Below are 144,179 nucleotides of genomic sequence, written 5' to 3' on the forward strand. Positions count from 1 at the left end.
TAGTCTATTTGGGGTTTTTTGTGCTTCCATAGAAATTTTAGAATTATTTTTTCGAAATCCATGGGGAAAAAAATGTCCTTGATATTTTGATAGGAGGAATTGCCTTGAATCTCTATATTGCCTTGGGTAGTATGGTCATTTTAACAATAGTAATTATTCCAATTTATAAACATTATATCTTTTTATTTTGGGTGTCTTCTTCAGTTTCTTTCATCAATGTGTGATAGTTTTCTGAGTACACGCCTTTTACCTACTTGGTTAAGTTGATTCCTAGATATTTTATTCTTTTTGATGCAGTTGTAGATCAGATCGTTTTCTTGATTTCTCTTTCTGATTGTTAATATATAGCAATGAAACAGATTTCTGTACATTAATTTTGTAACCCTGAAACCTTACTGAATTCATTTATTAGTTCTAATAGTTCTTTGGTAGAGTCTATAGAATTTTCTATATATAATATCATGTCATCTGCAAATAATGACAGTTTCAATCCTCTCTTCCAATTTGGGTCCTTTTATTTTTTCTTGCTTATTGCTGTGGCGGGGACTTTCAATACTATGTTGAACAAAAGTTGAGTGAGTGGGCATCCTTATCTTTTTCCTGATCTTAGAGGAAATGCATTCAGCTTTTCACCATTGAGTAACGTGTTGTCACATATGGCTTTTATGTTAAGTATGAGTAACATATTAAGATATGTTTCTATACCCACTTTTTTGAGAGTTTTAAAAATCATAAATGTATGTTGAATTTTGTCATAAGGTTTCTCTGCATCTATTGAGGTAACCATAAGATTTTTATTCTTCAATTTGTTAAGGTAGTGTATCACATCAATTGATTTGCAGATATGGAACCATCCTTGCATCCTGGGATAGATGCCACTTGATCGTGGTGTATGACCCTTTTAATGTATTGTTGAATTCAGTTTGCTAATATTTTGTTGAGGCTTTTTGCTTCTATGCTCATTAGTGATATTGGCCTATACTTTTCTTTTTCTGTAGTATCTTTGTCTAGTTTTGGTACCAGGGTGATGCTGGCTCTGTAGAATGAGTTTGTAAGCATTATTTACCCATCAATTTTTTGAAATGGTTTGAGAAGGATAGGTGCTAATTCTTTAAATGTTTTATAGAATTCACCTGTGAAGCTGTCTGGTCCTGGACTTTTGTTTGTTGAGCATTTTTTGATTACTAATTCAACCTCAATTACTGGTAATTGATCTGTTCACATTTTCTATTTCTTTTTGACTCAGTAGTGGGAGATTGTATATTTATAAATTTATCCACTTCTTCTAGGTTGTCCATTTTATTGGCATATAATTATTCATAATAAATCTCTTATGATCTTTGAATTTCTGTGGTTTTGGTTGTAACCTCTCTTTCATTTCTGTTTTTATTTATTTGAGCCTTCTCTCTTTCTTCATGTCTGGCTAGAGGTCTGTCAATTTTGTTTATCTTTTCAAAGAACCAGCTCTTAGTTTCATTTTCATTTTTAATCTTTATTTTATTTATTTCTGCTCTGATATTTATTATTTCTTTTCTTCTACTTTTGGGTTTTATTTGTTCTTTTTCTAGCTCTTTTAGGTGTAATGTTAGATTGTTTATTTTGAATTTTTGTTTTTCCTGAGGTAGGCTTGTATCCCTATAAACTTTCTTAGAACTGCTTTTTCTATATTCCACATGTTTTTGGATCATTGTCTTTCCATTTTCATTTGTCCCCAGGTATTTTTTAAATTTCCCTTTGATTTCTTCAGTGACCCATTCGTTGTTTAGCATGTTGTTTAGCCTCCATGAGTTTGTGTTTTTTGTAGTATTTTTCTTGTGGTTGATTTCTAGTCTTATACCATTGTGGTTGAAAAATGTGCTTGATAGAATTTCAATCTTCTTAAATTTGAGACTTGTTTTGGGGTTTAACTTGTGATATATCCTGGAGAATACACCATGTGCCCTTGAAAAGAATGTGTATTCTGCTACTTTTGGATGGAATGTTATATATATATAAAGTTTTATATATATATATATATATATATATATATATATATATATATATATATATATATAAAGTAAGTCCACCTGGTGTAAAATGTCATTTAAGGCCAGAGTATACTTATTAATTTTCTATCTGGATGATCTGTCCATTGATGTAAGTGGGGTGTTATGTAATGTCCTTCTTTGTCTCTTGTTACAGTCTTTGTTTTAAAGTCTACTTTGTCCGATATAAGTATAGCTACCCCACCTTTCTTTCCATTTTCATTTGCAGGGAGTATCGTTTCCCATTCCCTCGCTTTCAGTCTGTGTGTGTCTTTAGCTCTGAAGTTTTATTTTTGTTTGTTTTGGTTTTTTTTGCAGGCAGAATATATACAGGTCTTATTCTTGTATCCATTCAGCCACTCTATGTCTTTTGGTTGGAGAATTTAGTTCATTTACATTTAAAGTAATTATTGGTAGGTATGCATTTATTGCTATTTTGTTACTTGTTTTCTAGTTGTTTTTGTTGTTCTTTTTTGTTCCTTTCTTTTTATTTTGCTCTCTTCCCTTGTGATTTGATGACAATCTTTAGTGTTATGTTTGTATTCCTTTTTCTTTGTGTGTGTGTATGTATCTAATATGTATATATATATGATTATTTTAAGTCGATCTCTTAATTTTGAATGCATTTGAGCAACCCAGCATTTTTACTGTTACACCCCACATTTAAAGTTTTTGACATCATATTTTACATCTTTTTTGTGTGTGCACACCTTAACTACTTATTGTGCCTATAGATGGATTACTGTTTTTTTCTCTTAACCTTCCTATTAGCTTTATAAGTGGTTGATCTACTTCCTTTGCTTATATTTTCCTTTACCAGTGAGATTTTTCCTTTCATAATTTTCATATTCTAGTTGAGGTCTTTTCTTTTTCACTTAGAGGAGTCCTTTTAACATTTCTTTGAAAGCTGATTTAGTAGGCAGAATTCTTTTAGCTTTTGCTTGTTTGTAAAACTCTTTATCTCTCCTTCAATTCTGAATGATAACTTTTCAAGGTAGAGTATTCTTGGTTAAATTTTTTTTTCTCCTTTTATCACTTTGAACATATTATGCCACTTTTTCTGGTGAAAAAATTTCTGCTTAATAGTCAGCTGATAGTCTTATGTGAGTTTCCATTATTAACTAATTGTTTACTGCTTTTTGATGTTGTCATATTTTTCACTTTCTCCAGAGGTCAGGTCAGATCCATGACAGACACCCTGGGAGTAAGAAGACCATGTCAGTGATCTTTCTGTTCAGCTCATAGAGGTCCTTCCCACAGCCTTGACAGTACCAGTGGATGTTCTGAGAAGAACCCCAGCCATCATGCCAGTTTTCCAGAGGAGATATGTAAAGCTTTTGATATGGCAATAATAGCATGGATATAGTTACCAATCTCCCTAAAATGCCAATGTTGTCATGGTGACCTAGGCCAGGGAGGCCAAGACTTCTGCTGGAGGCATTACTGATCATCTTGAGGGAGTGGTCATACATCATGTTTCACTGCCATCACATTGAAACATCAGCTAGGCAGCATCAGCAGAAGGGGCAGAGGTGATGATCCTTTGGTATCTATACTTTAAGTGAACCCCAGGCTTCTATAAGGTAAGGAAGACACCAGTGGATTCCACATCATATTAAGCACTAGCATCACCCCCATTTGATATTTTAAGATGGAGATTTACTGCCATTGATCACAAGCTTTCCTGTCTCAGCTTAGACACTGCCATTGAACTTTCCATGGACACTAAAACCACAGATCTGTGGTTGAGGTCAAAGAGAGGACCAATGATGGTGACAATATTGCCTTTCCAGTGTTGAAAGAAGTACTCCCTGGTAATCATGCACCCTGTATGGCCAAATCTGTTTATTTTGACTTTCATCATCATGTCTTAGTGGAAAAGAACTTTCTCTTAAGGAGGCAAGATAGCAACATGATTCTATGTACCTAGTCTCTCCTTTCTCACATTTTCAATGAAGTAACCAAAGAGGAATTCATCTATATTAGCACTAGAACCTGGGGGTGGGTGTCAACACATGCACATGAAGAAATCTCTTAGATATATTGTGCAGACGGAACCATTGAGTATTGACATGAGATCCTCAGAGTAAACATAGTGGAGAGAATGAAAACGTGATGAAAAAAGTTCTCAAGGGCTTCCCTGGTGGTGCAGTGGTTGAGAGTCCACCTGCCGATGCAGGGGACACGGGTTCATGCCCCAGTCTGGGAAGATCCCACATGCCGTGGAGAGGCTAGGCCCGTGAGCCATGGCCGCTGAGCCTGCGCGTCCGTAGCCTGTGCTCCACAATGGGAGAGGCCACAACAGTGAGAGGCCTGCGTACCGCAAGAAAAAAAAAAAGTTCCCAAGGCCAAAGCATTCAACCCCTAGTGGTTCATAGGAAATGTGTTTTACTTGTCTATTGAGTATCAGCTGAAAATTTTTAACCAGGGGTGTAATGGATATTTTTAACAGATTGAGAGACCAGTTATAAAACTTGGACTAGTAGAAATTTCTACTAATACTTGGTAGTAGAAATGGAATAAAATGGATGAATTTCCCAAATATATTGACAGTACAATGATAGGATTTAGTATTGGATTGAATGTTGAAAGTAGCTGTCTCTGGGTGATGGATTAAAGGATGATTTTTAGCCACCTCTTTTTTCTTTTATACATTTTACAATTTTTCTAACTGAACATTATTTCCATAATTTTTAAAAACTTTAAAAAAATTTTTCTTGAATACACCAAAAATGGATAACTAAATTATGTACAAGGCAGTTCCTAGAGAAACAACTTCCAAAGAATAAAAGTCCATAAGAGAAAAGCAAAACAGAAGAAACAAAGCAAGACTAGCAGATGGTAGGAATCTCTGTATCTCTGTATTTGGCTAGGCTGTTGTCAGAGTTTTTCTTCAGCAATGGAATGCTTTTCTTCTAATAAAATCTACACAGAGGCCCTGTATGTAACAGAAATCACAAGAGTACTATTCTGATTGAAGTGTTAGTAGACCCTGAGCCCCAACTACTTTACTTATGCTTGAGGTCACCCTCCCCTATTTCTCCCCTTCCCCAGGAACAAAAGACAAGGCAGTGTCTTTTGAGAGTGATATCAACAATGGTTGGCTTTTTCTTTTTTGTTTCCTTGGCTTTAGGGATTTAAGCAGAGGCAGGTCTCTTTAATGTAAGTGATGTACGGGTGACAGACAAAGCTGAGTGGAAGCCTGATTTCAAACTTTCATTGATCACAGCAATTATTGTGCACTGGATAGAAAAATGTATTTAGAAGGCAGTGCAGCACTGACTAGAAAATGCCTTAGATAGGACAACATTTTAGATGGAAAAACAAGAAAAAGAAATCTTTTATTTTTCAAGGAAAGAAAAGGCAAATGAGAGATGAGACCATGACTTACAAACAAAATGTTTGCACCAGGTTGGGCTTCCACCATATGTTTCTTTGATCTTCTGTGTGTACCTGGACACTTAAACAAGTCACAATGCTAAGGGAGCAGGGCCAATCCAGCGAAGGTAAGTGAGCTGGGCCATATGATCCACAAGCAGTCACTGCCCCTTGTCTGTTACCACTCAGACAATGAAGGAATGTAATTGTTCCTACCAAATTGAGTTTGCAACACAGCTCTAACAGTTTATGAATCAAGGTTGGCAAACCATACCTTTTAGACCAATTTATCTGGGAAGAAGTTTAATGAAAAACAAGTTTATGAGGTAATTGGTTAAGAATGCATTTTTTTTCACCCCTCACTCCTCTTCCTCTTCATCCTTATGGTTTCTGTGGCAGCTGCCTTGTTCTCTTAATAGTGTGCCCTGGTGGTCGAAGATGAAACAATAGGACTGAGCATAGACCCAAGTTAGACCAGTTCAACACCTTATCCTGAATTCTAACTGATTTCTCCAGGGATGGTGATCTAATTCATGATAGGCCTGTTAGTAACTCACAAGGGTTTCTGGATTTGAAACCAAGAACATCAATTAGTTATTTTCTTGCAACTAAAGAGATAAGCATTAAAACTTCATCTCATTCTACAGTAGCTGGATGGATTAAACAAAATTTGGTACATTCACACAATGGAATAATATACCTCTGTAACAAGGAAGAAACTAGTGATACATACATCAACTTGAGTTAATCACAAAGACACTATGGCGATTGAAGGAAGCCAGTTCTCCAAATTTACATACTGTATGATTCTGCTTATATTACATTCTCAAAAAGACAAAACTATAGTGATGGAGAACATATCAGTGGTTGCCAGGGGTTATGGATGGGGGCAAAGTGTGACTGAAAAGGGATAGCATGTGATAGTTTGGGAGGTTATGAAACCGTTCTGTATCCTGATGTGATAGTGGTTACACAAATTTATATGTGCATTAAAATTCACAAAATTCATAAGTATTTTTCAAAAGAAAAAAGTTCATTTTGCTATGATACTTTTAAAAATTAAAAAAAAATTAAATTATTACAAAGAAACTCTCTCACCTGCAAGGAGAAAGCAGAGATGGCTGATCTACAGAAGATAGAAAGTAGAGGCTACAACTGGTGAGGGGAGAGAAGATACGAGAGATGAACCAGGGCACTTTGAGGCCCTGCTTTTCCAGCAGGTGTGTTCTCATTCTTGGGTTCCATGAGACAATCTTATATTCCCCTTTTGTGTTTAAGCTAGTTCATCTAGGCTATTTCACTTGCAATCCAGAATCCTAATTTCTTAGGGACTGTCTGGTTAAATTTTGCATTAGCTGTTCTGGAGCTGGAGAGTAGCTTTACTCTCTATAAGTGTAGTAGTGAATGGAGAGCTACTTTACAGATAATGTCACCTCAGTATTTAAAGGTGACATTACTACTTGGATAATAAAACCCACATTCCCAATTGCTGACCCACTAAGTCCTAACCCTTTCCAAAAAGTCTCTCTCCCTAAGGTTGGCACACAACACCGGAAGTGCTCATTAAATCTAAGAAAATTAAGTGATATTTATTGTTTTACACAGTTTAGTTGACTATATGGTGGTAATTTTCACAAAACATGCCAAGAAAATTCCATGTTACTACATTGTTGGTGGAGTTTCCTTCCAAGGTGAAGGTTGAGGTGAGTGAAATCCAGAATACTTAGAGACCAGACATTCTTTTTGTCTAATCCCTAGAGTGACAAATACCTGGCATCTCCAACAAGATTATTTTTTTTTCTCATGGAGATCTGTTCTATCTAATTCCACTAGGCAAATGCAGTGAGCATCTCCTTTATTCAGGACTGCAGTTTTCCTTGCTAGCAAAAGGGATAAAAGAGGGAACTATGCTAGGGACATTCATTCATATGATTACATCAACCATTAATAATGTTTTATTTCTCTCAGTGTGGCCAGCACTTTGCTTTAGTTTAGGAAACTAAAACTAGGATCAAGGAGATCACAACCATACAGGGAAATAGACTCTCCAATAAATATTTACATACTCGCAGCAGATCAATATTCCAAAATGACACCCAGGAAGAAGTGAAGAATTGAGGGTGGTACAGGGCAACTTCTGGGAGAAAGTGACACATGGGTTTTAAAGGATGAGAAGGAGTTTGCCATGCTTCCAAGTGGGGAAGCTGTATATACTGAGAGAACACATGCAATGCAAGGGGGCATGAAAATAGGCAGTGGATTTGGAGGCTCAAAGGAGTCTGATACATGGAGAGAGGGGAGCTGAAGAGACCAGAGGGTTCAAGGTAAAAAGCTTGGACTTTTTATCCTGAAGGAGATGAGCAACTGGGTGGAGTTTTAGACAGGCAAATGACATACACAGATTTGCAATTTAGAAATGTCATTTTGGTGGCAGTGTGGATGGCTGATGAAAATAGGGCTGAATCTAATGGGAGGAAGATAAATTGGAAGTCCTAGACTATAATCCAGGTGAAAGAATCCAGTGGTAGTATGGGCAAAATTGGGAGGATAAATTTGGAAGACAGAATTGATAATGTGTGGTGACCAATACTGTGTAGAGTTGGAAAAGAAAGAGACTAGGATGCTGCTCACATTTATGATTTGGCATTACAGGTGGACAGGGAATGATGGTGTTAAGGAACAAGAGGGAAGACAGAAGGAGGAACAAGGTGGGTAAGTTTAGGTGGGTATGAGAAACATTGAATTCAAGAGGGAAGCTCTCTCTTTCAAGACAAATAAATCAGTAGGGAGGTCTGCCATTGGAATCAGAATTTTATTTTGTCAACAGAGCAGTGCCCTGCACCATGTTTTATCTCTTGAAATTCATGTAGAAGAAACAAAGAGAGGCAGGATGAGGAGCCCAGGGAATTTTTAACAGACTGAAAATTAAAGCTTTATCATCTTAAACACTCCTGGACAGCTAGTGAAAGGTGAAGCCACTCTGATTATGAGCAGCACACAAAGGTGAACACAAACTACTAAAAGAGGCTGATTATGCCCAGCTCAATGCAGCGATTTTCAAACTCAGCAATCTAACCACCCCCTGTGCATAAGATTAGATTTGGGAAAAGTTCAAAACATTTCAGAAACAGCAGAAAAGGCAAAGGTTCTCTTGACTATGAAATTTGCTCTTGGTCACCAAAATTTCGTGTAACATTAAGATCACTGTTTTAATATGAAATTTCACTTTTTACTAGAAAAAATGGGAAAGATAGGCTTTGTTAATGCCTTATTGCTCCTATTATAAACCAAAAGACAGGGGCAGCAATTCTGATAGATGGAGAAATAAATGTTTTATTTTAAATGTTGATGTTGCAAAACAGAATTCATGATTTAAAGGCAAGCATCACTAATTTATATTCTTAGGATTTATGTTATACCTCTCTTAAACAGTCTCAACTAATTAGCAAATAAAGCAATATACCTCACTTTCTTTGTAAAACACTCTGACCCACACTCAGTCTGCTCAGTTACTCTGTAAAATGTCCCCTCCCATTGAGTTGTGTACTTACAACAATGAGTATTTCTTCCTCATCTAATTCCACTTGTTATGTTATATGCGCTATAATTAAATATTCCATAATTTGACAAGTGTGACTTCATAAAGAAAATGTTTAATGCTTTAGAAAGATTCAGGACAAAGCTGCTTAATAAAAAAGAAGAAGAAGAAGAATTAGGTTGACAGAAACAACTATAAATAACCAAAAGGAAAAGTGAATCTCTAGAGAGAATATATATATAGATTCTTCGCAAGCATTTTTTGGCCTTCATTCCACTTTATAGAAGCTGAAAACTGGGAATTGCAGGTGCTTCATTCCAAGTATGAACTCAGCAAGAAATACCATGTAAAACTCTAATCACTAGACCTAAGTTTTTGAAAAGCCATAATTTTATATCAAAGATTGTCATGTGAATATATTTATTTTTTGAGTTAACACAAAATGTTTGGTAATTTTACATAAAATATGCCCTTTTGTTCTTCACCTTAATCAACATTTTGATTCTTGTCTACCTGCTGGTCCCATGACAACTATTGAGAGAGCACCTGCTAAATACTTTGCCCATTGGCTCATATAGCTTCAGTTATCATCAGAATACTGTCTCCAATCTCCTAACTTAAGATCCATTTATCAAATAGCTTATTGGCTACTTCCCTTTGTATATTTAGGGTATTAAAATAATAAACATAATATACCAAACATATACCAAAACATATTCACCCCCCACCCTCCACCTCAAAACTTCTCCCCATCCTGTGTCTCTTATCTCAGTAGACCCAACACTGTCCACATGAAGACTTCATCTCTGAATTCTTCCTAGCCCACTGTCACTAATCAATTCCTGAAGGTTGTGTGTGTATGAGAGAGAGAGGACTCCAAAATAATTTACATCTACCACACTACCACTTTTTTATTCAGGGCCAATTTAAACTCTCCTGGATTATGGCAACAAGTTCCTAATTGATCCTTCTGCTTCAATCCTGTTCCAATTCAATCATTCTCTTTTCCACAAAGTGACCTTTCAAAAATGTAAGTGTGATCATGTTAATCCTTTGATGAATATCTTGATAAAAATTATATGGTTTCCCTTTGTTCTTATAATAAAGTCTAAACTCCTCAACGTGGTTATAAGACCCCACAAGATCTATACTCTAATTGTGGCTCCAGCCTCAGATATTACTACTCCCCTTTCACATTCTAAACACCAGCTAGAATAAACTTCTTCCCTTCTAGGAACATATGAGGCTCCCTCTTGTCTCCTGGGCTTTGAATAGATCCTTCCTTCTTGGTGCACCTTCCTGCCCTCTCCACCCCATCTCCCCCCAAAACATCTTCTCCTGGATTACTTCCACTCATCCTATAACTCTCATCCTATAACAGGCATCACATCCACAAAACACCTTTAGCACGAACCCACGTCCCCTGCACCGGCAGGCACACTCTCAACCACTGCGCTACCAGGGAAGCCCCAGACTTCCTTTTCAATTCAGTACTCCATCTGTTCCTACAGGGAAGTTTTGTTCTTTTTATTTTGAATAAAAAAGAAAGCTGGCATTTAATCCTGCTTCTTGCTTGCTTCTATTTGACAGCAAGTTTATGAAAATTGTCCCTTTTTTTCCCCTGGCTACTAGAAAAGTCCAAGCTAAAGTCAATGCTCAGTCAAAATAACCAGATTTTCTTGGGCATTTAGTAAATTTGTTTCCTGTTCCCTCTCCTTATTTCAAACTATTTTTATTTCTACTTTAACAACTGTACTGCAATTGTTTCTATTCTTGAAAGCTGCCTTAAACTTTCTGGAAGTTTTATGTCGATATAAATTATGAATAAATAGAACTCCTGTGTCCATTTTCTCCCTCACAGCAATCTCTTAACCTTTGCCCTTACTATAGTCACATTGCCTCCTCCTTTGGCCTTTCCACAGTCTCCATAATTATCCTTTGTTACTGTTCGCTGCAGGCACCAACATACTCCTGGAACCTCTCATTCCCTTCATTTTCTCCTTGATTTCCACTTGCTGGCCTTGAAACTGGTTCCCATGCCTGCCCTGACCCCTAAGTTTAGTGTTCATTGTTCTTCCCTGGCTCTGATGCCTCAACTCTGTGTCCCAGATCTTGGCCACCATGACACCCATTCCACTTGAGTGGAATCAGAGTCACCTTTCTTTCCACAAAGGATTCCCCAAGAGAAATTGAGAACTTAGTTGAGGGGACCTAAGAAGGACTTAGTTCAAAGATCTTACACCTTGGTCCCAAACTCCAGGCAATAAAATAATTAAGGTTTCCCTTTGGATGCTGAAGAAAAAGAGGTGAAAAGTTGTGCTGAGTTTTTGTCTCTTCCAAAGATCAGGATTGAAGAATATGAGAAAGACATGGAGAAGATGAAGAACATAATTCCATTTGATAAGATGACCATTGAGGACTTGAATGAAATCTTCCCAGAAACCAAATTAGGCAAGAAGAAGTACCCCTACCAGCCTCACAAGCCAAGTGAAAATTTATAAACTCAACCCTGAGAGAAAGCTCTGGCCCTCGAATTATAAACTCTGCACATTAAAAAATAATTATATACTGCAAATAGTCATTTAAAATAATTTCAAAGAGACAGAAAGCCTGGATCAGATGGGCATTTTCTGTTAATCTTGGATGATAGATTTCTGTCTTATAAGATTCTCTCATATAAGAGAACACCTTAGTTACCCACAAAAGGCTCTGGTAAACAATAAATAATCCAGTGTGTTGGTGCAGGGAGCATCAATAAAACATTAAAGTGAGCATTACTGGTAACTAGAATGTACTTTGGTAAGGCCTCCCTTTGTATGAAGAATATTATGGGCACATGCTGTTCCACAAACAGCAATGAGGTGTTCTACTTTAAGAAAAGATTATTAATAAATGTGTGTTATTTTGAATGTGTATTTATCTGGCTTTCCGGCGCCATTGAGTCTTCATTCTCCCTAAGACTGAACACTTGAGGGATATGGACGTAGCTCCATGGCTGTTTTTCCCCAGCTGCCAGTGATCTCTTCATCCTTGGAAGTTCTAGCACATTGTACCTTTCAGTTTTACTCTTTTCATATTATACTTTGCAAAGCAGCCATTATGTACTTTCTTATCTCCTCTGGCAGACTCAGGTAGAGGACACAATTCTCTTGCTGTCTTGAACATACTAAATACTCAGTAAATATTTGTTGAAATGATGCCAGTGGAATCTCCAAAATCTATCCCAGTGAATCTCAGGGGTAAAAAAAAAAAATGGATGCTTTATAAACATTCTACTCTTTCATATATTTTTCTCATGTTAACAGAATCTTCAGATACAACCAGATGTTATTTTACTTATTTGTTCATTTTCACCAAAATAAGACATTTTCCCTCTATTGGCAACTAAAACAGCCTGGCAGAAAATAACTCACAATAATACAATTAGTATTACATCCTTGTATAGCAATAGCAACAACACCAAAATTGCCTCTGAATTTCAGAAGAGCTTTTGGATGCTAAAAGTTAACATTTAGTCACAATGCATGTGTACTGAGCACATACTAAGGAAAGGCATTGTGTTAGGAATATTGAAAAGAAATTTTTTTTTTTACCTCATAGAACTTGGAATCTAGTGGAGGACACAGACAATAAGATATTACCTGTCAAATATCCTTTAAGTACTCAATGCATAAGAGAGGTTAAACTCAATTAACAAATTGCCTGCCTCTCCATTTGCCATATGTCAAGGTTGATCCTAGGGGTTCTGTTTCATATCCAACCAGGAAACACCAGCATTCTTGCATTCTTCACACATTCAATGTTAGGCAAAAGGGAAGAGTTGGGCATCCTGCATGTCAAGATCTTTAGCAACACCTGCTGCCTTCCTGGTCTCCAGAGAAGTATTGCATATGGTCCCCATCACCTAGAAGGAACCAATTATTGAGAGCTGCAGGCATCTTGGGAAAAGGGACATTGTGGGTCATTGCACCCACATGCAAGTTGGTTCAGGAAGTTCAAAAACTGCTCACATATCTGGAGAGAACCTCCAAAAGTAGCCTTGGATTTTCATGTTTTTATATTCATACTGTTCATAGATAATTTTGAACTGTAGGGTCTATTCTAGTATGGACCCAAATTTCTGAGAAAGCCTCAGGTATTGCATGTACTGGTATTTCTTCCAAGCCCTGGAACACTACTAAGAACTCACTCCAAATTGCAGGGATTTTAAAATTAATTTTTATTGGAGTATGGTTGCCTTACAATGTTGTGTTATTTTCTATTGTACAGCAAAATGAATCAGCTACACGTATACATATATACCCTTTTGTATTTCCTTCCCATTTAGGTCACCACAGTACATTAAGTAGAGTTCCCTGTGCTATACAGTATGTTCTCATTAGTTGTCTATTTTATACATAGTATCAAAAGCATATATGTGTCAATCTCAATCTCCCAATTCCCAAATTTCAGTTTTAATCTGTGTTTTACATTCTGTTTTAATGACTTAAAGAGATGTTTTCCAAACTGTGTTTTATGGACCTCTAGTTCCAAGGTGTAGTAATTGGTGATCTCAAATTGGACATAATTTGAGAAATGTTGTATTAAGAGATATTGGTCTATTTAGTGAATAGTTTCTAGAGTGAGGACATCATTTTGAACTCTAAGAGCTGTATCTGCAACAAATGACTGGTCACCAAGGTTACCACTGTGTGCAAATTACGGAAAACATAATAGGGAGATGGATTGTTAGTCGGAGGAAGGAAATTTCATTTGAATTAAGAGGCAGGTGGAGATAAATATTCCGTTTGGTAAGGAAGTCACAGGGCTTATATGGCTGACATAAAACACAACCTTAATAATTTTAAGAACTTTCTTCCCTTTTGTTTTTCTACCAATGGTGGCATCATTAGATTTCAGAGAGACACCTGGATAGCGGCCATTCAAAACCTGAGGTTAGCTAATGCAACTATGTCTCAACTCCCAGTTCCTTCAATCATTTACCTTCCCTTGACTTTCAGTCACATTCCACTCTACAGTTCTTCCTTCCCTGATTACAACTGAGTTCTTCCTTGGGTGCCTTTTCCAAATACTCTCTAAAACCAAAAATGTGCAATCAGCTACACTGAATTTCTCTCACAACTTTACCTCTACCTCTTGCCCAGCTTGCCTATAGGCACTCAATATATTTTGGGAGACTCTATGGTGAAGCCTAAAATTCTACCACCCAAGGAGCACAGGGCTGATAGATGTATTGGCTTCCTATTACAGCTGTGACACATTAATATTAAAAACTTGGTGGCTTAAAACAACACAAATTTATTATCTTATAGTTCTGGAGTTGAGAAGTCCAAAATGAGTCTTATGGAGCTAAAATCAAAATGTTGGCAGGGCTGGCTGTATCTGAAGACTCCAGGGGAGCATCTGTTTCCTTGCCAAGAGGAAGGCTCATTGAAACCTCTACTTCTGTCATCACATATCCTGTCTGACTTTGACCCTTCTGCCTCCCTATTAGATTGACCCTTGTGATTATATTGTCCATCCCCAGATAACTTAGAATAATATCCTATCTCAATATCCTTAATTTAATCACATCTGTAAAATCCTTCTTGCCATGTAAAGTAACATATTCACATATTCCAAGGATTTGGATGTTGATATCTTAGGATTAGGGTTAGGGTCAACCTACCACAGTTGGGGAGGAGAAAGAGTCCTGCATTACTCATATTCTCTACTGATATTTCAAGACCATTACTCTATAACAGGTGAAAGCAAACTTTTTCCATAATGGGCCAGATAGTAAATATTTTAGGATTTGTGGTCCAAGAGGCAAAATTGAGGATATTACATAGGTGCTTACATTTAAAATGTAACTATTTTAAGTTGTAAAATCAACCATTCTTAGCTTGAAAGTGGTAGGTATATAAACAGGTGATGGGCTGTATTTGGCCCATGGGTTGTAGTTTGCCAAATCCTGCTCTACAATCTCTTATAAAATACTTTCTTAGATGCTAATGCCATTCAGCTAATCGCCTCTACTTTACTTGATTTTTTACTTACAGATATCCTGGTCACTATTCAATACACATTGATGAACCACCCACTTGGAGAAGTATCCAAATAGGTAGAAACAGTCTCTTGAGTCCTGGATATGCAAAAGGCTAATTCCACAATGGAACAGCAACATCATAAAGAGAAAATATATTCCTGTTTATGCATCTCCCCTATCAAAAGTTCCTGATTCAGAAATGCATTCTTGGAACTTCCCTTGTGGTCCAGTGGTTAAGACTCCATGCTCCCAATGCAGAGGACCTGGGTTCGATCCCTGGTCAGAGAACTAGATCCCGCATGCTGCAACTAAGACCCAGTGCAGCCAAACAAACAAATAAATAAATATTTTCTAAAAATACATTCTTCACATTCAAGGAACTCACTTGGAAATACCTGATATTGCACTGAGTGGCAACAGTTTTTCCATTCCAAAGACATATATAAGACTTGGTGTAGTAACATGGTATAAAAGTCACTGTCCCTGAAAAGACCAGCGACTATGGATAAAAACACAAACTTTCAGGAATTCAAACGAAAAGTTTTAGCTCATCACTTGGTCTTTTAAAAATGTTTTTACTGAAGTATAGTTGATGTACAATATTATATGTTACAGGTGTATAATATAATGACTCACAATTTTTTAAAGTTATATTCCATTTATAGTTATTATAAAATATTAGCAAAATTACCTGTGTTGTACAATATATCCTGGTAGCTTATCTTATACATTATACTTTCTACCTCTGAGTCCCTTATCCCTTATTACCCCTCTCTCCTTCCCTCTCCCCACTGGTAACCACTAGTTTGTTCTCTATAAATATGTCTGCTTCCTTTTTGCTACATTCACTAGTTTATTGTATTTTTTAGATTCCACATATAAACACCGCCTTTTCTTTTTGACTATGTGAGCTAGTTGCACCTTTCTGAGTCTGAATGGACTCCCAAATATGGGGCCTGAACTGTGGTCCAGAGAAATCTTTCTTCTTAGAAACTCAGAGGTTTCTTGTACTCTTCAAATGGGAGCTGGAAGTGTGAATCATTTTTAATTTCATTATCTTCACTGTTAGGCTCAGATATCTGCCTACTGCCAAGAAAAAAAACAAAAAGGAACACATGGCAAAGAAAAGAGACTTTCATATGACAGTTTCCTCTCTCAGTGACTAAATGATGGTTATTCCTATAGAACAGAGATATTATTTTATTTTTTTAAATTTGTTTTATTGAAGTACAGTGGATTTACAATGCTGTTAATTTCTACTATACAGCAAAGTGATTCAGTTGTATATATATTTATATATACATTTTTTTCATATTCTTTTCCAGTATGGTTTATCACAGGATACTGAATATAGTTCCTTGTGGTATACAATAGGAACTTGTTGTTTGTCCATTCTATATATAATAGTTTGCATCTGCTAATCCCAGACTCCCAATCCATCCCTCCCTCACCTCATGCCCCCTTGGCAACCACAGGTCTGTTCTCTATGTCTGTGAGTTTGTTTCTGTTTGGAGATAAGCTCTTTTGCGTCATATTTTATTTATTTATTTATTTTTATTTTACATCTTTATTGGAGTATAATTGCTTTACAATGGTGTGTTAGTTTCTGCTTTACAACAAAGTGAATCAGTTATACATATACATATGTTCCCATATCTCTTCCCTCTTGCGTCTCCCTCCCTCCCACCCTCCCTATACCACCCCTCCAGGCGGTCACAAAGCACAGAGCTGATCTCCCTGTGCTATGCGGCTGCTTCTCACTAGCTATCTACCTTACGTTTGGTAGTGTATATATGTCCATGCCTCTCTCTCGCTTTGTCACAGCTTACCCTTCCCCCTCCCCATATCCGCAAGTCCATTCTCTAGTAGGTCTGTGTCTTTATTCCTGTCTTACCTCTAGGTTCTTCATGACATTTTTTTTTCTTAAATTCCATATATATGTGTTAGTGTACGGTATTTGTCTTTCTCTTTCTGACTTACTTCACTCTGTATGACAGACTCTAGGTCTATCCACCTCATTACAAATAGCTCAATTTCATTTCTTTTTATGCCTGAGTAATATTCCATTGTACACATGTGCCACAACTTCTTTATCCATTCATCCGATGATGGACACTTAGGTTGTTTCCATCTCTGGGCTATTGTAAATAGAGCTGCAATGAACATTTTGGTACATGACTCTTTGAATTATGGTTTTCTCAGGGTATATGCCCAGTAGTGGGATTGCTGGGTCATATGGTAATTCTATTTGTAGTTTTTTAAGGAAACTCCATACTGTTCTCCATAGTGGCTGTACCAATTCACATTCCCACCAGCAGTGCAAGGGTGTTCCCTTTTCTCCACACCCTCTCCAGCATTTATTGTTTCTAGATTTTTTGATGATGGCCATTCTGACCGGTGTGAGATAATATCTCATTGTAGTTTAGATTTGCATTTCTCTAATGATTAATGATGTTGAGCATTCTTTCATGTGTTTGTTGGCAGTCTGTATATCTTCTTTGGAGAAATGTCTATTTAGGTCTTCTGCCCATTTTTGGATTGGGTTGTTTGTTTTTTTGTTATTGAGCTGCATGAGCTGCTTATAAATTTTGGAGATTAATCCTTTGTCAGTTGCTTAATTTGCAAATATTTTCTCCCATTCTGAGGGCTGTCTTTTGGTCTTGTTTATGGTTTCCTTTGCTGTTCAGAAGCTTTGAAGTTTCATTAGGTCCCATTTGTTTATTTTTGTTTTTATTTCCATTTCTCTAGGAGGTGGGTCAAAAAGGATCTTGCTGTGATTTATGTCATAGAGTGTCCTGCCTGTGTTTTCCTCTAAGAGTTTGATAGTTTCTGGCCTTACGTTTAGGTCTTTAATCCATTTTGAGCTTATTTTTGTGTCTGGTGTTAGGGAGTGATCTAATCTCATACTTTTACATGTACCTGTCCAGTTTTCCCAGCACCACTTATTGAAGAGGCTGTCCTTTCTCCACTGTACATTCCTGCCTCCTTTATCAAAGATAAGGTGACCATATGTGCATGAGTTTATCTCTGGGTGTGTCATATTTTAGATTCCACATATAAATGATATCATATGGTATTTCTCTTTCTCTTTCTGACTTATTTAACTTAGTGTGATAATCTGTAAGTCCATCCATGTTGTTGCAAATGGCATGATTTCATTCTTTTTTATGGCTGAGTAGTATTCCATTGCATATGTATACCACATCTTTTTTATCCATTCTTCTGTCACTAGACATTTAGGTCATTTCAATGTCTTGGTTGTTGTAAATAGTGCCACAATGAACACTGGGGTGCCTGTGTTTTTTAGAATTATAGTTTTCTAAAATGGAGATTTTAAAATGCATCTAAGGATCAAATGCCTTAGATCAAGTGAGACCAAGATGATCTTGAGAGCAGGAATAATAAAAGATATCTGATGTGACTATTTTAGAGGCACACTCCCAAGGTAAAGTTTCCCTTTACTTTTTCAATTCTGAGGGGCTAGAAAATTGGTAATCAGCTTAAGAACAATCATTGTAATTTCAAGAAGGAACACTCATTCTTTATTAATTTGTAAGAATTTCGTAAGATTCTCAGTGCTGAATTGAACTTAGAAAGTGCGCTGAAAGCCTGACCACTTCTGAGATAATATAGAAGATGGGAGAGATTCAAGTTAAAAGAGAAAAGGAAATGGTTAACTGTAAAGGAAAAAATAAATGAAGGCAGATAAAGCAGACCTTCATAAACTTAAGAAAATCATCTTTGTCACAAACAAGGTTTTGAGGCTCTATAGATCAGCACACTGCAATAAGCCCTATTTCCCATTCTCTGAGACTTTGTGTTGCTTTATTAATACAAAACTATTAAGGAAGAAGCTACTATTAGACAGATCTTGCATGCAACACTGAGTATACCAAGGTGGTTAAGGTATGATACACGTGTCAGTGGCTCAAAGATTAGGCACAGACAATAACAAGTGCAGAAAAATCACATACAGTGTGAGTGCATAGGGAACAGTGGGGACACCAAGGGATATTTGACTCTCATTTGAAAAGTGGAGGCATATATTCTTATCCTAGGGTGAAAGAGCAATTTATATCTTTAAAACTTAAAAAAAATTCATGAATTTTCAAATCTACAATTGTTTAGTGATAAAATGAGGTCATGATGCAGATTTTCAAGATGACATTGCAGGCTGATACTTCTGTACTGTATTTTTCTGTTAAATCCAATATTTAAGGCAAAGAAATAATGTGTCCTAATCTATAAAGACGAATTTGGCTGTCAAACAATTAGAATATTGATACCCTTTTTCTGACCACAATTTTCAAGACGAGTCCATTTTGTGTCAATTTGTGCAATCTCAATATAGGTGAGAAGATGAGGAAATATTGAAGCAAGGTGTTTCTTTCATTTTGTGTCCTTATATTTGAGTGATGTAAATCAAGAAGTGCCAAAGAGAGATCAAGATGGCAGAGGAGTAGGAAGCAGAGTTCATCTCCTTCCATAGAAACATTGAAAATACATCTACAAGTGGAACGATTCACACAGAACAGCTACTGAGTGCCAACAAAAGACCTCAGACATCTGAAAAGACAAGAAAACACAGGACCAAAGGAAAAAGAAAAAGGAATCAAGAGGACAATCATGTGCTCCCCAACCTGAGACATTCCTCTGTTGGTGGAGATGGGGGTCAGGTGCTGAAGCTCAAACTCCGGAGCTTGGTCCCAGGGAGAGGACCAGGGTTAGGTGTGGAAAGAGCCTGAAGAGGTCAGGCTGTGGCAATTGAGGGTGTACTAGGAAGAAACCTGGGCCCACCAGAGAGGCAAGGCACAACACAAGGAGAGGAGTAGGACCACCATAAGAGCTTCTTTCCCTGTGAGTGCTCCCAGGCAACAGGACACAAATTACAGGACCTCCAGGGTGGGCACGTGTCACTGCTGCCATCTTGGGCTCCAGAGGGAGGCACTGGCCGCATCTTCCAGACCGATGGGCAGACACCAGCCCCATCCCCCACTGGCTCTGTGGAAGGTCATGGACAGCTCCTGTGATTAGGAATTCCACCAGTGGGCCACAGGACCTGCCTCTGCTGACCCAGAAAGGTGAAGACAGCTCCAGCCACTAGAAATTCTCCCAGTGAGCCCCTGAGAGTCACCAGGGCCAATTGCTGGTATACCCATAGTTAAGGCAGGACTAAGGGCAGTGGCAAAAACAGTGTACCTTGTGAACCTGCAAAATGGACGAAAGGAGACACAACAGAGCTCATTCACAGTTGAATAGCTCCAGAGGAGGAATACTCAGTGGCTTCTCTCCCAGAAGGAGTGCTCCAATCCCACCTACAGATGAGAATCACAGCTGTGAAACAGATCTGGGGGCCTCTGCTCCAACAACTAGGGATCAGACCCTGCCCCTAACAGGGCAGTGACAACAACAGAGCAAAGGGAGGCCCCACTCAATATCTAGGGTTGGCTCTGGTCACCACAAAACCAATCAAACCCCCTATCAAGGAAATAATGGCAGAAGCCTCTGGACCAACCTCATCCACCAAGGAGCAGACATCTGAAACAAAAGGAATTACGATCCTGCAGCCTGTGGAAAGGAGACCACAAACACAATAAGTTTCACAAAATGAGATGACAAAGAAATATGTTGAAGACAAAGGAGCAAGATAATAACCTACAAGAACAACTAAAGGAAGAGGAGATAGGCAATCTACCTGAAAAAGAATTCAGAGTAATGATAATAAAGATGATCCAAGATCTCAGAAATAGAATGGAGGTAAGGATCGAGAAGATACAAGTCCAACAAAGACTTAGAAGAATTAAAGAACAAACAAACCGAGATGAACAAGACAATAACTGAAATGGAAAATAAACTAGAAGGAATAAATAGCAGAATAACTGAGGCAGAAGTAGATAAGTGACCTGGAAGACAGAATTGTGGAAATCTCTGTGCAAGACAGAAAAATAATTTAAAAAAAAAGAATGAAGAGAAATGAGGACAGTCTCAGAGTCACTAGGACACCATTATAGGCACCAACATTCGAATTATATGAGTCCCAGAAGAGAAAGGGTCTGAGAAAAGAGATGCAAAGAGATAACAGTCAAAAACTTCCCTAACATGGGAAAGGAAGTAGTCACCCATGTCTAGGAAATGCAGAGAGCCCCATACAGGATAAACCCAAGGAGGAACACATGGAGACACATGTTAATCAAACTAACAAACATTAAATGCAAAGAAAAAAAATAAAAGCAACAAGGGAAAAGCAACAAATAACATATAAGTGAATCCCCATAAGGTTATCAGCTGATTTTTTCAGCAGAAACTCTGCAGGCCAAGAGGGAGTGGCATAATATATTTAAAGTGATGAAAGGGAAAAAACTACACCAAAGAATACTCTAACAAGCAAGGTTCTTATTCATATTTGATGGAGAAATCAAAAGCTTTACAGAGAAGCAAAAGCTATGAGAATTCAGCACCACCAAACCAGATTTACAACGACTGCTACAAAAACTTCTCTAGGCAGGAAACACAAGAGAAGAGAACAAAAGAGGAAGGGAAGAAGAAAGACATACAAAAAGAAACCCAAAACAATTAAGAAAATGGAAATAGGAACATACATATCAATAATTACCTTAAATGTAAATGGATTAAATGCTCCAACTAAAAGACACAAACTGGCTAAATGGATAAAAAAAAAAAAAATGACCCATATATATGCTGTCTGCAAGAGACCCACTTCAGACCTAGGGACACATACAGACTGAAAGTGAGAGGATGGAAAAAGATATTCCACACAAATGGAAATCAAAAGGAATCTGGAGGAGATATACTCATATCAGACAAAATAGGCTTTAAAATAAAGACTGTTACAAAAGACAAGGAAAAACACAACATAATGATAAAGTGTTCAATGCAAGAAGAAGATACAGCAATTGTAAATATATATGCATGCAACATAGGAGCACCTCAATATATAAGGCAAATGCTAACAGCCATGAAAGGGGAAATTGACAGTAACACAATAATAGTGGGGGACTTTAACACCCCACATACACCAAAGGACAGATCATCCAGACAGAAAATGAATAAGGAAAACACAACCCTTAAATGACACATAGACCAGGTAGTCTTAATTGATATTTATAGGACATTCCATCTGAAAGCAGCAGAATACACTTTCTTCTCAAGTGCACAGTCTCCAGGATAGATCACATCATGGGTCACAAATCAAGTCTCAGTAAATTAAAGAAAATTGAAATCATATCAAGCATCTTTTCTGACCACAATGCTATGAGATTAGAAATCAATTACAGGGGAAAAAAACCTGTAAAAAACACAAACACATGGAGGTTAAACAATATGATACTAAATAACCAATGGATCACTGAAGAAATCAACGAGGAAAAAAAAATACCTAGAGAAAAATGACAAAGAAAAAAATGATGAGCCAAAACCTATGGGATGCAGCAAAAGCAGTTATGAGAGAGAAGTTTATGGCAATACAATCTTACCTAAGAAACAAGAAAAATCTCAAATAAACAACCTAACCTTACACCTAAACAGAGAAAGAAGAACAAACAAAACCCAAAGTTAGTTGAAGGAAAGAAGTCATAAAGATCAGAGCAGATATAAATGAAATAGAGATGAAGAAAACAATAGCAGAGATCAATGAAAGTAAAAGCTGTTCTTTGAGAAGATAAAGAAAATTGATAAACCGTTAGCCAGGCTCGTGAAGAAAAATAGGGAAAGGACTCAAATCAATAAAATTAGAAATGAAAAAGGAAAAGTTACAACTGACACCACAGAAATACAAAGGATCATAAGATACTATTACAAGCAATTATATGCCAATAAAATGGACAAGCTTGAAGAAATGGACAAATTCTTAGAAAAGTACAATCTTCCAACACTGAACCAGGAAGAAACAGAAGATATGAGCAGAAAAATCACAAGTACTGAAATTGAAACTGTTATTTAAAAAATTTCCAAAAAACAGAAATCCAGGACCAGATGGCTTCACAGGTGAATTCTATCAAAAATTTAGAGAAGAGCTAACACCTGTCCTTCTCAAACTCTTCCAAAAAATTGCACAGGAAGACTCCCAAGCTCATTCTACGAGGTCACCATCACCCTGATACCAAAACCAGACAAAGATATCACAAAAAAGAAAATTACAGGCCAATATCACTGATGAACATAGATGTAAAAATCCTCAACAAAATATTAGCACACTGAATCCAACAACACACTAAAAGGATCATACACCATGATCAAGTGGGATTTATCCCAGGGAGGCAAGGATTCTTTAATATACATAAATCAATCAACATGATATGGCACATCAACAAATTGAAGAATAAAAGTCATAGGATAAGCTCAATAGATGCAGAAAAATCTTTTGACAAAATTCAACACCCATTAATAATAAAAACTCTCCAGAAAATGGGCATAGAGGGAGCCTATCTCAACATAAAAAGGCCACATATGACAAACCCACAGCAAAATCATTATCGATGGTGAAAAACTGAAGGCATTTCCCCTAAGATCAGGAATAAGACAAGGATGTCCACTCTCACCACTTTTATTCAACATAATTTTGGAAGTCCTAACCATGGTAAATAGAGAATAAAAAGAAATAAAAGGAATCCAAATTGGAAAACAAGAAGTAAAACTATCACCATTTCCAGATGACATGATACTATACATAGAAAATCCTAAAGATTTTCTTAGGATTTTCTGAACTCCAGAAAACTACTGGAGTTCAGCAAAGAATCTGGTAAAGTTTCAGGATACAAAATTAATACACAGAAAGCTCTTGCATTCCTATATGCTAACAACAAAAGTTCAGAAAGAGAAATCAAGGAAACAAACTCATTTACCATTGCAACAAAAAGAATAAAACAGCTAGGAATAAACCTACCTAAGGAGGCAAAAACCTGTACTCAGAAAACTATAAGATACTGATGAACAATATAAAAGATGACACAAACAGATGGAGAGACATACCATGTACTTGGATTGCAAGAATCAATATTGTTAAAATGACTATACTACCCAAAGTAATCTACAGATTTAATGCAATCTCTATCAAATTACCAAAGGCATTTTTCACAGAATTAGAACAAAAAATTTTACGGTTTGTTTGGAAACACAACAGACACCGAATAGCCAAAGTGATCTTGAGAGAGAAAAACAGAGCTGGAGGTATCAGGCTCGATGACTTCAGACTATACTACAAAGCTACAGTCATCAAAACAGTATGGTACTGGCACAAAAACAGAAATATAGATCAATGGAACAACATAGAAAGCCCAGAAATGAACCCATGCACCTATGATCAACTAATATATGATAACGGAGGCAAGACTATAAAATAGAGGAAAGACAGTCTCTTCAATAAATGGTGCTTGGAAAACTGGACAGCCACTTGTAAAACAAATGAAATTGTTGGGGGGGGCTTGCCTGGTGGCACAGTGATTGAGAGTCCACCTGTCGATGCAGGGGACACGGGCTCGTGATCCGGTCTGGGAAGATCCCACATGCCACGGAGCGGCTAGGCCCGTGAGCCATGGCCGCTGAGCCTGTGCATCCAGAGCCTGTGCTCCGCAAAGGGAGAAGACACAACAGTGAGAGGCCTGCGTACGGCAAAAAAAAAAAAAAAAAAAAATTGGAACACTTTTATCACTACACACAAAAATGAACTCAAAATCGATTAAAGACCTAAATGTAAGACTGAATACTATAAAACTCATAGGGAAAAACATAGGCAGAGCACTCTCTGACATAAATCGCAGCAATATATTTTTTGACCCATCTCCCAGAGTAATAGAAGTAAAAGCAAAAAGCGAGGAGTGGGACCTAATTAAACTCAAAAGCTTTTGCACAGCAAAAGAAGCCATAATCAAAATGAAAAGGCAACCAACTAAATGGGAGAAAATATTTGCAAGTGATGCGACCAAGAAAGGATTAGTCTCCAAATTTTACAAGCAGCTCCTGTGACTCAATACCATAAAAACAAACAACCCAAGCAAAAAAATAGGCAGAAGACCTAAAAAGATATTTCTCCAAAGAAGACATGCAGATGGCCAAGAGGCACATGAAAATATGTTCAACATCACTCATTATTAGAGAAATGCAAATCAGAACTACAATATCACCTCACATCAGTCAGAATGGCCATCATAAAAAAGTCTACAAAACAATAAATGCTGGAAAGGGTATGAAGAAAAGGGAACCCTCCTACACTGTTGGTGGGAATGTAAATTGGTACAGCCACTGTGGAGAACAGTATGGAGGTTCCCTGAAAAACTAAAAATAGAGCTACCATATGAACCAGCTCCCACTCCTGGGCAAATATCTGGAGAAAACCAAGGTTCAAAAGGATTCATGCACCCTGATGTTCACTGCAGTGCTGTTTACAGTAGCCAAGATTTGGAAACAACCTAAATGTCTATTGACAGATGAATGGATATACATATATACAATGGAATATTACTCAACCACTAATAAGAATGAAGTAATGTTGAATCTTTTTTTCTTAGGATCATGTTGGCTATTTGGGGCCTTTTGCCGTTTGATACATATTTTAGGTTATTTTTGCTCTGGTTCTGTGACAAGTGCCATTGATATTTTAATACAGTTTGCATTGAATCAGTAGATTGCTTTGGGTAGTATGAACATTTTAACGGTAGTATTCTTCCACTCCATGAGCACAATATATCTTTCTATTTATGTCATCTTCAAATTCTTTCATAAATGTCTTATAGTTTTCAGCGTACAGGTGATTCAAGTACTTGGTTTAATTTATTACTAGGTATAGAATTCTTTTTGATGCAATTCATAAATGGGATTTTCTTAATTTCTCTTTTTGATAGTTCATTATTAGTGTATATCAACACAACAGATTATATATATATATATATATATAGTTTATTATCCTGCAAATTTATACTGAATTCATTATTAGTTCTAATAGTTTTGTGTGTGTGTGTGTGTGTGTGTGTGGAGTCCTTAGGGTTTTCTATATAAAGTATCTTGTCATCTGCAAGTAGTGACTGTTTTAATTTTCCTTTCCAATTCATCTCTTCCTTCTCTAATTGCTGTGGCTAGGACTTTGACTAATATGTTGAATAAAAGTGGCATGAGTGGGCATCCTTTTCTTATTCATGGTCTTAGAAGAAATACTTTCAGCTTTCCACCATTGAGTATCATGTTAGTTGTGGGTTTCTCATATATGACCTTTATTATGTTGAGGTATGTTCCCTCTTACACCCACTTTCTTGATAGTTTTATCATAAATGAATGTTGTATTTTGTCAAATGCTTTTTCTGCATCTATTGAAATGATCGTGTTTTTATCTTTTGTTTTGTTAATGTGGAGTCATGTTGACTGATTTGCAGATTCTGAGCCAGCCTGCATCCTTGGGATAGATCCCACTTGATCATGGTGTATGATCCTTTTAATGTATTGTTGAACTCCGTTTGGTAATGTTTTATTGAGGATTTTTGCATCTGTGTTCTTTAGGGATATTGGCCTTTAATTTTTTTTTTTGTAGTGTCTTTATCTGATTTTGGTTATCATGGTAATGTTGGCCTCATAGAATAAGTTTGTAAGTTTTCCTTCCTGTTCAATATTTAGTAATAGTTTGGAAAGATAAGTATTAAATGATTTAAAATTTTATAAAATTTACCTGTGAAGTCATCTCTGGTCCTGGACTTTGGTTTGTTGAGAGTTTTTTGATTAATGATTCAATTTTATTAGTAGTGATAAGTCTGTACAGATTTTTTTCTATTTCTTAGTGATTCAATCTTGGAAGATTGTACATTTCTAGGAATTTATCTATTTCTTCTAAGTTGTCCAATATTGGTGTAGATTTGTTTGTAGTAATCTCTTGTGATCCTTTGTATTTCAGTGGTGTCAGTAGTAACTTATCCTATATCTGATTTTATTTATTTGGACCCTCTCTCTTTTTTCTTGATGAGTCTGGATAAAAGTTTATCAATTTTGATTACATTTTCTAAGAACCAGTTCTTAGTTTCATTTATTGTTTATTTTAGTCTCTATTTCATTTATTTCTACTCTGATTTTTTTTTTTTTTTTTTGCGGTATGCAGGCCTCTCACTGTTGTGGCCTCTCCCATTGCAGAGCACAGGCTCTGGACGCACAGGCTCAGCAGCCATGGCTCATGGGCCCAGCCACTCGGCGGCATGTGGGATCCTCCCGGATTGGGGCATGAACCCGTGTCCCCTGCATTGGCAGGCGGGCTCTCAACCACTGCACCACCAGGGAAGCCCTCTACTCTGATGTTTATTACTTCCTTCCTTCTATTAACTTTGGGATTTGTCTGTTATTTTCTTCTAGTTCCTTTAGGTGTAAGGTTAAATTATTTATTTGACATTTTTCTTGTTTCCTGAGGTAGGCCTATATTGTTATAGGCCTATATAAAATTCCCTCATAGAACTGCTTTTGCTGTGTCCCATAGAGTTTGGAACATGGTATTTCCATTTTTTTATTTGTCTCCAGGGATTTTTTAATTTCCTTTTTTATCTCTTCAGTGGCCCATTTGTTGTTTAGTAGCATGTAGTTTAGCCTCCATGCGTTTGTTTTTTGCAGTATTTTTTTTCTTGTAATTGATTTCTAGTCTCATAGTGTTGAGGTTGGAAAAGATGTTCAATAAGATTTCAGTCTTCTTAAATTAACTGAGACTTGTTTTGTGGTCTAACATGTGATCTATTCTAGAGAATATACCATGTGCACTTGAAGGAAAATTCGTATTCTGCCATTTTGGGGTAGAACGTTCTGTAGATATCTATTTAGTTCATCTGGCCAAATGTGTCATTTAAGGCTAGTGTTTCCTTACTGATTTTCTCTCTAGATGATATATCCTTTGATGTAAGTGGGATGTTAAAACCCCCTACCATCATTGTATTACTGTAAATATGTCCCTTTATGTCTGTTAATATTTGCTTTATTTTGATGTGCCCCTATGTGGGTGCAAGGAAGAGCCTCTTAAGGGAAGTTGTTGGGAGCTTCCAAAGGTACCTACACTTCCTAATGTCTTCTCAGATGTTTAACTGTTAGCTACTGCTTGTCTGTGGAACCATGGAAGACCAGGGAAACTGCACCAAAAATATCCTTTCCTTGCTGTCTTCTGAGCTCCGTAAGCTATGAAACTGTGACACACACACACACACACACACACACACAGCCTGTGAGCTGTATGGGACTTTGATCAGTGGTGAGCAATTCAGTGCACTATAATGGTACATGTGTGCTACAGTTTCATCTGGTAGAAGAAAATTAGAACAGCAACACAGTGAAGCAGAGATGAGAGCTGAGAGAGACAAACCTTCTGATAGCATTTGAGCCTCTGGAGCCAGTTATCTCTGAAGCAAGATCCAAGTCTGCCCTTCTCAGTTATATGAATCAACAAATGTTCTTAAGTTAGATATATTTCTGTTGCAAATGAAGGTGTCTTAACACAGAAGCTGGAACCAAACTGTGAGTGACAGACCTAATGTGTAGAACTGCTTAAGTCAAGATAGGAAAGTTTTCCCTATGTTTGACTAAAAATAGGAACTTCACGAACTTGGTAGAAAGGTGTCAGAATATTGGAGTGTGAACTGGGAAAGCCTGATGCCGCAAAGCCTTTCCACACACTTACACCACTGCAACCCCTGTAGCCTCTGCCTAACATGTCAGTTCCTATCCCTCCTCATTACCAGCTTTGGACACATCTTGGGGGTAAAGGAAGCTCCACATTGTTATACTTTTTCTAAGAGATGTAGTTGGAGGAAGGATCAAGATGGTGGAGTAAGAGGACATGGAGCTCACCTCCCCCCACAAATACATCAAAAATACATCTACATGTGGAATAATTCTCACTGAAAACTAACTGGAAGCTCACAAAAGTACTCCTGTACAACCTAGGCTGTAAGAAAGATACACACATAATCAGTAAGAAAGGAAGAAAAACACTTGAGTTGGAACCCCTGCCCCTAGGAGGGGACTCAGAGGAAAAGGGAGATTACACAGGTGGACATCTGCCCTGGGGAGTGAGCGTTTCAAGCCACATATTAGGCATCCCAATCCTGGAGGCCTAGGCAAAAGAGATAAGCCCCCTTCCCTGCTTGAAGGACCGCTGGGACAAATAAAAGGGCTGGGGGAAGGCTGGATTTTGCTAGTGAGGAGCATGCATGCACCGGCTAGCCCCTGAGGCATGGAAGAGAGAGATCTGCTCTAGTGGTTGCCAGTTTCCTATGACTATCTTGCCATGCACCTCAGCCCAAGCCAAAGGAACACTTCAGCCTTGCTCACTCCATGCCACAGTGCAACACTGGATCTGGGGCACCCACTATGAGGGAAAAGACTCAACTACAGGACACAGAGGTGAGTTGGTCCCAGGATAGAACCTGGATGGGACAGTGGCAGCCGTTTTTGGTGTTTACTCAAGCAGCACCTCAAAAGAAGGCCAGATCTCTGATGGTGGCCACTCCAACACAGCTCACCTCCTGATACATGCCATGAGTCCACGTGGGCCCCTGCCAGCCCTGTGGAGTGGTTTCACAATAGGCCAGGGACATTGGAAATAGAGGGAAGTGATTGGTTGTGAGGGACAGAGGGGACTGGCACCTGAGGCTGCATCTGAGCAGAGCCACAGGTGCCTACATAAACAACACATCTGACCTCTGTCTGTACATGGGACCCACTTGCTTCAGCACTTCCCTATTCTGGGACAGAGTTTTCAGTATGGGGAGGGGAAAAACAGACACTTAAAGGGAACAGGACTACCTCAGGCCCGACCCTCAGGGTTTCTGATCCAGCAACTTGGGATCAGACTCCATCCATGACAGGGCAGTGATGGTCACTTAGCAGAAAAAGTCCCACCTCATACCCAGCACTGGCTTTAGATCCTCTATTTCCAGCCCTACCCCCTACCAAGGTGATAGCTGCCAGCACATCCTGAGAAAAAGGTGACTTATTTCACATCAAATCCAGCTCTTCCACCAATAGCATTAGAAGCACACAGTCTGTATAGGGACACTCCCACATAAGACACCCCTTCAAGACTGCATAGGTAACTGTTTTACCTAAACTCTTAGAGGCAAGAAAATTAAGAAAAATGAAAAGGCAGAGGAACTACTCTCAATAGAAAGAGCAAGAGAAAAGCCCTGAAAAAATAAACAATGAAACAGAAATAAACAATTTACCAAATAAAGAATTCAAAACATTGGGCTTCCCTGGTGGCGCAGTGTTTGAGAGTCCGCCTGCCAATGAAGTGGACACAGGTTCGTGCCCCGGTCCAGGAAGATCCCACATGCCTTGGAGCAGCTAGGCCCGTGAGCCATGGCCACTGAGTCTGCATGTCTGGAGCCTATGTTCCGCAATGGGAGAGGGCACAACAGTGAGAGGCTCACATACCGCAAAGAAACAAAAACCAAAACCCAAAAAAACATTGGTAATAAAAATGTTAACTGAATTAAGGAAAAGAATTGATGTAAACAGTGAACATTTTAACAAGGAACTAGAAAATATGATAAAGATCCAATCAGAAATGAACACCTCAGTAGCTGAAATAAAAAGCACTCTAGAAGAAATGAATGGCAGACTAAGTGATACAGAAAAACAAAGAAGTGATCTGGAAGATAGAATAATGGAAATCACTCAATCAGAACAGCAGAAAGAAAAACAAAATTTTTAAAAATAGAAAGCAATTTAAGAGATCTCTCGGATAATATTAAGCATACTAATATTCGCATTATAGGAGTCTCAGAAGAAGAGAGAGTAAGGGGATCAAAAAAGTATTTAAGGAAATTAAGGCTGAAAACATCCCAAACCTAAAGAAGAAAAGATTTCAGGCACAGGAAGCACAGAGGGTCCCAAACAAGATGAACACAAACAGATCCATACCAAGCCACATCATAATTAACTGGCAAGAGTTAAAGATAAAGATTCTAAAGGCAGCAAGAGAAAAACAAAGAATCATATACAAGAGAATCTTCATAAGGCTATCAGCTGGTTTCTGTACAAGTCAGAAGGAAGTGAAATGATATATTCAAAGTCTGAAAGGGAAAACCTTGCAACTTAGGATACTCTACCCAGCAAGACTGTCATTTAGAATAGAAGGAGAGATAAAGAACTTTCCACACAAGCAGAAACTAAAAGAGCTCATCAATACTAAACGTACCCTAAAAGAAGTGTTGAAGAGTCTTCTCTAAGTGGAAAAGAAGTAAGACTCTATAGGAAAGGGAAAATCTCACTAGAAAAGGGAAATATATAGTAAGGACTGAGGATCAACCACTGAAATAAGCCATTTTGTAGATTAAAAGACAAAAAAATTGTATAAGCAATTATAACTATAATAAACAGTTAAAGATTAAGCATGAAGATATAAAACATGGCACAAAAACACAAAATGTGGGGAAAGGGGTTAAAATGTACCTTTTTTAGAGTTTGTTTGAACTTAAGTGACTACCAGTTTAAAACAAGCAGATATAATTATAGGTAAACATATATGAACCACATGGTAACCACAAATCAAAAACCTATAATAGATAAACAGAAACTAAAAAGAAAGGAGCACAAGCATACTACCAAAGAAAATTATCAAACCTCAAAGAAGAAAAGAAAAAGAACTACAAAATAACCAGAGAGCAAGTAATAAAATGACAATATGTACCTACCTATCAATAATTACTTTAAAGGTCAATGAACTAAATGCTCTGATCAAAAGACATATGCTGGATGACTGGATTAAAAAAAAAAGACCCTTCCATATGTGGCCTATAACAGACATCTTAGGACAAAAGACAGAGACAGACTGAAAGTGAGGGGACGGAAAAAGATATTTCATGCAAACAGAAACAACAAGAAAGCAAGAGAAGCAGTACTCACATCAGATAAAATAGACTTTAAAACAAAATCTATAATAAAAGGCAAAGAAGGGCATTATATAATGATAAAAGGATAAATACAAGAAGAGGATATAACAGTCTTTAACATATATGCACCTAATATAGGAGCACCTAATTACATAAAGCAAATGCTAACAGACATAAAGGGAGAAATTGGCAATAATACAATAATAGTAGGGGACTTTAACACCTCACTGACATCAGTGGACAGACTATCCAGAAATCTGGACAGAAAATTAATAAGGAAAGAGTGATCTTAAATGACACAGTAGACCAACTGGATTTAATAGATATGTACAGGATATTCAATCCAAAAACAGCATAATACATATTCTTTTCAAGTGCACACCTTCTCCAGGGTAGATCACATGCTAGGCCACAAAAAAATTTCAACAAATTTCAAAGGATAGAAATTATATCAAACATTTTTTCAAACAAAAATGTTATAAAACTGGAAATCAATTACAGAAAGAAAAAACAAACATGTGGAGACTAAGCATGCTACTAAAAAACCAATGGGTAAATGAAGAAATCAAAGAGGAAATCAGAAAATACCTTGAGACAAATGAAAATGGAAACAGAACACTTCAAAATCTATGGGATGCCACAAAATCAGTTCTAAGAGGGACGTGTATAGCAATTCAGGCTTTCCTCTAGAAACAAGAAACATCTCAAGTAAACAACCTAACCTATCACTTAAAGGAATCAGAAAAAGGAAAAAAAAAAAGCCAAAGGCCAAAGTCAGCAGAAGGAAGGAAATAATAAAGATCAGAAAGGAAATAGAGATCAAAAAAGAAAAGACCAATGAAACCAAGAACTGGTTTTTTGAAAAGATAAAGTTGATAAACCTCTAGCCAGGTTCACCAAAAAGAAAAGAGAGGACTCAAACAAAATAAGAAATGAAAGAAAAATAATGACTAATACCACAGAGATATAAAAATATTATAAGAGAATACTAAGAACAGTTATAGGCCAACAAATTGGACAACCTAGAAGAACTGGACAAATTTCTAGAAATATACAACCAGCCAAGACTGAATCAAGAAGAAACAGACAACTGGAACAGACCGATTGCTACTAGTGAAATTGAATTTGTAGTAATTAAAAAAAAAACCTCCCAGCAAACAAAAGTTCAGAACCATATGGTTTCATAGAGGAATTCTACCAAACATATAAGGAAGAACTAGTACCTAACCTTCTCAAGCTAGTCTGAAAAATTGAAGAGGCCACCATTACCCTGACACCAAACCAAAGACACTACAAACAAACAAACAAAAAAAATTACAAGCCAATATCTTTGATGAATATAGATGCAAAAACCCTCAATAAAATATTAGCAAAGCAAATTCAATAATATATAAAAAGGATCATATATGATGATCAAGTGGGATTTATTCCAGAGATGGAATATTCACAAATCAATCAATGTAATACACCACGGTAACAAAAGGAAGGATAAAATCACATGATCATCTCAATAGATGCAGAGAAAGCATTTGACAAAATTCAACACCAATTCATGATAAAAACTCTCATCAAAGTTGGTATAGCAGGAACACACCTCAACATAATAAAGTCCATTTATGACAAATTCACAGCTAATATCATACTCTGGTAAAATGCTGAAAGTCTTTCTTCTAAATTCATGATCAAGATGCCCAGTCTTGCCACTCCTGTTTAACATAGTATTGGAAGTCCTAGCCACAATAATCAGACAAGAAAAAGAAATAAAAGGCATCCAAATTGGAAGGGAAGAAGTAAAACTGTCACTATTTGCAGATGACATAACACTTTATATAGAGAACCCTAAAGTCTCCACCCCAAAACTATTAGAACTAATAAATAAATTCAGCAATGTCACAGGATACAAGATTAATATACAAAAATCTGTTGTTTTTCTATGCACTAATAATGAACTATCAGAAAGAGAAAGTAAAAAAAAAATCCTGTTTAAAATTGCATCAAAGAGAATAAAATACCTAGGAATAAACTTAAACAAGGAGTTAAAAGGCCTATACTCTGAAAACTATAAAACACTGATGAAGGAAATTGAATATGTTACAAAGAAATGAAAGATATCCCATGCTCTTAGATTGGAAGAATTAATAATGTCAAAAGTGCCATACTGCCCAAAGCAATCTACAGCTACAATGTGATTCCTATCAAAATACCCATGACATTTTTCACAGTATTAGAACAAATAATCCTAAAGTTCTTGTGGAACCATAAAGGCCCCAAATTACCAAAGCAATCTTGAGAAAAAGAACCGAGTTGGAGGTATCATGCTCACAGACTTCAGACTATACTGCGTGGTACTGGCACAAAAACAGACATATAGATAAATGGAACAGAATAGAAGGCCCAAGAATAAACCAACACACCTACGGTCAATTAATCTATGACAAAGGAAGCAAGAATATACAATGGAAAAAAGACAGTGGTCTTCAATAAATTGTGCAGGGAAAACTGGACAGCTACATATAAAAGAATAAAATTAGAACACTTCCACACACCACATACAAAAATATACTCAAAATAGATTAAATACCTAAATGAAAGACCATACACCATAAAACTCCCAGAAGAGAACATAGGCAGAACACTCTTTGACATAAATGATAGTAATATTTTTTGGACCTGTCTGTCTCCTAAGGCAAAATAAATAAAAGCAAAAATAAACAAATAGGACCTAATTAAATTTAAAAGCTTTGGCACAGCAAAGGAAACCATCAAAAAAAAATGAAAAGACAACCTATGCAATGGGAGAAAATATTTGCAAATGATATGACTGACAAGCAGTTAACATCCAAAATATACAAACAGTTCATACAACTCAATAAAAAAAAACCCCAAACAACCCATTCAAAAAATGGGCAGAAAATCTGAATAGATATTTTTCTAAAGAAGACACACAGATAGCAAAAAGGCACGTGAAAAGATGCTTGACATCAATAATTATTTGAGAAATGCAAAACAAAAATGAGATATCACCTAACACCTGTCAGAATGGCTATCACCAAAAAGTCTACAAATAAATGTTGGAGAGAATTGGGAGAAAAGGGAACACTTGTACACTGTTGGTGGACTGTAAATTGGTGCTGCCACTATAGGAAACAGGATGGTGGTTCCTAAATAAACTAAAAATAGGACTACCATATGATCCAGCAATTCCATTCCTGGGTATATATCCAGAAAAAAATGAAAACACTAATTCGAAAAGATACATGCAGCCCAATGTTCACAGCAACACTATTAAAATAGCCAAGATATGTAAGCAACCCCAGTGCCCCTCAACAGATGAATGGATTAAGAAAAGAATAATACTCCATTTTTTATACATATATATATATATATATATATATATATATATAAAACGGAGTATTATTCAGTCATAAAGGACAATAAAATTCTGCCACTTGCAGCAATGCAGATGAACCTAGAGAATATTATGTTTAGTGAAACAAGTCAGACAGAAAAGACAAATACATATAAGATAGAACTTATATGTGGAATCTAAAAATAATACATAAATGTGTATATATATACATATGTATATGTTGGAATTACATATGCGAAACAAAAACAGACTCACAGATACAGAAAACAAACCAGTGGTTACTAGAGGGGAGAGAAAAGGGGGGAGTGGCAAATTAGAGGTATGGAATTAAGAGATACAAACTACTATTTGTAAAATAGGTAAGCAACAATGATATATTGTATAGTAAAGGGAACTGCAGACATTATCTTGCAATAACTTTTAATGGAGTATAATCAGTAAAAATACTGAATCACTATGCTGTACACCTGAAACTAATGTAAACCAAGTATACTTCAATTTTAAAAAAGAGGCAGAATTGCAACCCTCTTCCCCACCTGTTGGCCCCTGCCTCTGCAGAAACTGAGAGGGGTGCACATCTGAGCAAGCTCGCCCCCCACCCCATAAGCCAAGGCCTCCTTTTGCTGTGCAGACCCCAGCATGCCTGCATGCCACCCCTGCCAGGGCCTCCTGGGAAGTCAGCCCTAGGCACCCCAGCTTGATATGGGTGTCCACCAGTGCTGGCGGGGGCTGGGTGCTAAAGGGTGGAGTTAAGAGAGTGGACCTCGGAAGAGGACAGCTGTTGGCTGCATGGAGACAGCCTGAAGGGATGGGAGTGATGAGATTGGCTGCATGGGGACAGCCTGAGGAGACAGAAGTGAGGACCTCCAGGGCTGGGAATGCTCCTGGAGGAAGCGTGGTCTGCCTTGGAAGTGAGGCACCATTGTTGAGTGGCATGCAAGGGGCAGGGCTGCCATCACAGACTCTCTCCCCACACGCCAGCCCCTGCCTCCGTGGGCACATGGAAGGACTCCCATCAGAGCGAGCACACCCCAGTCTGCTGGTCTCTGCTGCCATGGGCACTAGAGGGGGATCCCAGCAGAGTGAGTGCATGCGCCCCAGTCGTGGCTGCCTTGACCCTCCCCTGCCTGAGTGAGCACGTGCCCCCCAGTCTGTTACTGCTTCTTGCCCCTCCCACCTAAGTGAGCAAGCATGCCCCAGTCAGTCCTGCTTTCACCCCCTATCACCTGGAAGGGGAACAGATGCATGAGGGTGACTCATATGCAGAGGTGGGGTCAAAAGTAAAGCTGAGCCCCAGGGGCTGTGCAACTAAGGAAGAGGAACTGAAAATTCTCCGTGCAGCTGCACAAGCTACAGACTAAACCCTCACAATTGACTTGAGAAACCCAGCATCTGTGGAGCATCTGAATGGACAAAGAGTGCTCCCACAACTGCGACCTGTTTAGCTTTAGCAGCTGTGGACTTTGGGGGCAAGTACATGTGGGAGTTGGGCCAGGACAGAGTCTGAGATGCCCCCAAAGTGGGTACAGAGAACTACCTAAAGGTCTTGTAAGGTCTCCTGGGGAGGCAAGGGTTGGCTGTGGCTCACTGTAGGGGCAAGGACACTTATAGCAGAGGCCCCAGAAACATTTTATTTATTTTTTATTTTATTAAAAATTTTTTTCTTAATTTTTATTTTTCTATGTTTTATTTTATTTTACTTTTTGTTGTCTTGTTTGGGTTTTTTTGCTTGCTTCTTTTTGCTATTTTTTAATTTTTCTTCTGGTTTTGTTTGTTTCTTTTTGGTTTTTATCATTTTTTGTCATTTTTGTGTTTTTTGTTTTCTTTGCTTTTCTTCTTAGTTTGCTTTCTGTTTTGTTTTTTTTTTTTACTGTTTTGGTTTTTGAGTTCTTTTGTTTGGTTGTTTTCTTGTTTTTTGTTTCTTTGATTTTTTCATTTGATTTTGTTGTTTTTCTGTTTGTATTTTTGTTTTTGTTTGGTTTTGTTTTTATTATTTGTCTTGGGTTTTGTTTGGTTTCTTTGTTTTGTTTTTTCTTGTTTGTTTTTGTTATTTGTCTTGGGTTTAGTTTGTCTCTTTGTTTTATTTTCCTTTTTTTTTTTTTTTTTGTCCATGCCACTTGACTTACAGCATCCTGGTTCCCAGGCCAGGGGCTGTGCCTGAGTCCCCAGGGTGGGAGCGCCAAATCCCAGCCCCAGGGAATATTAGTCAGTGTGGTCTCTCCCAGAGGTCCCCATCTCAGCACCAAGATCTGGATCCACTGAACTGCCTGCAGGCTCCAGTGATGGACACCTCAGGCCAAACAACCAGTAAGACAGGATACAGCCCCACCCATCAGCAGACAGGCTGCCTAAATTCATACTAAGCTCACAGACACCCCAAAACACACCCCCTGTCGTGGCCCTGCCCATCAGAGGGACACAACTCAGCTCCACCCATCAGAGCACAGGAACCAGTCCCCCCCACCAGGGGGGATTATACAAGTCCCTGGACCAACCTCAACCACCAGGGAGCAGACACCAGAAGCAAGAGGAACTATGACCCTGCAGCCTGTGGAAAGGAGACCACAAACACAGTAAGTTAGACAAAATGAGATGACAGTGAAATATATTGCAAATGAAGGAGCAAGTTGAAAACCCAAAAAAACAAATAAATGAAGAGGAAGTAGACAATCTACCTGAAAAAGAATTCAGAATAATGATAATAAAGATGATCCAAGATCTCAGAAATACAGTGGAGGCATGGACTGAGATGATACAAGAAATGTTTAATATGGACATAGAAGAACTAAAAAACAAACAAACAGTGATGAACAATACAATAACTAAATGAAAAATGAACTAGAAGGAATCAATAGCAGAATAACTGAGGCAGGAGAATGGATAAGTGACCTGGAAGACAGGATGGTGGAAATAATTGCTGAGGAGCAGAATAAAGAAAAAACAATGAAAAGAAATGAAGACGGGGATTTCCCCATCCAGTGGTTAAGAATCCACCTTCCAATGCAGGGGATGCAGGTTTGACCCCTGGTTGGGGACTATATCCCATATGCCACAGGGCAACTAAGCCCATGTGCCACAACTACTGGGCCTGCACACGACTCAAGAGCCAGTGTGCCGCAACTACTGAGCCCATGTGCTCTGGAGCCCATGCACCACAACTAGAGAGCCCGTGTGCCACAACTACTCAGTGTACGCATGCTGGAGCCCATGGGCCACAACTAGAGAAGCGCGCACACCACAATGAAGAGCCCGTGTGCCACAATGAAATATCCCATGTGTCACAACTAAGACCTAATGCAGCCAAGTAAATAAATGAATAAATAAATATTTTTTTAAAAAGAAATTAGGACAGTCTCAGAGACCTCTGGGATAACATTAAATGCACCAACATTTGAATTACAGGGATCCCAGAAGAACAGAAAGAGAAAGGGTCTGAGAAAATATTTGAAGTGATTATAGTTGAAAACTCTCCTAACATGGGAAAGGAAACAACCACCCACATCCAAGAAGTGCAGAGAATCCAATACATGATTAACCCAAGAAGAAACATGCAGAGACACATATTAATCAAACTAAAGAAAGTTAAATACAAAGAAAGAATATTAAAAGCAGCAAGGGAAAACAAACAACATAGAAGGGAATCTCCATAAGGTTATCAGCTGATTTTTCAGCAGAAACTTTGCAGGCCAGAAGGGAATGGCAAGATATATTTAAAGTGATGAAAGGAAAAAACTTACAACCAAGACTATTCTACCCAGCAAAGACCTCATTCAAAGGAGAAATCAAAAGCTTTACAGACAAGGAAAAGTTAAGAGAATACAGCACCACTAAACCAGCTTTACAACAAATGCTAAAGGAACTTCTCTAGGTGGAAAAGACAAAAGAAGAAGAAGACCTATAAAAACAAACCCCAAACAATTAAGAAAATGTCAATAGGAGCATTCATATCAATAATTACCTTAAATGTAAATGGATTAAACGCTCCAACCAAAAGACACAGACTGGCTGAATGGATACAAGAACAAGATCTGTATATATGCTGTCTACAAGAAACCCACTTCAGACCTAGGGACACATGCAGACTGAAAGTTAGGGGATGGGAAAACGTTACTCCATGCAAACTGAAATCAAAAGAAAGCCAGAATAGCAATATCAGACAAAATAGACTTTAAAATAAAGACTGTTAGAAGAGACAAGGAGGACACTACATAATGATCAAGGGATCAGTCCAAGAAGAAGACATAACAATTCTAAACATGTTACTAAATAGTCAATGGATCACTGAAGAAATCAAAGAGAAAATCCAAAAAATACCTAAAGACAAATGACTATGAAAACACAACAATTGAAAACCTATGGCATGCAGCAAAAGCAGTTCTAAGAGGGAAGTTATAGCAATACAATCCTACCTCAAGAAACAAGGAAAAGGACTTTCACGGTGGCACACTAGTTAAGAATCTGCCTGACAATACAGGGGACATGGGTTTGACACCTGGTCCAGGAAGATCCCACAGGCTGTGGAGCAACTAATCCTGGGCACCACAACTACTGAGCCTGCACTCTAGAGCCCGCAAGCCACAACTACTGAGCCTGTGCACCACAATTACTGAAGCCTGTGTGCCCTAGAGCCCATGCACTACAACTACTGAGCCCACGTGCTGAAACTACTGAAATCCACGTACACTAGGGCCTGCATGCTGCAACTACTGAGCCCAGGTGCTGCAACTACTGAAGCCTGTGCACCTAGAGCCTCTGCTTTGCAACAAGAGAAGCAACTGCAATGAGAAGCCCACACACCACAACGAAGAGTAACTCCCACTTGCCACAACTAGAGAAAGCCCGCATGCAGCAATGAAGACCCAATGCAGCCAAAAGAAACCCAAACAAACAAGAAAATTTTCAAATAAACAACTATCCTTACACCTAAAGCAACTAGAGAAAGAAGAACAAAAAAAATCCAAAGTTAGTAGAAGGAAAGAAGTCATAAAGATCAGACCAGAAATAAATGAAATGGACACAAAGAAAACAATAGCAAAGATCAATGAAACTAAAAGCTGATTCTTTCAGAAGATAAACAAAATTGATAAACCTTTAGCCAGACTCATCAAGAATAAAAGGGAGAGGATGCAAATCAATGAAATTGGAAATGAAAAAGAAGTTACAATGGACACCACAGAAATACAAAGGATCATAAGATATTACTACAAGCAATAATATGCCAATAAAATGGACAACCTAGAAGAAATGGACAAATTCTTAGAAAGATACAACCTTCCAAGGCTGAACCAGGAAGAAATAGAAAATATGAACAGACTAATCACAAGTACTGAAATTGAAACTGTGATTAAAAATCTTCCAAAAGGGACTACCTTGGTGGTCCAGTGGTTAAGCATCTTCCTTCCAATGCAGGAGACGTGGGTTCAATCCCTAGTCGGGGAACTAAGATCCCACATGCCATGGGGCAAATAAGCGCACACGCCACAACTACTGAGCCCGCATGCTTTTCTGCCACAACTAGAAAAGCCCACACACCGCAGCTACTGACCTCATGCACTCTAGAGCCTCCGTACTGCAACTAGAGAAGCCCATGTGCCAGAACTAGAGAGAAGCCCGTGTGCCACAACAAAGACCCAGCACAGACAAAATTTAAAAAAAAACCTTACAACAAACAAAAGCCCAGGGCCAGATGGCTTCACAGGAGAGTTCTATCAAACACTTATAGAAGAGCTAATACCCGTCCTTCTCAAACTCTTCCAAAAAATTACAGAGGGAGGAAGACTCCCAAGCTCATTCTACGAGGCCACCATCACCGTGATACCAAAACCAGAAAAAGCTATCACAAAAAAGAAAATTATAGGCCAATATCACTGATTAACATAGACACAAAAATCCTCAACAAAATACTAATAAACCCAATCCAACAACACATTAAAAGGATCATACACCATGATCAAGTGGAATGTATCCCAGGGATGCAAGGATTCTTCAATATATGCAAATCAATCAATATGATACAGCACATCAACAAACTGAAGAATAAAATCCATATGATCATCTCAATAGATGCAGAAAAAGCTTCTGACAAAATTCAACACCATTTTTGATTAAAAAAACTCTCCAGAAAGTGGGCATAGGAGAACCTATCTCAACATGAAAAGGCCACATATGACAAACCCACAGCAAACATCATTCTCAATGGTGAAAAACTGAAAGCCTTTCCTCTAAGATCAGGAACAAGACAAGGATGTCCACTCTCACTGCTTTTATTCAACGTAGTTTTGGAAGTCCTAGCCACGGCAATCAGAAAAGAAAAGGAAATAAAAGGAATCTAAGTTGGAAAAGAAGAAATAAAACTGTCACTGTTTGCAAATAACATGATACTATACATAGAATATCCTAAAGATGCTACCAGAAATCTACTGGAGTTCAGCAATGAATTTGGTAAAGTTGCAGGATACAAAATTAGTACACAGAAGTCTCTTGAATTCCTATACACTAACAGTGAAAGATCAGAAAGAGAGATTAAGGAAACAATCCCATTTACCATTGCATCAAAAAGAATAAAATACCTAGGAATAAACCTACCTAAGGAGGCAAAAGACCTGTACTCAGAAAACACTGATGAAAGTAATCAAAGATGTCACGAACAGATGGAGAGATGTACCATGTTCTTGGATTGGAAGAATCAATATTGTGAAAATGACTATACTACTCAAAGCATTCTACAGATTCAGTGCAATCCCTATCAAATTACCAATGGCATTTTTCACAGAATTAGAACAAAAAAATTTTACACTTTGTATGGAAAGACAAAGACTCCAAATAGCAAAAGCTATCTTGAGAAAGAAGAATGCAGCTGGAGAAATCAGGCTCCCTGACTTCAGATTATACTACAAAACTACAGCCATCAAAACAGTATGGTACTGGAACAAACACAGAATTATAGATCAATGGAACAGGATAGAAACTCCAGAGATAAACCCATACACCTATGGTCACCTAATCTATGACAAAGGAGGCAAGAATATACAAAGGAGAAAAGGCAGGCTCTTCAGTAAGTTGTGCTGGGAAAATAGGACAACTACATGTAAAAAAACGAAATTAGAACACTCCCTAGCACCACACACAAAAATAAACTCAAAATGGATTAAAGACCTAAATGTATGGCCACATACTATAAAACTCGTAGAGGAAATGTAGGCAGAACACTCTCTGACATAAATCACAGCAAGTTCTTTTTCAATACACCACCTAGAGTAATGGAAATAAAAACAAAAATAAATAAATGGGACTTAATTAAACGTAAAGGCTTTTGCACAGCAAAGGAACCATAAACAAAACAAAAAGACAACCTTCAGAATGGGAGAATATATTTGCAAATGAAGCAACTGACAAGGGATTAATCTCCAAAATATATAAATAGCACATGCATCTCAATATCAAGAAAACAAACAACCCAATCACAAAATGGGAGGAAGACCTAAATAGATATTTCTCCAAAGAAGACATACAGTGGCCAACAGACACATGAAAAGATGCTCAACATCACTAATTATTAGAGAAATGCAAATCAAAACTGCAATGAGGTATCACCTCACACTGGTCAGAACGGCCATCATCAAAAAATCTAGAAAAAATAAATGCTGGAGAGGGTGTGGAGAAAAGGGAACCCTCCTCACTGTTGGTGGGAATGTAAACTGATACAGCCACTATGAAGAACAGTATGGAGATTCCTTAAAAAACTAAAAATAGAGCTACTATATGATCCAGCAATCCCTCTCCCAGGCATATATCTGCAGAAAGCCATAATTCTAAAGGATACATGCATCCTGTTGTTCATTGCAGCACTATTTACTATAGCCAGGACATGGAAGCAACCTAAATGTTCATCGAGAGAGGAATGGATAAAGATGTAGTACATATATACAATGGAATATTACTCAGCCATAGAAAGGAACAAAATAGTGCCATTTGCAGAGAACTGGATGGACCAGATGATAGACTCTCATACAGAGTGAAGTAAGTCAGAAAGAGAAAAACAAATATTGTATAATATCACTTATATGTGGAACCTAGAAAAATGGTAGAGATGAACTTATTTGCAAAGCAGAAATAGAGTCACAGATGTAGAGAACAAACTTATGGTTACCAAGCAGGGGAGGGGGGTGGATGAATTGGGAGATTAGGGCTGACATATATACACTACTATGTATAAATTAGATAACAAATGAGAACCTAGTATATAGCACAGGGAACTCTACTCAGGGCTCTGTGGTGACCTAAATGGGAAGGAAATCGAAAAAAGAGCGGATATATTTATATGTATAACTGATTCTCTTTGCTGTACAGCAAGAAACTAACACAACAGTGTAAAGAAACTATACTCCAATAAAAATTAATTTTAAAAAATAAAAACTTGAAAAAGTAGCACAAGCCAATATAGATGGTGTTAATCTAAAGCCCAGGGGAATGGGATGATCCCTGCACTTGTTACCAAGGGACTGAAACCACAAGGGTAAGAACCCAGATTCAGACAGGCAGATTTAACAAGATTTTTGGCAGTTGTTACTAGCCAATGAGATCACTCAAAAAGGTATAATCAAGCCAGCCATTGAGGGTTTCAAGCAAACTACTGCCTCCTTGGGAAACAGATATCTGTAACCGTTCAGTTCTTAAGACAGACTTCCAAGCCCCTATCACAGATAGTGAGTTCCCAAAGTAATAGAGTGTCCAGCTGAGGAAGTCTCCCAACCGTCTTCTCAGGTATGATGACAAAGCCAATGAACGGGGGAAATCCACTAGGAAGGCTCTGGAGCATCCAGACAGGCTGACTAAGCAACCCACTGCATGGCCAGAGAAGCGATCTGACAGACTGATAGAATGCATTATTGCCGTCTATCAGGCTGTAGGATGCTGCTTCCTCCTCTGTAACCCATTTCTAAATGTGGTTCAGCCTTGCCCCTCTTCCTTCCTTACCAACTTCCCCTCTCAGTATGAGGCCACCATATTATTTCTAGCCTTAGGTAAGTCTTCTATTCCTCTATCAGCTTAACAATCACTCAACTATACTGTAATCATAACAGAAACATACAGAAAATGAAAAGCCCCCAGGGGCCATTTCTCCATTCTCCAGTTTCTCACAATTCTCCAGCTATTTGAAGGGCCTGGCAAAAGACCATACCCAACTATATAAAAGGGCTGCTGTTTAGGGTAAGTGTAACCACAGAGATAAACATAAAACAAAAAAAGATCTTATGTAACATTTATTTTTTATCCCAACTTCATTTTGGCTTTATTCCTCACCTCCCATTCCCATTCTTTTATTAGAAATCCAAACGGGATTTTTTTAAAACAAATTGTTTAAAATCATGATTACTTAGAGTCATAACAAAATTTTCTTCTCTCCAAAAGGGGGAAAAACACAGCTTTTATTCTTGTGCTGCATTTTCAAATGCATGTAGCATTAATTGCATGTTAATATATTCTTTATAAGCTATTTAAAATAAAACCTTCATCCTTTGAGGTTATTGACATTTTTCTAGTTCACTGACACATCTCCTATAATACATTATTCATTTTCATGAGTGAAGTGGGAACTTTAATAAAAAATAGGATTTTAATCCCTGAGGTTGCCATTGCAACACAAGATTGAAAGAATAGACCTTAAACAATATAAGCATTGATCATGCTATCTGGATCAAAATCACCTCCATAGCATGGAGTCATTTAGAAAGTTGCATTTACTGGGTTAAGTTAACCCTGCTCTTCCTAGCCCTCATGCTGTAATAATATTTCCTTTTGTAAAGAAATAACACATAGCAATGAAGTCTGCAGAAACTTCTGAGATCCTCAGAAATCAAGAGAAACCACAAGTTCCATTTCTCTAATCTCCATCCACATTGCTGGAGAAGGGTTTTCAGCACCATTCCAAGACCTGGAAAAGTTGATGAACCAACTTGTTTTTTCTACTTCTCCATAAATTTAGTAAAAAGGGAGAAATCAGTCCTCCTGGCTAGAAAATGGGAATGTCCTGCTTATTTCTGCCACCATAACATTAGCAGAGCTGCGTTCAACTCTTTGTGCCTGCCCTCCTTGTGGAACCCTTTCTCTACCAGGCGGCTAACAGCGGGGTGTGGATTCCTGCTCCTGTCCCTAGTAGTAGCGGTTCAGGCTCCTGGTGCCAGGAACCTCGGGCTGGCCATTCATCCAAATCTCCCTGATGATGCGTTCCCGCTCCTCTAGCCGCTGGGCACGCTCCAGCTCCTCCGCTGAGGTGAAGACGTTCTTGTTCAAAGTCCTCTCGAAGCGACGATGTCTCCTGACTGAGATGTCGGATGCCGCGTAGGAGCTGCCATCCTCGCTGTCGCTGCTGTTGCTGCTGCTTTCTTGGTCCTGCAGGAACTTCTTCTGGGGATGCTGCCGGCAGTCTGTGTGGCAAGAGATCCTCATCACCAGGGCAGCTACGGTGAGGACCAGCCCGATGCACACACCAGAGACAAAGTACAGGGCTGCTCGCTCAGGATTTTCTGGAGGAGGAGGAAGAAGAGAACATTTGAGAGATGACCACTATATATGCAGAGAGCAAATATGACTCCAGCACAGGATGCACGCCTCTCACCAGACCTCAAAGCTTTGATGGTTACAAATATTGCCTTTCCATGTGACAAACTGCATAATGTTTTTAAAATATAATTTTCAACAAATGGTGAATGTGGGTAAAGAGTGTATGGAATTCTCTTACTATTCCTGTAACTTAACTTCAAAATTATTTCAAAATGAAAAGTTAAAAAGAAAATATTATTTAGCATTTACTAGAAGCAAGTAACTGTGCCGTTTGCTTATACCAGAAAAATCTTTGCTTCTGAATTTGCTCCTGCAACCCCTTGAATTACCTTTTAATCATAGTTGTAGGTAACTTCTGAGATGACCCCCCACCTCTTGGTATTCATACTCTTATGCAAGCCCTTCCCTCCAAGGGCTGGACATAGTGGGCTGGACCTAGTGACTTACTTCTAACAAAAGTGATGGATGACTCGAGATCAGGTAACCCAAGACTGACTTCTAACTTACTCATGTTCTCTCTCTCTAACTTACTCACTTGCTTGCTCTGATGCAGTCAGTTCCCATGCTATGATCTGTACTACAGAGAGGACTGCATAGCGAGGAACTAAGGGTGGCCTCTAACAGCCTTCAAAGCTTGGAAGTGTATGAATATGTTTTGTGTATTTTAAATTTTATTTTGCTTAGCTGTATTTTTAAGTATTCTATTCTCATTGACATTACTTTTGTAATAAATAACGTTATTTTACTGGAATTTAAAATTTTGAAGTGAATCCTCTCCTGGTGGAGCATTGAGGTGGCCACAACCCTGGTCATGCAGTAGCCTTGTGGGATACCTTGAACCAGAGAACCCAGCTATGCCAATCCCAGATTCCTGACTTACAGAAACAGAGAGATAATTAATATGTGTTGTTTTGAGGTACAGATGGTCCCTGAGTTGCAATAGCTAGACTTATGATTTTTTAACTTTACAATTTAGTGAAAGCAATATGCACTCAAGTAGAAATTATACTTCTAATTTTAAATTTTGATCTTTCCCTGTGCTATCAATATGCAGTACAATACTCTCTTCTGATGCTGGGCAGCAGCAGTGAGCTGTACTTCCAGTCAGCCACATGATCACTTAAGCCATTCTGAACGTAGACAACCATTCAGTTTTTCACTTTCAGTACAGTAGTCAATAAATTACATGAGATATTAAAGACTTTATTAAAAAATAGGGTTTGTGTTAGATGATTTTGCCCCACTGCAGATTAATGTAAGTGTTCTGAACACATTTGAGGTAGGTCAGGCCAAGCTATGATGTTCCACAGGTTAGGTGTATTAAATGCATTTTTGTCACTATCAAAAGAAAAATCACAATCAAACAATGGGTAGAAGACCTAAATGAGCCACTTTTCCATAGAAGACCTTCAGATGGCCAAGAGGCACATGAAAAGATGCTCAACATCACTAATTATCAGAGATATAATTACATTGAGATATCACCTCACACCAGTCAGAATGGCCATCATCAAAATGTCTACAAACAATAAATGCTGGAAAGGGTGTGGAGAAAAGGGAACCCTCCTACACTGTTGGTGGGAATGTAAACTGGTACAGCTACTATGGAGAACAGTATGGAAGTTCCTTAAAAAACTAAAAATAGAGCTACCAATGAATCAGCAATCCCACTCCTGGGCATATATCTGGAGAAAACCATGGTTCGAAACGATACATGCACCCCAATGTTCATTGCAGTGCTGCTTATAATAGCCAAGACTTGGAAGCAACCTAAATGTCCATTGACAGATGAATGGATATATATATATATATATATATATATATATATATATCACACACACACACACACACAATGGAATATTAATCATTACAAAGAATGAAATAATGCCATTTGCAGCAATATGGATGGACTTGGAGATTATCATACTAAGTAAAGGTAAGTCAGACAGAGAAAAGACAAATATCATATGATATCGCTTATATGTAGAAGCAAAAAAATACGATACAAATGAGCTTATTTACAAAACAGAAACAGACGCACAGACTTAGAAAAAAACTTATGGTTACTAAAGGGGAAAGGTAGAGGGGAGGGATAAATTGGAAGTGTGGGAATGACATATACAAATTACTATATTTAAAATAGATAACCAACAAGGACCTCCTGTATAGCACAGGAAACTCTGGTTAATATTCCACAATAACCTAAATGGGAAAAGAATTTGAAAAAGGATAGATATATGTATACATATAACTGAACCACTTTGCTGTACACCTGAATCTGATACAACATTGTAAATCAACTATAGTCCAATACAAAATAAAAATTTTTTTAAATGCATTTTTGACATGATATTTTAAATTTACAATGGGTAAGTTGAGGAAGATCTGTAATTTGCTGTGCAGCAATAGATAACTTATACAATCACAGATTGAAAGCCAGTGTGGGCATTTTTGCACTCATCAGGTTAATTTGTGGGGGAGTAATTTAAGCCCTTTCGTGGTGAGAGAAGAAAATAATCATTCTGCTGATGAGTAATATACTTAGTGGGCCCAGTGATGATCCCTGTATGATGTGTTCAACAGAATGAGCGCCTCTGAATGAAGAGCTCTCACCTTCCACATGTGAGAGCACTGGGACATGCCTGGCCTTGAGTCAAAGGGCGTGGTCAATCTGACCAGACCCAAGATTGACATCAGTAAATTAGATCCATAATCTATATTCACCTGTAAGTATGAATCAAAATGTATATATTGTTTTGTGGGTTTTTAAAGAATATAAATGGAATCATATATGATTTATATTTGCTTTTTACATTTAAGAATATATCTTAGAGAGGTTTCAACATATGTCAATAGTATTCTTTCTGACTGCTGCATATTCTTCTGTAGTATAGACATCAAAGTTTAACCTTTTCCTTGTTGATAGCATATAAATTGTTTCCTATTTTTCACTATTACAATCAATGCTAAAGTCAGTATCTTTTTGTCCTTGTATATATCTCTTTATGCATTGCAGAATTATTTCTACAGTTTAGTTAATCTAGAAACAGAACAGCTGTATCAAAGGGCTTAGGCATTTTCAGGTTTTATACGTTTCAAATTGTACCCAAAAAACGTTCTATCAGTCTGAACACAGTATACTGAACACATGTGTTTATGATCCCTCCTTCTCTCTGAAACCTCCACTGAAATGACAGTGATGTGAGTAAAATAGATACAAAGTATAGGTACAAAGAAAAGAATAGAGAAAAAAATAGAAAACACGAATAGTCCAATGTTTACTGCAAGGGAAGAAATGTACACATATGATTGAATACAAAAAGGGACGATGTGAAATAAAAACTGTTTAAAGAAGAAAAAAGAAAACACGAAGAGTCAACATAAGAGTAGTCAACAAACAATGAAACATAGTAAAAAGGGACTGACATTAACATCATGGTAGTGTAAGACATCCTTACTTTTTGTACAACTAATGAGGTATCTATCCATAAACCACAGTGCCTCCGTGGGAATTGTGTGATCTAATATCATATGCCAAGGGACCAGGGAGAAATCTTGCTTACCTGTTCATCTGGTAATAGACAGACAAACACTGGTTTGGGCTGCAGAATCAGCAGAGCGAGCAAACCTGCCTCCACAACTCCCAGCCGTGATTGGGGAAACCTGGAGAATGCTGACTTGGGCAAATACCCACAGATGAGAGAGAATTTGTAGAATTCCAGCCCCCTGGAGGTGATTAGAGCACACCACTGGAGGGAAAACACACACACACATACACACACACACATGAGTTTGAATGCAGCAGAGAGGGAAAGAGGAACTTTTTCAGCTTTGCCCCCTCCACAAGTTGACACAGTAACAAACTGAACTATCCCGTGGTGACCTGTCCACAGGTAAAAAGGAGAGTACAGTGTGAGTGCCCGGCTACCCCAGCTACGCTGGACGCTGCAAGAGAAACCCATTTTTCTCCAGCAACACTAGGAGTACTGGAAACAGGACCTCTATGACTGGGGGAAGGGAGAAGATCAGAAAAGGCTAATAAGAACATCAAAAGGCATTAAAGGGGCATGGTTCCTGCTGTCTGTGCTCAGGGCTTCAGCAGGAAGTCCACTCAAGAGCCCCTGGGAGAACTTCAGCCAAGGATATCCCCACCAGCTGGTGGTTACCCCCAATGCCCCAAGTACTAAACCCACACCCCCCCTCACTCTGTGGTGGCTCCTTGTTTGCACTCAGAGATTGGCAGCAGGAGTGAGCAGGGTGAATGCAGTGCTATTAGAAAAACAGACTAGTATCTGTGGGCAAGAGAGAAAACACAAACTTGAGCTGTAGTGCTACCTTCTGGAAGACAAGAGAGATTTCCAGCAGCCAGCCAGGTGAGTTGTAAGAACCGCAGAAGACATAAAAGCTTAAGAATTCTGCCACAAGAGGGAGCAAGAAGTACAGAGCAGGTGTATAAATACAAGGTCAGAGAGAACCCCAGATAGAACAGGATCAACAAACAGTATACCCTATCTGAGAGCAACTAGTAAAGATGTGAGGAGGTGTCTGAACTACAAGAAAGAGGAAGAATCAAGAAAACACATCATCACCAAAAGATAATAATCCTTCAATAACTGAACTCAAAAGCAAAAAATCTTATAATCTAGCTGATAAAGAATTCAAAATAGCTGTTTTGAGGAAACAGTGAGCTACAAGAAACACAGAAGACAATTCAATAAAATCAGGAAAAAAATACATGTACAAAGTGAGAAATTTAGCAAAAAGTTAAAAACCATAAAAAGGAACCAAACAGAAATTCTGGAGCTGAAGAATTTGATGATTAAAATGAAAAATGAAACAGAGAGAATGTGCAGCAGGGTAGATCAAATGGAAGACAAAATAAGCAACCAGGAAGACAGTAATTTTGAAATAACCCAATCAGTGGTGAACATAGGAAAAAGAATGAAAAAGAGGGAAGAAAGTGTACATGATCTATGGGATTCAATCAAACACACAAATATAGCATAACTGGAGTTCCAGAGGAGAAGAGAGGGGCAGAAAGTATTTAAAGAAACGCTAGCTGAGAACTTCACAAACCTAGGGAGAGTCTTAGACATCCAAGTTTATGAAAGTAATAGATCATCCTACTATCTCAATGCAAAAGACCGCCAAGAACATTATAATGAAATTGTCAAAAATCAAGGAAGAAGAGAGAATCCTTAAAAAGCCAGAGGAAGAAAGATAATAAACGTACAAAGGAACCCTCATTAGGCTATCAGAGGATTTATCAGCAGAAATGCTACAGGCCAGGAGAGAGTGGAATGACCTATTCAAATTGTTGAAAGAAAAATTGCCAGCCAAGAATACTTTACCTGGCAAAATTATCCTTCAGATATGAAGGAGAAAATATGCTAATTAGTGACATGAAAACACATTAAAGTATACAACACACTGGTAAAGGTAAATATACAATAAATATACAGTTTCAGATTTAGAAAACTCTAATGCTGTACTGTGAAGCTGTGTTAACCACTTAACTACAGTATAAAGGTCAAAGGAAAAGGGTACTAAAAATAACCGAAACCACTATAGTCTGTTAAAAAATACACAATATAAAAACAGGCCAATTGTGACATCAAAAATGTAAAGGGGTTAGTAAAATGGTGGAGGTTTTGTGATCAAAAAGCTTTCACCTTTCACCAATTAGTATGCTGTTAGCTGTGGGCTTGTCATATATTGCCTTTATTAAACTGCGATATATTCCTTTTTATACCCAGTTTGAGGGTTTATCATTAAAGAAAGTTGTATTTTGTCAAATGCTTTTTCTGCATCTATTGGGTTATCAAGGAAACAGGAGATGACATCACCATCTTAAAGAGATAGCTGCATTCCCATGTTTATGGCAGCATTATTCACAATAACCAAAGTATGGAAACAACCTAAGTATCTATCAACAGATGAATGGATAAAGAAAATGTGATATATATTACAGCATTATTCAGCCATAAAAGAGAAGGAGATCCTGCCATTTATAACATGGATGGACCTCAAGGGCATTATGCTAAAATGAAATAAGTCAGACAAAAGCAAATAATATATGATATCAGTAACACGTGGAATCTAAAAAAGTTGAACTCATAAAAACAGAGTAGAACCCTTGTTACCAGGGGCTGTGGGGTGGAAGAACTGGGAATATGTTGTTTAAAGGTACACGCTAGCAACTAGTAGATAAATAAGTCCTGGAGACCTAATGCACAGCATAGTCATTATAGACAACAATATTGTATTATAGACTTCAAAGTTGCTAAGACACTATATCTTAATTGTTCTCACCACAAAAAAAGAAGATAGTAATTATATGACGTGAAAGGCGTTAGCTAATGCTACAATGGTGATCATACTGCAATACAGAAATGTATCAAAGCAGCATGTTCTCACCTTAAATCTATACAATGTTCTATGTCAAATTATATCTCATTTAAAGAAAGAAAGGAAGGGAGGGAGGGAGAGAGAGAGAAGGGAGGGAGGAAGAGAAGGGAAGGGAGAAAGAATGAAAAAGAAAGAAAGAAAAAAAGAAAGAAAGAGAAAGAAAAAGAAAGGAAGGAAGGAAGGAGGGAAGGAAGGAAGAAAGAAGGAAAGAAAGAATGAAAGAGAGGAAGGAAGAAAGAAAGAAAGGGAGGAAGAAAGAAAGAAAAAGTAAGAAAGAAGGAAGGAAGGAAGGAAAGAAAGAAAAAAAGAAAGAAAGAAGGAAGGAAGAAAGAAAGAAAGAAAAAGAAAGAAAGAAAGAAAGAAAGAAAAGAGAAAGAAAGAAAGAAAGGAAGGAAGGAAGAAGGAAAGAAAGAAAGAAAGAAAGAAAGCAGGGAGGGAGGGAGGGAAGAAAAGAAAGAAAGGGAGAGAGAAGGAAGCTGAAACTGAACTCTGTCCAGCCAACATCGAGCAAACAGATATTCAGCAAACACTGAGAGTATTGAGTGAGCTCTTTGCCTGGAGGAGCTTAACAGCCCAGCAGGGAAGATGGCCTTATCCGTTGCAGTACCAAAGGGAAGTCCAACTACAGAAACATGAAGAAGGATTTTTGGAAATGCAAAGGTGAGTGGAAAAGCTAAGTTCAAATATGGGAATCTGAAAAGGCTTTCTAGAAAAGATGTACAAATCCATGCTTTTACCAGGGTGGAAAACCATCAGGCAGACCTGTATTTGAAGCCTCATCTCAGACTCTTCTTTTAAACAACGATAACATTACCAACTCTGCTGAATTGTGGTAAAGATATTACAGATGACAAGCATAAAGGGATTATCCCAGATCCTGGCAACAACTGATAACTTACTCTCACTCTATTTATTTTGTTCCCCTCTCTCCCTTCCTTCCTTCCTTCCTTCCTTCCCTCCTTTCTCTCCCTCTCTCTCCCCCTTCCCTTCCCTCCCTCCCTCTCTCTCATTCCTCTATCCATCTATCTGTTTTCCTCCCTCTTTCCTTCTCTCCCTTATTCCCTTCCTTTCTTTTCTCATCCCATCTTCCCTTCCCTGTGAATTAATGTCTCTTTTTCACAACCTGCCCTCACCCCACCTATAACATAGGTTAACTTGAAGATGGTTACTGAACTGAATGTTGGAAACCACTATTCTCCCTCTAGCGTAACTAGTCCATCCTGTCCTGTCTTAACTTCCCAGATCAGAAAACATCTTTTTTTGCCTACAATTGTCTCAGACACGGATTCCCAGAGAAACCCAGTAAAAGCAACCAGAGAGGGCAAGGAGTTTTTATTGAGTCTCACTGGATCCTGAGCAGGTGACTCAGGACTGATTTTCACAGCTGATATAATTTGTGTTGTTTCTCTTCATCATTCTTTTACAAAAATCAAACTGTAGTTCTATTGTGGTTGCTTTATCTCTCTCTGTTCCAGGTCACTTCCTCTTAGGCAATGATCTAACCTGTCTTGAGGAGATCCAGATAGCTGTTAATTGACCAAGAAGCAGAATAGAGAGGGCTATTGATGGTAGTTTTCCCTCAATAAATAAAAATAAATGTATTGCTATATCTTGCTTCCTGCAGGGTCATTGTTTTCATTGGCAGGAAGAGGGCCTATGGGGAGGTCCTGGGGCTAATTTCATTTGCACCCTTGGAAGTCAGATCATGCCCAACAGACTCAGTAGGAGAGAACAGTAACACCAGTCCAGGCCAGCTCAGCTGAGGTCTGTGCAAACGTAATCTTTTCCCTGCATGGACTTTCTTGTTGGTCCTACAGCTTGCAATCCCTTGAGTGGAAAAGAAAAGATTTTAAAAAATAGGCTTTAAAGAGAACAGTGTGACTTGTGTAGAATCAGGGAGTATTCAGCACAAACTCTTCTCTGAATTCTTAAGGCACTGTGAAGATGTCTCTTTATGGGATTCTGCCCCTCCCTATAGAAAAACAAAGACTCCCATTAACAATTCTGCCTTCTCTGAAATGCTGGAGAAAGCTTCCTTCCTTCTCTTTCCAGCTCTGATTTTTTCTTCCCCAGGAAGGAGTATTGGAGAATCACTGTGCCCACTAGGCTGGCTCTGGTGCTCCTTCCTTCTGGTGCTGGTTCTCCTTTGCTTTCACTTCTTTCAGCTTCCCCTCTCTTCTCCTACTCCCCTTCTCTTGCCCCCAGGCAAAAAACACCCCAGAAGAGGCCTTTCATTATTCCACCTCATCCTAATCCACCCTACTCACTCTTCTTTACCTGCAGTGGGAAAGACCTGCAGCTCTATAGCCCAGGACTCAAGGGCAGCTAGGTAGAAGGCCCTGACACATTATCTGATCTGGCTTATTTACTGGGCAAGTTGATACTGTATTCTGATGCTTTTCTGGCTCCTTGAGTATGGAAGGGAGGAGTGTAATTAGCTCCTCCAATCTAGGCACACTTTATATAGTTGTATTATAATCAGTTATGTAACCACTATATTCCCCATACAACAGTGAGAAATTTGAGAAGAGAATCCGTATGATTCACTTTGGATTGCCACAGCATCCAGCCAGTTCTTTGCTCACGGTGCCCATCTCTTAAGTATTTATTGAATTAAATCATGAATACACAATTTCTAAAAGTTCAATTATTATATGTGGATAAATAGATATATGCCAGTAAGGATATATGCATATATATGTGACAAATGATTTATGTATAATAATACAATATTAAAAGAGTAGGGAATAGAAAAAAATCTATCAAATCACCATAATCTTACAACCTGAATATAACTACACACTATGAAGTGCAGTGAAGTGCATTTTCTTCTGTTCTTTCTTTCTCTTATATAAATTTATATTTACTTGGTTATAATCAGTTTATATACAACTTATATTTTTTTCTCTGGATATACTTTTTGTTTATTTTTAAGATGATTTTTTTAGAGCAGTTTTAGGTTCACAGCAAAATTAAGTGGAAGGTACAGAGATTTCCCATATACCTCCCAACCCCACACATGCAATAGCTTCCGCCATTATCAACATCTCCCACCAGAGCGGTACATTTGTTACACTTGGTATAATTTGGTACAATTATTATATTTGACACATGAACCTAATAGACATATAATAACCCAAAGCCCAGAGTTTATATTCGGGTTCACTCTTGGTGGTGTACCTTCTATCAGTTTCAAAAAATGTATAATAACATGTATCCATCATACACAGTATTTTCACTGCCCTAAAAATCCTCTGTGCTCCACTTATTCATTCTTTGCCCCAAGGATACACATTTCATATAATGTAAATGTCTTTCTGTATTGCTCCACAGTCTTCCAGTCAATTCTACTTAACAATGGCTGCATAGTATTCTACCCAGTGAATGCACCATAGGCTATAAAAACAGTTTCCTACCTTTGGATACTTAGGTTGTTGCAAATTTCTTTTTTAGTAAAAATGATGGAAGGAACATTTTTGTGCTTAACACTACTTCCTTTTTTGCTTGTTTGTTTCACTTACTGCTTTTATAATGGATTCTCAGAATAGAAATCTTCATGTCAAAAGGGTATATATTCTTATACCTCTTGATAGAAATTGCTAAATGAATGTTCAAAAATGGTACATTACTTTATCTTGCCAACAGCTGTGTATGAAAGTACCACTTTCACCAAACTCTCCGAAAGGGGATATTCCAACTGTTGGATTTTTTTTTATTTTATAAGTCAATAAATGATTACTTTATTCCACAAAAATTTACTGTGAGTCAACAGTGCCTTTGGCCTGGAGACATAAAGGTTCTCAGCCTTCACCAGATTCCCATATAAATAATAGAATAATAATAATAGAAAACAGAAATTACAATACTTTCTTAAATCTCCAAATTTGTGACTATTAATTGAGTAATGTTGGTCTACTCTCCCTCATTGCTGAGACCACCTCCCTCATGCCAATCTCATAGGAAAAGTGATTCAAATTCTGGTTAAATACTACATGGTCTGCACAGCTATAGTGGCAGTTAAACATCCAAAGAATATTGGTTAAGTAAAAAAATAATCCCCCAAAACTTATTCAATGAAAAAAATTACTGTAAGCAAAGTTAAATGACAAATTGGGAAAAATATTTGAAATATGTAACAGAGACCTAATATATAAAGAGCACATAGAAAGAGCAAAAAAGACACCAATAAAGTAAATGGACCAAAAAAAGAAAAAAAAAAAATCGGGCTGGCCAAAAATTTCGTTCGTGTTTTTCCATTGCATTTTACAGAAAAACCTGTACGAACTTTTTTGCCAACCCAACATTAATAGTTCACAGAAAAGTAATGGCTCTTAAACATATGAAAAGATGCTCACCGAAAGCAGGGGTTGGCACACCATGGCTCACAAGCCAAATCTGGCCAGCTGTCTGTTTTGTTATTGGCACACAGCCATGCCCATTCATTTATGTTTTGTCTATGTCTGCTTGCATGCTACAACACAGAGTTGAGAGTTAGAATAGAAACTGTATGGCCTACAAAGCTGAGAATATTTACTATCTAGCTCTTTAAAGAAAAAGTTTCCTGACCTATGACCTAGAGAAACAAAAATTAAATAACATTTAGATATTATTTTTTATCTACCAGACTGTCAAAAATCCAACAGTTTGAAAATACTATAACAGGGTTTTCTCATACATCTTATAAGCAGTAAATCTGTGAAACTCTTTAAATGCCAATTTGGTAATACTTATCATAAATAATAATTATTGTACACTTGATCCAGCAATTCTACTTTTGAGAATTTATTCTGCAAATGCACTTGAACACGTATGTATGCCACGGTTATTTATTGCAGGCTTGTTGTCCTGTTTGAAAAGATTTGAACCATTCCCACTGGCCATGACTGGTTAAACTATGATTCATCTGTACAATGGAACAGTGTGTAGTTGTCTAAAAGAATGAGGAAGCTCTCTATACACTGATATTAAATACAATATTTTCAAAATACATTTTTCAGTGAAAAAAGTGAAGTACAAAACAGTATATAGGATATGCTACCTGTGTATAACAGTGGGGAAGGTGAGACTGTATGCTCATATTTTCTTATATCTGCACAAAGAACTCTAAGATGCAGAGAAGCCTGGTATGGATCAAATTTGGGGACTAGAAGTAGGAGACAGCTCTGGAGTAAGACCTCTTACTACATGTCATTTTGTACTGTTTGATCACTGAGCAACATTTATTCACTAACTTGTTGAGCATCTAATAGGTGCCAGGCACTATTCTAGATGCTGAGGATATGGCAGTAAATAAACGAAACACAAATCTCTGTGCTCTTGGGAGTTTACATTCTAGTAAGCTAGTAAGGAGATGGATGATAAAAAAGATAAATAAATAAAATAGGTGGTATGTTAGGTGGTGATAAGGAGAAAACAGAAAAAATAGGAAGGAAGATATGATATGTTAAATGTGTGCTGGAGGGAAGGAGGTAGACAAAGTGACCAAAAGGAATCTCACTGAGAAGGTGATTTTTAAAGAAAAATCTAAAAAGAATGGAAGAGTGAGGCTGGAGAAGGTATTATCAATTCAAAACATTAAATTAAAAAGAGCAATCATTCAGCTTAATCTTTCTAACAACCTTCCTAGAAGTTATTAATGAGGTTATTATTATTAATGAGATTATCCTCATTTTAAATTGTTATATTATGATACCAAGGGGTTGCTTTCAAGTAGTTAGAACAAGAAGTGTTTACTGCTCCAATCCAAGTGCTGAGATAGAGGAAACCAAACACGTGTAGGGAGAACACATGGATGATTCTTAGGTGGATGGGCACCTAAGCCAGAGTAGGGAATAAGGGGAGAAGATGACTGAGAGAACTTTAAAGACTGGGAAGGAGTTAGCCAGTCCAAGACTGAATGGAAGAGTTCCTGGATAAGGAAATAACTGTGCAAAAGAGATGAGAAAAGGCTAGGCAGGTGGTTTAGAATAGTTGAAGTGAGGCCTTAGTCAGGGAGGACTATAATTAAATAAGAGCATGGAGAAGTCAAGGTTAGACAATAAAAGCCCTGGTAAGCCACATAAAAAACTGCATATTGGAGTACCTCAAACCATCCCTAAGTCCGTTGCCTCTTGCTTGTCTCTATTCTAGCATGTTTCCTAAACCTTGGCACGACCTACATCTTGAAAAGTTAATTCTTTGTCACAGGGGTTGTCCTATGCATTGTAGTATGTTTCTCCACCCACTAGATGATACTAGCAGCAACCCTCACCTGTTGTTATAGCCAAAAATGTGTCCAGACATAGACAGAAATCCCCCTACTGTGCAAAATCACCCCTGATTATGAACCTGGTCTGGAAGTTGAAAAGCCTAGAATTCTCATTTTTCCAGCCTCTCTTACAGCTAGAAATGGCCATATGACACAGGTCTAGCCTATGAAACATGAGATGAGGTCGGCTGGAACCTCCTTCCTTTTTCATATGTCTTTCAATCTTGAATCAAAAGGCAAGAGCAACAGCAGCCATTTTGCAGCCACGAGATGAAAAGCATAAAAAAAAGGTCATGAGAATCACAGAGAATCTGGCCCCTACATTTTTGAGCTAATGCTAGCAACCACCTACCTCCTTGTTATGTGGGTAAGATAACTCCTATGTGTTTAGGCCACCAAATTGAAGGTTTCTACTATTTGCAGCTGAAAACAACTCTAACTGTTAAACCATAAAAAAGTGTTTGGATTTTATCCTTGATACAACGAGGATCCACAAAGAGATTCTAAAAAGTAAAAAGAATTGCATCATCACAGCTACATTTTAGAAACATCGTTTCACTACAAAACACGGATTGGAGGTTGGTAGACCATAGAAAATGCCATTATGGCAAAGCAGGCAAAAACATGAATGAGCTTAAACCAACTCAGTTACAGTGGGAATAAAGTAGAAGGGAGGCATTTCAGGGACATTGAAAGGTGAAATGGACCAACTGTAAGTGATTGGATATGGGCAGTGAAGAAGATGCATCAAAGGCTAAAAATCATATTTCTAGTATAGGTGATGCCCTAGATGGTACACAAAATAAGGAGTATGTTTAATTTGCAAACAATGCTACTGATAAGGGATTAATTTACAAAATATACAAACAGCTCATACAGCTTAATATCAAAAAAACAAAAACCCAATCAAAAAACGGGCAGAAGACCTAAATAGACATTTCTCCAAAGAAGACATACAGATGGCCAACAGACACATGAAAAGATACTCCACATCACTAATTATTAGAGAAGTGCAAATCAAAACTCTAATGAGGTATTACCTCACACCAGTCAGAATGGCCATCATTAAAAAGTCTATAAATAATAAATGCTAGAGAGAGTGTGGAGAAAAAAGAACCCTCCTACCCTGTTGATGAGAATGTTAGTTGGTACAGCCACTATGGAGAACATTATGGAGGTTCCTTAAAAAACTAAAAATAGTTACCATGTGATCCTGCAATCCCACTCTTGGGCACATATCCGGAGAAAACTCTAATCAAAAAGATATATGCACCCCAGTGTTCATAGCAGCACTATTTACAATAGCCAAGACATGGAAGCAACCTAAATGTCCACTGACAGATGAATGGATAAAGATGTGGCATATATATATATATATATATATACATATGTATATATATACACAATGGGATATTACTCAGCCATAAAAAAAGAATGAAATGATGCTATTTGCAGCAACATGGATAGACCTAGAAATCATCATACTAGTGAAGCAAATCAGAAAGAGAAAGACAAATATATGATATCACTTATATGTGGAATCTAAAAAAATGATACAAATGAACTTATTTACAAAACAGAAATAGACTCACAGACATAGAAAACAAACTTATTACCAAAGGGGAAAGGTGGGGAGGGATAAATGAGAAGTCTGGGATTAACATATACACACTACTATATATAAAATAGGTAAACAACAAGGTCCTACTGTATAGCACAGGGAACTATACTCAATATCTTGTGATAACCTATAATGGAAAAGAATCTGAAAAAGAACATATATATATATTCTTTTTATATATATAAAATATATACATTCTTTTACATGTAAAAGTATATATTTAAATATATATTTTTTATACATTACATATATTATACATATAATATATATATCTGAATCACTTTACGGTATACTTGAAACTAACACAAAATTGTAAATTAACTATAGTTCAATTTTTAAAAAAGAAGCATATTTAAAGGGGACAATGTTCCATTCCAGGTCAGGTTCAATTTGAAACACTTATGGCACATCTAAGTGGTAACGTTCAGGTCATTTAGATACTCAGCTAGAGAAGTCAGAAAAGAGTAAGGCAGTGGTAATTTTACATATATATATATATATATACATATATATATATATATGTATATATTTATTTATTTATTTATATATACACACATATATATATTTCAAATTTTAAAATTTCAATAAAATAACATTACTTATTACAAAACTAATATCAATGAAGTATAGAACACTTATAAATACATCTAAGCAAAAGAGAATTAAAAATACACAGACACATACTCATACAATCCCAGCATCCAGATATAGTTTGTAGTAAAATGTGGTTATATATACATATGAATATACACACATAATGGGATTATACTGTATATGCTGTGTGGTAACAGGTTTTGTTTACTTAACAGCACATCATAAACATCTTTCTACTTAAATTAATATTCACCTACATTTTTTTTTTACTATTATAAACAGTTCTGAGATAAACTGTCTTCACAGTAAAATTTTGACCCATATCCCTAATTATTTCATTAGGATAAATTCCTAGTTGTGGAATTGCTGGCTAAATTCTATATGTAGTTTTAAGGCTTTTGACATTTGTTCCCAAATCATTTTCTAGAGAGGCTATAGCAATTTATAATCCCATCAACAATATGTGCAAGTACTCATCTCCCTACACTTTCTCCAAAATTGAAATTATAAATGTAATCGCTCAAATATTTGAGAATTTTATAAAATTAAAATGTTAACCTTGGGGGCTTCCCTGGTGGCGCAGTGGTTGAGAGTCTGCCTGTCGATGCAGGGGACACGGGTTCGTGCTCCGGTCCGGGAAGATCCCACATGCCACGGAGCGGCTAGGCCCGTGAGCCATGGCCGCTGAGGCCGAGCCTGTGCATCCGGAGCCTGTGCTCCTCAACGGGAGAGGCCACAACAGTGAGAGGCCCGCATACCGCAAAAAAAGAAAAAAGTTAACCTCACTGTTGGTTTCATTTTGCATTTGTTTAATTGCTAGACATTGAGCTGCTTATGTTTTACCAGTAATCTGTAGTTTTTCTTTGGCAAACTGCTGATTCTTATCCTTTGTCCACTTTTCTTTTGGGACACTTATCCTTTGTTGATTTGTAAGAGCTCTTTATATATTAACTTTAACCCTTCTTCATTAATGCTGCCTTTTTTTCTTAGTTTGCATTTGCCAAATACGGGTACATTTTGATAAACAGATATTTTAAATCATACCTTGGTCAAGGTTTAAAATGGGTATTGTGAAGAATGGGAGCAAGATGTATCCAAAAGCAAATAGAAAGAATGACGCAGTATTACAAAGCCTCAGCTAAGGCCAAATTCCATGAATTTCTTAATGGTTTCAACCTGCAAAGTTGTAACAGTGTTTGGTTACTTGAGTGCAGAGGGAGAAAGGGGAGAAAGAAGGGTTTACTTAAGAGTTGGGATTTTGCCTGTTGGTTTAACCAGAAACTAGACAAAGGAATAAAGGAGTTATGTGTATTAGCAAGTGTGTTCCTGAAATGATGGACCACATGGATGAAGCAACTGATGAAGTGGAAGAAAATAGGAGCAGTTAGGAGCTGTTATCTTCACCTTCATATTTTAATTTTTTTTGATTTTTTTCTGCGGTACGCAGGCCTCTCACTGATGTGGCCTCTCCCGTTGCGGAGCACAGGCTCCAGACGTGCAGGCTCAGCGGCCATGGCTCACGGGCCCAGCCGCTGTGCGGCATATGGGATCTTCCCGACCGGGGCACGAACCCGTGTCCCCTGCATTGGCAGGCAGACTCTCAACCACTGCGCCACCAGGGAAGCCCCCCATATTTTAAATTTTTTAATTCATTTCCTTTATAGTCAGGCAGTGTTCTAAATCACACTCAGAATGAATTTTTAGCCACCAAGTCTATTTACTTGATCTAATGCATTTTATTTTAGCCACTCCACTTTCCATTTCCTTTCCTTCTCTTTTTATCTCAGCCCATATTTACTTAAAAGAAGCATTATCTTCCTGCATCCTAAGCAATATTTAATTCCAGAATATGGAGTGGGAAGGAAAAAGGTTGAAGGGGAGAGAAAAACAGGGCCATGTACCCTTTCACCTTAACAAGATCATAAGACACATGGTAAACACCAGGGCATTCAATGATCACAACTCAGGGTCATCCTGGTCAAAATGGAAAGCCGCCAGGTACTTCTTGTGCTGAGTAGAGTTCCAAAGTCCAGAAGCCTGTTTGCTCTCACCCAAGATATTTTCTTACAACAGCTTATTTGCAAGTGTCATCTGAGGCCTGGAAACTCCAGACCCCCCCTGCCACACCCCACTTCATTTTGGGGTGTCCTCACTATAGAACTGAGGAGATCATCAATTTAATTGCTTGTGAAAACATGATACCAGAGTTTCAAACATCTCTTTTCTAGCTCCAGTGTCCTTTCTCTCCAGAATAGCCTAGAAGAATGGGCAGAACTGAGATTTCTCTGATGTGTGGGTGCCCAGGTAAGGAGGCCCCAGGCACTGAACTTCCTTTGGGAGGTGAGGAGCTGACTGATGACCTGAGCCTTTGCTGATCTGAAAAGAGAGAACCCTGGACTTGAGGCATGTGAAGACTACATGCTGCATCTTGCCAACCACAAAGGAGCCAGCCAGGCTCCTGAGAAGTCCTCCTTTCTAAAATCAGGTTGCACGTCATCCAAGATGCTCTCTCAACAAAAAGCCATGAACTGCCTTTATCCTCAGCCCTAGCTCAGATTTGCCATTGTAAATAGAAGTGTCAGGTTTTGCACCTGAACTCTGAGGTCACCACATATCAAGCCTGACCAGAGAACTAGAAAGTAAAACCAGTCCCCCAGGGGAAACCTAAGCAGAACCTCAGTCCCTTCCTTTTATACAACAAACATAGACATAAGGCCAAATAAAATAAAGAAAAGCAAACTAACAAAACCTTAAAAACACACTCAAGCAGAAGAAAATCAATTTGGTCATTCAAACTATTCAGCATTTTCATGTATTTTTTAAAATTTCAGCTTTATTGGGTATATTTAAATGACTCCTTTTATGTGAACAGCACCTGTTCTCAAGAAATGATCTTGAGGAGAAAGTCAGCCATCTTTCTAAAAGAAACAACTGTGAACCAAGGAGGGAGCAAATATCAGACTCTCCCAGACTCACATACTTTCTGTCTCCATGTCTCCCAGAAGGTTATCAAACTTCTCACACAACCCCCCAAACACAGACTACACATAAACACACACACGCACACACACACACACACACACACACACAACCTGGGAGGAGTTGAGAACCACTGCATAGAAATAATCAGGCTGAGGATACTCCATTCTGGCCTTACATATCAGAGTTAAATGCTTAATGACAGAAGCCAACAGTAGCCCCAGGCTATTTCATTCACCCGAGCCCAAAAGGAAACCAAATATTTTTCAGCAAGATAAAGCTCTTAGAACCCCCCATTTGCCAAATTAGAGAAAGCTTAAGTTTCAAACCAGAAAACGTTTCATCTCAAAACTCAGTACCACAGAGCCCCTCTGTTATGAGAGGCATTTCTCTCCTGAGTATAAGACCAGAGATGGCCACCCAGGAGATGGCTCTACCCAGCCCCAGGCCTCAGACCTGGCCCAGCTGAGACTGAACAACTACCTGAGACAAAGGAATAGGCCTCTAGGATATTGCTGAGCAAAGCCATGTCCACGAACTCGGGGATCACCAGCTCCGTGTTGTGGTAGAAGGACAGCCTCGATGTGACATCCAGAAAAGGCCTCCTGGAGATGCTTCAGCTGGATCAAGGTGGCCACCCTCCCTCTCTTCTCTTCTGTTTGGGAACACAAAGTGAGTGGAGTGATGAGAACACATTCTGATTTCCTGAGGCTGTGCTCCAGGTAGCCTGGGCTCAAGAACAAAATCCAGTCCAACCTTCCCAGCCAGGGGGCTTCAAAGATCTGAGATCTTGTACTCTTTGCTCTAACAGCTTCTTGGCTTTCAAAGAAGCAGCAACTCCTTAAATCTGTTTTTCCTGGCCTTTCTCCTTTCTCTTTCCCCATCTCCTCCCAATTTCCCATTTAAACATTTCTCCCTCACCTTTCCTTGATCCTTTTTATTGCATTCTTCCCGGTTTGCCTATGAGGTTCAGTCCATCATCACTTTAATCACTGCATTTTTACCCCAAGCCACAGCCTGCTTTTCACCTGGCTCTGCTTTCCCCTGTACTGATGGCACTTGTGTACTTTGATCAGCTTGCTTCATCCCACGTATCACCAAATGTGCATTCTTGGCAATGGGTCAGAGCTGACTATTTCAGAACTCCCAAAGTGGTTCCTGTTCTAAAATGCCCCCAAGAACTTGGGAGCTCGAGGCTGCTACCTGCCCCTAGCTCCATGACTCCACCTGTGACTGTGATGGGCCAACCAAACACACATGCACTGCCACAAACGGCCCATCAAAGGAACTGATCATCAGAGTTCAGAACAGGAACTTGGGATCTCAGTATTCAGTGGCTCAGCCTCTGGCTGGGGGAGCACATTCTTTCCCCAGCTGCTGCTGCTGTTTAGAACCAGCATTATCATTATCCATTCAGTGAAGCCCTAGCAGAGAGCTGAGGATTTCAAGTGGCAGAGATCTTAATGACTCCTATTCAGTGCCACTCTATCTGAAGACAGGGAACTGAGTCACAGGGTATGGAAGGATGTCAGGTTAGGGAAAGCTAGGGAAGCAGAAGGTTCCAGTCCTTTCAGAAGAAACAGGTTCTCAGGTGGGTCACAGACATTGGTAACATGGATCACATTCAGAGGGCCTGGAGAGCTGCAATTCCATAAGTGGATGGAATGGGTCACAACAGATAAGACAACTCTCACTTTGGTGAATTCCAGTGGGCTCAGGGAAGACCAAAGCAAGAAAGGACAGACCAACCCATAGGTAGGACAGAAACAAACACAAGGTCCTTGGAGCAGCCAGAGGCCCAGATAGTGGCAGATGAGGAGTGGGCTAGCTATTGCTGAGGGACCCCTGTACCTCTGAGTCTTCAACAGCCATTTGAGTTCCTAAAAGGTGACAACTGATGATACAGGTGAAGACTTGGAACCACCACCCTGAGTTCAGAAACTGCTCTGCAGGTCTGAGGACTTCAGGACCTAGGAAGAGAGTGAAGCCACTGGAATATTTCTGAGTATATAGTAGGGCAAAGCTGTTTCAGGTCCATTCCCTCCTTTCTATCCCCACTAATCCTACTATAGTGCAAGTCTCATCATTTTATTTCTGTGAGTTTTCCAACAGTCTCCTATCTGATGCTTCTGCAAATACCTCTTCCTATTCAATCTAGCACCCACTTTTACCATCAGGGTTATCTTTTATAAAGTACAAATCTGATCACTTCACTCCATAAGTCCAACCCTTCATTAATGTTAAGAAGTTTAATCCCCATTAAACTTCTTAACACAAAACACATCCACTTTCACAATATCTGACCTCTATTTTGGCTCTTAATTCATCTCCTACCCAAGTCTACACTCTTACACATATACACAGAGATACAAGTATGCCTAACGCTTCAACAATACCAGATTACTTTCAGTTCCCCAAATACACTAAACGCTTTTATCTTTTCATGCTTTTGGTTGTGCCCTTCCTTTTGCCTAAATGTCCCTCCTCCCTGGCTAACGTTTCCTGTAAGAGGTTCTACTGTAGTCTCAAAATCCCAAAGACTTCCTTTTTTTTCAGAAATAGAAAAATCCATACTAAAATTCATATGGAATAGCAAGCAATCCAAATTACTAAAACAATCCTAATAAAAAAAAACAAAGCTGGAAGTCTCACACTTCCTCATTTCAAAACGTATTACAAAGCTACAGGAATCAAAACAGTGTTGTACTTGCATAAAGACAGGCATATGGATAAATGGAATAAAACAGAGAGCCCAGAAATAAAACCTTACATATATGGTTAAATTATTTTCAACAAGAGACCATTCAATTTGGAGAGAATAGTCTTGTTGAGAAAACTGGATATCCACATGCAAGAGAATGAAGTTCAACCCTTATCTTACACCATATTAAAAAAAAAATTAAAAATGGATAAAAGACCTAAGTGGAAGAGCTAAAACTATAAAGCTCTTAGAAGAAAACATGGAGGAAGAGCTTCATGACACTGGATTTGGAAATGATTTCTTGGACTTGACACCAAAAGCACAGGCAACAAAATAAAAATAGATAAGTTGGACTACATCAAAACTTAAGACTTCTGTGCATCAAAGGATACAATCAACAGAGTGAAAAGCAACCAATGGAATGGGAGAAAATATTTGCAAATCATATATCTGATGAGGGATTAATATCTAGATTATAGAGAACTCCTACAACACAACAACAGCAAAAAACAAACAACCTGATTAAAAAATGGGCAAAGGATTTGAATAGACCTTTCTTCAAGGAAGATTCATGAATGGCCAATAAACATATGAAAAGATGCTCAACGTCACTAATCATTAGGGAAACACAAATCAAAAACACAATGAGATACGACCCCACATCCATTAGGATGGCTACTATCAAAAAAACACAAAACAAAACAGAAAATAGCAAGTGTTGGAGAGAATTGGAGAGGAACCCTTGTACTGTTGATGGGAAGGTAAAATTGTGGAGGCACTATGGAAAACAGTGTGGCAGTTTCTCAAAAAATTAAAAATAGAATTACCATATGATTCAGCAATTCACCTCTGGGTCTACACCCAAAAGAATTGAAAGCAGGGACTTGAACAGATATTTGTACACAAATTATGATGAAGCATTATTATGGCAGCCTAAAGATAAATCAATCAAAGTGTCCATCCACAGACAAATGGATAAACAAAATGTGGTATATGCATACAATGGAGTATTACAGCCTTTTTTTTTAACATCTTTATTGGAGTATAATTGCTTTACAATGGTGTGTTAGTTTCTGCTTTATAACAAAGTGAATCAGTTATACATATACATATGTTCCCATATCTCTTCCCTCTTGCATCTCCCTCCCTCCCACCCTCCCTATTCCACCCTTCCAGGTGGTCACAAAGCACCGAGCTGATCTCCCTGTGCTATGCGGCTGCTTCCCACTAGCTATCTATTTTATGTTTGGTAGTGTATATATGTCCATGCCTCTCTCTCGCTTTGTCACAGCTTACCCTTTCCCCTGCCCATATACTCAAGTCCATTCTCTAGTAGGTCTGTGTCTTTATTCCCATCTTACCCCTAGGTTCTTCATGACATTTTTTTTTCTTAGATTCCATATATATGTGTTCGCATACAGTATTTGTCTTTCTCTTTCTGACTTACTTCATTCTGTATGACAGACTCTAGGTCCATCCACCTCACTACAAATAATTCAGTTTCGTTTCTTTTTATGGCTGAGTAATATTCCATTGTATATATGTGCCACATCTTCTTTATCCATTCATCCGATGATGGACACTTAGGTTGTTTCCATCTCCTGGCTATTGTAAATAGAGCTGCAATGAACATTTTGGTACATGACTCTTTTTGAATTATGGGTTTCTCAGGGAATATGCCCAGTAGTGGGATTGCTGGGTCGTATGGTCGTTCTGTTGTAGTTTTTTAAGGAACCTCCATACTGTTCTCCATAGTGGCTGTACCAATTCACATTCCCACCAGCAGTGCAAGAGTGTTCCCTTTTCTCGACACCCTCTCCAGCATTTATTGTTTCTAGATTTTTTGATGATGGCCATTCTGACCGGTGTGAGATGATATCTCATTGTAGTTTTGATTTGATTTCTCTAATGATTAATGATGTTGAGCATTCTTTCATGTGTTTGTTGGCAATCTGTATATCTTCTTTGGAGAAATGTCTATTTAGGTCTTCTGCCCATTTTTGGATTGGGTTGTTTGTTTTTTTGTTATTGAGCTGCATAAGCTGCTTGTAAATTTTGGAGAGTAATGCTTTGTCAGTTGTTTCATTTGCAAATATTTTCTCGCATTCTGAGGGTTGTCTTTTGGTCTTGTTTATGGTTTCCTTTGCTGTGCAAAAGCTTTTAAGTTTCATTAGGTCTCATTTGTTTATTTTTGTTTTTATTTCCATTTCTCTAGGAGGTGGGTCAAAAAGGATCTTGCTGTGATTTATGTCATAGAGTGTTCTGCCTAAGTTTTCCTCTAAGAGTTTGATAGTGTCTGACCTTACATTTAGGTCTTTAATCCATTTTAAGCTTATTTCTGTGTATGGTGTTAGGGAGTGTTCTAATCTCATACTTTTACATGTACCTGTGAAATTCTGACACATGCACAACATGGATGAACCTTGAGGACATTATGCTAAGTGAAGCAAGCCAGTCACAAAAGAAGAAATATGGTATGATTCCACTTATATGAAGTACCTAGAGTAGTCAAATTCATAGACAGAAGGCAGAATGGTGGTTGTCAGGGGTTGGGAGAAGGGAGAAATAAGAAATGATTGTTTAATTGGTACAGAGTACAAAGTTTCAGTTTTGCAAGATGAAAAGTGTTCTGGACATGGATAATGATAATGGTTGCACAACAAAGTAAATGTACTTGATGCCACTGAGCTGTACACTTAAAAATGGTTAAAATAGCAAATTTTATGTTATATGTATTTTACCACAATTTTTAAAATTAATAATAATAAATATAAGATGTTGATGAGGTACAACAATGAATTTTAAAGGTTAATTTTTAAAGATTCTTTAGAGAATCCAGCAATCAAATATTGATTTTCAGTTAATAGGAATGGTAGCAGAATTATAGAGATATTAAAATTAAAGTCAAAATACTATATGATATCACTTATATGTGGAATCTAAAAAATACAACAAACTAGTGAATATAACAAAAAAGAAGACTTGCAGATATAGAGAACAAACTAGTGCATCAGTGGAGAGAGGAAGCGGGGAGGGGCAATATACAGTAGGGGATTCAGAAGTACAAACTATTATGTATAAAATAAGCTACAAGGATATCTTGTACAATGCAGGGAATATAGCCGATATTTTATAATAATTAAAAATGGAGTATAACCTTTAAAAACTGTGGGGACTTCCCTGGTGGCAGTGTGGTTAAGAATCCGCCTGCCAATTCAGAGGACACAGGTTCAATCCCTGGTCCAGGAAGATCCCACGTGCCATGGAGCAACTAAGCCCATGAGCCACAACTACTGAGCCTGCTCTCGAGAGCCCGTGAGCCACAATTACTGAAGCCTGCACACCTAGAGAAATCAAGTCTAAAAAAATAAAGAAAGAAAAAAAAGAAAAGACTAACACCTCTTGGCTCTCCATTAAAAAAACAAACAAACTGTGAATCACTATATTGTACACCTGTAATTTACAGAATATTGTACATCAACTACACTTTGATTTAAAAAATTGAAGTCAACAAAATTCTAATTTATATCAAATTATGGATATTGCTTAATTTTAAGTAAAAGATGTTATTATCTCACTTATAAAAACATTGAATGTAAATAATTGTAATCTATCACATTTATAGATTAAGAGGAAAAACATATCATGTCAATGGATGCAAAAATGAGTTTGTGTAAAAATTAATAAAAATTCATGTTTTATTTAAAAAGAAAGGTCTAATGCAGTAAAGCTCCAAATCCTCCAGATTCTTTTTTTGTCTATCAAAGTATTAGAATATTTTTCTGATATTGCACCTATGATATTGCAATTGGAATTATTGGTTTACTGAAGAGACTTCTTACAAGTCCTTATTACCCTGGTACCTAGCATGGTGCCTGATGAAAGGAGGTTCTCAGTCAATTCTGGCTGGCTGAAAAACAGAAAGAGCAATTAGGCATGAGCTTTGTATGCATGAGGAAGTCCCAGAGAGTATTTCTGAACAGGTCTTAGAGTGAGCCACTTTGAAGACTAAAAGGACACCAGGGCTGACTGGCTCTGAGTGGGGTGCCAAGCAGGGTACTTCTTCAGGACTATGAAAGGACCACATGCAAGACGGAAGCTTAACCGTGGCACAGAAATTCCTCCTGCAAGTCTCTCCATGCCCCAGGCACTAATGGAGAGGGTTGCAGGAGCCAGAGGTAAAAGAAAGGGGGACAAAGAAGGCAGGCTGACGGTCTGCCTTCTTTGGCAGAGAAAAACCACTGCTGGTGGGCCATCCTACAGAGTGAACAGGAAAACCCCCTATGGTCCATGTAGCACAAGTCAACGTAAAGTGGGGGTCAGTACACATTTATAACTTTACTATGAAAGGGCTCTGAGGGCTATATGCTCTCTGTCTCAACTACTCAGCTTTTGCCATCATGGTGTCAAAACCACCACAAACAACCACAAAAGAATGAATGTGGCTGTGTTACAATAAAACCTTATTTTCAAAACTAGGTGGTGGACCCAGATTGGCCCACGGACCATACATAGTCTGCAGCCCTCTGGCCTAGATTCTTACTATTCAAATTATGGTACAAGGACCAGCAGGATTGACATCACTTAGGAGCTTGTTAGATCTGCATAATCCTGGGCACCCAGACCTTTGGAATCAGACTCTCATTTTGTAAGATGCCCAATAGAGTTTGCAAAATGCTCTGCCTAACTTCTGTGATCCCCTTCAGCCTGAGCACTCAGATATTATAACAGCATAGGCTTAGGAGGAGTTTCACTTAATGCATCCTTTATAAATCTGATCTAGGGTAGGAGGGCAAGTCCTTCATGAGGACACTGAGACAGAGGGCAGGACTCAGCATAGGAGATTCTGTTCAGGGCAGCTGCCAATGAGACAAGGTCTGCAGAAGTTAGATACGTGATGACTCCCAGAGCCAAACTCCCTGAGCCCTCCACTAATAGTGATGAAACTACTCCAGGTAGTTCTAGACACTCTCCACTGGTGATTTGCCCTGTAATTAAAACATTTCTGCATCTCCTACTATGATGCTTAATTTGCTGACTGGCCATGGGATGTCCAGATTAAACATTATGTCTGGGTGTGTCTATGAAGGTGTTTCCAGATTAGATTAGCAATAGGTAGACTAACTAAAGTAGATTGCCCTCCCCAATATGAATGGGCATTACCCAATCCATTGAGAGCTTGAATAGAACAAAAGGCAGAGGAAGGACGAACTTGCCTCTTTCTTCCTGCCTCACTGCTGAGTTGGAGCATCACATCTCATCTTGTCTTCTCTGGCCTCAGACTGAGATTTACACCATTCGCTCTCCTGGTTTTCAGGCTTTTGGACTTGGACTGAACTACACCACTGGCTTTCCTGTGTCTCCATATTGCAAGGTTGTGTATGGCAAATCATGGGACTTCTCAACCTCTATGATTATGTGAGCTGATTCTTCATAATAATAATAATCTATTGTTATATATTTATGTAAAAAATATGTATGTTTCTGTTTCTGTTTCTCTGGAGAACCCTAATACACTTAACCAATATAAAGGTAAGAGGCATGAAGAACTCATCCACCTACAAGTGAAATTTTATGCTCTAGTCCTCAAGGAAATCCCTTATCACTGGTTAGTTCCTAAAATAATGATCCTCAACCTTGGGCAGTGTGCTCCCCAGGGTACAGTTGGTTGTCACAACTCCAGTGGAGGTTGATATTGGCATCTAGTAGGAGGCAAGGATACTGCTAAAATCCTACAATGTATAGAACAGCACCCCCACAACAAAGAACTATCTGGCCCCAAATGTTAATGCATTGAGGTTGAGAAACCCTGCTCTAGAACAAACATCATTACCTCATTGATCAACCTAAGAAACTCTCAGTGTTTGTGAACCTCATGCACATCACCATTACAGCAAGAAAGGTGTCAGAGAGAGGTCTGTTTGGCAGCTCCTAGCGGCCTTGCTCAGAACACCACAGGTCCAAGCCCTGGGCCACCAATTCAATGTTCCATGACCAGAAGTAAACAGACTCTGGGAGAACAAATCACATCAACCAAGCCCTCAAGAAAATACAACATCAGGGGACTTCCCTGGTGGTGCAGTGGTTAAGAATCCACCTACCAATGCAGGGGACACGGGTTCAAGCCCTGGTCCGGGAAGATCTCACATGCCGTGGAACAACTAAGCCTGTGCGCCACAACTACTGAAGCCCATATGCCTAGAGCCCGTGCTCTGCAACAGAGAAGGCACCTCAACAGAGAAGGCACCGCAACAGAAAGCCACCACAACAAGAGAAGCCACCGCAATGAGAAGCCCATGCACCGCAATGAAGAGTAGCCCCCTCTTGCTGCAAGTAGAGAAACCCCACGTGCAGCAATGAAGACCCAATGCAAAAATAAAATAAATAAATTTATTTTTAAAAAAGAAAGAAAAAAGAAAATACAACATCAACCAATACCAGTTTATTAATTCATAACTGGAGAGCCACCTGGCATAAGATCTAGATCAGATTCTCTTCTAGACAAGTTGACCCTGGGGATTATCTTGGCTAGGGCAGAATTACAACTAAGCAGCCATATATTTTCAAAGCCAGGGTTTTCTCCCTGTGATTATCCATTGGATTAACCCCACACTGTTCTAGGGGAAAATGATGTGTAGAGAACACTCTAGGGCCAGTAAACAAGAATTGCAGCATACTTTCTTTGGACAGCACCTACTAATTCTTATACTTCTTACTCTTTGACAGCTTTTTTTCATCTATGACCCAAAGCTCCTTCACCTAATTACTGAAAATCTGTGGCACAATTGAGGAGACAGCTTCTTTCCATCACCTACCTCTCAGAATTTTGTCTTCCTGTACACATGCTGGCCTCCTGATGAAGATGACAAGCTGGCTTATAAGCACCATCTCTTAAACTGAATGACTAATTGCATGCATTGCATGCCATTTTCACTGGTTTCCATATTAGAGATAACCTATTTCCCAGTGCTGCAAATTCATATTCTCTGGAACCTTGAGTCTACCCACCTATACTGAGTGTAACCACTGGATATACAAAATGAAGTATGCCTGGTGATAGTACATTTCATCTTATATTTCAGTAGCAGCAGTGCACACCCCTGGTATATAAGTCACCATGCAGATGACTATCTCATCACACTGTGTGCAAAGGGTCATAAAAAAGTCTTATTATCAGCACTTCCCTGGTAGTCCATTGGTTAATACTCTGCACTTCCAATGCAGGGGGCGCCAGTTCAATCAACGGTCAGGGAACTAAGATCCCACATGCCACGCAGCACAGCTTAAAAAACAAAACGAAAAACAAAACAAAAAAATCTTATTATCCCCTTAGCTACCTGGGGAGAAGTGTACTCTTAAGAGTAGAGGAGTATCTGGTTAGAATGGTTCATCCTTGGAGATGCTAGTACCAGACAGTAGAGGTTCTGAAACTTGGTTGGCCTCAGTTGGCTTCTCAGGCTCTGAAAGAAGAGAAAAATGGCATAAAAAATATCAGAGAGCCATCACATGGCTGAGAGATCACATCATGCCTTAGACCTGGTGTTGTTATGAACTGCTTAGCAGAGAAACCTTGGTGGTCTTTGTCTGGACCCCTGAAGATATGAAATAGCATTCCCTGAAAGGATAAAGCCCACTGCCAGAGTTTAATCTGGAATTTGAACCAGACAGCCAGAGAAACCAATCTCCCAAGGTCAGAGCAAAAAGGGAAGCTAAGGGTAAGAAATCAAAAGATGTACGCTTCCTCTTCCCTTCTGTCAGCCAAAACCCACAAAATAGCTACAGCGGCTCCTGTGTGCCTCCTCATCAGTGAAGTTTGCAAGCCAGCCTCTCTGGAAGAGGAAGGGAGGAAATTTAGTTTCCAGATAGTAATGCCCAGATGGGCCATGAAATGAAGTCTCATGCAGCTCTGTGGGCACAAAAAACCTGGACATGCTGCCAAGTGGATTCCCACAGCCTGTATCTTCCATGGAGAAATCTCAAGGCCTCTGTTCAACCCAGCTAGAGAAGCCACCAGGGGTCTCTGAAAGACCTAGATTATACACAGCTCCTTTAGGTTGCCAGTTTCATTTAGAATTGTGTAGAAAAAAAATGAAATCAGTCACAGAGGTCCCGGAGCCCTAAGCAGTCTCCTCGCTCCATGCATACACACTCATTCATTATCACTGCTTCCTACCAGCTCCTGCAGCATCCGACTTTTGCTCATTTATTTACATCTTTACTTATCCCAGCTGCCTCTGCCTCACAAAGGATTTGTGGCATCTTCCTATCTCCATTTTACTGGTAAGGGCAAAAAAGCACAAGATCAGTAGTTCTTTAGAGACTCATTGCACCAAAGCATGGAATCAGTTCTTTGAGTCCCACTCGCTCTCCACTCTACACTAAAGAAAACCATGCAAGGACTGACCTCATTGTGGTCACATGGAGTCTGAGATGCAAAAGCTTGAAAGGAAAAATAACTCCCAGGGACTTCCCTGGGGACTTCCCTTCCCCAGCGGTTAGGACTTCGTGCTTCCACTGTGGGGGCACGGGTTTGATCCCTGGTCAGGGAACTAAGATCCCACAAGCCACGCAGCATGGCCAAAAAAGAAAAAAAAGAAAAGAAAAATAGCTCCCACCTCAGAGGATGGTAAGAGGATACACACGGCCCTGGAGAAATGACTGAGCAGAGAGAAACCCTGACTTTCTCTACAGGACTGATAAACTCCTGTGGATGACACATCCAACACGCTAGCCTACCAGCTGTGTGGCTTCCTTTGCTCCACCAACCCTCCCCTCCAACCTACTGCAGTAAACCACTTCCAAGAGCATATCCTGGACTTTAGTTTTCACTTAGAAAGGCACCACCTCTGAAGTCTGGGCTGTGAGCTCCTTAAGGGCAGGAACCACCTGGTCTCCATTCTTCTCTTTGTTCCTAGAGCCTCCCACAGTAAATGGACAAAGCCGATGTTCAGTGACTGTTGGATGAATGACTCACACTCAGAAATCCCACTCTTCAACCAGATCTTTCTGTCTTCCTACTACCCTCATCGCTACAGTCAAAGTAAATGTGCTCTCCAACCTCTCTGGTTCCTCAAGCTTCTTATACTCTCCAGCTCACCCAGTTAAGTCTCATCCTCCATTCACTTTTCTCTACACAGCCTGGCTACTATAACTACACTACACTTGGCTCTTACCAGGACCTTTCTGCTGCCCTCCCACCATCCCCAGGCCTAACCCCAAGACCACTGTAACCCTCACCTGCCAGCTTTCTTGTCCAAAGGCTAAGTGTTTCTGAAAAAAAAAATCATTCATATTAGCACCATTGTAAATGTTTGGTTTACACCCTCAGTGAGGCCCTTATATTGGTAGGAAAACTTCTAAGTCCCTTGCATTGTCCTTTCTCAATTCCAAGAGAAAATGTACCAAACCACTACCCCTTTCTTTTAGCCCCCTTCTCCATCCTCACCCTTCTTGTGCTTCCCATCTTCCCAGAGGAAACAGCAGCCAACTTACATGAACTGTAACTCCCTTCTCTTCCATCTGATCCTGACCTTCCTCCCTCATTTCTCTAAGGGAGTTTTACCTGTGCTTTTGATCAAATCTTTTCCTCCTCCTTCCTATAAGATTTCATTCCATCAGTGATTCATCCTTCTTTTACCTTTCTTGTTTGACTGATCTCCATCTCTATCTATACAGAGGTAGGCAGATAGAAAGATATACTTTACTATATATTATTCACACAGAAAGACAGAGAGAGAAGGAGAGAAAGAGAGATTATATATGTGTATAATTCTCTCTCAAGCTTGCAGTTTCTCCCTTTCTCCTTCCCTTCTCTCCCCCACCTCCTCCGTGTGTGTGTGTGTGTGTGTGTGTGTGAGAGAGAGAGAGAGAGAGGTATGTATATATGTCATATATTTACATATATACACACAAGATGTGTTTATGCAAAAAACATGCATATATGTGCACATATATGTATGTATACACACACACATGTCTTTCTTCTTCAAACATTTTCTCATTCTTCCCTAATCACTGTCAAAATCTCTCTCTTTCAATTTGCTGGTCTTATCCACAATAAACTTGCTTAATTGCCCTCACCCTTTCTAAAAAAAAAACTTTTTTTTTTGGCTGAGTTGTGTCTTCGTTGCTGTGTGCAAGCTTTCTCTGGTGAGTGGGGGCTACTCTTCATTGTGGTGCGCAGGCTTCTCATTGCAGTGGCTTCTCTTGTTGTGGAGCACGGGCTCTAGGTGCGCAGGCTTCAGTAGTCGCAGCATGCGGGCTCAGTAGTTGTGGCTTGCAGGCTCTAGAGCACAGGCTCAGTAGTTGTGGCACATGGGCTTAGTTGCTCTGCCACATGTGGGATCTTCCTAGACCAGGGATCAAACCCGTGTCCCCTGCAGTGGCAGGTGGATTCTTAACCACTGCACCAACAGGGAAGTCCTGCCCTCACCCTTACATGACCTTCCCTTTATTCAGCCTCCCTGCTAAACTTATACTTCCTCTCTCCATTTTTTTTTTTTACCATCATTCAATCCTTAGGGATCTAATGTCCCATCCTTCTCCATTTATGCTGCCTAGCACAGTGCCTGAGCACATAAGTTCTTTAAAATAAATTCTGTCATGGATATGAGTCAATGTCTTAGACACCTCTGTGATCTAGTGTTTGACTCATAGTGAATGCTTCCATTGACTGAATGAATCTAAAAATGAACAAACATGGTTAGTGAGAGAGATCTGCAACCTAGCTAAGCAAACAGAATGAAGTATAAAAGCAATGTAAGTTAAGTGGCGTGGGTGCAGATGGGAAAGAGTAATTAATTCCAATAATGGGAGAGCAGTGGGCAGAACTCATAAAAACTTCATAGAGAGGTAAGATTTAAATTGAAGCACTGAGTATTAATTTAATACAAATTATACTAATAACTCATATTTATGGGGACCTTCCTCTGTAACCAGGCAATGCTTTATGTAGAATATTTAATTTAAGAATATTAATTTATAACAATCCTGTGCTATTATTATTCCCATTTTTCAGATGGGAAAATTGAGGCACAGAGAGGTAGTGCTATACAAGATCACTCAGCTAGAAAATATTGAAGATGGAATTTAAACTCAGGCAGCCTATCTCTAGTGCTTTTAACTTCTAAACCATACTTCCCAGAGTAAAGAAATGTACTAGAGACAAAGGAATAATGTGAGGGAAGGTATATGGCATGTCTAGAGCAAGAAAGTAGGCAGAAGGATTTACTAGAAATTAAAGATGGAAAGGCAAAGTTGGAATTGGACCTTGGAGGATCTGCAGTGCCTTACAAAGGAGATGGAATTTTATTTTATGAACAATGGTATTAACAGAAGGGTGACATGGTCAGTTCTGCTTCCTAGGAAGAAAACACTGGCAGAAGCGGAGGCTATGTTGGAGAAGTCAGAGATTATAGGTTACAGTCTGAAAGACTCACTAGGGGTTAACTCAACAGTCCAGGTAAAGGATGAAAGTACCTGAAACCAAGATGGCTGAAATAAAATGGGGATGAAGCTGCTGAAGAAGTCGGCAACCCAGAAACCAAACCTAACAGGTGTAGACCAAAACAAACGAAAACAAAGCAAAAAACCACCAAATGCATGTTCTCTAGTCAAAAGACCAGTTAAGGGACAGTCTAGCAAGACAGAAAACTCTTAGACAATAACTACTCTACCCCAGCCAAACACCATAGGAAAAACTGTGGCCCCAGCTTACACCCATAACAGCAAAGGCTGAGTGGGGAGCATAGACTTCCATCCTCGAGAGACTAAAAGAAGACACCCCAACGTCTGCATCAGAGTGGCATTAGAGAAGACTAAGTAGGGAAAGGGGACTTTCATCCCAGACAGCTGGTAATGAGCCACTCTTCCTGGCAGTATCAGTGGAGAACACACAGGAAGCCTGGACTTCACCCCCACCCAGCTCCTCTCCCTCCTTGCTGGAGTAATGTAATAGGAGGCCTAGTGAAGGGTCAGGACTTTCACCAACCACCGTGGTTAGAAGCCCCACCGTCACCAACATCATTTCAGTGGAGGCCACATGGGATCTGGAACTCTCATTCTCACCCAGCAGTAATAAGAAGCCAGTCAATAGATGCCAACACCAAGATGACAGAGATGTTATAATTATCTGACAAGGATTCTAAAGCAGCCATGATAAAAAAAACCACTTCTAATAGCAATGATGAATACGCTTGAAATGAATTTTAAAAAATGGAATGCCTCAGCAAAGAAATAGAAAGCCTTAGCAAAGAAATGGAAGATATAAAGAAAAAAATGAAAATTTTAGGATTGAAAAATATAACCAAAATTAAAAACTAAGTAAATGAGATCAACAGTAGAGTGGAAAGGACAAAGGAAAGAATCAGTGAACTGGAAGGTAGTACAATAGAACCTACACAGTTGGGCAATAGGGAGAAAATAGATTAAAAAAAATTGAACAGAGCCTTAGGGACCTGTGAGACTATAACAAAAGATCTAACATTCGTGTCATTAGAATCCAAGGAGAGGAAAAAAACAGGCAGAAATGAAAAAGTGTTTCAAAAAATAAAGAAATAATGGCTGTAAAATCCCCCTATTTAGGAAGAGATAAAAATCTACAGATATGAGAAGCTGACCAAATCTCAAAAGGATAGACTCAAAGAAATCCATGCCAATCCAAAGGATCAAGACGGCGGAGGAGTAGAAGGACGTGGAGTTCATCTCTCCCACAAATGCATCAAGAAAACATCTACTAATGAAATAGTTCTCACAGAGCACCTGCTGAACACTAGCAGAGCACCTCAGACACCTAAAAGGGCAAGAAGAATCCCCATGTAACCAGGTAGGATGAAAGAAAGAAGAAGGGAAAAGGAAGAGGAGAGGAAGCAGGATAGGACCTGCACCCCTAGAAGGGAGCTGAAGATGAGGAGAGCTTCATGCATCTGGGGAAGCCCCCTCACCAGTGGGGAGATCACCTGGGACAGAAGGGGAGCTTCGGAGTCTTGGAGGAGAGCACAGCAACCGGTCTGTGGCAGGAAGGACAGACTGAAACCTACCCAAATGGTCCATGCCACAGCCCTGCATGCCCCAGCCTGAGACATGTGTCCATCAGGGTGGATGGGGGCTGGGTGCTAAAACGTGGGGTTTGGGGAGCAGACCCGGGAAAGGGACTGCTGTTGGCTGTGAGGAGACGGCCTGCGGGGACGGGAGTGAGGAGCTTTGCAACCTGGAATGCTCCTGGAGGAAGCCCAGACCATGATAGAGGAAAAGCGCCATCGTTGAGTGACGTGCAAAGGGCAGGGCAGCCATTGCAGTCTCTCTCCTCACATGCCGGCCCTGCCTCCACAGGCACTAGGCGGGGCTCCCGCCAGAGCAGGCTCACACATCTCCGGTCATTGCCTCCTCTGCACCTACCCCACCTGGGTAACTTGCTCGCCCCAATCGCCTGGGAGGCCCACTCACCCAGATTGCTGCCTCGGCTCCCTCCCACCTGACAGGCTCAGTGTGCTCTGGCAGCCTCAGGAGCAGAGGCTGGTGGGTGGCCCACACTCAGAGGTGGGGCTGAAACAACAGCTGAGCCCCAGGGGTTCTGTGACTAAGAAAGAAGAGCTGAAATCTCTCCTTGTGGCTGTGCAAATTGCGGAGTTAGACCTCCACAGACAGCTTCCTAAATTCAGTGTCTGCAGAACATCCAAATGGACAAGTGCTCCTGCAGCTGAGACGGGTCTGGCTTTAGGACCTGTGGGCTTTATGGGCACATACAGGGGATGGGCAAGGCCAGAGTCTGAGTTGACTCCATAGCAGGTCCAGGTACACAGTTACTGCAGTCCTGAGACATGACCTCAGTGGATCTGTGATGGTGGCCTGGTGAAAACAACACGTGAGAGTCACCAGGGCCAACTGACAGCATACCCACAGTTAAGGTAGGACAGAGAGCAGTACCAACAACAGTGTACCGTGTGTGCCCACACAATGAATGAAAGGGGACACAACAGAGCACACTCACAGGTAAACAGCTACAGAGGAGGAATATTCAGTGGATTCTCTCCCAGTGGGAGTGCTCCAATCCCACCTAACTCACACCACAGATCAGAATCACAGCTAAGAAACAGATCTGGGGTCCTCTACTCCAACAAGTAGGGAGCAGAACACACCCCTGACAGGGCAGTGACCATCACAGAGCAAAAGGGAGGCTGCACTCCATATCCAGGGCAGGCTCTGGCCATGAAAACACCAGTCAAACCCCTTATTCAGGGGGATAACAGCCAGCATACACTGAGGAAAGAGGTGGCAGTCATCCATACTAAAACCAGACCTTGGACCAAAAAAAGAAAAAAATATATATATATATTTAACCAACGAAGGCTACATAAGGACCTTCCCATATAAAAATAGCTCTCCAAGACAGTCTGACAGTCTGGCATCAGGAGGGAGAACTCCCAGAGCATTTAGCCTTGAAGGCCAGCAGGGCTTGAGTGCAGGAGCTCCACAGGGCTGGGGGAAACAGAGACTCCACTCTTGGAGGGCACACACAAGGTGTCAGCACAAAGCAGTACCTCCATAGGAACCTGGGATACACCTACCTAGGGGTCTTGGAGGGCCTCCTGGGGAACCAGGCATTGGCAGTAGCTCAATGTGTGGCAAGGGGACTGGTAGCAGAGGCCCCAGGGAATATGAATTGGCATGTGCTCTCCTGGAGGTCCCCATTTCGACACCAACACCTGGCTCCACCCAACAGCCTGCAGGCTCCAGTGCTGGAACAGCTCAGGCCAAACAACCAGCAGGACAGAAACACAGCACCACCCATCAGCAGACAGGCTGCCTAAAGTCATAATAAGCTCACAGACACACCAAAACACACTGCTTGACATGGCCCAGCCCACCAGAGGGACAAGACCCAGCTCCACCCAACAGAGGCAGGAACCTGGCCCTCCCACCAGAAAGCCTGCACAAGCCCCTGGACCAAACTCACCCACCAGGAGGCAGACACCAGAAGCAAGAGGAAATACGATCCTACCACCTGTGGAAAGGAGACCACAACACCATAAGTTAGAGAAAACGAGATGACAGAGGAATATGTTGCAGATGAAGGAGCTAGGTAAAAACCTACAAGAACAACTAAATGAAGAGAAAATAGGCAATCTACCTGAAAAAGAATTCAGAGTAATGATAGTAAAGATGATCCAATATCTCAGAAAAAGAATGGAGGAACGGATCAAGAAGATACAAGAAATGTTTAAGAAAGACCTAGAAGAACTAAAGAACAAACAGAGAGGAACAATACAATAACTAAAATGAAGAATACACTAGAAGGAATCAATAGCAGAATGAGGCAGAAGAATGGATAAGTGAGCAGGAAGATACAATGGTGGAAATCACTGCCACAGAACAGAATGAAGAAAAAAGAATGAAAAGAAATGAGGACTGTCTCAGAGACCTCTGGGACAACATTAAATACACCAACATTTGAATTATAGGGGTCCCAAGGAAGAAGAGAAAAAGAAGGGCCTGAGAAAATATTTGAAGAGATTATAGCCAGAAACTTCCTTAACATAGGAAAGGAAATAATCACCCAAGTCCAGGAAGTGTAGACAGTCCCATACAGGATAAACCCAAGGATAAACATGCTGAGATACATAGTAATCAAACTAACAAAAATTAAATACAAAGACAAAACATTAAAAGCAACAAATAACATATAAGGGAATCCCCATAAGGTTATCAGCTGACTTTTCAGCAGAAACTCTGCAGGCCAGAAGGGAGTGCCATAATTTATTTAAAGTGATGAAAGGGAAAAAATACAACCAAGAATACTCTACCCAGCAAGGCTCTCATTCAGATTCAACAGAGAAATCAAAAGCTTTACAGACAAGTAAAAGCTAAGAGACTTCAGGACCACCAAACCAGCTTTATGACGAATGATACAGTAACTTCTCTAGGTAAAGAAAAAAAAAAAGAGGCCACAACTAGAAACAAGAAAATCACAAATGGGAAAGCTCACTGGTAAAAGCAAACACACAGTAACAGCAGGAAATCATCCATACACAAACATGATATCAAAACCAGCAACAGTAAGAAGACAAGAGTACAAATGCAGGAAATGGGAACTGCATTTGAAATTAAGAGACCAACAACTTAAAACAACCTTGTATAAATAAAGACTGCTATATCAAAACCTCATGGGAGGGACTTCCCTTGTGGCACAGTGGTTAAGAATCTGCCTGCCAATGGAGGGGACATGGGTTTGAGTCCTGGTCTGGGAAGATACCACATGCCACAGAGCAACTAAGCCTATGTGCCACAACTACTGAGCCTGTGCTCTACAGCCCATGAGCCACAACTACTTAGCTTACATGCCACAACTACTGAAGCCCGTGTGCCTAAAGCCCGTGCGCTGCAATAATAGAAGCCACCACGAGAAGCCCATGCACTGCAATGAAGACGAGCCCCTGCTCACTGCAACTAGAGAAAGCCCGTGTACAGCAACAAAGACCCAACACAGCCAAAAATAAATAAATTAATTAATTAAAAAAAAACTCATGGGAAATGCAAACCAAAAAACTACAACAGATACACACACACAAAAGAAAAAGCAACCCAAACACAGCACTAAAGATGGTCATCAAACCAAAAGAGAAGAGAGCAAAGAACAAAAGAGGAAGGGAAGAAAAAAGACCTGCAAAAACAAACCTAAAACAATTAAGAAAATGGCAATAGTAATATGCATATCAATAATTACCTTAAGTGTAAATGGATTAAATTCTCCAAACAAAAGACACAGACTCGCTGAATGGATACAACAATAAGAACCGTATATATGCTGTCTACAAGAGACCCACTTCAGACCTAAGGACACATGTAGACTGAAAGTGAGGGGATGGAAAAAGATATTCCATGCAAATGGAAATCAAAAGAAAGCTGGAGTAGCAATACTCATTTCAGACAAAATAGACTTTAAAATAAAGACTGTTACAAGAGACAAGGAAGGACATGACATAATGATCAGTGCAAGGGTTGAATGGGTTCAATGCAAGAAAAAGGCATAGCAATTCAATGCAAGAAAAAGACATAGCAATTCTAATATATATGCACCCAACATAGAATCACCTGAATATATAAGGCAATTGCTAACAGCCATAAAAGGGGAAGTCAACAGTAACACAGTAACAGTGGGGGACTTTCACCCCTCACTTACACCAAAGGACAGATCATCCAGACAGAAAACAAAGAAGGAAACACAACCCTTAAATGACACATTAGACCAGATGGACTTAATTGATATTTATAAGACATTCCATCCAAAAGCAGCAGAATACATTTTTTTCTCAAGTGCACACGAAACATTCTCCAGGACAGATCACATCTTGGGTCACAAATCAAGCCTTGGTAAATTTAAGAAAATTGAAATCATATCAAGCATCTTTTCTGACCACAATGCTATGAGATTAGAAATCAATTACAGGAAAAAACTGTAAAAAACAGAAACACATGGAGGCTAAACAATATGTTACTAAACAACCAATGAATTGCTGAAGAAATCAAAGAGAAAATCCAAAATTACCTAGAGAAAAATGACAATGAAAACACAATAATTAAAAACCTATGGGACATGGGACTTCCCTGGTGGCACAGTGGTTAAGAATCTGCTTGCCAATGCAGGGGATATGGGCTCGATCCCTGGTCTGGGAAGATCCCACGTACCATGGAGCAACTAAGCCCATGTGCCACAACTACTGAGCCTGCACACTAGAGTCTGCAAGCCACAACTACTGAGCCCACGTGCTACAACTACTGAAGCCTGCGTGCCTAGAGCCCATGCTCCACAACAAGAGAAGCCACCACGATGAGAAGCTCACACACTGCAATGAAGAATAGCCCCTGCTCGCCACAACCAGAGAAAGTGAGCAACAAAGACCCAACACAGCCAAAAATGAATTAACCAATTCATTTTTAAAAATAAACAGAACCTATGGGACACCACAGCAAAAGCAGTTCTAAGAGGGAAGTTTACAGCAATACAACTTTACCTCAAGAAACAAGAAAAATCTCAAATAAACAACATAACCTTACACCTAAAGCAGAGAAAAAGAACAAAACCCAAAGTTGGTAGAAGGAATTAAATCATAAAAATCAGAGCAGAAATAAATGAAACAGAGACAAAGAAAACAAGACAAAAGATCAATGAAAATAAAAGGTGGTTCTTTGAGAAGATAAACAAAATTGTTAACCTTTAGCCAGACTTATCAAGAAAAAAAGAGGACTCAAATCAATAAAATTAGAAATAAAAAGGAAAAGTTACAACTGACACCACAGAAATACAAAGGACCATAAGAGACTACTATATACAAGCAACTATATGTCAATAAAACGGACAACCTAGAAGAAATGGACAAATTCTTAGAAGAGTACAAACTTCCAACACTGAACCAGGAAGAAATAGAAGATATGAACAGATCAACCACAAGTACTGAAACTGAAACTGTTAATAAAACAACTTCCAACAAACAAAAATCCAGGACCAGATGGCTTCGCAGGTGAATTCTATCAAACATTTAGAGAAGAGATAACACCTATCCTTCCGAAACTCTTCCAAAGAAATTGCAGAGGAAGGAACACTCCCAAGCTAATTTATGAGGCCACCATCACGCTGTTACTAAAACCAGACAGAGATATCACAAAAGAAGAAAATTACACGCCAATATCACTGATGAACATAGATGTAAAAATGCTCAACAAAATACTAGCAAACCAAAGCTAACCACACATTAAAAGGATAATACAGCATGATCAAGTGGAATTTATCCCAGGGATGCAAGGATTCTTCAGTATATGCAAATCAATCAATGTGATACCTCACATGAACAAACTGAAGAATAAAAACCATATGATCATCTCAATAGATGCAGAAAAAGCTTTACACAAAATTCAACATCCATTTATGTTAAAAAAAAAATCTCCAGAAAGTGGGCACAGAGGGAATTACCTCAAAATAATAAAGGCCATATATGGTAAACCCACAGCAAACATCATTCTCAATGGTGAAAAACTGAAAGCATTTCCTCTAAGATCAGGAATAAGACAAGGATGTCCACTCTCACCACTTTTATTCAACATAGTTTTGGAAGTCCTTTCCATGGCAATCAGAGAAGAAAAAGAAATAAAAGGAATACAAACTGGAAAAGAAGAAGTAAAATTGTCACTGTTTGCAGATGACACGATACTATATATAGAAAATCCTAAAGATGCTACCAGAAAACTACTAGAGCTTGTCAGTGAATTTGGTAAAGTTGCAGGATAAAAAATTAATACACAGAAATCTCTAGCATTCCTATACACCACAACAAAAGATCAGAAAGAGAAATTAAGGAAAAAATCCCATTTACCATTGCATCAAAAAGGATAAAATACCTAGGAATAAATCTACCTGAGAGGGCAAAATACCTATACTTAGAAAACTATAAGATACTGATGAAAGTAATCAAAGATGATACAAACAGATGGAGAGATATACCATGTTCTTAGATTGGAAGAATCAATATTGTCAAAATGACTATTCTTCCCAATGCAATCTACAGACTCAATGCAATCCTCACCAAATGGCCGATAGTATTTTTCACAGAATTAGAACAAAAATTTTTACAATTTGTATGGAAACACAAAAGATGCCAAGTAGCCAAAGCGATCTTGAGAAAGAAAAACGGAGCTGAGGAATCAGGCTCCCTGATTTCAGACTGTACTACAAAGCTACAGTCATCAAAACTGTAAGGTCTGGCACAAAAACAGAAATACAGATCAATGGAACAGGATAGAAAGTCCAGAGATAAACCCATGCACCTATGGTTACCTAATCTATGAAAAAGGAGGCCAGAATATACAATGGAGAAAAGACAGTCTCTTCAATAAGTGGTGCTGGGAAAACAGGACAGCTACATGGAAAAGAATGAAATTAGAATACTCCCTAATACCATACACAAAAATAAGCTCAAAATGGATTAAAGACCTAAATGCAAGGCCAGATATTATAAAACTCTTAGAGGAAAACATAGGTAGAACACTCTATGACATAAGTTGCAGCAAGATCTTTTTTGATCCACCTCCTAGAGTAATGAAAATAAAAACAAAAATAAACCAATGGACCTAATTAAACTTAAAAGCTTTTGCACTGCAAAGGAATCCATAAGCAAAATGAAGACAACCCTCAGAATGGGAGAAAATATTTTCAAATGAAGCAACTAACATGGGATTAATCTCCAAAATATACAAACAGGTAATACAGCTCCATATCAAAAACAAACAACCCAGTTAAAAATTGGGGAGAAGATCTAAATAGACATTTCTCAGAAGAAGACATATAGATGTCCAAAAAGCACATGAAAAGATGCTCAACATCACTAATGATTAGAGAAATGCAAATCAGAACTATATCTCACACTGGTCGGAATGCCTATCATCAAAAAATCTACAACCAATAAATGCTGGAGAGGGTGTGGAGAAAAGAGAACCCTCCTACACTGTTGGTGGCAATGTAAATTGGTACAGTCACTATGGAGAACAGTATGGAGGTTCCTTAAAAAATGAAAAGCAGAGCTACCATATGATCCAGTGATCCCACTCCTGAGCATATATCCAGAGAAAACCATAATTCAAAAAGATACATGCACCCCAACATTCACTGCGGCACTATTTACAGTAGCCAGGACATGGAAGCAACCTAAATATCCATCAACAGAGGAATGGATAAAGAAGATGTGTACATATATAGCATGCAATATTACTCAGCCATAAAAAGAACAAACTAATGCCACTTGCAGCAACACGGATGGGCATACAGATTGTCATACTGAGTGAAGTTAGTCAGACAGAGAAAGACAGATATCACTTGATATCACATATATGTGGAATCTAAAAAAAAAAAAATGGTACAAATGACCTTATTTACAAAACAGAAATAGAGTCACAGATGTAGAAAACAAACTTACCAGGGGGAAAGGGGTGGGAGGGAAAAATTGAGAGATTGGGATTGACATATGCACACGACTACATATAAAACAGATAACTAATAAGGACCTACTGTATATTATAGGGAACTCTACTCAATACTGTGTAATGGTCTATATGGGAAAAGAATCTAAAAAAGAGCAGACATGTGTATATATATAACCTATTCACATTGCAGTACAACTGAAACTAACACAACATTGTAAATCAACTATACTCTAAAAAAATTTTAAACATCAATCAATCAATAAATAAAAATAGCTATTATCAAAAAAAAAGAGAAAGTCATCCCAAAATACATTTTAATTAAACTTCTGAAAATTAAAAACAAAGAAAGAAATCTTGAAAGCAGACTGAGCTACAGCTATAGATCCTTAGGTATAGATCAGATACAGGTCAGAAAGAAGAAAGAGAACTGTCCCTATTTGCAGATGACATGATGGTCTACATAGACCATACCAAGGAATCTAAAAACCCAAAACAAAAACAAAAAATCAAACAACAGCAACAAACCCCTAAAACTAATAAGTGAGTTCAGCAAGGTCACAGGGAAGATAAACAGAGAAAATATACAAAAATCAAGTTTATTTCTATATGCTAGTAATGAACATGTGGACACTGAAATTAAAAATACAATACCATTTACAATTGCTCAAAAAATGAAACACTTAGATATAAATGTAACATAACATAATCAGAACTTGAATGCTGAAAACTACATAATCCTATGGAGAGAAATCAAAGATCTAAATAAATGAAAGGGGACCATGGCTGTGGATTGAAAGACTCAACATAGTGTAGATACTAATTTTCCCCAAAGTGATATACAAGTATAATGCAATTCTTATTGAAACCCCAGCCAAAAAACCCCAAAACCAACAAAAGAAAATGAAAAAACCAGCAAGATTTCTGGTAGATATAAATAAGATTATGCTAAAATTGATATAAAAATGCAATGGAACTAGAATGGTTAAAATAAGTTTAAAAAGAATAAAGTGGGAGGAATAAGTCCTCCTAATTTCAAAGCTTACTAGTATACAGCTACATCAATCAAGACTGTGTGTTACTTCTGAAAGACAGAAACATAGATCTATGGAGCAGAACAGATAACCCAGAAATAGACCCATGCAAATATGCCCAACTGATTTTTGACAAAGGTGCTTTGCAATTCATTGGAGGAAAATGGCTTTTCAACAAATGGTGCTGGAGAAACTGGACAGCCATAGGAAAGAAAGTGAACCTTGACCTAAGCCTTACATCTTATCTAAAAATTTACTCAGAGTAGATCAGAAACCAAATGTAAAACATAAAACTACAAAACTTTTAGAAAAAAAAAGAAAATCTTTGGGATCTAGCACTAGGCAAAGAATTCTTAGACTTGACACCAAAATCACAATGCATAACAGGGCAAATTGATAACCTGGACTTCATCAAAATTAAAAACATTTTTTCTGGGTTAAGAGGATGAAAAGACAAGCTAGAGAGTGGGAAAAAATGTGCAAATCATATATCTGCCAAAGGGACTAGTATCTAGAATAGATAAAGAATCCTCAAAACTCAACAGTAAAAAAAAGCAAAGAATCCATTTAGAACAGGGATAAAGTCATGAAGAGACATTTCACCAAGGAAGATACTGAAGTAGCAAACAAGCACATGAAAAGATATTCAACATCATTAGTCACTAGGAAAATGCAAATTTAAAACAATGAGATACCACTACTCATCTACCAGAATGGCTAAACTGAAAAATAGAGACAACACCAATTGTTGACAAAGATATGGAGAAACTGGATCACTCATACACTGCTAATGGGAATGTAAAATGAAGGAGCCACTCTGGAAAACACTTTGATAGTTTCTCAAAAAACTGGATGTTGCAACTATCACAAAACCCAGCAATTGCACTAATCCTGGGCACTTATTTCCAAATAAATGAAGACTTATATTCACACAAAAACCCACACAAATATTTAAAGCAGTTTTATTTGCAATATCTAAAAACTGTTAACAACCCAAATTTCCTTCAAGGGGAGAAGGTTCAAACAACTGTGGTATTTTCATGCCACAGACCACTACTCAGCAAGAAAAAAGGAACAGATTTTTAATGTACACAACAACCGGTATAAATCTCCAGAAAATTATACTGAGTGAAAAACTCAATCCAAAAATGTTGCATATTTTATGACTTTATTTATATAACATTCTTAAAATGCCAAAATTATAGAAATGGTGAATAAATTAAATAAACGGTTTCAGGGATTAAGGAGGGATTAGAGTCAGAAAGGAAGTGAGTATAGCAATAAAAGGGCAACAGTGGGATTCTTCTGATGATGGAAATGTTCTGTATTTTGAGTGTATCATGTCAACATCCTGGTTGTGATATTGTACTATAGTTTTGCAAGAATTTATCATTGGGGAAACTGGGTAAATGGAACATGCGATCTCTGCATTATTTCTTGCAACTGCATCTAAATATAAAATTATAAACAAAAAAAGTCTAATTTAAAAAAATGTTAATGCATGATCTCCAGAGTTGTCCTGAATAATAATCTTCACATTAAAGTTTAAGAAGCACTAATCCAGAGGACTCAACCAAAATGTTAGGGAAATTCAAAATTCTTTTTCATGAGGAACAGTTGAAGAGACATAGAACATTTCATCTGGGGAAATCTTGGAGAAGGTGGTTATGAGAGTTTTCTTTTTCCAGAATATGAAGGGATTATACAGGAGAAATTCGACTCCATTCATGTGGCCGCAGGAAACAGAACACATGAGTATGTAGGGGAAAGGACACAAGCTTCAGGACTGGTCAGGCCTGAGTTTAAACCAAAGCTCTACTCTTTCCTGTCTTTAAGACTGAGCAAGTTAGTTTACCTCTCTGACCCTCTGTTTCCTCATCCTTAAAATGAGGCTAATGATTCCAGCCTCAATCCATCAACCAGCTTCTAACCAGAGAAACAGAAACTCCTTCAAGTATTTACAACTAAAGAAATTTAATGCAGGGAACTGGTTGCATGTGATAAAGATAGAAATACAGGTTGAAAGTGATAGAGAAGCTGAGATTTGAAGACTGCTACAATAGATGACAAAGTCAAGAATTTAAAGATCTTTTCAAATTGGTATGAACTTTAAAAAGAGGAAATTAGGGGCCTCCCTGGTGGCGCAGTGGTTGAGAGTCCGCCTGCCGATGCAGGGGACACGGGTTCGTGCCCTGGACCAGGAGGATCCCACGTGCCGCAGAGCAGCTGGGCCCGTGAGCCATGCCCGCTGGGCCTGAGCGTCCGGAGCCTGTGCTCCTTAAAGGAAGAGGCCACAGCAGTGAGAGGCCCGTGTACCACAAAAAAAAAAAAAAAAAAAAAAGAGGAAATTAGTTGGAGTAAGATTGTATGAGATGGGACCATAAGGTAAACCAGAGATTAGCAACAACAAGCAGAAGGCAACTGAAGGGGCAAAGGGAGGAGCCAGGGTCACCAGAAAGAATCTGGAACCATGGAGGACTCAAATAGTGGAAGCTGGAACCATGGAGATGCAGCCACTACTGGAGGAGATGCTTGAGGATAAGAGAGAGGAAGGAAATAATCTGCCTTCCTCCTTTCCTCACCCTCCAACCTCACAGGTGACTCTATTTGGCCAAACCTAGCAGGAATCCAGAGCACCCTTAAGCCTGAGAAAGGCAGCCTCCATTTAGTCCCTCCTACCCAGGGCAGAGTATGGATCAGAAGGCCAACAGGCCCAGGTTTGGCACACTCACAGGGTGTTTTTGAGGATGCAGAGCATGGTAAAATGTCTGGCACATAGTAGGTACTCAGTAAATGGTAATCCTAACTTTTATATGCCAATGCTATACAATGGGCATTTAGAAACTGCATTTTCTCATCACTTTATATCTGAGTATACAGAAACACAAGCTGGGATATTTGGCTCATGCCACATGGATTCTGCCAAGAATGCTTATTTTTTTCCAAATGAGCTACATAGCTGAGAAATGTAAAAAAAGAAACTCCTGTCCTAAAGTTTCATTGTACAAAGCAAATGTTGAATTTCCACAGCTGCTGGCGTCAGCCTATCCAGAGGAATAGTTTCAGTGAAATATTAATGTGTGAGAAAGTCACACTGGGGTAAATGCATAGTAATTCAAGCAGCATGTGCAAAATTTATTTGGTGTTGGCCAGGAATGGTTTTACTTATGTGAAGTTTTCAGAAGGAGAAGAAAGTAACTGAAGATGTTTGACGAAGTCAGTCACAGAGGCTCTGGATACTCCCAGATCCCTCCCCAGTTTCAGTTCATTTCTGAAGTCCCCAAACCATAAACACAAAGGAAGTGCCCATAGAATTGGATGATGACACTGTCAGAACCAAGGGGCAACCAGCAGCAAAAACAATCAATGTAGGAAATATCAGGACCAGCAATCCAAAGACCCAGTGTACCATGAAGGTCAGGTGTCCAGTTGTGTGGAAGGACAACCAGGGTAGGAGAGAGGAGTGATAATCTAAAGGAATGTTCAAAACTTGGGAGGCAGGATGCAAGATGCTTTCATAAAAGGTCCCAGATAGGTACAAGATGCAGACTGTGCCATGCACATGTTGGACACCTCACATTTCCTATAAGTCACTGGTGAGATGTGGTGCTGGATTCGAAGTAGCACCTGAGAGTGGGGAGAGAACCAGGGCCCATCCCTAAGGATGATATAGGCACTGAAGATTTGACCTTGCAGAGAGAAGAACTGAGTCAACCCTATGGGCCTTAAAAATGGTCAAAATCCAGGAAGTTACCTTTAAAAACTAGCTTTCAGTCTCTGGGTTCTGTCCCTGGATATCAGAACTCTGGCAATAGCCTGGGAGCAGGGGTTTCTGTCCCAGGAGGGCCTACATGAGTGAGAACATAAGAAAGGGGACAAGAATTTGAAAAGGAGACAAACAAAAACTCGTCCTGTGAAGCAGAGCACATGGGTTGAAGATGGGCTGCAAAGTTCTCATGATCAGCTCTAGGTTGACCTATTAGGATTGATGCCCCAATATATATGCCCAGGGGATCAGAGGACCCTCTTAAGTATTTACTGCCTCAAGTCAGATAGGCCTCGGCATACCAAGGTGGGGCTGATCCTAGCTGGGAGGAGCGGGGCAGGAAGCCAGACCATTTTAACCTGAAAGGGAGTCTAGAGTACTGAGGATGGATGAGGTGGGATGGGAGTCTCCACTTGGATTTCCCAGAGATCTCTCCAGCCCAATGTGTCCTAAGTTCATTACCCCACCTAACTACTTCCAATTTTCTCTACAGTGTTCACAATATCCTGAGCCTCCCAATCACTCACACTTAAACTTGGGAGTCATCTTAGGCCCTTCCTCTCCCTTGCCCTGAAGATTCTACCTCATATCCCTTCTAACTATTTTGTGCCCATTGTCACTCACCTAACTTAAGAGTGCTTCCCTTTTCTTCTTCCCCTACCCCAAGATCATATATTGGTGCCAGACTGAGAATTCAGAAACAATGTTCTAATAATGCCACTCCTCTGTTCTAAAATCATCACCTACAGACTAAAATTCAAGTGTGAGCCTGTAAATAAAGGCCCTTCAGGGCTTCCCTGGTGGTGCAGTGGTTGAGAGTCCGCCTGCCGATGCAGGGGACACGGGTTCGTGCTCCGGTCCGGGAAGATCCCACATGCCGCGGAGCGGCTGGGCCCGTGAGCCATGGCCGTTGAGCCTGCGCGTCCGGAGCCTGTGCTCCGCAACCGGAGAGGCCACAACAGTGAGAGGCCCGTGTACAGCAAAAAAAAAAAAAAAAAAAAAAAGGCTCTTCATATGTTCTTCCCAACCTACCTTTCCAACACAGCCAAAGTCCAAGCAAATGGAATCATGTTCTTCTTCATATACTTCCCACCCAGTTCTACCTCTGTGTTTTGCTCTGCTGAATGTACTTCTTCATATTAATGCATTTCTGAGTCCTACCCACCCTTCAAGATCCATGTCACATCACCTCCTGTAAGAACGTTCTCTGATTCTCCCCTCCATACATAATTGCTCCCTCTTTTGCAGCCCTGTAACCCTGTGTGCCAATCTTTTGCATATGGTAAGAGTATGCATTACATATGCATTACAATGCATTACATTGCATTACACTATGATTTCTTCAAAATTAGGGGCCTTACATCAGATTCTCCTTCATGAAGGAAGTGTAGGGAGACTCAAGAACATTGAATTTGGCCAGCTTGTAAGAAATGTAAAGAGGTTTGGGGGAATAACATTCTAAAGGAAGTCTGGAGTCATATTGTGATCCTGGAGTGATAATTAGAGGCATTTGAGAGTCATCAGCTGAAGTATAAAAATAGATGAGGTAACCCTGACAAAGTATACCAAAGGTAGAGGAAAAAGATCATGGCTGAACCCTAGCCTGCCAGTGTCAGATGGAGAAAGAAGAAACTGTCATGGAGACTGGCAGGAAGTAGTCAAACAAATCACAGCATTCATATCACACTGGGCATGAAAAGAATTTCAGCCCTAATGGTCAACAACCAACATGTGCTTGAATAATTCTGAACAAATCCTGTGTGATTTTCTCTCTAGAATTGCAAGTAGGGCAGGACATGACAGCAAACTTGTGGATCCCTAATCCAGGACATTAAAAAAGGTGACCCACTTGCCATTTTATTCTTCACCAGTATTCCTCAAGCAACTGCTTCAGTCTGTCACTAGTGGGGCCTCCCAAGACCAGTATATCTGAGGCATCTGCAAATGTGGAGAACTCACAAAAATAATGCCCTACCGAGGAACACGCAAATGGGAACAAGAAGCATTCCTGGTCATCTGATTCTTTCCCATTTTGGCCTCCCAGTCCCAAGCCGACTTCTAAATCCATTATAATTATTAAAACCAGAGCATAAGCACAGGGACACTGAGGAAATCAGAAAGAGTAGCTCAAAAACAAGGCAGAGTCTGGAAACCCAGGGATGTCCCTCAGGGAGCCAGAGAAAATGGAAATTCTAGGTAGGGGTGTGCCAGCCTTCCTTGGCAGGAGCTGTGTAGATCCTTGAGAAGATGGATAGCTTCCACCTGAGACCTTCCTGATGGTTCCTCACCAGGGGGAGCTAGTCCATAGCCACACAGGACCTGCTTTGTGCCAATTCAATTAAATGCAAAGCAGATAAACTGCTGAGCACCTGGGAGATGAAAAGCCATGAGTCGGGCAGACATTTATCTGATGCTAACAGGGAGGCCCTCTCAAGTCAGTTCTGCAGCTTCCTTGAAACCACCATTGTCTTACACCATACTCCAATATACTGGAGTTCAATCTATTTGTTTCAAGGGTTCTACAAATGTTTGATTCAGATTACATTTTTTTAAGTATTTTTTAAACCATAAACAGATATATTCAGTGTGTGATATGCCAAACGTGAACAATCATAGAATAAATGTTCTCTTGCCAAAACCATGAATATGTTTGAACACATTAGATATGTCATTAATGAGGAAAGCTGTAGTTCTGAAGACGTCATTAAATGATTCAGATCAATGCAAGTCTTAGGCTATAAAACTCTGGCTCAAGCATGCCATGTTCAATTAAACGTCAGGCAAGACTCAGGGATATCCACTGAGTGCATGCTCACATAAAGATATAATAGTAAACTATACAATAATAAGTGACCACATTACCTGTTGCATTGTGGCATTATTGGTATTATTACTGTTTGTTTTATTCTTAGAGTGCTTGGAAGGTTTTTATAAATCCAAATAAGACCAACTCAGCAATGCAGGGCCAGAGTGCCAGTGATGAAAATGACAACTGAAGTTTGGACTCAACATGCCAAATTAAATATTTTTTGCTGTGTTAAAGGCTTTAAGTGATTACTAAAGAGAAACAGGCACTGGAGTTTCTCACAATAGTTTTAATAACATAATTAACATCTCATAATGGCACTATATATTTCACGGAAGAATTTTCTATCAAAGGAAGACAAAAATTCGTTGAAGAACTTGTTCATCTATTCCTTTCAATTAGATTCCTTATAATTAAAGAATGCCAACAGCTGTTACATAGTATTAATGAGTCAACATTAAAACCAAATTTTCCTATATTCTTCTTTCCAGTTTCTGGATCATTTTAATCAGAATAACCCACATCTGCAAGGTATCCTGTTTAAAAACGCTATCACTTTGAATGTCTGGCTGCCATAATTTTCTCAAGGCTGTACAGCCAATACAAAATATGTATAACTATATGTTATAAACTAAAATTATCACATAAAATAATTACATATATACAATAAAATTTTGGCTTCTTCTTTTACTCATTGATATTCCATATAAGATTTCATTTGAAGAGTATCAATGCTAAAAAAAAAATTGAAAATCACTGTGTTATTCAATACATAGGAGAAACCCAATATACTAAGCAGGAAGGAGTAAAAGAAGCAGGTCTTTTTTATCAGAACTGCAGAAACTAGGTAAGAGTTAATGTGCTTCAAGCATAACTGAGGTATAAACTTGGGGCTCAAAAAAATACTTGTTGAAATAATCACTGTAGCAGAAATGCTATGTCCCTTGCTTTTAGAATTGAGAGAGGGGGAAACTTTGGAAATGAAGAAACAGAGAAGACCATGGAAGAAGTTCTGCTTTTCCTATGAGAACCGTCTTCCTGCATGCAAGTAAGTAGGACTTGCTTTGTGTGAAGCAGGACAGACCAAAGAGATGGTGGTCAATGGGTAGCCAAATGTATCCACTGACCATAAAGGCCAGCATAGCTGAAGTGTCAGCATATTGGAAAGAATGCCATGAGCTACTGCTCTGGACATGTGGTAGAAAAAAAGTGGTGACTAGACATGATTTTGAGGGAAGGATGCCAAAGGAAAAGTACAGCCTGGAAAGCAGAAGCAAAGTCCAGTCTAGGAACCATTCATTCATTCACTTGTTTATCAATAAAGCACCTATTAACAGAGGCATGATACTAGTACTGGGGATATGAAGACAAACAAGCCTTGGTCAGTGTCTCTTTGGGGGAAAGGAGTACTGTTTCCAAAGGTAAGCACAGGGAGCGAAGAGAGGATGGTAGGGGGGCATAGTCAGCTCCCTGGAAGAGGAAGCCCCAGAGATGAGTCTCAAAGAAGAAACATGAGTTAATCAACTGGATAATGGCTGAGGATGGGGGAGGGGAACACATTAAACAGAGACAGCATTCACGTAGAAAGACAAGATTTGAGATGGAAAACTATATAGTTGGAGAAAAGCATGTGGATCAAAATGGGTGAAGGACAAAGTGAACGGAAAGGAACAGCAAGCAGATGAAGCTGTTGAAGTGACCTGGGGTGCTCTTGTCAGCACTAAGGAGACAAGGCAGACGCTATGCTGGGGATAGCACAGTATTCAGAATCCGCACACACACTTCCCTCTTCAACAGTTTCACACTATTTGCTTGTGTAGCCTCCCATGAGAACTCCGAGAGCAGAAACTGTCTTTTTCACCTTTTTCATCCTTATATCCTTGGAGCTTAGCATAGTTCCTGGAATGCAACAGGAACTCAACACTTACTGTTATATGAACACTTACTGTTAAATGAACAAAGTTCAAAGTAAGGAAAGGAGAGGCTGGAAGGACAAATGCAGTGAGTGTGGCCTAAAGAACACTGACAAGTGCAAAGGCTGAGAAGCCATCTGAAATATAATAAACTAGGAATAAACAGAAACAGAATCCCTATGTCCTAAGCAGCATATAGAGGAAGTGAACAGCAAAATGACCACAGATGAAGATAACTTAGAGTAGATGCACTCAATCACCTTGGTAAGAGGAAGGAGTCCTGAACTCTCCCTGAGAAAGGGCTGTGTTATAGGTTGAATTGTGTCCCTCAGAAAAGATATGGTGAAGTCCCAGAATGTGACCTTATTTGGAAGTAGGATCTTTACAGATGTAACCAGGTTAAAATGAGGTCATCACGGTGGGCCCTTCCAGATGACTAGTGTCCTTATAAAATGGGGAAATTTAAATGCAGACATACACAGAGGGAGGGCAATGTGGAGAGACACAAAAATGTGTCTAAAACAAAAATGTCTAAGGCTACCAGATGCCAGGGGAGAAACCTGGCACAGATACTTCCCTAGTACCTTCAGAGGGAGCATGACCCTGCTGATATCTTTTCTAGCCACCCCAACTGTGAGACAATAAATTTCTGTTGTTATAAGACATCCAGTTTGTGATACTTTTTTATGGCAGCCCTATGAAACTAATACAGGCTGGTGGTCAAAACAGATCAACAACTGTGGCAGGCACTGGTGTTTAACTCCAGCATGCATTCCTCCTTACCCCTTGCTGGAAGAGCCCCACTTTGTTTGTGTGTCTATCCTCCCTGGCCCAAGGTATGGGTCATGCAACTGATTCACTTCAATCACAGAGGTCTCTTTGCCCTTCCGTGTACCACGTGACCCAATGCTGTCCAATAGGTATCACTAAAAGGACTGCTGTATCCATCATATAATTCAGTTGTTCTAGGATATTTCTCTGTCCTGTTTGAAATATTTGATGTAGAGACTGTCTCTTACTGAACCTGGACAAGGCACTAAAGTAATGATCAGTGGTGTTACTAGACAACCTGAGGGAGAATGGTAACTGAATTGACTTCCTTGACCACAATTGTCAAGTTTGCCGTTTCAGAAGCTAATCTTGACCTCCAGGGTTTAAATCAACAAGTTCTCCCTTATCAGATATTATTACCTGAATTTGACAGTTATCTCCTGGGTGATTAGGCAGGGAATAGGACAACGTTCTAATCTAGACACTTAAATTCAGGGATTCCCTAATCCACAACCTAATACCACACTATCTTCTCCAAATTGTAACATGCAAAAATCATCAGGTTAGAACCTCAAGATGGGGTCTGAGTTTTGATTCATGTCCTTTGTCAAACACAGAAGAATAATCTCATACCTAACAGTTTTTTTCAGCTAAAACACAGCTCTAGTCCTTGTTATGCCAGCTGATTGAGAAACTTAAAGGGCTGGGTGGGTCTTAGCAGGGACTGAGAGAAGAGAGAGGAGGGAGTTGCATAGGCTTATGGAGTGGGGCTTCATGACATACCCTGAGAGGTGGGGAGAAGACTCTACATTTTAGGAATGGCACAGGCTTTGATGCCATATCCAGGTTCAATCTCAGCTCCACCATTTACCAGCTAGATGACTTTGGACAAACAACTTAGCATTTCCAAACCTCAGTTTGAAAAATAGGAAATGAAACTTAATATTCTTAAGAATTCTTAAGAATTATGCTTAATAGTCTATATCTATGCACTCAGCATAGTGTCTTGTGACCAGCAGGTGACCTCCCAGGATGTGCACATGATTCTGAGTCCCAAATACAGAATGTCTACAATTTTTTTTCTTCACTGGAAGAATCACTCCACTGAGCAACAAAGAAACAACTAGACATGTTCCCATCAAATTGGTTATGTAGTCCTGTCATTTTTACCTTGGAGCATGTCACAAACCATTTCTCTTCATGGTCCCTCCTTCTTAGTTCCCCTGAATTAAAGCAATGGCTCCTAAGTGGCCTCCCTGCCTCCATTCTCTCCCCATGCTCCAGTCCAATCTCCAGTGAGCCCCAAGAATTATCATTCTAGAACAGGGATTGGTAAGCTCACAGGTAAATCAAGCCCACTGCCTGTTTTGTCAATAAAATTTTATTGGAACAGAGCCATGCTCATTTGTTCATGTATCATCTATAACTGCTTTCACACTATAGGGGCAGAGGTGGGTAGTTGCAACAGAAACTGTATGGCCTGCAAAGCTTAAAATATTTACTATCTGATCCTTCACCGAAAAAGTTTGCTGCACCCTTGGTAATTGTTCTAGAACACTCCCCTTGGAACTCATCACTCCCTCCAGTGACTTACCTCCAAGATAAAGTCTAATCTGTGTTAGTTGGCCCTTACCAATCTTTCCTGATGCATCTCTCACTATTCCCCTACTTGAAGCCCAAACTCCTTGCTGAATGAGGGTCCTATAAACACACCAGGTTCTCTTCACGCAGAACACCACTACTCCCTTTCCACATAAAAACAAAAACAAAAAACAAAAAAAAAACAACTTCCATCTATTCTTCAAGATTCTTCTTAAATATCCCTTCCTTTATGAAGCTTTCTAGAACTGCCCCCTCAGACCTATACAAGGGTCAGGCACTCCTTCCTTGGAAACAGTATCCTACCAATAAATGGCATGTCATATACAGTAGATATGGGTCTACATATCTGTCTTCCTCACTAGACACACCCAAGCTAAACTGTCTCCTCTCTTTCCCTCCTGGAGCACCCTGTTCTTTTCCAACATAGCGCTTACCATAGTTTGTAATCATGTATTTCTTTGTGTAATTATTTCTTTAATGTCTGTCCCCTAATAAAGTGAGCTCCAAGAAGACAGGAACTAAGACTGTTGGATTCACCACCACATTACCATCACATATCCTGGAGCCAGCCACATAGTAGTTGTTCAGTCTGTTGAATGAACGAATGATTGGATGAATGAAAAAAAAAGACAGAGAGAGAGATTTTACTAATGAATCAAATATCAATGAAATAACCTAAGGAATCAGAAAGTGCTGTTGCTTTCTGAGCACACCAGATACTGCCCCTCAGACCCTTCTGGTACTCCCATGGTCCACAAGGTTGGGCATAAGCACCACTAATAGCTTTGATATGGATGTTTGGAGCATGTATACAGCCCTATTCACTCATTCTTGGGATATGTGTGGAACATTTACATAGCCCTTTCCATGAGATCAAATTCAGACCCCATGAAACTAGAATAAAGCCATATGTACATTTATATCATTGAGTCCACATTTTCACTGAAGCATACAGTGTCCTGACTATGCCCTCCTGGAGAAGGACATCCTCTACTCCTTTCTACTAGGAAAAGGTGGGCAAGACTACTACAACTTCTTCCCTCTGTCCCTAAGGACAGTGTCCTGTCTGTGCATCACACCCATACCCAGCCAAAGGCACTCCACACTATGCCTACATCCAGATGAAAGACCTGCGTGGGAAAGTTTGAGGAGGGAGTTAGGCTGGAATGATTCTTCCTTGACTCATACAGAGGGAATCTTCAAGCTCAAAATGTGACTCTTGAAAGTTTTACTGTTCATTTTTCCTAATACCTGAAGCTCAAGATCAAGCAAATAATTCAGCTGAGTTGCTGCTTCATGTGGAAAAAAATATCCCAAGGCCATTTCCTGTGTGGGCTTTCTGATTTTTGACAGTGTCTCTTTGAGAGACAGCCCCATCCATAAAGGCCTTCTGTGGAGGTGTGTGTGCATTTCACTGAGATGTTTCCAAGAAGATTCCAACCATTCCAACCAAGGCAACTTTATGAAGTTGGCAGCCAAATCCTATTTCCAGCCTGCAGCCTCAGGGATGTCAGTTCCGTGAACGAAGAAAAAGCTGAATTTCATGTTTAAGTCAAACTTTTAACCCTCTGTGGCATCTACCTCTGGTCTGAATGACAAAAGAATCCTATGTATTAAAACACAGAGATTGTCTTTGGATCTAGATAAACACTTCTTCTCAGAGCTTGCTGGACTTGTCCTTTAAGCCTGGTAACAAACCATTCATAAGGAAATGTCAGTCTTTCCCATTATTAAGAACTGAAATTGCAGCAGCCAAATTATCTAGATTCATTTTAAGCATAGGGTTGTTGCCCTAGCAAGCCTCCTTACAAAATATGCCTTCCATTTCCTATAAAATCCAAGCAAATCTCTGTTTCCTTCTATAGATTTATCTTAATCTCCAATCACCTTTCCCTCTGCTCACAGGATCATAGGTCTCATGTCCAGTTCAAAATCAGTGTCCCCCTCTCCCGGGCTGCAGTCCTCATTTTGACCCAAATAAAACTTAACTCACACACACATACACAAAGATCAGTGTCCCCTCCCTTCCACCCACTGTGCTGTGAGTCACTTTCCTTCCTCTCAAGGCTTACTGCCACCCATCATTCTTACTACTCTGGTATCTATAGAGCAGACACCCCAATTCCACATGATTGACAGGGAGCTCTAGCACACTGTGCTCTCTTGGAATATTTCAAAGATAAATTCAGTAGATGATGTACTGTACATAAATTTGATATGGTCTGGATTTAACGACATGTGATAATGATTCATCATTGGGTACTATGAAAGAAATTTTCTCTACTCCACCTAATAAAAGCTGAAGATCTGAAACACATTTCAGGGGCTTATTTATTGAGTCCTAACCATCTACATGGAAACTGTCCAGAACATGGGGAGAGATATTAAAAATCTGTATAAAAAAGAAAAGTGAACATAGAGATACTTTCCCCAGTGTGCATAGTGCATTTGTGGCCACTCTGTGAGGCCTCCTCTGGTTCTGTCCCTCCCCATAGATATTGACAGGTCTTTTCCATCTCTAAAATGTTCCCTCTACCTAATACCTTTAGTTATCATCTTCCCTTTCTTGTTGCTTCCACAGCCAAGCATCTGGAAAGAACTGCCTATGTTTGGTATCTCTACCTACTCACCTCACATTTGTTCCTCAACCCGCCTCATCTTTCAAATTCCCCTCACCAAGTCATCAATAACTTCCTTATTCCCAAATCCATGGATATTTCTTTTCTTTTCTTAATGGATTTCCAGATAATTTGATGCTACTGATCCCTCCTTCCTGGAAACTCTCCTGTATTCCAGTCTCCCATTTCCTCCTACTTTTCTGCCCAGGTCCTACTCCTGTTGCCTTCACTAGAGCCTCTCCTTGCCCTCCCTCAGAGGTCACTGTTGCGCCCTAGTCCCCCCACTCTCAGAGGCAGTCTGGCAAAGCCATAAATAGCACAGGCTCCCAATCCTGACTGCCTTGCCTAAAATCCTAGGTCCATTACTATAGTTTAATGACCTTGGGCAAGTTACTTACTATCCCTGTGCGTCAGTTTATTCATTTGTAAAGTAGGTATAATAGTCTTCTCTGGCAATGGTTATTCAGGGCATTAATACACTTAAAATATTTACAAAAAACACATAGTACACACTCAATAAGCACTGGCCATCATAATTCCTCTTCCCATGCTTTATACTCTCCTTGAACACCATGACTTCATTACCTCTTGTTAAAAGTTTGCCCTTGAATCTTCTTTAAGACTTCTCTCCTGGATGCCAAATCTGCTAAACCATTTGCCCACTAGACATGTCTCTCTGGCTGTCCCTAAAATTCTTCAAATTCAGTTTGTCTGAAACTGAGCTCATCATCTTTTCCTGCAAATGCTTCTCCTCCTCCATAACCTCTCCTGATGAACAGCTCCACTATACTTACTCTTGGTTGCCCAGGCCAAAATCCCAGACAGTCCTAGACTCCTGCCTCTGCCCCCAAACTCCACTGCACAATCAGTCACCAAATGGTGTCAACTTTATTGCCAAAATATTTCTTGAGTCTGTGCCCAATTCTCCACTCCTATTACCAGTGTCTTAGATAGAGCCTCATTTTTTTTTCACCTAGATGATAAGTAACAATAATATTCACCACTATTTTCTCATGCCCATTATGGATCAATTACTGCAGTAGACACTTCACATACTTCATCGTCCATAGTCTCGACAGTCATCTCTCCATGAGGGAGGGGATCATCCATCCCTGTTTTCAGACTGAGAGAGACAGAAGCTCAGAGGCACTTAATAAATAGCCTAAGTTCCACAAAGATGTTATGGGGCTGCTGTGTGGACTGAGGTCGGTCTGACTCCAAACCCCAGGTCTTTTCTACTCTCTAAACTACAGTGGTGTCCTGACATGGTCTTCCTGCCACCTGTCTCATTCTTCTCCAACATCTACTGCCAGAGGGGTCTATTTCTACAATGAAACTCTGATCTAGTCTCTCCTCTGTGTGAAATCCTGTAGTAGCTCCCCCGTGCCTTCAGAGTAAAATTCAAACCCTTTAGCAAGGCTTTTCCTGGTGTGCCACTTTGCCCATTTAGAGATCCGCCTCCCTCCTCTCCAACCACGCCTACCTCTCTTCCCTTCCTGGAGCACACCTTGCCTGCTCCCCTGGCCATGCTGTATTTCTCGCTGGCCCCTCTGCCTGTGATTCTCTTCTCATCAGCCTAGATGCCTCCATCTCAGCCTCCTAGATGCTCTTGGACCCACCTGCTGTCTAAGCTGAGTTTAGCTGTGCCTCCTCTGGACACACAAAGCACTCTGTCTTGCCTCTAGTGCTGAATTTTAGAGTGATGCAACAGTCATTGATTGAATGTCTACAATATGTAAGAATTCATGGTGGACTCTAGTGATTTAGGAATCAATAAGACATGTCTTGCTTTCAGAGAACTCACTTTAATGAGAGAGATGGATAGCAAAATGTCTCATTACTATCTTTGATTCCCCTGTCTGCACACTGGATTTCAGAGATTCTTGGGCAGGAAGAGTACTTGTTCATCTCTGTGTTTCCAGGGCCTAGAACTATGCCTGGCACACAAGGCAGTCGGTAAACACTAACAGCTTGAGCTAAAGAGACAAACCAAGGCCACCAAGCTATCTCTGTGAACACACAATGCCATCTACAGGCACCATCTTCACTTTCATGTGTATCTTTTCCAGACTCTAATATGTCCAAGTCATTGTTTTCTGATTTTCACGAGGTCCTCAAAGTTCACTCCAGCGAGGAAGGAAACTAATGTCAGAGGTTGTTCAGCCAAGTGGAACACAGGATAGGCGCTTCAGTAAAGTATTGTATGTGTCTCCCAATAAGAGGCCCTTCCAGCCCCTTCTCGTGGGCTGCTGTGGCCTATCTTGCCAAGATAAGTGAGTAAAAGGACAAGTCAGCCATATTTGTGTAGGTCCTTAGGGTAAGACAGGTTTGGGCAGCTCTTCTGAAGGGGGGGGGGGTCCCTGTGTAGAAACAAGACCCCCTGAAGTCAGTTCCCTCCGGCTACTGACCATCTGAGTGACACAGGCAGGAGGGCACAGGGCAAAGGGAAAAGGCTTAGATTACGGCAGGTTTTTTTGTAAAAAAGACTTCTTTCCTTCAAAAGCTTATGGTTACTTCTCTGCTGAGCAGTATTTCTGCCTCCTCTCACCTTGGAGGACAAGGTACAAGCTGTCTCGGAGATCAAAGAGGGAGCAAGAGGAGGAAGAGAGAGTTGCTGACCCCCAGAGCAGACAGCTTCTAACTGCTTCTAAGTTCTGACAAGGCAAGACCTCAGACATCAGGCAGAGGAGAGGGAAAGAGGAAAAACATGGAGGAAAAGGCCACTCCCACCCGGACCACAGCAACCCACACACCTGTACTTTCCTTTGTGAAAGCTAGATTTTCTAAAAGTGTCTCTGATGATAATATGACCATCCCGACACTGTCTGAAGCAATGGTGAAGGGCTTAGAGTCTGGTGGCCTGGATCTGATCCCAGGTCTGTCTTTTAGCTGAGGGTGGGATCCTGATTCCTCCTCTGATACTGACCTCAGAGGATGGTTGTGAGGATCAATGCAATAAAGGCATACAAAACCCTTACCATGGGTTCTGGCACCCACCCCAGGTGCTCCTATTGTAACTGGCCACTGGAAACCACCTATGGGACCACTTTCTGTGGAGGAAGGATGTTCCTCAAAAGAGACCTCCCTTCTCACTGCCTCTATTCCCTGACCCCTGACTGGATTGAGTCTTCCTCTGCATCTGTATCTTCTCTGTCACAGAACTACTCCTCTGTTTTGTGCTGGTTTTCTTGTCTATCTCCCCATTCAGGCCATGAGCATCTTGAGGGTCAAGATGTGACTTTCATGCTAGGGCATTCATTCACTTGTTTATCACTTACTAAGTGTTTCCTACATGACATGGGGGTCACTAAGTGGTAAATAAATTACTGAAGTCTGGGAATGACCTATAGAATCACCTATATAAATTGTCCAGTCAACAAGCATATGTACCTATCACCTGTGATGAGCTTTGGCAAAAGACTTTGGGATCAAAGAAAAGGACTGCAACTGTGAACGTGATTCCCAGGAAATGTATCAGTCATGACAGTTGATCTGCTAGGTCACATGCTGGATTTTATGTAAAACAGACCCAAATGATCAAGTACACTCTCACTGTCTGTCTCTGTCTCTGTCTCTGTCTCTGTCTCTCTGCCCCTGCTTTCTTCCTCCCTCTCTAAGTCCAGAGAAACTTAGCAATTACTTACCAATTCATACAGACTTTTGGCTGCTCTAAAGATAATGTTCAAAAGCCCAGAATCGGGAGGAGCCATCCGTACAGTTCATCAGCCAGGGTATTATCTTCCTCGTGTTTGTCTCTCTGGCGCCCAGCACAGAGCTACTTACACCACGTGTATTCCAAACTCACCCTAATTCCTCAAGATACCATCACCAGTCTAGTCTAGTCTAATCTAGATTAAATGACCCTTTCAGAACCAAACAGGATTTCACATAGAGTCAAATAATCGAGGTACATTTCACAGAACACAGCTAAAGACCTGAATAGGGTGAGATGTCTCTCCTTAGAACCAGACACACAAGCAGAACCAGCTTCATTAGGAATCTGCCTGCTGGTCAGTTAAGAGGCAGCCAAACCATGACATCAGAGGCCTAAAAAGCTAGTGCCGGGTCTGACATTCCTCTCCTGGGCTAGTTTATCTTCTGGATCAGGCTTTAAATACCTCAGTGAAAATGCAAGTGATGCCCCCAAAATCTTGAGTCAGACTTTTACTCCAGTCATTAATACCCTAGGAGAATCTGTTTCTCAGATCAGCCATCTGGTGACCCAGGAGAGAGGATAATGCCAGAGGCAGTAAGAGTCTGGTATCTGAAGGGGGAAGGCAGTGCGACAGGGGATCTGAGTGGTCTCTGATGTGTTGATGGACAGGGAAGTTCTCACTCTGCTCCATCCTCAAAAGCAGACTTACTAGAGTATTTCTGTGACCCCCCCCCCCAACAAAACCTCAAGGTCTTGCACACCCAGCTAACCTCATTCCACTAAAATTTGGGAGACAACTTGCCAAAACAAGCAAACTCAGGGGGATTACAACTGTGTGAGTCAGCTGTGGAAGAAGCCAGAGTACACAAATGTGCAGGTGTTTGTGCAAGGTAGTCTGGCCTATACAGCAAGTGGCCAATGGACCAGCAAGGAAGGGGTTCGGCTTTCAAAGGCAGGGCTGCATTCAGGGAAAAAGATTTCAAGTTAGTGAAGTGATCACCTGTAACCTAGTATCCAGTGTCATGCATAACTCAGATAGGGGGTCAGTGACAGGTTCCAAACCTGGTTCTCGAAAACTCCATATGAGTCATTAAATTCTCTTAACAAGTTTTACCTTTAATATATAACAGCAGTCCCCAAATTTTTGGCACCAGGGACTGGTTTCGTGGAAGACAATTCTTCCACAGACTGGGGAAGGGGGATGACCAGTTTCTGAATGATTCAAGTGCATTACATTTATTGTGCACTTTTTTTCTATTATTATTACATTTTAATATATAATGAAATAATTATACAACTCACCATAATGCAGAATCAGTGGAGCCCTGAAGTTGTTTTCCTGCAACTAGATGGTTCCATCTGGGGGTGATGGGAGACAGTGACACCCAAAGTGTGTTGCTTATGTCCAGTCTACTCCGTAATCTTGTCTTGGTTTCTATCACTACATAAAAGCCTGCTTCACAAGGATAGGATGTTGGAAATGAAAGCAGGTTTTTCAGTGCTTTTGTGGCAAACTCAGGATATTCTGCCTTGACTTTAACCCAGAACGTATGGAGATTTGAAGTTGCCTCAAACATACTTTTAAGGTCACTGTCATTTGCGATCTCAAGAAGTTGCTCCTCTTCTAGCACGGACAAAGCTGATTCACCTGGTTTATTCACAAATGGGTCACAGATCCATTCCTTCCTAGGTCAGGGGTCTTTTGTGATTGGGAAGTAATGCTCAAACTCTTTTGAAAGATGAGATAGGTGATCATGCACCAGCTGGGAGAAAGAAGGCCCTGGCTCAGCCTCTTTCAAAATCTCTGCTAATGTTTGAAATATGTTAAACATCCCAGTGTTCACTCATCGCCCCCATAATTCCAGTTTGGCTTTGAATGCAGCCACTTTATCTGCCGACTTGAACACAGCTGTCGTCCTCCCTTGAAGTGACAGATTGAGTTCATTGAGGAGGTTGAATATGTCACACAGGTAAGCAAGTTTTGCAACCCATTCTGTGTCACTGAAATGTGCTGTCAGTGGTGACTCTTTTTCTAAAAGAAATCTCTGGAGCAGCTCTTATAACTCAAAAACTCTGGCCAGTGATCTACCTTTAGAAAGCCATCTGACTTCTGTGTATAAGAGAAGACGTGTGCGCTCTGCGTCCATCTCCTCACAAAGCTGCATGAACAGACATGAGTTAAGAGCATGTACTTTACTTATTTATTTATTTTGAGAATGAGGTCTAATTTTTTTTTAATTTTTATTTTATTTTTTTATACAGCAGGTTCTTATTAGTTATATATTTTATACATATTAGTGTATATATGTCAATCCCAGTATCCCAATTCATCCCACCCCCCACCAACCCACTTCCCCCCTTTATGTCCATGCGTTTGTTCTCTATATCTGTGTCACTGTTTCTGCCTTGCAAACCGATTCATCTGTACCATTTTTCTGGATTCCACATATATGCATTAATACACGACATTTGTTTTTCTCTTTCTGACTTACCTCGCTCTGTGGGACAGTCTCTAGGTCCATCCACATCTCTACAAATGACCCAGTTTTGTTCCTTTTTACGGCTGAGTGATATTCCATCATATGTATATACCACATTTTCTTTATCCATTCATCTCTCAATGGGCATTTAGGTTGCTTCCATGACCTGGCTATTGTAAATAGTGCTGCAATGAACATTGGGGTGCATGTGTCTTTTTGAATTATGGTTTTCTCTGGGTATATGCCCAGTAGTGGGATTGCTGGGTCATATGGTAGTTCTATTTGTAGTTTTTTAAGGAACCTCCATACTGTTCTCCATAGTGGCTGGATCAATTTACATTCCCACCAACAGTGCAAGAGGGTTCCCTTTTCATCATACCCTCTCCAGCATTTGTTGGTTGTAGATTTTCTGATGATGCCTATTCTAACTGGCATGAGGTGATACCTCATTGTAGTTTTGATTTGCATTTCTCTAATAATTAGTGATGTTGAGCAGCTTTTCATGTGCCTCTTGGCCATCTGTATGTCTTCTTTGGAGAAATGTCTATTCAGGTCTTCTGCACATTTTTGGATTGGGTTGCTTGTTTTTTTAATATTGAGCTGCATGATCTGTTTATATATTCTGGAGATTAATCCTTTGTCCGTTGATTCATCTGCAAATATTTTCTGAGGGTTATCTTTTCATCTTGCATATAGTTTCCTTTGCTGTGCAAAAGATTTTAAGTTTCATTAGGTGCCATTTGTTTATTTTTGTTTTTATTTCCATTACTCTGGGAGGTGGGTAAAATAAGATCTTGCTGTGATTTATGTCAAAGAGTGTTCTTCCTATGTTTTCCTCTTAAGAGCTTTATAGTGTCTGGTCTTACATTTAGGTCTTTAATCCATTTTGAGTTTATTTTTGTGTATGGTGTTAAGGAGTGTTCTAATTTCATTCTTTTACATGTAGCTGTCCAGTTTTCCCAGCACCACTTATTGGAGAGAATGTCTTTTCTCCATTGTATACCCTTGCCTCCTTTGTCATAGATTAGTTGGCCATAGGTGCGTGGGTTTATCTCTGGGCTTTCTATCCTGTTCCATTGATCTATATTTCTGTTTTTGTGCCAGTACCATATTGTCTTGATTACTGTAGCTTTGTAGTATAATCTGAAGTCAGGGAGTCTGATTCCTCCAGCTCCGTTTTTTTCCCTCAAGATTGCTTTGGCTATTCGGGGTCTTTTGTGTCTCCATACAAATTTTCAGATTTTTGGTTCTAGTTCTGTTAAAAATGTCAGTGGTAGTTTGATAGGGATTGCATTGAATCTGTAGATTGCTTTGGGTAGTATAGTCATTTTCACAATATTGATTCTTCCAATCCAAGAACATGGTACATCTCTCCATCTGTTTGTGACATCTTTGATTTCTTTCATCAGTGTCTTATAGTTTTTTGAGTACTGGTCTTTTACCTCCTTAGCTGGGTTTATTCCTAGGTATTTTATTCTTTTTGTTGCAATGGTAAATGGGATTGTTTCCTTAATTTCTCTTTCTGATCTTTTGTAGTTATTGTATAGGAATGCAAGAGAATTCTGTGCATTAATCTTGTATCCTGCAACTTTACCAAATTCATTGATAAGCTCTAGTAGTTTTCTGATGACAACTTTAGGATTCTCTATGTATAGTATCATGTCATCTGCAAACAGTGACAGTTTAACTTCTTCTTTTCCAATTTATATTCCTTTTATTTTTTTTTCTTCTCTGATTGCCGTGGCTAGGACTTCCAAAACTATGTTGAATAACAGTGGCGAGAGTGGACATCCTTGTCTTCTTCCTGATCTTAGAGGAAATGCTTTCAGTTTTTCACCACTGAGAATGATGTTTGCTGTGGGTTTGTCATATATGGCCTTTATTATGTTGAGGTATGTTCCCTCTATGCCAACTTTCTGGAGAGCTTTTATCATAAGTGGTGTTGAATTTTGTCAAAAGCTTTTTCTGCATCTATTGAGATGACCATAGGGGACATGTACTTTAATGTGGTTGATAATTTTAATCACATCCTGCAAAACGTTGTTAAGTTCAGGTGACATTTTTTGGCTAGCCAGCATTTCTCTATGGATGACACAGTGCATAGATTCACATTCAGAGGCAACTTCTTTGACCTGAGTAGTGAAACAAGAAAGATCTCCAGTCGTGGCAGCCACTCTGTCTGTGCATATACCAACACAAAAGGACCAATTCAGTTTTCCTTATATGTAATAATTCAAAGACTTGAATAGTTCTGCAGCTGTGGTATTGGTTGGCAACAAAAGTGCACATAACATATTCTCATGCACATCCTCCTGGAAAATATATCGCACAAAACCAAGCAATTGTTGCCTTGTTGTCAACGTCGGTAGACTCGTCAACCTGGATTGCATACCATGGTGACTCATTAATTCTCTCCAACAGTTGTGCCTCAATATCCTCTGCTATTTCATCAATTTGTCTACTTATGGTGTTGGCCGAAAGAGGAACACATGCCACCTTTTGAACTGCAGCCTCTCCTAAAAGTTCACAACAAATGTCCTTAGCAGCAGGCAGGATCAACTTTTCACCAATAGTAAAGGGCTTCTTAGCTTTAGCAATGCAGTTAGTCACTAAGAATGATGCTCTCAGTGCCGACACATTTGATGAAGTGGTGGCTTTCAATAATCGCTTCTGTTCTTTGTGTTCACGTTTGTTTCTTTTGAAAAACTCCAAAGGCTTGTCTTTTAATGCATGGTGCTTGGTCTCCACGTTTGGCTAGGGTTAGCTTGTGGACTTACCAAAACTGTGACTGAGACAAGTGTGCAGTGTGGGAAAGAGGTGTGGATGTTAGTGGTAAATAAAATAATGGGCAAGCCACACGCAGACTAAAATAAGTGTCGGATTCTGACTTAAAGCCTGCCACCAGATGCAGTTGTACTATTGAAGTACATCAACTCACTTGCCCCTATAAAGCCTGCCACCAGATGCAGCTTAATTGTCACTTGCCACTCAGTGATAGGGCTTTGATATGAGTCTGCAAGCAACTGATTTATTATGGTCTCTGTGCAGTCAAACCTCTCTGCTAATGATAATCTGTATTTGCAGCCACTCCCCAGTGCTAGCATCACCACCTCAGCTCCACCTCAGATCATCAGGCATTAGATTCTCATAAGAAGTGCACAACCTAGATCCCTCACGTGTGCAGTTCACGGTAGGGTTTGCACTCATATGAGAATCTAATGCCACTGTTGATCTGACATGAGGCGGAGCTCAGGCAGTAATGCAAGTGATGGGGAGAGGCTGTAAATACAGATGAAGCTTAGCTCGCTCGCCTGCTGTTCACCTCTTGCTATGTGGCCCTGTTCCTAACAGGCCATGGACCAGTACCATTCTGTGGCCCAGGGGTTGGGGACCCCTGCCATATAACACTTGGAGAGAAAACATACTCTGCATCATCAAGTATAAGGCAAGAGACCCACCTGGTGCCATTCATCCATCCATCCCACATTCGTTGATTGATTTAACTCAGTATTTCTGTGCTAGGTGCACATTGCAAAGGGCACATGCTTAGAAAGGACAAAGCTGGAGTCAGGTAGCTCCTGACCCCTCGTCTGCACCTCTAACCTCAAGCAGGTGTGTTGATTCCATAGGCCCACCCCCAAAGAGTTAATGCCATTCTGACTGACCTGGCACACATAAAGCTCCATTTAGCATCAAGTTCATTGGTGCTGACCTAGAACTGTGACAGGAGACTGACCCCAATGTCCTGTCCCTCTGCGACTGGGTTAGGGGCAAGAAGGAGAGGGAAGGAACAGGATTGTAAAAATAATGGCACAGTCTTAGATCACAAGTGTGATGCAGTTGAAAAACCCAAGGGACTTTGGCTTTTATCAATGTACACAACAAACTCCAGCTCATATTTATGGAGTACTTACTTTATGTGGGGCACTGGTTTAAGCCCTTTACCTGCATAGTGTGAAGAGTGTGTGTTTTGCAGTTCAGATGTCTGTGTGAATACTGGCTTACCACTCATTAGCTGTGTGACTTTGGGCAAACTGCTTAGTCTCTCTGTGCCTCCATTTCTTTGCCTGGAAAATAGGGTAATACCAGTACTAACTTAATAAGGTCCTCATAAAAGTTAAATGACTAAAAATATAAAATGCTAAAATTGAGCCATGTCTTGGCACAGAGTAGCCACTCAGTACTAAGATGAACAATCATTATCCTATTAGTTAATCACACTTCTCTGCAGAGAAGGCAGACTATTTCTTCCTGTTTTGTTAATAAGGCTTTGAGAGACTGAGTCAATGTGCTCAAGGTCACAGAGTTAAGTGGCAGAACTAGGATTTGAATGCAGGCAGACTGACTCCAAAGTCAGCAAGCTTAACCACCAGCATGAGGACAGCACTGTGCTAGGTCCAGGTACAAAGAAACAAGTCAGGGGATGAACAAGAGATCCCTATACAGAACAGTAAACACTGTAAGAAAGATACACTGAAAGAAAAAATGGGGGAGGATGGCTGGTGCTAGGGTAGCAGGGAGGGACAGAACCGAACCATCTGCAGGAACTGAATAATGCTTCATCCAGCAGGGGACTTGAGCTCTAGTCTCAAAGAATAATAAGCAATTTGTCAGCCATGGAGGAAGAAGGGCATTTCAAAAAGTCAACACCTAGAATACCAGAAGAATAGTGAGTTGGGTGGAATGGAAAGTGCATACAGGAAGTGTCATAAGGTGAGGCTGGGAAGGTAAGTTGAGGCCAGTGTGAACAGGCATGTAGGCCAATGTCTGTGGTTAGATTTTATTCTGTAAGACAGTGATTCTCAAACATTAATATGCACAGGATCTACCTCTGGTGCTTGTAAAACATGTTCACATGTGCAGATTCCCATCCCTTCTGTTGGGGGGTAGGGGCAACACTTAACATGTTGACATGTTAACAGTCAAAAATGTTTCCAGACATTGCCAGATGTCATTTGGGAGGCAAAATCAAAACCCCAGTTAAGAGCCACTTCTCCCATCCCTACTTTACAGATGAGGAAATCCAGCCACAGAAAACTACAGAAAGTCCTCATCCAGGATTCAAATGCTGGAGGTCCCACTCCAGGGTCTGGGTTAGCCAACAAGCCTAATAGCCTTTTGGGGAGAAAGACTCAAGCCAGGCTTCTGGGGAAGAATTACATATTTGCTGACAGACTGGATGATGGGTACAGGATGAAAGAGTAAGGCTCCAAGGTGAAACTTCAGAGCTTGTCACTGAATTGTGAGGATAGTAGGTACTAAATAAATCATTTGGATTTGAATAGAACCAAGACGTATTTGCTCAAAATGGAAAAAGCCTGGCTCCTCATGGTATGACCCAGCGGTAGGTGTTGGGATTCTGCTCAGACTGCATAGAGGAACTCTCTGTAGGGCTGGGTGTGGGTTGTACGGTACAAACCAGCTGATTCACAAATCCTGGCTGGGCCCCTTCCCAGGTATGTGACCCTGGTAGCGTTATTTAACCTCTGTGCGCCTCATTTTGCCCCTACTCAGAGGCGCACAGAGTAAAGTAGGGATAGGAGTCCCTACTCAGAGCCTTAATGTGAGCACTCAGGCAGTTAATAAGAGCAAAACGGCAAGCTAGCACGAAGTTTCCTCGCCTATCCTTCCAAGCCAGCCTCATTACCGTCACGCGAGTCCCCTATCCAGCGCTCCTACCCACCCCCACACCCCAATCCTTGGGAAGCCCAGTTAGAGCTGCAAGAAGCTGACCGCGTCCCTCTCCACGAGCAGAGCGTCCCCCTGAGGATTTAAGGGGCGCCAACGACTTTGTCACTCCCCAATCCGCTTTGATTTCGGGGTCCCGGGGGTCGCCAAAAGCACGCGGCCAGCTGAGTGCCTCGAAAGGTGAATGAGATTGAAGAGAGCCATGGTAATTTCGGACAGATCCGCCTCCGGCAGGCCCGGGGTCAAAGCCAGTCACTGTCGCGGGCCCGCACGCTCAGCCCCTGGTCCCAGGGGCGGAGGAGGAGAGAGGCGCTGAGATTAGGGAAGAACTCGCTCTCGGAAGCCAGGCTGCATTAGCAAGGAGCAGAGTTGTTGGGTCCAGAAAAAGGAGCCGGGGGGGGGGGGGGGGGCGAGGGGGCGGGGGAAGCAACAGGAAAGTAAGAGGAAGAGAGAGAGTAAAAACAAGCGCTGGGAAGCAAAGTTCCCTGGGGGACCCAGGCTACAACACCTGGCAGGGGGTCAGGAACAAAGCAGAGGCTTCAGGTCAGAAGTGCTCTGGGTGTTTCCGAAGAAGGGGTGTTCCGGGCAGACCAGGGCCCGCTGGGGATGCCAGGAGCGCCTACGCCCTTAGCGCTCTCACCGGCGCCGCTTACCTTCGCCAGAGCCACCGACGCGCACTTCCGGGGTCCTTGCTCTGGGACCAGGAGCCGATCACTAAGGCGAGCACGCAACAAAGCTGTGGCCAGGCTTTGGACCGGCACTGGCGCCTCGGAAAGAAATCCCACGGGAGACACGCTGAGGCGGGCGCGGGGCGCTGGGTCTCGGCCTGGGCGCTCACGGGCAGCGGTAGTGAGCCCCGCAGACGCTGGAGAAGCACGAGTCAGTGGGAGGAAAAGCTTGTCTCATTTCCTTCGGTCTTCCCCCTCCACTCCACCCACTCCGCTCCGGACCTGCCCTCCCTCCCCCCTCCCCCCTCCCCAAGCCAGTGGCCTGTGTGGGCTCTGGAAAGACACGAAACTTCAATGGCTGCCGCAAGCGGCGCCTCCCTCCGCGTCAAGTTAGTTCTAGCTCCGGAACTCCAGCCTGACCCGCGCACTTCTATGGAAGTTTCTCCATCGGCTGTCCGCGGGCTCTTGCCTTTTCCGCTGCGGGGACGAGCCCACATTTGAAAGCAGACCTCCAAGCTGCTTCCAGCATCCATCCTCTCCTTCCTGTCCCATCACCTGCTCCGAGCCCTTTTTTTGTTGTTTGTTTTTTTGGTTTTTGTTTTGTTTTGGCCGTGCTGCAGAGCATGCGGTATCTTAGTTCCTCCCAGGAGGGATGGAAACCAGTGCTCCCTGCAGTGGAAGCTTGGAGTCTTAACCACTGGACCGCCGGGAAGTCCCTGAGCCTGCCTTTATTAAGCTACAGGAAATACTACTTACTTTGTTGAATTTGATCGACTTTTTTTTCTCCAACTGGAGAATTTAAAACCTAAAACATAATTTCGAAGGAATGTTCATTTTGATCCGAAGGAGAGCAGCTGAGGTCTTTGGCCTTACTCATTCAGAGTTGGGGTTTTCTTTCTTAAATTGAACACCTACTTTATTTAAGAGCCTGATAGGTGCTGAGCTGGGCTCTGGGAACTTAGAAAAGAACCAATAGGGCATGTTGCTCCTAGACAATCGTCATATGTAACTAGTGCAGGCAGAGAAGAGGTCCAGGGATTCTGTGGTCTCTTAAGGGATAGGTCAAGGACTGGAAGAGGTATCCACAGAGTAAAAACGGCATGCACAGAGCCAAGGAGGAATGGGAAAGCCCCATCAGGAGGTGGTCTAGCAGGGAACACAGCCAGGATGGGGAGTGATGGTGGGTGAACATGGAAGAGAATGTTGACCAGTCTACCAAGAAAGGATAGGAGCTGCAGAGAACAGTGGGGTGGAGTTGACAAGAAATAGTGACCAAGAGCTGGTAGGGTGCAGATGAGTGGATGAAGGAAAGAGGTAATTTCCAGGCCTCTGGCTGGAGTACCTAGTGAGTGACCAGTGGATAACCAGAATCCAGAGCATCTTCTGGAGATACTATTCCAAGTGTGGTCTGGGGACTGGCAGTATTTTTTTTTTTTTTTTTTTTTTGCAGTATGCGGGCCTCTCACTGTTGTGGCCTCTCCCGTTGCGGAGCACAGGCTCCGGACGCGCAGGCTCAGCGGCCATGGCTCACGGGCCCAGCCGCTCCGCGGCATGTGGGATGTTCCCGGACCCGTGTCCCCTGCATCAGCAGGCAGACTCCCAACCACTGTGCCACCAGGGAAGCCCAGGACTGGCAGTATTAACATGAACTTGGAGCTTGATAGAAGTGGGAACTTTCCAGCCCCACTTAACCTACTGAATCAGAATCTGAATTTTAACAAGATCCCCAGATAATTCAAATGTGCATTAGAGTTTTGGAAGCACTGATCTCTGGACCACGGACTGTGTATTAGAATGACTGGATATTAGACTGTGGAGCCCTGACCATACTTTAGAAACACGTGGAGAGCTTTAAAAACCAATATGAGTGGGCTTCCCTGGTGGCACAGTGGTTGAGAGTCCGCCTGCCGATGCAGCGGACACGGGTTCGTGCCTTGGGCTGGGAAGATCCCACGTGCTGCGGAGCAGCTGGGCCCGTGAACCCTGGCCGCTGAGCCTGCGCATCCGGAGCCTGTGCTCCGCAATGGGAGAGGCCACAACAGTGAGAGGCCCGCGTACCGCAAAAAAGGAAAAAAAAAAAAAAAAAACCCAATATGAGGCCCCTGGTCCCACAAATGCATATTTAATTGGTCTGGGGTAGGGCTCCAAAATCAGTATTCTCAAAATGATGTTCAGATGATCTAATGCAATTACAGTTAAGAACCACTGTTCTAGGCTTATTCAAATGCTATTTCATTTAACCTTAAAATGCACCTCTTCAGAAAGAAAAAGAACACCTATGTGTAAGTGAAAATGTAAAGACTAGTTATCTCCCTCTCATACAGAGGCAAGTGGTCTGCTGGAAAGGGCCCTTTTTTCCTAAACTAATTAGAACCAGATTCTAGCCTCAAATGCCCACTAAAGTACTGTCTGAACTTGGGGCAAGTACTCCCCTCTCAGGCCTCAGTTTTCTTATATGTAAAATGCACTCATGACCAACTCCAGATTTCACCCACAAGGTGCCATGATCAGAGCTCCTCCTAACTCTCTAGCTTTATCAGAAGGCAGATGGAAAAGTGCTATTGAGAAGTGGGTTTTCCTGGTGTAACACTATTCGTACCAGCCTGGTGCAACTGTCATGCATAAACACCAGAGATCAGAGAATTGTGTGCTGAGCAAGGGCAACACACATAAGTGATGCTCGGTAAATGTGTACTAAGTATATAAATAAATACATGAATGAATAAATAACAGTCGGTGGCATAGACTTTCCATGGATTGGCCCTAACCCAGAACATATTCACTTGCTTCCTAATCTAGAGGAAGGAGTCTGAAATTTGGAAGCACTCTGACCCATGAACCTAGCTTTGGGTTTAAAACTACTACTATTAATAACTACTAACATTTGTTGAATGCCTAGTACACACCAGGCATTGGGCTAAATGCTCTGCTTAGGATAACCTCATTTCATTATAATGAAGAAGATACTGTTGAACCTCTGCTGTCCAACTGGTTTCAGGAATCACAGATATAACAGGATGAGAGCTGCCATCTAGGACAGCCTCTGCCTCTGGTTCTGCAACTGGGCATAAGTGGCCAGAGAGCCCTCTTGGGGGTCTTTGGGGTCATTCTCCAGAGACATCAACCTGAGGCAAGGGCTTTGGAGTGACTGCTCCAGGGTCCTATAGAAACCAGTGCTCCCAGAAGCTATCTAAGGGGACCTGTGGACTATTTAAGCCTTGGACAGGAACTCTTCAAAGCTACCCACTTCATGGTTGCATGTGTGTGCATTTACTGCCTTACTTACTTATAAGAGCCAAACCCGGCACCAGTCCTTTTCATGTATATTTCTCTTAACCCTCACAGCATCCTGACATGTTAAGTACTCTTGTTTTCATTTTTTATAAATGAGAAAACTGAGATGTCATGAAGTGAAAATCTGTTTGTCCCTGCAATCCAAGTTTCTCAAGTGGTACACTTTGCTACCACCACTGTCTGCATTTACCACCACCGTTTTGCCGCCACCCTGCCACTTTGATAGAAAGGAGAGTCCTCATTTCAGGTCCCATTCACTTATTACAGTTACACATCATCAAAACTCTCTGTGACCCATTTTCCCACCTGTAAAATAAGTTGTCCTTGATTGCCCTTTTAATAAGACACTATGTGTGCTTTGATCCTCCATAGCCTGAGATGAGATGACAAGAGGTAAACCATAGACTATTACGAGAAACCAAATGTAGGGGGGAGATTTATCCCAAAATGAGAGGGGCCAGTACTTCACTAATAGCACAACTATCATAAAAGAGGGAATCCTCTATTTTCCATCTCTAGGGGGATATAACTAAAGCATAGCATTACATAGCATTTCAGACTTTAGATCAGATGTAAGGAGGAGCATTAAGTCCCTCTGCTAGACCGTGGCAGATGCTCAGGGGCTATCTTGTGAAGTTTCCCCTGGCTATGGGAGAGCTGGCTGGCCTTACGGCTGAAGTGGATAGGAACACAATCTGGGATTGAGATCCACAGGATAAGCCAGGCAGGAACAGAGGCAGGAGGGAGTCTGTGTGCACAGGAACAGCCTCAGCTCCAGTTATAGGCAGGGGTGGGGAATTAGAAGTGGAAGAGTGTTCATCCCAGGAAACCAGGATCTGAAGTAACTACTTCATGCCTGGGTCCAGGCCCAGGGCTGTGAACTAAGCTCTCAGTGTAAGCATTCTTGCTGATGTGTCAGCAGGCTTGGGCCTCCCTGCAGAGTGTGCAGGGCTCCCACGGCGCTGGTGGTAAGAGCAGGGCTCCACCGTCCTGCACACTGGTGTCCTGGCCAGCAGCAGGACCTCTGACTAATGGAAGAGGTCTAGTCCCCAGAGCCCCTTCATTTAACACAAAAGAGAAGTGGTAGTTTTAACCCTCAGTGGCATTTCTTCAGCAGCACTAATGTCATGATGCTGGGATTTGGTAGGAGAATCCCTAAGTCCACATCATTGCTGAACCCTATCGATCAACTTTGACAAGTACCCCAGACACATTTCTGCTGCTTCCACTTCCTAAACTCCCATTTGTGTTTGCATGACAGCAATTTGATGATTTTACACAAAGCTCATTGCGGCGAATTTTTACTCGTACTGGTTTTTGCCTCAAACAAAAATATGACCCCAAACTTTGGTTATTTCCATTTTACAGATGACGAAACTAAGGCACAGCACCCAAAAGGGGGACAACAAAACAAAACTGATCTACCAACTCAACCAAGGTAAGACCTTCAGGCCCCTGTGGTTTTATCCCAAAATTATGAGCCACTTAAGGTACTACACAATTCCTGCAGCGGAATATGTCCAGATATGTCCTCACCCAAAATCTTATGGCCCTGTGTAGCCTGTTTATCAATGCAGTTCAGTTTAACTGCCATTTCCTGGAGACCACCTGCCCTTCACAAGGAATTGTCCTAGACGTTGTAGGTGACCTTGCTGCATGTTACACTCAATCCTAACCTGGGGAATATTTTGAAATTACAAGCTGGGCTCTAGACCAGATCAATTGAATCATAATCTCTAGGTGTGGAGCCCATTTTTTTTAACCTCTGCAGATAATTAAAATGTACAGTCAGGATTAAGAACCACTTCCGTAGGAAATGCAGAGACAAAGCCTAGGTCCTAACAGATGAGGAGTTTGCAAAGTAAGTAAGGCGCTCAGTTTAGTAATGGATGATCGCCAAAAGTCATCAGGAAAAGGAAAATATCAAAATCTCTCTCTTGACCAAAGCATGTTAAGATAATACCAAACTAACAAAAATCCCTGGATTTATCTCAGCCTTGAGCGGATAATGTCATCATCACATGGTCAAGAGTAGGAAATCTGGTTCTGTCCCAAGAAAGTACAAATGATTGAAACCAGAATTCTTGTCCCTTCTCTTATAGCACTGCTATTTACAAGAAGCAATTCAAACATCAAGCACTTATGGATTCCAGAAGTAGTAAATGATCTCTAGGAGCTCAGAGCAAGGCACTCATGTAAACCAAATAATGAAAGACAAAGGAAATTGCCTCATGGCCTGATGAGAGGCTAATGGATGCGCAGACAGAGACATCAATGTGTCACCATTAATGATGTCACTTTAGGATAATCAGGAGGCTGAGTTTTTTTTAAAATGTTCTATCTTACAGTCATTTCATATTTATTCATCTTAACAAAAGTGAGCCTGAAAATATTGTTTAAAATATTAGGGGAAGCAGGACAATTTCTCTCTCTCTTTGCTTCTTTGTTTCTTCCTTCCTTTCATTAACCACGTGGCATTTAAATTCATTCACTTCACAACTACCTGCTGAAATGACACTAGTCGTAAGATAGTATTAGCTACTAACACCTCCTAGACACCAAAGGTTGAAGAATGCAGCACCATACATTTACAGCCAGACATTTCACCAACTTTTTACAAGGTCTAATGGATGCCTTTAATCACCAAATAAATCAGGATTGACGGTTATGCTCTCCTTAGTTTCCAGAGGTAGATAATAAAATTAACGTTCCCAGGCCTTCTCTTCCTTTTCAAAAAGCGAAGTTTTTCCTGTACAGAGGAATATAAGGGGGTGCTGGACACACTAGTCAAAAAAATTTTTAATAAAACCAGAAAGCACAGGGAACTTGAGCCACACAGCTGAGCACCCCCCCAACTGGCCCCCCAGTGTTCTAATCACCTCCCCCACCTTTCTTAAAATGTTATGTGTCCAAAAGGGATGAAATAATGAGGAAAAAGCATCAACTAAGCATGTCTTTATTCTATTGCGAAGTGGAAGCTTATCTCTCATTGAATTAATTCCTCATGGGCCCAGTCAGAAGAGTAGAAATCTAAATCCTTTTGGCTCAACCACTTTACCTTGCTTGAGGCAACAAAGTAGAAATCAAAATATTTCTCTCGCCAGTTTCCTGCCCAATACAACATTACGTGTGATTAGTGATAGGTTTTTTTTTTTAATTGAGGTAAAGTTGTTTTGTGATGTTGTGTTGGTTTCTACTGTACAGCAAAGTGAAGTAGAGTCCCCTGTGCTATCCAGCAGGTTCTCATTAGTTATCTATTTTATATATATTAGTGTATATATGTCAATCCTAGAGTGAAGTAAGTCAGAGAAAAACAAATATCATATATTAATACATATATGTGGAATCTAGAAAAATGGTACAGATGAACCAGTTTGCCAGGCAGAAATAATGATAGGTTTTGAATCAAAACATATTCACCAGTTAAACCATAAACATAGCTGAGTGCAAATTTTGCTTCTTTTATTCCCTCTGTTTTCCATAGGGAGATTCTCATCCTTTTGCTGAAACCTCCTTTACTTTTTTCATCTTGGTTAACAAGGTTAAATAAGTCTGAGTATAACTTTACTAAATCATTCATACAAAACACTCTCTTTCTAACCTACAGGAAGTCGCTGTAAAACTGAGAGGTTTTAATTATAAGAAATGAGACAATGGAATCATGAAACATGGCTAGTAAAGTTGCTAATAGTTGTGCTTTAAGAAAAAGCAAGTTATGTCTCTATCCACAACTTATATGACCCTAAACAATTGTCTATAATATAAATGTCTTTTTTATATTGAAAATACCATTGACTCATTGTAAAATTAAGACATTCTGCTATAAGTAATTTTAGTCCCACAACCTATTAAAAAGTACACTTCATATGTAGCAAACTACTAAAAGTCATTTTTAGAGGAATAAAAAACAGTAGAGCTCAAAATAAAGTATAAAATTTGTGTTACAGTAGCTCAATCTAACAGCATAACTGAACTAAACTCTGAGCCTTATTCAGTACTCCTTTACGAGACTGCCTACAACTCTTCCAAATTCCTCAAAGACTTGTCTCCTGTAACTCTGTGAAAGGTGTGAGCTTGAGAAATTAGTAGAGTGATTTGGTCTGAAAGATAAATAGGCAAACACAGGACAGATGACAAAACATACCAAACTATACATTTCTTTGAAGACTGTGCACTAACCAGAGCAGATGGTTGAGGTAACCCTGAACTTCTTAAAACCCTACAGTACATTCATTTAATCAGCTCTCTGATTCATAAATTTCATAGTAGCAAGTTCTGGAACATGGTGTCCTTATGCACGGGTGTGCTAGATCTAATCAAACCAAATGGATGACACTCTGTTCATTACCCCAGTGCCCAAATTGGAGTGATTTCCATTCTTAAACTGATGCCAGTATCCAGCAACCAGTCAGCCTCCTGTGTCTGGACACAGCTAATGGAGTTGATGTGAACAACTACTTTGGATGTGAACAAAGAGTCTAAGATTATGGTCCCTAACAGAAGAAGAGATAATAAATGAAAAGCTGATTCATTTGTTTCAACAGAAGGTCCATACTAGGAATCCTTTAAATTAGCAAGTTTGATTAATGCATTTAAAATATGACCCATTTGATTTATGTTTAAATGGTTTACTATACTTCTCAGAAGCATAGAGTTTAGTTGTACTGAGATGTGCAGAGTAACAGCTTCCACACAGATGTATGACCTCAACCCCTTGGGCACTTGGGAGGTTTGGTAAGTCAGGGGGTTCTTCTCTGTGCTTCAAGCCTCTGCTTGCCAGACTTCTTCCCTTGCTCTCATTTCTCTTCCCTCATCTCTGATCTTCCCATTCCCTCCTTCCCTTAAATCTTGAGATGCTTAAGCCCTCCTCATCATTTGAAATACATAAATAAATCACCCATTTATAGGTATTTTTCCATATCTTTATTTCTTTTCCAAATTTCTCAAACACATGGGTGTATTTATTATCACTTTCTCAACCTCCATTCAATTGTCAACTCACTGTAGTCTGGTTTCTGACCCCCAACACACCACTGAAATTGCCCTCATTCGAGACAAAAATAGCCTCCAAATTTCAAAATCCAGTGGCTGTCCCTGAGCTTGTGTTGGTACCTCTCTGCAGTATTGTCCACCGTTGGCTACTTTCTTCTTCACAAACTCTTCTCCCTTCACTTCTGCACGTTCCCATCTCCTAGAGTCCTTCCTACATTTGTGGTCATTCCTCCTTTGTGACCTTCCTTAACTGGCTTTGATTCATAATAAATGCACATATTCACATTACTATCATCGTTTGGGGGTTGCCCACCTCTTACAGGATAGAGTCTAGACTTCTTAGCATGGGATTCAAAGCCCTTCAGGGTCAGCCTTCACCCATTCTATAACAGTCTATCATGCTTCAGCTGTATCAACCTCTTTACCGTCTCCCAAACATGTCATGCTATTTCACACTTCTGTACCTTTGTACAGAATGTTCTCAACTCCACCCCCATCCTCCACCGAGGAATTCCAGCTCATCTTTTAAGACTCAGAATAAAGATGAGCAATTCTGGAGACACTTCCTTGCCTCCAAATAGAGGCAGTGCTTCCTCCTGATTCCCTGGCATCTGTGACATGTCTTCATTGTGAACTCTGCAATGTGTTTCCTCACCCGTGAGGGCAACAGGTGCTTGTTCATCTCTTTGTCTCCAGAGTTTTCACAGTGCCTAGCACCTAGTAGGTGCTACTACATGATTAGGATGCAAGAACTATCACACTTCTCTTATTTCTCTAAATAGAATTTAATTTTCCCTGAGCGCTTTACTCCCTCCATAGGGAAATTTAATCTCAGTCATTATTAGGTACTTCCCAGGGTCAGGGGTAGGTCCCTGGTGACTTGTACCATACAGAACATGCAAAGAGGGGCCTCTTCTGTCTATACTGATTACCACATCCAGGCTTATTTTCCAAGCCTGCATGGAACTAGGAGACAGGTACTTCTGAGGCCTGGGACTTAAGATTATTTTCACAGGGGTTCTCAAGGCCACAGCCTCTAATGTTTGGTTGTTTCTACTCTACCCCTCTCCCCTCCTGCCCTTCAGCAGCCCTTGTTGTGAGTGCTGTGGGAAAGCAGGGTCCAGGCATTCATACTTGATGAACACCCTCTGTAATCTTGTTCTTTCTTTCCTTTACAGGGACTTCCTTAGCCTCCAGTCAGGATGTGTACCCTCAGAAACCCAAAGCTCCCACTCCAGCCCCAGCGCAATTCCCCTCAATCAGCATAGGTGACCAAAGCAAAACCAAAAAACATGGGCTTCTTCTTCTACTAGAAAGTCTGTTTGCAACCAGCAACAAAAAAGCCCCCAAAGACAAGGATCTTCCTACCTTCTTGAGGCAGAGGAGAGAAGAGCACTGACAACAAAGAGAAGAAGACACGAAAAAATTTCTCAATAAATTATCATGCCACATAACACTCAATGAATTTGTTCAATTAATTAAAAGCAGAAATGTCCATGAAGAAAACATGAATGAAATTGCTCTCCCAAAGAAAGACACCTCCACTTAGCAGGCCTCCTCACTTAGCCTAAGCCTCTTCATTGCTTCCCTGGGGATGGAGGCCTAAAATCTCTGGATCCCCGCATCTATGGCACAGGGACACCACTCACATGGCTGAGTTAATTTAAGCTGCTGACTTGGATTGCTGACATGGGCATTTGTAACAGCTGTATTAACCTACTTTCTCTCATGGTTGATTTTAATCTTTTTAAATTTTGCCCAGCCAGTGAGAAAACTGAAAGCATAGTTGAGAGGGGATGGGAGATAGAAGTTGCAGGTCATAAGCTGAGTGGTGGTTAAATCCTATGGAAGGAAGCAAACACGTGTATAATCCTTTCAGGAAAACAAGTATTACTGGAGAGGAGAAAGCTGCCAATGTAACTTTGTTCTAAGAATAAATAGCACATTTTTTCCTCAGTGTTTGCTTTTCTCTCTTTGATCCCCTTGAAGCCCTCTGGAACTGCTGACCCAGAAATTTTTCTCCCCTCTGAGGCTGGAGAGAAGGAGCCACAAACCCTCTCTTGAGATTCCTCAAATGGAGACATAAATAGGGGCTCCCAGGCAATGCTGGAGCCAAGAGGCCTATGGAAGCCTAGGATCCAGACATTTTAGTGAAGTTTAATCACCACAAATATGCCACTGTGTTTCCAAACATGCTGTCATGATACCGAGAAGCTGTTTAAAAGGGAATAATAATGGAAAGGGTCTATGACCAAGGCCACTGAGAGTCATGGGAGTTTGAAAAACAAAAAGAAAAAGCAGATCTCAAGTGGGTTAATGTTTAGCTTTAGTCCTAGGCAGTAGTAAATGTCTGCACGCAGATAAGCTGACTAGAGCATACCCTCACCGTGGGAGTTTATGATTCAAATACTCTAGAAACCACAGACCCTAGTTACATAGTTTTCCCCTTTTTTCCCAGACAGCTTCATTTCAAGGGGGTTGTAGGCAGGATGTTACCAGTGAAAGATAAGGGCCTTGGCCTCAAATAGATCTGCATTCAGTTCTGGTTTTTCTACTTACTGGTTGTAAAATAAAGCAAATTAAGTACTCGATTTCCTTGTCAGATGGGAATAATAATACTTATAGAATGGTCATCAAAAATATATGAAATGATATATGTAAACTTAGCATTGTGGTTGGCTCTAAGTGTTCAATAAATACCAATTCCCTTCCATCACTCCTCCCCACAATATAACATTCAAATCAGAAAATACTTACTAAGCACTGATCAACGCTCAAAGCCAAGACATATAAATCCCACTCAGTGGGAAACTACATACAAAATGAGTATTCAGATCTGGAAAGTGTCAAGTAACAGGTACACTCAGCCTTCCACATCCACAAGTTCCATATCTGTGCATTCAACCAACTGCAGATTGAAAATACTAAAAAAAAAAAAAAAATTCCACAATGTTCCAAAAAGCAAAACCTGAATTTGCTGCACACTCCAGCAACTATTTACATAGCATTTACATTGTATTAGGTATTATAAGTAATCTAGAGATTACACAGAAGACTATGTAATGGTCATATGCAAATACTATGCCATTTTATATAAGGGACTTGAGCCTCCAAAGATTTTGGTATCTGTGAGGGGAACCAGTCCCCTGCGGACACCAATGGATGGTTGTGTGGTCATAAAACTTCACAGCAGACACTGATCAATGGCCAATCCTGACAGTCAGTCCTAGGATCCCCCAGAGGGTAGAGGTATCTGAGGGAAAACTTTATGAAGGGGGATAGGCTTGCTCTAGACAGAGAGGTAAGAAAGAATCAGACATATTTTGGAAAGCTCATAGACTTACCTTGCCTCATAGGATCTTCTTGAGTGATTTTGGGAGGTATTTGGAATGGAAATTGGGAAATGTGGTAGCTTAAATATGAGGGCAAATTCTTTGTCCCTATCCCTATCTAAGGGAGACTTTGCTGCTCCTAATTTTGAGTCTGGGCTGGTTCTGTGACTGATTAACAAACAGAATGTAGCAGAAATAATACCATGCCAGTTCTGGGCCTAGCCTTTAAGAGAATAAGTAGTTTTCACTTCCTGCTTCTTGGAACTTTTGCTTTTGAGACGCTGACTCTTTGAATCCAGCCACCATGCTGTGAGAAGTTCAAGTCATATGGAAAAGCCATTTGTAGGCTTTTTGATCAAAGCCCCAACTGAGCTCCCAGCCAACAGACAATATTAAGAACAGCCAAGTGAATGAGCCATCTTGCATATTCCAACCCAAAAAAGCCCCCAGATGACTGCAGTCAATACCACATGGAACAGGTCTACTCAATTGATCCCAGTCAACTCACAGAATTGCAAGAGATAATAAAATGGTCTTGTTGTTAGATACACATTTTAGAAGTGGTATGTTATACAATAATAGATATTCAAAACAGGAAGGGACTTGAGGGAGGCATTGAATGACAAACACCAAAGCTCACACTTTATCATTATCCTCATGATTATCACCATCATCATCATAGAAACCATTAGTAAATGATCACTATGTGCCAGACACTACATTGCAAATTTTTAATATACTTTTAAAATTTAACCTGTTTATAAACTTGTGTGGTAGGTACTATTATTCTTACTTAATAGTCAGAAAACTAAAATTTAGAAATCTTTAGAAATTTGCTCAAGATTATACAGCCAGAAAATAGTAGAGGTGGGATTCAACCAGTTACATTCTGACAGCTCTCGAACCTGCCATCTTCTTTCTGCAGGAAGAATAAGCAGTGGACATGCTGATAATCTTGGGAGATGCAAACAACTCTTCCAGCTGGGAATTGGCAACCAGTTTGAAAAACACAAGATGGCTTGACTTAAATAATTCCAGGCAAGAAAATGACAATGGACCTGACTCACACTGCACAGGGACTGTATAGGTACATAAGACATATTGAGAAGAATTAAAATTAAAAGTTTTTTTCATAAGCTTTTATTCAGGAAAATGGAAGCCACTTGTATTAGTTATCTATTTCTGCATAATCATCTTTCCCCCAAAAACTTAGTTGCTTATAATAACAATAATCAATTATTATCTGTATCCATGGGCCAGGAATTCACACGTGGCTCAACTGGGAAATACTAGCTTGCTGTCTCTCATGAGGTTGACTGGGGTTTAAGTCATCTGAAGACTTGCTTGGAACTAGAGGGTCCATTCAAAGCAACTCACTCGCATGGCTGACAGGTTTGTGCTGGTTTTTAGTAGAAGACCTCAGTTCCTCATCAAGTGGGCCTCTCCACAGGGCTGTTTGAGTCTCCTTATGAATTGAAAACTGTCTTCTCCTAGAGCAAACTTTCCAAAGGTCAAGATGCAAGCCACAACACCTTTTCTGACCTAGCTTCAGAATTCACACACCAGCCCTTCCACCTGATTCTATGGGTTACACAGAGCCATCCCTGATTCAGTCTGGAAGGGAGGTTCACAAGCAATCTTTGGGGGCCATCTTGGAGGCTGACTACCACACTCCTTGATCTACTCCAAGTACTAAAGTTTTAAAATGGGATATTTGAGGGTTTCGTATCTGTTTGCAGGACTAGGGAGCAAAGGTCAAGCAGGCTATTTGTGACAACCTCAGCCTGCGTCACCATCATAAGAGGTTCTAAAGAGCTTACTTGGACACTGCTTCAAATATCAGAAAACTTTGAGAAATTCCTACCATGCATCTTAGCCAGAAACTATGCAGTGAGAGATTCTCTAGAGGCTACTGCTGGCTGTCTCAACTGCCTACAGTATAGTACCCAAGAAGTTCATTCAGAAGAATACCCTGAAGTTGCTGAGAGCCTCACATCTGCTTCCAGAGAGTGTGGCCCTTCCTACTCCTCTGCCTTCCAATCTTATGCAAATGCCTCGCATTGACTGATGCTACCCTGGAATCATAGAGAAAAGGGAATTCTGGGGAATGTCATTTCTAGCTTCTCCTTCTTAATGCAGGGAAGCAGGTGGTAGTATTGCTGAGCTGACCACAGATAATCCAGCTGAGACTTTGGGAAGTTTTCAGTCAACGAAACACGCATAGTTCTGTTTCAAGCATTTTGGCTTGAAATTCTCCCATCTTTCCCAGAGATAGTAAAAAACAGTTAAAAAATTTTTTTAAGTAACATAAAGTATGCTCACAAACAAGATAAACATTTCTGTGAACAAGATAGTGATGAACAGGAGCAGAAGCCATGAATCTATGGATCCAAAAATTGGCAAAGAGGGTTAGAATTCTACTCCTTTAGACATGTTATGGACTGCATGTTTATGTCCCCCAAAACTCATATGTTGAAGCCCTAATCACCAATGTGATGGCATTAGGAGGTAGAACCTTTGAGAGGTAATTAGGTTTAGATAAGACCATGAGGGTGGAGTCCTCATAATGAGACTAGTGTCCTTACAAGAAGAGAAAGAAAGAACAGAATTCACTCACCAAGAGCACACAAAGAGGTCAAGATGTAGCCAAGATAATTCTGAAATGAAGAACCTACTCCACAAGCTATATAGGTTTACTGAAAAGTAAGACAGCAAAAACAAATTACTAAGACAATAACAGCCTATAAATGGACAAATAGACCAATGGGATAGAATAAAGAGCCCAGAAATAGACCCAAGTATAAATGAGTCCTTGGTATAAAGTAGAGGGGGCATTATAAATCATTGGGGGAAAGAAGGGCTATTTAATAAGTGGAACTGAGACAACTTGATTTCCATATGGAAATTTCCAAATCTGGAAAATGCCATTGAATATCCACCTAACACCATTAAAAAAATAAATTCCAGATTGATTGAAAAAATAACAGTATCTAAAGTGGTAATGAAAGTAGGGCATTTAGCATCAAACCTGCACATACCACTCGCTCAGTGAAAAGTAGTGATGATGATAATGATAATGATTATGATGATGATGGTGATGGTGGTGATTTTTAAGCATTGAGGGAGAATGCAATGATCATTAGGGACTGTGAAATATTTATTAATAGTTGTTCCAGACTAATTTCATGTACTACTTAATTTGGGTTATTAAGCTGATAAACCAAGGAAATACCATTAACCCTAATCTGTCTTCAGTTTCTTAAGCAGAGTCTTTGATTATATCATAATGTTTGGCAGAGTCTTTCACTGTATCATAATGTTTGTATTCAAAATAATATCATGTTATCTATGAGGAGGAATCTTTTGTCTGTGAGCAATCATACCAAGCCCCTAAATTTGGGTCAGTCTTGAGGGTAGCCAGAGTGTTTATGATCAAAGTGCTGCTTTGTTTATTGATGGTTTGTATCAATTCATAATAAAGACCTTTATACGTTTAACCCTCCAAAGAATTGAGATCATCTTGACAGATTGGGAAATCCGTATTTTGTTGAAGATAATAACTGTATGACTTTCATTATCACCCCCCCCCCTTAGGAGAACATTTTACTTTGACTTAATCTCTCCCTGAGAGAAATTAAATACCAAAGAATAAGATTTTATTAGGTAAGGCTGAGCTTTGGAGAACCACAGCCATTGTAACATAGAGATTTTTTTTTCACTGTTTACTCCCATTGAGAATGCATGGGTTAAGACTAGGGTAAATAATCCATGCATTTTATTTCATTTGAATAGGGAATATTCAAATTCTATTATTTATGTCATAAACATTTCCTCATATTAAAACCAAATTTTTATTTGGTGTTAACAATTTATTTGAATAGACATTCAGTCAAGAAAGATACAGCTGCCTAAGGATGTATGAGAATCATGGGCTGTGTCAAAAGCCAAGTGTTGAAGATGGAATGTACTTTGTGTTGGTGAGACATTTTTAAAAAGTTATTAATTTATTATTTATTTTTGGCTGCATTGGGTCTTTGTTTCTTTGCCCCTTGGAGGGAGGGGGGTGCTGGGAGGCTACTTTTACATTGCGGTTGCGCGGGCTTCTCATTGCGGTGGCTTCTCTTGTTGCGGAGCATGGGCTTTAGGCACGCGAGCTTCAGTAGTTGTGGCTCCTGTGGTCTAGAGCTCAGGCTCAGTAGTTGTGGCGCACAGGCTTAGTTGCTCCGCCGCATTTGGGATCTTCTCAGACCAGGGCTTGAACCCATGTCCCCTGCACTGGCAGGTGGATTCTTAACCAATGTGCCACCAGGGAAGCCCTTGGTGAGACTTCTTGAGTGTTGATCCAGTTCTAGACAGCAAATGACCAGTGAAGTTCTGACAAGCTACAAGCAGTCAGAGCTATGAAACCTTGCCAAATATCATATAAGGAACCAGATCATATGAGGAACCAGATCATAGAAGGAAAAGTCAAGGGGCTCTTAATGACTAGACTGAAGAAAAACAATGTGTAAGGAACATGATAATATATTCAGATATTTAAAGGAGGAAAACTAAGACTCAAGAATCCCACCCACAACAAGGTTGTCATTTATGACTCAGTAAGAGGAAGACATTGTGAGCTAAGCAAGGATCCAGAAAACACATAACTCAGCTCCCTTTCTGAATAAGCTACTGTCACCATTTTCTAAAATCTGAACCCTAAAAACAATATGGTATCCTGGATTGTGTCCTAGAACAGAAAAAAGACATGAGTGAAAAATGGGGAAATAAAATACTGAAAAAGTCTATATTTTAGTTAATGTATGGCACCTATGTCAATTTCTTAGTTTTGTTAAATGTACCATGGTTATGTAAGAGGTTTATTCAGATTTCCCTGTTTTTCTCCTTTAAACATTTGAAATTTATGTTGGAGAGACTTCCGGAATTTTGAGTCTAGTTCTAGGCAGCAAACTACCAACCTAAGAAAATAATTTTAAAAATCCATAAGCACAAAGATGTTCATTACATCATTATGTGCACTCATGAGCATTTGGAAACAAAATGTTCAACAATATAGGAGTTGTTAAATTATGGTACATCTCTATTATTAAATGTCTTAAAGCCATTACAAATGTTTATGAAGTTTGTATTAACATGAGGAAATGTTTAGATTGTAATATGAAATTTGCAATGTGGATACAAATCTGAGTTGTAGCCCTAACTACTACACAATTTAAGTATATAGAAAAAATTAGAAAAAAAAAACCTCTCAAAACTAATGCACATTTTCTCTGGATATTGTGGTTTTCTAGCTTTGTCTAATAGATGTATAATACTTTTGTGATAAAAAATTCATAAAAAGATTTGAACTAGTTCCATTATATATAACAGTTTAGAAGTCAACTTCTCTTCTCACTCCTCCAGGCTTTGCCTGACTATAGAATGTTAAAGGACTGAGAATGAAAGTCTTAAAATTGCCCAGCATAAAATAAGTTATAAGGATTTTTTTAAGAACATGAACGATGGCTTAATCCATTAGAGCTGGAAAAAAATTGTCTACATGCTTCTAAGCGGTCACAAATGGCTTAGAGGCAGGAGGGCCAGCATGTGGAGAGCTTTTGCTTGGACGAGCCAGTCAACCACTCTCTATGAGGGTCCCTCACAGAATGCTGATGAAAACAATCTCATGCAGAAAGATGAAAGAGAGTATCATCCCTTTTACATGGGAAAAAAGTAGTCTGGCCAGATGATACCAGTGCCTGTGCCCATCTAGCACAACTATCCTTGGGTATTTAGGAATCCAGAAACTGTTGCAGACACTAGCCATAAGTCAGTAACCCTCCAAAGGCATCCCGTCCAGCTGGGCATTTCATTTTTCCAATGATGGGCCACTTATATGTGTGAACTGTTTATAAATTTCATAGTCTGTTTGCTGTCTGTTGCTAGCCCCAAATTTGGGTTTTTTAGCTTTAATACCAAAGCAAATCAAAACACATTTTGATAAATGTTGTTTCTATAAAACATTTATAGGCCTGTTACTGGTCTCATTTCAATTTTGTCCCTGTTAATTATAGAACTGGTACCAAGAGCCTAAGTTGTTATCAAGCCTTTGGAATATATTCATAGTTTAGTCTAGTATGCATATCCTTTTCTCCAAAACTCCAGGAGTATGACTTCTTCCCAGTGGATACAACGTACTTTTAACAGTCAAACTGTTAGAGCTAATCTTCATCATTTCTGAAGATCCTGATACTTCCATTCTAAGAACTGCTACAGAAACTTAAAGAATGACTTGTATGCACTAAAAAAGTCTGGGACTGGGACTTCCCTGGTCGTCCAGTGGTAAAGAATCCGCCTTCCAATGCAGGGTATGCAGGTTCGATCCCTGGTTGGGGAACTAAGATCCCACATGCCACAGGGCAACCAAGCCCATGTGCCACAAATTCTGAGCTTGCTCACCTCAATGAGAGAGCCCGCGTGCCACAAACTACAGAGCCCACGTGCCCTGGAGCCTGCACACCACAGCTAGAGAGAGAAAACCCACACACCACAACTAGAGAGAAGCCCACGTCCACAATGAAAGATCCTGCATGCCTCAACAAAGATCCTGCATGCATCAACAAAGATGCCAACTAAGACCAGATGCAGCCAAAAGAAAGAAAGAAAGAAGAAAGAAAGAAAGAAAAGAAAGAATTTTTTAAAAAAGAATACAGAATATTTAAAAATAAATAAATAAACTCCTGTGAGGATGAAATGAGAGAATCCATAAAAAAAATCTGGGACTAATACAGTGAATTCATTTCCATCAAATATTTTTAATTTCCATGCATCTGTATTCTTACTGAACTCAGGGCAGTTTGATAAAAGAAAATATGTCTAGTTTGAATCTAAATACCTTCACTTCCTTCAACAAATGAGAGGTACTCTTGACTTTTTCCCCTTGCAGTTTAAAGGTTAATGTGTTTGAATGTCATGTCATTTCACCAAGGATGAAAAATTCTCCCAGCCATTGAAAGATGAATAAATAGGGTCTCTTAGGGGTAATATTCTTTTTTCAAAATTCTGGATCCAAGAACAAAGTCCAGTAAAACTCCTCTGACTATATTTAATAACATAAACTTCTATTCTCTGTTTCAACTTATTTAAGTATCTCTCAATGTTTAGTCTTAAAGAAAATTCAGCCTTGCTCACTTTTTCTTATCATGTAAGAAAACTGATACAAACACTCATAGGAGAAAATTTCCTGATAGAAGATTAATGAAAGCTGGGGACAACCACATTCTCTGTTAACATAAATGTAGATGCCAGTTCTACTTTTCATTGTAATGGCCCATGAGAACTAAATTTTTCCAGGGTATTGTGTATATTGGTAAAGAGCAAAATGCAGTAGGTGTCACACCAGGATCAAATAACACACTGACTGAAACTCACTGAGATGATTAATCTTTCTGATCCTTTCCCATTCTTATAGGTCCCTTGGCTCTCATAGAGAGCCTGGGTTCCTGAAAGTGAGGGAGACAGAAAGGAAAAATTAAGAGCTGTTTGCCAAGGCCCACAATCCTGCTCAGCGGACCAGAAATCAGGAAAAAAATTACTAAAACCTGGGATACAGATAGGATTGGATTGAAGAAGAAAACCACAACCAAAATGCATACAGGCAGCTACGAAAGGTGAAGCAAAGACAAGGCACAGCCTACCAGGAGGAGTAGGTAGAGAAGGAGCGATCCAGGAATCACTAACTGGGTTAGTATCTAAGGTTCCACACTAAGAGCCATCAGGTTTGTGGAATCCTTCCTCTCCTTCCACCTTCCCATCTTCCCACCCATTCGTCTTACTTGGACTGATCTACTTGGATCAGGCAGCAGATGACAGAGCTGTCTGCACTCAGAGATGAGCAATGAGCATGTGTGCTTGGACAGAAAAACAGACTTGCCTTGGGCAACTCACAGCCCCTTGCAAGTATGAGGAGCTCTCCTGCCTAAGAGTCTATCAGAGTAACATACCTGGCAGCAATTTGCTTCTGCCTAGGCTCACTTTATGCACACTAGACTACAAGCACAGCAGCATGCAATGCCCCTCTCTCCTTCCTCTCACCTATCCTATGCAGGCTTGCAAACAAGAATGCATGCATAGCCGTTAAAAGGGAAAAAAAATACAAAGAATCGTTCACAATCACAAATCATTAAACATTTGAGGAAAGCTAACACCATTAAAAAGAGGTGCCAAACTCAAGGAATAGAAGAACTTGACTAATGGAAAACAGAGGTAATGGGGCAAGCAGGAAAACAGCCACAAAGTTAAAAGAGACATACTCAGAGAAAATAATTGCAATGAATATGACCGACAAAGGAGAGTATGCAGAATATATAAAGAACTGCAATAAATCAATGAGAAAAAGATAATCCAATAGGAAAGTGAGAAAAGATTGTAAAGAAGTAATTTACAGAAATAAAAATATAAAAACAGTTTAATCTCACTATTAATTGGAGAAATGGAAATTAAAATGAAAGATCACTTTTGTCTTCAAGAAGTTTCTTAATGTAGAATTTTGGCAAAAATAGGGGGAAATGGCTTTTCTTATGTAATGATGCAGCCACTTGAAGGGAGATTGAGGAGAATCCATTAAAATGAAAGTTCCAAAACAAAATGAGGTACATACATACAATAAAATATTATTCAGCCTTAAAAAGGAAGGAAATTCTGACAAACACTTCAACATAGATGAACACTGAAGACATATGACAAGTGAGATAAGCCAATAACAAAAGGACAAATAATGTATGATTCCACCCAAACGAGGTACTTAGAGTAGTCAAATTCAGAATCAGAACGTAGAATGGTCATGGTCTGGGAATTAGGGTAGGGGGAAATGGGTTTAATGTGTAATAGATACAGAATTTCAATTTTCCAAGATGAAAAAATTTCCATGGATAGATTGTGGTGATGGTTACACAGTATGTGAATGAACTTAATGCTACTGAAAATGGTTAAAATTGTAATGTTGTGTATATTTTACCACATTTTTAAAATAATATTTTTTAATAAAATAAAATGAAAGCTTTGACAAAACTATTACATTTTCCTGTGTCGACTCTAAGTCAACATTCACATATGTCCACAAAGTCACATATATGAAGATGTTTGTGGTCACACTATATATAATACAAAATCTGAGAAATAACCTTAGTGTTTTAAATAGGGAAATTATTAAATGTACTATGTCAAATCCACATTATAGAAAATAATGAGATTTCTCTATTTATACTGACTTGAATAACTCTCTAAGATATGTTAAGTGAAGAAAGCAATTTGCAGACAGTATGTACAACAAATTCCATGTATGTAAAGTAAATTAAAAATGCTATATAATTTTGAAGGTACATTTATTATGTATAAATATGTGTATAAAAATTTAAAGACATGCACATAAAATTAGTAACAGCAATCCACCCTGGGAAGGAGAATGGGAAATGGGATGTGGCAAAGAGGGATTTCAACATTATTTGCAATATTTGAATTATTAACAGAATATATACACATTACTTGAATAAATTGTTAGAACTTCTAAATTCAGAAGCTAAATTCAAGTATAGATCAAGTAGGGAGAGACTTAATTACTTGTTAAATAATAAAGAAAACCTACTACCCAGGATACCAGAAAGAATTGGTGACTATTTTTGCAAACAAGATGAAAGAAAGCATCCCCTCATTTTATGTTCTTTTTCTAAGGAAAAGAATAATAATCAATAACAAGTCACAGCTGCATAGATGCAGCCCCACATGCTGGCTCAGGAGACAAAGTAACACTTCCTCCCTTTGAATATCAGGGCTCTCAACTTCTCTACCACAATGTGAGAGAAAAATGATGTTTGAAAATAGTCTTAATATAGAGCACACTATTGCTGGGTTTAGAAAACCTACACTCATTCACTGACAGAGACATTATCTCACACCAGCAGCTTTTCAGAAAAATCAGGAAACATGCCTTGTAAGACAGCCTTTTAAAAAGACAATATTTCACATAGTATTTGAAACATTTAAGTAGAATCTTCTATGATTTAGTTTATGCCCCAGCATTCATAATTATCAGAGTCCCATGGAATAGGCAAACAAAAGCCATAACCTTTCAACAGGTAACATCATGTTCTCAGTACCTACTGTCTGTTCTGAGAATAGACAGGTCCCTGACAAGTTTTCTGGGAGGAAAAGTGTTCGTTCATGCAAGAATGGGAATAGAACTTTGTAATTAATGTCTTTAAAGTGGAAAAACATAAAAATTCAAATTGGTTATAGAGTATGCTTCTAACCAGTAAACATAAGAGAGAGGAGGCTTCAGAGTGATAAGCCTACCATTTCTGGCTATACCAATCAGACTAGTCTGGGTTATGCTACAATAACAAACATCAACAAACCTTGTAGGGTAAACAAGGAGGTTCTGTACATCATTGTCACTCAGGAGCCCGTGTTGATAGAACAACCACTATCCGGAACATTGCAACTCATAATGCAGATGAAAAGAGAATTCTGGAGGGTCTTGGACTTGTAATAAAATGTGCTGGCCCAAGAGTGACACACATCTTCTGTTCATTTGCCAGAGGTATTTATTTGGTTCTATTCAATTGCAGGGGCCAGGAAATGCAATCCTATTATATGCCAAGAAAAGGAGAGAGCCTCTTCAAATAAATATTTGGCAAACAACACTAATGACTAATTAGTCCCTTCCTTTTATTTACACACATTAGCCTGGTCCAGGGTCATCAGAAACATCTACACTGAGGATCCTAGGCCAACACCAAGTTAAATGAAGGGTAACTATGCTAAGAACTTGGCCTCAGATTGGCTTAACCAGGAAGTAGGAATAACTCATTCTGCCCAGGAATCTTAATACAAATAGAAAAATTCCAGAAATGCCTAGTTTAGGATAATCTGTGCATGTCAGTGATGCTGGGACATTTCTCCAAATTGCTCATGCATAAATCATGATTGATGGTTTCCAAAGCTGGCTGATCATCAGAATCACCTGGGAAGCTTTAAAAAATAGAAATGTCACACACTTAAGGATTCTAATTCAATATACAACTGGGATGGGCCTCAAGAATCTATATACTTAAGCCCCAGATCCCAGGGATTCTCATGATCATTAGGTTTGGTGACTTTTGCTGAAGACCTGCAATCATCGAGCATTCCTCATGCAGGGTAATGCACCAGTTTTTCCAGATTCACAGACCACTGCGACTGGTGAGTGGTCTGCATGACCCAAAGGGAGACAGTGAGCACTAGTGTGAAAGAAACATTGGCTGAGGGTCAGAGCACCTTCTTCTGATTATCTATTGCTACATAACAAACCATCCCAAACTTAGTGCCTTAAAATAGCAACAAGCATTTAATTTTCTCATAAATCTGCATTTGGGGCAAGGCTATGCAGAGATGGCTGTTCTTGTTCCATGAGTTTTCAGCAGAAGACACTTGACTGGAGCTAGAGGATCCACTTCCAAGTTGGCACAAAATGCTGACTGTCACCAGGCACTGTTGACCAGGGGCCTCAATTCCTCTCCTATGTGTCTCTATGGGGTTATTTGGGCTTCCTCAAAGCATGACATCTGTGTTCAAAGTGTCCATGTTCACAGAGCAGGAAGTGGAAGCTGCTAGCCTCTTAAGACCTGAGTCCAGAAACTGGCACAGTGTCACTTAGGCAGCTTTCTATTAGCTAAGCAGTCACAGAGCCTGTCCAGATTCATGGGGAGGGATATAGTTCTCACTCACAATGGGAGAAGTGTCAAAGAATTTGTAGTTATCTTTAATCTGCCATAGTCCTTGCTCTGCCTTTTCGGTCTCTGGCTTCTCACCTGTGAAATCAGAGTCAAACTGGATTATCTTTGGGGACCCTGTCAATCCCCATAGGTTATGAGTTATGTTCTGATGCATAATTCACTAATTGAAAAAAGGGGCTCAGTCTGTGAGTCCATGTCCTTTGTAGGCCTGCACGTGGTGACAGCTGAACTCAGCTCAGAAGACATGTAGAGCTCACAGGGTAGTGATGACACTGGGTACGCAGGCTCTGCTGCATTTCTTGTTAAATTCAGTTATTTTTCTCCCCAAAGCCAAAGTTGTATCCTAATTCCTGGAACAAGACAGCAGGCCCCCTGAGGGCTTTCTAACTGTCCACATCATTCTTGTCCCCTCTCTTGGTCTAAACTTGCTGAGTAGACAAGAAATTTCAACAAGAAATTGGCAAAGCTCACGAGTACGATGAAGGGCTTCAATGAGTAGACTCTAGTTCCAGACAGCCTGGGTTCAAACACCCCTAACATGAGTCAAGATGGTCAGCACAAGAGTCCCTTGCAGACACTTACACTCTGACCCTTCCTTCTCAGTCATCTCTTGCATGGGATCCTCTGGCCCTTGCAGCTCCATAACCTTGACTTTCCCAAGGTTTCTCTTCTCAGGCCACTTACGTATTTGCTGTGATTACTTCATGCTGTCTCTTTGCTGGTATATTCTAATTAAAGATATGTAGACCAAGACTCCCCCCTGAACCCTCTATTGAGGCGCCTCCTGGACACCTCCACCAAAGGTCCCACCACCCTTTAAATTCAGTGTAATGGGTTGAATTGAGTCTCCCAAAAATATGTTTTGCAGTCCTAATGCCCAGTACCTGTGTATGTGACCTTATTTGGAAATAGGGTCTTTGCACATATAATCAGGTTAAGATGAGGTTGGTAGGGGGGGTCCTAATCAAATATGACTAGTCCTTATAAGAAGAGGAAAATTCCATATGAAGATAGAGACACACAGGGAGAAGTTCATTTGACGGCAGAGGCAGAGATTAGAGCTGCAAGCCCAGGAACACTGAAGATTGAGAGCAACCACCCGGAAACTAAGAAGAGGCAAGAAAAGAAGGATCCTCCTCTACAGCCTTTGGAGGGAGCATGGCCCTGCTGACCATCTTGATTTTGGTCTTCCAGCCTCCAGAACTGTGAGAGAGTAAATTTCTGTTGATTTGAGCCATGCAGTTTTTGAACTTAAGCCCTAGGAGATGAATACTCTCAGCATGATCCAAACTGAGCTTGTTTTCTACCTTTCTCAGACTTGCTTCTCCTCTGATATTTCTGAAGTTGCCAAATCAGAAATTTGAGGGGTCACTTTGACTTTTGACCACTCCAGCCCATCAAACACTGAGTCATGTCAACTTGACCTCCTTAGTACTTCACCAATCCGTCCCCTTTGAAGGCTAGTCTCTGTTGTGGTTCAGCCCAGATTACTTCTCCAATAGAAGGTTGTAGTAACCTCCTTTCTGTTGCACTCCTGGCCAGTCTCCCCTTATCTGATGATTATCTCCTGCCCCAAACTTCGTATCTGTCAGTATGATCTAAAACCTCTCATATCACACTCCTGCTTAAAATCTTCCTCAGTAGTTTCCCATGTAAACTTTAAACTCATGTGCATGGCCAAGCAGAGACCTTCATCAATATAGCTGCTTCCATTTATGATATTTCTTATACTCCTTTTCCCAACCTGAACTTTAAACTCAAGCAGCACCAAATCTACTGAAGTATTTCAGAATATGTTTTGCTCTTTCATGCCTCTGTGCTCTTGAAGGGGCTGGTTCTTGGGCCAGAAACATCACTCCATCCTCTTATTTTCCTGGTAAATGTCTATTTATCCTTCAAATCTCTGGTTAAATGTTTCCTCACTTATGAAATCTTCCAGACTTTCTCCAGGTAACTTTAGGTAGCTTATGTTCCCTCTGTCCTATAACAACAATCATCTCTTTCTTTTATAAATGGGCTGTTTACATGCCTGTCTCTCCATCATGCAATTTTGAGAGCACAGACTATGTTTTCTCCTTTGTACCTCTAATGCCTGACATTCATTCATTTTGTTCTTCTTTCCTTTATTTATTCAACAAATATTTATTGTGTTTAGTACCTACAATGAGCTAGACAAGGCACTGGGGACACCATGACAAAAGCTATTCCTCCATTCTTGGTACTTACCATCTAGTGGGGATAAAACTAAGTAAACAGGCAATACAGCAATACCATCAGGGACATAGGTGCAAGGAGCTATAGGACCTGTAAGGTGGGTACTTTGCCCAGTCTCAGGGATTCCCATGGGAAGTGAGATCCAGGTATATAGGAGGGAATAATGCTGCCAAGAATGCTCCTGGTCCTGCACAGCTGGAGAACAGAGGAGAAAGAGCAGAATAAAGGGGAAAAATGCTGGTGCTGTAGGCAGACATCAGATTCCAGGGTCCTTGTGAGTCCATTAAAGAGAGTGGACTTTAACCTGAGGGCCCAGTGAGTCATAGAAATATTTTAAGCACTTTGTCCTTTTTTTCACTTTAAAAGTGCCTTTAGGGCTTTCCTGGTGGCACAGTGGTTGAGAGTCCGCCTGCCGATGCAGGGGACACGGGTTCATGCCCCGGTCTGGGAAGATCCCACATGCTGTGGAGCATCTGGGCCTGTGAGCCATGGCCTCTGAGCCTGCGCATCTGGAGCCTGTGCTCCACAACGGGAGAGGCCACAACAGTGAGAGGCCCACATACCGCAAAAAATAAATAAATAAAAAAATTGCCTTTAACCAATTCCTTTTAATTAAAAAAGCAAAAACATGATTCTTGTAAAAAGCAGACCAACCAAAAGTATAGAAACAATAAGATAAAAATCACTCCCTCTCATTCATATTACCTGAGGGAATTTATGCTGTTAAGCCATACTTGTCCAAGCTGTTATAAATACATGCAAACCCAGAACAGGCATGAGTCTTGAACTTTATTTGCTTATTCAACTTTTTTACAAAAATGCAATTATGGTATACACATTTGAAAAAAACTTGATTTTGCACTTAATATATTAACATTTCGCCATGTGAATATGTTGATAGATCTAACTTATTTATTCTTTGTGATAGTTACATAATATCCCACAGCGTGGAGGCACCAAGTTTATTTGGCCATTTTATCATTAACGGATATTTTGCCACAGCAAACAGTACTTCCATAAACACCCCTGTCATATATTCTTAGGTACTGGTACTTTTATATCTACTGAAATGACAGCTTAAAATGGGGCTGCTGAAACAATGCAACCAACAAGAGATTAATCTCCAAAATATGGAAACAGCTCATACAGCTCAATATAAAAAACAAACAAACAACCTAATCAAAAAATGCTCATATCTAAATAGACTTTCTTCAAACAAGACATACAGGTGGCCAACACACACATGAAAAGATGCTCAATATTACTAATTATTAGAGAAATGCAAATCAAACTACAATAAGGTATCACCACACATAGGTCAGAATGGCTATCATCAAAAAGTCTACAAATAATAAATACTGGAGAGGGTGTGGAGAAAAAGGAACCCTCCTACACTGTTGATGGGAATGTAAGTTGGTTCAGTCACTATAGAGGTTCCTTAAAAAACTAAAAATAAACTACTATATGATCCTGCAAACCCACCCCTGGGCATATAACCACAGAAAACCATAATTTGAAAAGATACTTGCACACCAATGTTCATTTATAATAGTCAAGATATGGAAGCAATCTAAATGTCCATCAACAGATGAAAGGGTAAAGAAGATGTGGTATATATATGTACAACGAAATATTACTCAGCCATAAAAAAGCACAAAATAATGCCATTTGCAGCAACATGGATGGACCTAGAGATTATCATACTAAGTGAAGTAAGCCAGACAGAGAAAGACAAATATCATATGATGTTGCTTGTATGAGCAATCTAAAAGAAAAATGATACAAATTAACTTATATACAAAACATAAATAGACCCACAGACTTAGAAAACAAACTTATAGTTATCAAAGGGGAAGGGAGGGAGGGATAAATTAGGAGTTTGGGATTAACATATACACACTACTATACATAAAATAAATAACCAACAAAGACCTACTGTATAGCACAGAGAACTATGCTCAATATTTTGTAATAAACTATAAAGGAAAAGAATCTGAAAAAGAGAGCAGAAGCAAGAAACATTACAATCTTGCAGCCTGGGGAACAAAAAACACATTCACAGAAAGATAGACAAGATGAAAAGGCAGAGGGCTATGTACCAGATGAAGGAACAAGATGAAACCCCAGAAAAACAACTAAAAGAATTGGAGATAGGCAAACTTCCAGAAAAAGAATTCAAAATAATGATCGTGAAGATGATCCATGTCCTCAGAAAAAGAATGGAGGCAAAGATCCAAAAGATGCAAGAAATGTTTAACAAAGACCTAGAAGAATTAAAGAACAAACAAAAAGAGATGAACAATACAATAACTGAAATGAAAACTACACTAGAAGGAATCAATAGCAGAATAACTGAGGCAGAAGAATGGATAAGTGACCTGGAAGACAGAATGGTAGAATTCACTGCTGCAGAACAGAATAAAGAAAAAAGAATGAAAAGAAATGAAGGCAGCCTAAGAGACCTCTGGGACACCATTAAACGCAACGACATTTGCATTATACGGGTCCCAGTAGGAGAAGAGAGAGAGAAAGGACCCGAGAAAATATTTGAAGAGATTATAGTCAAAAACTTCCCTAACATGGGAAAGGAAATAGCCACCCAAGTCCAGGAAGTGCAGAGAGTCCAATACAGGATAAACCCAAGGAGAAACACGCTGAGACACATACTAATCAAATTGGCAAAAAATAAGACAAAGAAAAATTATTAAAAGCAGCAAGGGAAAAATGACAAATAACATACAAGGGAACTCCCATAAGGTTAACAGCTGATTTCTCAGCAGAAACTCTACAAGACAGAAGGGAGTAGCATGATATACTTAAAGTGATGAAAGGGAAAAACGTACAACCAAGATTACTCTACCCGGCAAGGATCTCACGCAGATTCAATGCAGAAATCAAAAGCTTTACAGACAAGCAAAAGCTGAGAGAATTCAGCACCACCAAACCAGCTCTACAACAAATGCTAAAGGAACTTCTCTAACTGAGAAATATGAGAAGAAAAGGACCTACAAAAACAAACCCAAAACAATTAAGAAAATGGTCATAGGAACATACATGTAGATATTTACCCTAAATGTGAATGGATTAAATGCTCCAACCAAAAGACACAGGCTTGCTGAATGGATACAAAAACAAGGCCCACATATATGTTGGCTACAAGAGACCCACTTCAGACCTAGGGACACATTCATACTGAAAGTGAGGGGATGGAAAAAGATATTCCATGCAAATGGAAATCAAAAGAAAGCTGGAGTAGCAATACTCATATCAGATAAAATAGACTTTCAAATAAAGAATGTTACAAGAGACAAGGAAGGACACTACATAATGAACAGGGGATCAATCCAAGAAGAAGATATAACAATTATAAATATATATGCACCCAACATAGGAGCACTTCAATACATAAGGCAACTGCTAAGAGCTATAAAAGAGGAAATTGACAGTAACACAATAATAGTGGGGAACTTTAACACCTCACTTACACCAATGGACAGATCATCCAAAATGAAAATAAATAAGGAAACAGAAGCTTTAAATGACACAATAGACCAGATAGAATTAAATGATATTTATAGGACATTCCATCCAAAAACAGCAGATTACACTTTCTTCTCAAGTGTGCATGGAACATTCTCCAGGCTAGATCACGTCTTGGGTCACAAATCAAGCCTCAGTAAATTTAGCAAAACTGAAATCATATCAAGCATCTTTTCTGACCACTACACTAGGAGATTAGAAATGAATTACAGAGAAAAAACCGTAAAAAACACAAACACATGTAGGCTAAACAATATGGTACTAAATAACCAAGAGATCACTGAAGGAATCAAAGAGGAAATAAAAAAATACCTAGAGACAAATGACAATGAAAACACGGCCATCCAAAACCTATGGGATGCAGCAAAAGCAGTTCTAAGAGGGAAGTTTATAGCTATACAAGCCTACCTTAAGAAACAAGAAAAATCTCAAATAAACAATCTAACCTTACACCTAAAGGAACTAGAGAAAGAAGAACAAACAAAACCCAAAGTTAGTGGAAGGAAAGAAACCATTAAGATCAGAGCAGAAATAAATGAAATAGAAACAAAGAAAACAATAGCAAAGATCAATAAAACTAAAAGCTGCTTCTTTGAGAAGATAGACAAAATTGATAAACCATTAGCCAGACTCATCAAGAAAAAGAGGGAGAGGACTCAAATCAATAAAATGAGAAATGAAAAAGGAGAAGTTACAACAGACACTGCCAGAATACAAAGCATCTTAAGAGACTACTACAAGCAACTCTATGCCAATGAACTGGACAACCTAGAAGAAAT

General features: G+C 39.8%; 1 protein-coding gene across 4 annotated transcripts; it reads right to left on the reverse strand.

The window, feature by feature from the left end:
* Positions 1–44,457: 44,457 nt before the first annotated feature.
* On the reverse strand, positions 44,458–114,452 carry EVA1A (eva-1 homolog A, regulator of programmed cell death). 4 transcript variants are annotated; one of them, XM_082672339.1, is made up of 4 exons: positions 114,264–114,452; positions 65,464–65,582; positions 64,096–64,267; positions 44,458–45,726 (listed from the first exon to the last, which is right to left on the reverse strand). In XM_082672339.1, exons 3-4 carry the CDS (start codon positions 64,139–64,141, stop codon positions 45,353–45,355), a joined length of 420 nt encoding a protein of 139 aa, XP_082528465.1. In that variant the 5' UTR covers positions 64,142–64,267; positions 65,464–65,582; positions 114,264–114,452; the 3' UTR covers positions 44,458–45,352. The 4 variants fall into 4 exon arrangements, with proteins under 4 accessions (XP_082528465.1, XP_082528467.1, XP_082528466.1 ...); XM_082672341.1 differs by lacking the exon at positions 65,464–65,582 and adding an exon at positions 73,651–73,773; XM_082672340.1 differs by lacking the exon at positions 65,464–65,582.
* Positions 114,453–144,179: the final 29,727 nt, after the last annotated feature.

Source organism: Grampus griseus, assembly GCF_964374135.1.
Source record: "Grampus griseus genome assembly, chromosome: 15".
NCBI lineage: Eukaryota > Metazoa > Chordata > Mammalia > Artiodactyla > Delphinidae > Grampus > Grampus griseus.

Bases quoted from the DNA above. Each gene is read 5' to 3' on its own strand.
- EVA1A (XM_082672340.1), bottom strand. From the start codon at position 64,141: ATGGCTTTGCTCAGCAATATCCTAGAGGCCTATTCCTTTGTCTCAG. The intron at 45,727-64,095 runs GTAGTTGTTCAG...CTCCTCCTCCAG, and splicing joins GGCCTATTCCTTTGTCTCAG to AAAATCCTGAGCGAGCAGCC.